This window comes from Rhinolophus ferrumequinum, chromosome 17 (genome assembly GCF_004115265.2).
Source record: "Rhinolophus ferrumequinum isolate MPI-CBG mRhiFer1 chromosome 17, mRhiFer1_v1.p, whole genome shotgun sequence".
Classification (NCBI taxonomy): Eukaryota; Metazoa; Chordata; class Mammalia; order Chiroptera; family Rhinolophidae; genus Rhinolophus; species Rhinolophus ferrumequinum.
In genome coordinates this window covers 36,443,861-36,588,039 of record NC_046300.1, presented here as the reverse complement: position 1 = coordinate 36,588,039, position 144,179 = coordinate 36,443,861, and the positions used below count along the sequence as shown (strand labels likewise).

General features: G+C 38.8%; 2 protein-coding genes across 4 annotated transcripts; both read right to left on the bottom strand.

The window, feature by feature from the left end:
* Positions 1 to 24,330: 24,330 nt before the first annotated feature.
* On the bottom strand, positions 24,331 to 59,303 carry IL20RB (interleukin 20 receptor subunit beta). Its single transcript, XM_033133292.1, has 7 exons — positions 59,061 to 59,303; positions 41,611 to 41,737; positions 39,837 to 40,027; positions 35,864 to 35,988; positions 33,348 to 33,498; positions 29,870 to 30,012; positions 24,331 to 24,546 (listed from the first exon to the last, which is right to left on the bottom strand). The coding sequence occupies exons 1-7, from the start codon at positions 59,128 to 59,130 to the stop codon at positions 24,415 to 24,417; spliced, it is 939 nt and encodes a 312-aa protein (XP_032989183.1). The 5' UTR covers positions 59,131 to 59,303; the 3' UTR covers positions 24,331 to 24,414.
* Positions 59,304 to 69,605: 10,302 nt separating this feature from the next.
* NCK1 (NCK adaptor protein 1) lies at positions 69,606 to 143,821 on the bottom strand. 3 transcript variants are annotated; one of them, XM_033131812.1, is made up of 5 exons: positions 143,696 to 143,821; positions 130,928 to 131,125; positions 91,025 to 91,268; positions 72,357 to 73,069; positions 69,606 to 70,290 (listed from the first exon to the last, which is right to left on the bottom strand). In XM_033131812.1, the coding sequence occupies exons 3-5, from the start codon at positions 91,248 to 91,250 to the stop codon at positions 70,096 to 70,098; spliced, it is 1,134 nt and encodes a 377-aa protein (XP_032987703.1). In that variant the 5' UTR covers positions 91,251 to 91,268; positions 130,928 to 131,125; positions 143,696 to 143,821; the 3' UTR covers positions 69,606 to 70,095. The 3 variants fall into 3 exon arrangements, with proteins under 3 accessions (XP_032987703.1, XP_032987704.1, XP_032987705.1); XM_033131813.1 differs by lacking the exon at positions 130,928 to 131,125 and having other exon boundaries at positions 143,696 to 143,817; XM_033131814.1 differs by lacking the exons at positions 91,025 to 91,268; positions 130,928 to 131,125; positions 143,696 to 143,821 and adding an exon at positions 88,117 to 88,258.
* Between the last annotated feature and the right edge of the window lie 358 nt (positions 143,822 to 144,179).

Below are 144,179 nucleotides of genomic sequence, written 5' to 3'. Positions count from 1 at the left end.
AAGGCAGCCTTGGGCGAAGACGTGGCCCAAAGAGATAACCCCATGGGAACCGTCTGAATCTGTTCAGAAGATAAAGGAAAGGTTTTGGAACCCTTGATGATGTCTGCTTAGTAATACAACTGAATTTATCTAATGAAAAATAAAAATCAAGGAATTTTCAATGAAGAATTCATCTATTTCTTTTTTAAAATATTATGTTCTGTTTGACTATGTTTTTAAAGAAAAGTCTTTTTAAAAGCCTCACGCACCTTATTATGAAAAATCCTATCAGATACGAGGCCAGGAAACTGTAAGGAGAACCATAAATTCTATAAATAGGAGTTTAAAAATTCATCCAACAAATGTGATCAACTCAATGTTTGTATTCAGATAGAAGGGAGCGAGACAGAAGAAAATTACTCCTTTCTAACTGGGAAAAGTCCATCCTAAGGGTTTCTGGGGTTGACATACAGGACTGTTTCCCTTTTGTGCCAGGAAAGACAGACTCGGGCCTGTGGAGCTTCGTCATTTTCTCCCTTGTACAAAGAGACTCTTGGGGAAAGCTAACTGCTGTCTGAGAGCACGAAAGTTCCCACGATGTCCAAGTGCTATGGCGACCAATATTCTGGCACATTCCAGACAGGGCAAGTAAGAGTCAATATCATCTATTTCAATCTGGGAGGAAGAACTAGTGGTGGGTAAGCAGAAGCTAATTGATTCTTCCTATGTTTTTCATGGTTGTTTAAATCTTACCCAAAACACAGCAGTCTATTTAACACATATGACAATAATAAGAGTCAACTCTGTAGTGTTTGGGATTTTAATAGAGCTTTGGAAAAGGAAGCTAAATTCTCTTTCAGCTTCCCATGGTTATGGGAAGCCGAGTTGTGGACCTCTGCGACCCCTAACATTCCTGAACTGCAAACACTCTGCTTAGGGGGACACCTAGAGATAAGTCAGCTAACCCAAGAAGAGGTAACATCAGATAGCACAACTCCTGTCTAATCAAGGAATGGGGTAGGGGTCAAGAAAATAGCTATCTAATCAGACCAGTGACTTAGACAAAGAAAAGGGGAAGTGGAAAACACCGCACGTTTTCCCATTGATATCCCATAGCTGCTGCCACCATGCCTTTGGATTAAGAATGATGGACAGGAGAACTACCTTCTGCCAATTAATTCCAGAGTATAATTTGTAGCCTGGGCCCATCCTGGAAGATCCTGGGCTGCTAACAAACCATGACACTGCTTTAATTTCTCCTTTGCCCCCACACTTTATTAAAACCTGGAGTGGGTTCCATCAAATATCCCTTCAAGGGAAAAACAGAGAGAGGCAGAGAAATGGAGCAACATTTGTCTCAATGCAATATGAAAGATTAGAGTTTGCTGGATAAAGAGGGAGAAAGGAGGGGGGTAGGAATTCTTGTGAAACACACACACGCACAGGGACACACACCCACACAATTTCTCTTTTGCAATGACCTCCTTATGCCCCATCCATCAGCCTGGGGTTGGCTTATTCTAACTAGCAGATTCCTTTATTCTGTATAACAGGCCCATCAGACACAATCTGCATGCCAATTACTGGCACAGACCCCTTGATACCAAAAAATGGAAATTAGCTGTCAAGGAAAGGCTTCAGCCAGCCAGGTCTCTTTCTCGCTCTCTATTTCCAGCTCATATCCACACTCACTCTGCTCAGCGCCTGGCTCTCACCAGGGAGTCCCCAGTGGAAAAAGTCATCTAAAAAATACAAACATATTTTATTGTTATTAGTATTAGTTGCTGACTTTCTCAGTACAATGTGAAATTCACCAGTGGGCAAAAGCTGCTTAGGGCAGAAACGGGTGAGAGAGGTTGATTTCTGATAATTGCATTTCTTTGGGAGCAGATCAAGGCGTCCCATGAAAGGACATTCAAAGAAATGTGAGGATAAGGGCAAAAGAAAACAGACAAGGAATGGGATTCTGTAACCAAGATAATAATCAGAACTTTCACACTTAGGAATGGGCCTAGCCAGAGTTGAGGGGACAGAGGTGAGACAAGCGCCATGAACAAGCCTGCATAACTGCTTTGCATCCTAATCAGCTTTCACAAAGCCCGGCTGCGGCCAACCTGGAGGGCTTCCTATGGACACAGAAACACTCTAGTGTGTTTTCAACCCAACCTAAGCATGCTACCCATAAGGTTTCTATCCTGCTGCTCCCAGAATCTCCAAAAGAGCACATTTGATTATGTAATTCCCCTCCGTTTCTTTTTTTTTTTTCCAAAATGAGTCACAGAAGTAGGGAGTTTATTTTCCACTGTCAAAGGTCCAGGGTCCATGTTGAATCTCATTTGGTGGGACAAAGGAATCCATATGGGTCACTGTGACTTCAAAGTGCTGCCCTGGAAAATTCAGGGCCTCTCCTTCATTCAGAGACACATCCAACTCAACGTCAGAGAGGCCTTCATCCTTAAAATTTTTAGTGAGGGATATCACTATATTAAAAATTTCAGTTGCATGGATCCATCCAACAACAAATGTTTTTTCATTAAATATTTTCATGACCACACAATGCTCAAAATTTGGATTCCTTCATTGGCAAGTGGAAAATATCTTTACTTCTAAACAAACTGTTTCTTCTTCCCATGCATTCTGAGAGCTAAAATTGGTCAACAAAGCAAATCTGGAATTTTTTAGATGCACAATTTTTGAAATATGATGTAAAAATAGCTTAATCATACAATTGAATGCCTGCTATGTTCCTGGCATTTAAATGTGCAACAAAGATTTGTGGAAAGAATAAATGAATGCCAGGAGCTACGCCGGGTACTACAAATAGCTTGGTGAATAAGACACACACCTTGACCTTGAGGAGCTCAAGGTCAGACCTAATTGAAATCACCCATCACTCATTTCTTGTCCCTGAATGTATTTTGCAGTTAGTGTTAACTGACAAGTCTCCTTGGCTTCCACTGGAGAGTGACTTACATGTTCCCTCACCCAAAAGCTCTTCCTCAAGTTCCCAGTCTTGACTTACTAGATTTTCAAAAAGATATTTACTTTCTCTTCACCCGGAACTGCTCCAGAGGTAAAACCAAAAGCAATTCGGTTTAGGATCTGATGACATTTCATGCTTCTAACCATTCCTCCCTTTGTTTTAGGGATGCTTCAGGATATATTCCTAGTTCTCCTCCTACTCCTCCAACTTCTCCTCATTTTCCTTTGAAGATTCTTCTTCTCCTTAAATATTGGTATTCCTCAAGGTGTGTCCCAGGTTCCCCTCCTTCTTGCACATTCAGGCTCCAGAACAGCAGAGAAGGCAAGGAGAGTCAAAGCTGACCCCCAGGTTACTGGCTTAAGCAACTGGACAAAAATAGATCCTTCCAATTAGGCATCTGGTTGCAAGGAACAGAAGTCCACTCAAACTAGCTCAAGTCAAAAAGGAACTTTGTGAGGACACAAAGTACCTCAGAGAAATGCAGAAAACTCCCAGACCTAGGGAAGGCAAAACCAAGGCCACTCCAAGACACAGACAGTCTCCCCTCCTCCCCAGTGGCTCCTCAGCTTCTCTGGTTACCTTTGCTCCCTTCCCATCCTCTAATCAGCTACATCTGAGTTTCCACTCTTCCTGAACTTCACCTAGCCCTTAACAGCCATCCAGACACAACTCTACCACAGTCTTTCCACTCTAGTGCCTACCGTGAACTTAAACTTTCCTTGGTATCACTTAGATTCCCCGGGGCGGGCCTCTGATCAGCCCCGCTCACCTTTTCTGCACCAAGCCAGCTTATCAGTGAGCTCCCCTCAGATGAGGTACACACCCCTGTGCCAATCAGCTATGACTGGGTTGGGATCAGATGGCCTGCTGTCTAGGCAACAGGGGCTGTGGATGGAGGAAGATTCTGTAAGGAGAGAGTGTGGGTGAGGCAGGTATCCCCAAATGTGCCACATACAGTGATATTATTAAACAGAGACTAATCCTACAAATATTCATTGTGAAAATGCTGAATACATGGCAAGAGAGGTTGAGGCTTGGGGTGGCCGGTTAGCTCAGCTGGTTAGAGCACAGTACTCTCAGCAACAAGGTTGCCGGTTCGATCCCCACATGGGCCACTGTGAGCTGCACCCGCCACAATTACATTGAAACAACTACTTGACTTGGAGCTGATGGGTCCTGGAAAAAAAACACTTCAAATAAATAAAAGCTTAAAAAAAAAAACACAGAGGTTGAGGCTTAAAGCTCCCCCATTTTGAAGGACACAGAATGAAAAGGACCAGCAGAAAAAGAAGTTGCCATGACTTTGGAAGTGACAATCTAGGAAGAAGAGAGTTTTGAGAAGTGTATTAGTTCCCTATTGCTTAGGTCACAAATTATCACAAACCTAGTGAGTGGCTTAATGCAAAAATGTGAATTTATTCTCTTTCCTAGAGGTCAGAAGTCTGAAATAGGTCTTATGGGGCTAAAATTAAGGTTTTGCAGAGCTGCATTCCTTGTGAAGTCTCTACAGGAAAATCCATGTCTTGGTTGAAAAGGTTAAAAATAATTGCAAAACCCGCAATTACTTTTGCACCAACCTAATATAGTCACAGGTTCCCAAGATCAGGACACGAATATTTGGAGGGTCATTATTCTGTCTACAATAAGAAGGACATGAGGGTCATCACAGGACAAACCTGCCACCAATCTAAGGAAAAACCACTCAGTCTAGACCCAGACTCACCTATGTCCTTCAAAATAACCATTTTCACAAAGGGGAAGGAGTGGAACTTGAGTGTCAAGAAATTAGAAGTGTGCAGGTGATAAAGAAAAGGAAGCAGAAATGTTGATCATTCTTTGCAAACGTCCAACAATGGAAGATGAGGAGAAGACTATAGCCTGAAGGGGAATCAGGCTAATGAAAAATAAGGAATGACAGAGTCATTGAAGTATGAACATTGGAAGTGAAGACCCCCTGAGCCTTAGTGTTTATTCGTAAGTGAAGTTAGGTGTTAACTGCACTTCCCTGACTCTCCTGCACAGACCCCGAGGACTGCATAAGGAGCAAGAAGACAAACAGTGGAGTCAGTTGAGTTGCAGGTTCAGCCCGTTGGTTTCATGGAGGCTCTAGGAAGTGAGCGAAGCCAGGCTGCCAACAAGAGGAACAAGGTTGAGCAGGCAGACAAGCCAGGGAACACTGGGAACAGAGAATTGAAGCGGGGTGAGGCAGGGGGACATAGAAGCACGGAGAATGGACAGCCAGCCGGTGGTCACAGTGCTGCTGGCCTGCTGAGTGTGACGCAGGGTGTGGGGCTGAAGAGGAGGCAGTTGTGATCAGGTGGCGGAGGCTGGAGATGAAGTGTCACATCACGAATCATGCCACACGCCTACAGCTCACAGAGTTGCAGAGATGAAGGTTACCAGCTTCCTTGGATGATCCATCTGGTTACCACAGTCTAGTGAGCCTGTGGCCATCAGGAAGGAAAGGACTCAAGGTTATTACATCAGCTTCAACCAAGTTTTCTATCATTGTTTAGCGCTATAGCTTGTTGCTGGTTTTTTTTTTTTTTTTTTTTTGCGGGGAGGGAGGTTATAAAAGACATCTTGAATGGCTATACTCAAGTAAACCTTAAATACACTGTATCCACTTGCCATTCAAATGTTTCTCCAGGCTTGTCAGATGGATATTGGAAGAAAGCACACTTCTCCATCAGTGAAAACAAAGATGTCACTGAAATCATCCTGGGTTCCATAGGTGACATTAGTACAGCCAGACTGCAAAGCATCAAGTCCCCATTTACATGCTAGCTTCTGTTGGGCTAAATGGAAATCCTACCTTTATTGTGTCAATTATGTAGGTGAGAAAACTCCCCCTGCCATGGGTCCACGCTGGGCTGAACGTGGGCCCAGGGGCCACTAATCTGCTTGTAGGTAGATTCTTTGCTGCTTGGCTCTAGAGGAAAATGCATCTTACATAAGGTGCTGCTCCATAGATAAGTCTGTTGTTAACATGCCTCGGACTGCCTTTGTCATGGCTATTATCACAGACACATGCGACACACATCTTTTTTATCGGTGTGCATTGTACTTGTGGTAAAAAAAAAAAAAGAAAAATTAAAAAGGAAAAAAGACTACAGGATGTCATTTATTTTTAAAAAAATGAAAAATACACTTTTTTTGCTACAGATTCAATCCATATTATCTCCAATGAATAAAACTAGAACATCAAACTTGCATTAGTCAAATTTGTGGGTTTTCCAAATGGACTTTTCCATAGTTTAGTGTGACTCAGCAGCACTTCTCGGGCATTAGGCCTGAGCTGAATGAACTTATTAAATACTGCCTGCTATGATTCTGCTTCATCATATAAAATATATTGAGTATTACCCTCAATCCCCAAAAAGAAGAGGATTTGGTACTGAACGCTTTTAGCTGAGGTAATGGATGAAAAGTGGGGGCCCAGTGTGAACCTGGGCCATTTCTTCTTTAATATCCAGGAACTGATCAGTCTAGAAAAACTGAGGCTGCTCAACTTGATGTTTGTCCCAATAAAAGCCGACTACGCAACAGAGTGAGCCCCAGTTACATTACTGGGGAACTCCTGTCCTGCCTTTGAAGATACTCACCTGCCTGGGAGGTCCAGAGTTGTGGGAAACTACTTGGAGTGTTTAGGCAGTAATAGGACAAGAATATATTTCCCCATTTTCCTGGAACCAGGAAGGCAGAAACTTAAATGACCAGTGATGAAACTACCCAGGGCAGCCAGGTCCAGGCTCAGGAGTCCATGGGGTTGAAAAAACCCAGGTGTCTGTCTCTTGTCCTTGTGTCCCCATCTGTGAGAGACCTGGAGTAGACTAAATGACCAATGATGTCCTCCATGCTGACTATATGTATACACATCTAGCGGACAAGTTTCACCATCATGCTAGTCTGTCCTCTCTGTACATTTCCAGCCTCCCTTCCTTATCAAGGAGCAACTGAGACACTCGCTAGGGATCCCACTTGAGCCCTGGCTGAGCCCCCATCACTGAGAAAAGCCCAGATCCCAGGCTAGAGATGGTACTAGGAAGGGATCGTCCATGAGGCATAGAAAGGTGGGTCTGAGCACATAGATGGAGACTCCAAGTGGAATGTGAATCCTCAGTCAAAGCCAGAGAGAGTTTTGTTCCTCATCTGCCCCAAGAGGACGTGTGCTGACAGTTCCAAATTCAAACAACATGTGTAAGGGCGGAGGGAAGACATGTGGCGAAGTCACTCTCAATATTCCACCAGATCCCCTTGGATCTCTTTCATCATTTCTTTGTGCTCTTCTCCTGGCTTCTCTGTGCTTTTGCCCACTTCTGGAATTCAGATCCTTCAAAGGGAAGTCGGTTTATGAATCCTGAACAGGACTAGATGTTAAGAAAGAGTTTTAGATACTTCTAGAGCTTGATCCGGACCACCAAAATTCTCTCCCACCTGTAACTTATGTATTTCCATCATCACTCCTTAATCCCTCTCACTTTTTTGCTGATCCCATGCCCCAAGTGACCGCCTGCCAATCAGCACACCATATTTATATTGCCGTCTACATGACCCTGAACAGCAAATGATCCAATCAGGAACCCCAATACTATCCTCCACTTCTGACCCCCCAATACACACCCTCTTTCATACCCTCAGCCGCTAGAGCCTGGAGGCAGGTGTCACACAGGAAGTGCCAGGGTGCCTGTGTTTTGTTCCAAACCCAAGAGGAAGACTCTTCTACCCAACATAGTTTAAAATGCCCTCCTATTATAGATTGCAGTAGCCAAGAACACTAAGCAAGGCAGGAAACTCAACATCTAGACCCCAGAAACAGGCTGAGGGCTCAGGTTTAGGGAGGGAGGAGAGACCAGGGAATGAGCGAGAGCGAGCATAGCACACATAGCCCCTTCACCCGCCTGTCCCATCAAGCTAACAGGCAGTCATTCCACAGAGTCCAGAAGCAAGAACCCTGTCTGTATTCACTCATTCAAAAAAAGAGAATTGCCTATATGTTTATGCATAGAAGTCAAGGAACAAAGAGTCAATATTCACAGATTTACTTTGAGTATCTGCAGATACAAAGATGAAGAGCTTTCTGTCAACAATAAAAGTAGGTCCAAAGTGAGTCCAAAATTGAACAAATTATGCTGGCTGCCTCTTGGTCCATCGGATAAGGATAGCAAGTCATCTTGGGGCCCTTGGGGAATCCTGTTTAGTTATACAAATTAAGGCCTTATATTATATATGTTATATTTATATTTACTATGTAATGTATATACTATATTTATATTTCCAGAGAGGCTAAGGCCCTGTGAGGATATAATGTATCTAATACCTTATTGTTGATGCCTTGGAGGAATATACCAGGTTTGTGTGGTGCTATGAAGGCATGCCCCTGCCTGAGACTCTTAGATTTGCAGAGCTCAGAAGAAAGGTGCATAGTCTGCAGTGGGAACCAGGATCTTCTGGGAATAAGGGATCTGAGATCCAAACCTGAGGCTAAAAGAAGCCAACAGGTCTATGGAAAGGGAAGAGGAATTTGGAGCGGGGACTTAAGCTCTAACCAAAGGTCTGAGGTCGGGGGTCTGAGGGTTTGTGAGGGGAGAGCTAGATCTGGCAGAGTACGTGGCTGGGTAACAACTGAACATATGAGCAAAAACTGAGTAAATAACTTTGAAGCCAGGTGAGAACGCACTCTGCTGAGAACAGGCATCCATCTGTCTAGGACTAGACTTTGGCAGGGATGCCCTGTGGCAGTGACCATAGTTTGGTGCCCATCTGTGGTCCTGGAACAGCATGGAGGTGAGATGTGGAGGCCTTAAGAGGGGATTCTCATCACCCTGAATAAGAAGCTGTGGGGACTCCCCAGGGTAAGTAGAAACATTTTAGCAAGCGCATAGAATTGCTATTTCAAGCTGATGATGTGTCTCAAACACAAGAATTTTAAAACAAAAGAAAAAACAACGTTCTAGTCTAAATAGAGTGGTCCCTGGACGGTGCTTGGCATAAGTTGGAAGAAGAGAAAAAAGACTATTGTCAACCACATCTAAGGGGCTACCAGCTCCCTAGGGAAACTCCTACCAGCCCCACCCCCATTGTCCATTGAGGTAACTGTGGAGGAACGTCTACTGAGACCTCACTTCAGAGCACCAGCCCAGTTTTTCATTTATTTACTCTTTTGTCACCTTCATAAAGTCCTGGATTGATGAGCTCCTCTACGTAAGTTTAACACTGATTCAGTAAAGATTCTGGAGTCCAGAGGAACAACCACTGTGGCAGCCCCTCTGGCTATCTCCCCAAGGCACTGACTACCTGGGGGTGCCCTGTGCCTTCCACCACAGGACTGAGGGGAAATGCTCATCCTCGTCTGGCCTCCTCTTGCACCCTGAGAAAGAGGCGCAACCAACTGCCACTGAGAACAAACAGAGAGTGCCTGGCCCTCCGTGGCGGTCCCCATTGCACCTCTCCTCTCCCCTTCATTGTCGCTGTGAAGTGACCATCTCTGCTGCACCGAGCCCCACAATTCACACAGGAATCCACATACACAGCCTACTGTACAGCGTCACTTGGCCTGCATTACCTCTCCATAATAATCTCATATATCAAAGCTGGGAGGGACCTCTGCTCTGCCTGTGAGCGACACCGTTAGACGTTGAATATCATTATCAGAAGCCCCTCGCTCCCTCGGCTTCATATGCAAACTCCTGAGCTCCCTGGAGTCCTTCCTGAAGAAAGTGCCCTGCACGACGGACATTTGTTATTTTGCAGGAGAGGACGCTAAGGCTCCACAGGGACCAAACCAAATCAAAGGCATCTCCGAGTTGGCACCAACCAAGACCTACATTGACACCTAGTGGTGTCTCTAGGAACTACAACTAGCTAGGCGGATTCCTTGGGAAGCCACACTCGGAAAAGCACGTGTAAAACAATGCCAGTTGATCGAATCATTTACAAATGTCCGGAAGAAGACAGAGTGGGAAACAAATATTCACTTTTCAACACCGTTGGTGATAGATAAACCCACACCTCATGTTTAAATATCCTAATTTGGCAGGAAAATGGATAAATTGAAGCCATAACTCTTTCATCCCATTTCAGGATAAAGCCAGGTCATGGAGAAAGGAAAATGGGGGAATAGAATCAAAAGCCTAAGTGGAATCCAACTTTACAGCGTACACGCCGTCTGACTTAAGAATATGTCCTATACATATTGGCTACTGTTGCATAATTCAATTTTACTTTATTAATCTCCATTCCTCCTGATGGCAGAAAATGTAATCGTGGTCAATCCTAAATAAAGCCAGGCAGTTTTTATTTAAACTTAGCCAATGCCGAATTTTTCTCTCCTTACCTTGGCCCTTAAGTTTAGCACCCTACCTTGGATCACATTTTAAGGGGAAGTTATTTGCTCCCCAAATCTCCAAATGGACGTTTATCACTGACCCCTCTGCTCCTGAGTCCCCAAACTTTATATGGAGAGGTCTATAACACCCTCATATGTTATATCTAACCCCTGGGGGAGGGCAAGGAGCCTCCCTTTGGGAGACTCTGACTGTTTCTCCATTACTTCATCCCTATCTGCCCTCTTCCATCTATTCAGTTTGTTCTAGACTGGGGTTGGGAAAAGAGGAAAAAACTGCCAGTATATAATCTACTCAATCTTTTCTATCTTACATCTAGGATGAAAACTCAATAATTTAGCATATTTTTTCTCTGATTCCACTGTGACAGCTTCCTTACAGCAACGAATGTCTCCCGTCTACCTTCCAAAATCCAGAGCAGAGGAGTGACCCACAGTAAAGGGAGTGCGGGATGGGAGAACCATCACTGGTGATAATACACATATTATCCCCTCCCAGAGAAAGAGAGAAGGATCGGGAAGGAGACACGCCAAATATTAACAGAGCTCACACTTGGGGTGAAGGAGGAAGGGAAAGAAGGCAGGAGCCTTTTGTTTTAGATCCTTCCATATCGCTTGAACTTTTTACATTAAGTATGTATTCCTGATTCGTCTAAAGATTAAGGGTTGAGAGGCTAGCGAGATCTTGTTATTTCCCTTTCTCTTCGGTACAGCCTTTGAAAACATTTCCTGTGGAATAGCAATTAGAATGTGTCGCAGGAGATGAGGCACTGCTGTTTCCACGCTTGCCAACATTGTTCCCATCATCGCCTCTTCTAGAAGACCTGAATCAGCGGGGACCCAATCACAGAGCCAACTTTCAACACTTAGAAAAACTCCTAGAGTAAGTCCCTACTGTGTGCTGTACCATGTTTCTGAGCCCTAAATAACACATGCCTCGAGCAGCATGTGGACCAGAAGCAGCAGAAAGTTTTTTGTTTTTCATTATGAATAAGGAGTCTGTTTAATCGGTTTATGGGGAAAGAAGTAAGTAAAATGGTGGAGACTCCAGACATGTCCTTTAGTCTCCTACCCTGGGTCAGGGGAAGGCAGGAGATATTCATGACCCAGGTGTTTCCTTTATAGGAACGTGATCGGGTGTGACAGTGGCTCACAACTTCACTGATGCTGCATCTCCTTCTTCTGTTCCCAGTGAGGCATGGTGGTATTCAGGAGGGGTTTTTTGGGTTTTTATTATTTTACCCTCATCACAATCAGTACACTTTTCTAAAATGGAATTTTATTCAATTACAGAAAATTTTCAACTATTCCCTCTCCTGTTCTCACTAGTTTTCTCATTCAGAAATTCCTCTTGGATGTAGTTGGAATTTCTCAATCTAACTTCCATGACTCTCAACTTCTTATTCATATTTTTCATTTCTTCATCCTTTGGTGCTGTATCATATGTAATTTCTTTTTTTCTTTTAATTCGCTCATCTCTCATCACGTATTCTAGCCTGCTATTTCTCCTAGTTATTGTAGTCTTTATATTTCCAATAGCAATATTTTCCATAACTACTTGTTCGTGCTTAATAATTTCCTGGTCTTGTTGCAATAATGCTATTTCCTCCTTACCTCTTTAACATTTTACATGTTATACCTAAAAATAATATCCAAATATTGTACTTGTCACTCATTGACAGGGTAGAGAAAGGATTGAGTTGTTGAACAGTTCAAAGGATTTGTGAAGAGGATGTATTTGGAGAGAGCTGTTGGAGTGCTCCGAGTTTCTTTGCCCCGAGGAAGAGGATGGAATGGGAGCAATTTATCTCTAAATCCCAACCTTAGAATTCCATGCAGAGAGCTTGATGTGTGTTCCTTACTGTTGGGAAACAAAGAGGGTAGGTGCCTGGCTCACTTCGCGGAGGCAAAAATGACTGTGAATGCAGAGTAGACAGCAGTGTCTGAGAAACCCAGACACTAAGAAGGAAAGCTACAGCTGTGTACTCATCTGGGTTCTCCAGAAAAATGGAACCAGATATATATATCTGGAGGAGGGCAGGTGGAGGGGTTATAAGGAATTGGTTCATATGATTTTGCACACTAAGAATTCCCAAAACTGCAGTCATCAGACTGGAGACCCAGGAAGATGAACAAGTCAGTTCTAGAGCAAATTAAGCCTGAAACATTTCTAGAGGTAAAAATGACAAAACTGAAGCTGTACTATTTCAGGGACATCATGAGAAGGCAAGGTTCTTTGGAAAAAAACAATAATGCTGGGGATAATAGAAGGCAGCAGGAAAAGAGGAAGACAAAATATGAGATGGACTGACTCTATAAAATAAGCCATAGGCATGAGTCTACAGGAGCCGAGCAGGGCTGTTGAAGACAGGACACTGTGGACGTCACTCATTCATAGGGTCACCAGAAGTTGGAGCTGAATCAATGGCATGTAACACACACACCAGCGTCCTTCCTGAAGGGGACTTAGTTTCCTTTTATTCAAGGGGTTCTGGGTCTGTCAACTACCTCAAGTCTGGGAATTGATTGAAGGGCCATGACTGTCTGTTTTTATGATTCAAGTTAGACTTTTGTTCACTTGATCTAGAACTTTCCTGCCTACACAAGAGTAAAAATTTAGCAGGCTTCTAGGAACACCATGACCTACTAGCCAATGCCATGTGTCTGCATGAGTCAGACTATTCTGACCACTGCTTTGACTTGGCTATTCATTACGCTATCCATGTCTACCTTACCTTTGGAGGTTGAATACAACCACTTGACCCCTGTCACTCCAGAGTCAATTACTCCCATTGCATTTGGGTTTCTCAATTCAATGACTGTGTTTCCCACTATAAGGTCTGGACTGCAGAGAAGAGTGATCACTGAGTTCTTCAGGGATGTTGGGAGTCCCCTCACAAATTTATTTTTCACAGTATTGGTGAAAGGTATGCCCTCTGGACCCTCCCACTGTGGGTGAGTAGGTCTTAAATGACACATCCACTCTGACATTCCAATCTCCCTAAGCCTTTGAATCCCTTCCTATATATTAAACCAAGGCAGGTCATTTTTGATTTGCTCACTGTGGGCTTTCTTTTCGTCCATGTTTAAGTCAACCAAACAAACTTTCAGAACCCTTCCTAACTCTTGAGCTGCAACATAAATGCAGAATCTCTACTTCGTATCAACATCAATAAATTTGACTCTGCCTGATCACTGCACTGTACACCTGAAGCTGAACAATAATGAATGCCAACTATAATATTATATATATATGTATATATATGTTTGTATACACTTATAAGAGGCGGAGTACAGCATTGGGAGTGGAGACAGTGGAAATGGGATGGCTCGGTGCGATGTCAGAGAGATAGTGAATGGGGGAGGGGAGTCCACAGTGTGAGAGTATATATAAATGATAAACATCTAAGTATTACTTTTTCTTGTGCACCTAAAACTAATATAAATAAATAAATAAATAAATAAATAAATAAATAAATAAATAAATAAATTTGACTCGATCTAACTTTATGTCTCTTCTACCATTATCTCACACCCTCAATATCCCTTCCCACACATGTTCCCCAGATTTCTGTCTGTATGAATTAGAAAGTTCAAGTAGTTCTTTTGGAGTATAGCATAGCTCCTCATGGACAACACTTTGTAGTTCAGCTGTGGGGGCCGCCTGGGACTTGAGTCTTACAGGTCTAGAGGCCAAGAAGGGCCTTAGGGGTGGGTCCGGAGGAGAATCAGCATTGTCTTGCATAACAACAGCCTCAGAGGAAGCTATTACAGTTTCCTCCGTCGATGCAGGGTTAATTCCTTCACTGGGAATTGCTACCACTGAGGGTGGGAGGATTGCTTCCAATGGGAATGGGGAGGTCTTATACTAACAAAAAGAACTCATCAGAATTTAGGGCCTCAATGACCCCAGCTTCATCAGGGTCCTCCCTCACATCCCCACTCCAACTTACAAGATCCCATTCTTTTCCAATCAGTGGCCTCTCTTTAACAGTAGATACCCGGGAAGACGGGGAGTTCAATCTGTATTGTATTTCAGTAATCACAGGATGAGATTCTGCATCTGATTTTCAGCAATCTCAGCCCTACAAGCTATAGAAGATGAAAGTTCTCACCAGGACACATGGAAGTTTTCAGGTCATTTAGGTAGTATTTGAGCTGAGAATTTAAATCCTGAACCCATCCTTTCCTTTTGCCACTTTATCTAGCAACATTAGTAGCAACCAGCCAAGATTAGATTCATTAGTTTTCCAAAAATGTTTGAAAGTATCATATACACAGTCACCCAGCCAGCTCCTTGCTTCTTATAAGTAAGGAGCTTGATTAGGAGTATCGAACGTCAGTTTGGCTCAAATAAACTCTTATAAAAATTAAAAAAAAAACGAGTATATAATGGAGATATTTTGCATATATATATATATATATATATAAATCATGCCATGGACTATTAGTGCTCTCTTTACTGCAGGAAATAGAGTCATCAGCATCTTTACATCTAATCAGATTAGAGAACCAATTCCAGAAACCCCAGATCCAATTCAGAAACTTCATTCTTAAAATTCTGTTCCTCTAGAACCACTCTCAATACTAAAATCTGTATTAGTCTGATTTAGGTAGGATATGTGTATATATACAGAGGGTGCCAAAAAAATGTATACACATTTTAAAAAAGGAAAACTGTATTAAAATTGTAATACTCAACATATACCGATAACAAAAGATGAATACAAGTCATGTTTGACTTCTGCAATTCCAAGAGGTGCTCAAAGTTGTTACCATCAGCATCCAGACACTTTCGATTACAGTGAACTACTGCTTGAGCAACGTTGACCAAAGTATCCATTTGAATACAATTTTTTTGGCACCCCCAGTATATTCTGTTTCTCTGGAGAAACAGAATAAACAGAAAGCAAGATTTATTATAAGGAATTGGCTCACATGATTACGGAGACATTTCTGGAGTGTTTTTAGTCCCAAGACTTGCAGTTGGCAAACTGGAAACAGGAGAGTTAATGATATAGTTCCAGTCTGAGCCTAAAGGCCTGAGAATCACAAGAGTTAAGTAAGTATAGTCCAAGGCCAGTCTGAAGGCAGAAGACTGATGTCCCAGCTCGAAGATAGTCGTGCAGAGAGAAAGAATTCTTTCTTACTCAGCCTTTTTACTCTATTCAGGTCTTTATGGAATTGGGTCCACTCATACCGGGGAGGGCAATCTGCTTTACTCAGTCTACCAACTCAAATATTAATCTCATTTAGAAACACCTTCTTAGGCACACCCAGAATAACGTTTATCCAAATATCTTGGCACTCATGGCCCAGTCAAGTAGACACACAAAGTTAACCATCACAAGCTGGAAAAATAAAATTTGTTGCCTACATGGGGGTACAGTCTGAGAGTTTCAGCAGGCAAATTTAGAGAGAACTCACAGGAGTGTGCATAGGAAAAAGGATCAGTTATAAATCAGCCCATCCCAGGGGGCCTGAAACCAGCTTTCACCTGTTCCAATCAAGTAAGACCTTTCCTGACACCCTCCTTCCCTCTTCCTTTCTTGAACTCCAATCTCAGATGTGTCTACAATGGCAGCAAGTGAAGAGGGAGGAGGTTAGAAAAAGAGAGAGAGAGAGAGTGGAAACTGACCTCACCCTTCCTTGAAGTAAGGAAGCTCACCTGCTTAAGAAAAAAAAAAAGCTTTTTCTCTTGTAAGAGTTCAAAGTTTTTATTACTATCTTGGAGTAGGCAATTTTAATTATGAATTGAAACCCTGAGTTAAAGTGACTATAGAGCTTTCTACTACTCAGACATGGCAAAAGAAAAGTCATCAATTGGTAGAGATAAAAAAAAAATTGCCCCTACTAGGTAAATTTTAAGGGAAGGTGAGAGACATTTTATCAGTCAGTAGATTTTCAAATTATCTATTATTTCCATCTCTTCTGTTAAGAATTTTTCTGTTTGTTAAGTCTGTGAATTCACCATAGGCCTCATGGTGAATTTTGTCATGTTGTTTGTCACTTTTGTTTTACAACTCATTCTGCATGTGAGTGTTTTCCATGAACAAGTCCCTCCACGGTAGGAACTTTTGCACCTGCCTTAGCCTATTCTTCCTGGCTTGCACACCCTGGACCAAGTCTTACATTACAGAGTTTGAAGTGTTTGCATTCAGACAGCAAAACTCCTGATGCTGCTCCCCTGCGTCGGACCAGCCTAGTTTCCATTGTTTACAAAGATGTCCCTTTTTCTTTGTGCAACGTTGGCCAACAGCACATTTCTAGAGTATTTTCAGCCCCATTCACAAGACAACCAGCCCCAAACGCAGCTTCATGTAGTGAGAATGAGTCCACTCTCATGCCAGGCATGGGGGTGTGTTCATTTCCATTCCCAAATGAGCTTTGAAGCCCAACCAGGATATATGCAGCTCCTTCCCTGCCTGGGCTACACTCTATCAGCTTACTCTGCAGGCTTATTCTTCATTATTGATCCACAAAAGATTGTGTGTGTGTGTATGTGTGTGTGTGTGTGTGTGTGTGTGTGGTGTGTGTTTCATCTATCATTCCTCTGTATTTGGAGGAGGTTACAAAGAGGGTTTCATGTGTGCTCATTCTACCATCCTGATCAGATGTCTTCTAGTCATTTCTCTGACACTATTGAGCTAGACAAGCAAGAAGCACACTCTAGCCCCAGGTCATTTTACTCAGTCTTCCAATAGAGTGGACAAGCTCATTGCCAAAGTGACAACATGTAGAGGTCTAAAACGGCTGCAGCATAGGATGCTGAACTAACCCCCTCATGAATAAACTCAAATATACACATATAGAGAGAGCAATTACTCCTGTGAGACAACTGAGGGCTAAATTGACAGCTGCTGAACAAACAAGAGAAACAAACGGAATAGAGAATGCTGGGAAGCTGCAGGAGCCCTCCAGAAGCTGTAGGAACTCTCCAGGCAGAGGAGCTGTCAGACACCATTGCTCACATCCCCCTCCACCTCTATAGGGCAGGTGGGAGCTCAATTCAGGTGCCTACCTGCAAGATCACCATAGCATGTTGTAGCTACATTGCCTGGAGCCTTTTGCCTTCAACACAGGGAGCAAGCAAGCACAACAAGGCATCACCACACCCACCTGGCCTCCCTGCTGGGAGCTGCTCCAGCCCAGCAAGCCAGTGCCACAGGTGCCAGAAGCACCTGTGCAGCTCCACCCAGCTTCCCCAAACTACCGGGCACATAAAGCCTACACAGAGGTCATTTCTTCACAAGACCACTTTTTGAACAACAAACAAAAGAGACACTATGGAGACACGGCTGGGGTGCTGTGGGAGCTCTCTGGGGACTGCAGGGATTCTCCGGGGTCAGAGGTGGCAGTGAGTACCTTTTACGACCCCCTCTACCTCCACAGGTTGAGAAGGAGCTCTGATCCAGGTGCTATGACCTACCTGGAACGTCACTGCAGCACACATTGCCAGACACATCGCCCAAAACCGTTTCAGCACCGAACAAAGACTGCAAGCAGGATCGACAAGGCATTGCTATATGCACCTGCCTCTCCACCTGAGGCTTCTCCAGCTTGGTAGGCCAGTGCCCCAGATGCCTTAGGCACCCACCCCTCTCCTACCAGACTACCAAAACTACCAGCACTCACAGCCTACTGTCAATATAAGAAATGTTCACACCTGTAGAGAATTTTTATAAGAGTGTATTTGAGCCAAAATTGATGGCATATGCCAGAGAGCAAGATTTCAAATGCTCTAGAGCAGGGGTGTCAACGTTTTTTACCAAGGGGCATATGCAGTAAAATACACAAACAGCTGGGCCACTCACTCGAGGTGAAGTATGTATTGCCTCACCTGGTTTATTTAAGTAAACTAAATATATTTTTGGAATTTGCTGCAGGCCAATTAACAATGGATTGCGGACTGCAGTTGGCCCACGGGCCGCAGTTTGGACAACCCTGCTCTAGAGAATAACAATTTGCGGTTTCTTTTATGCATTTGAGATTACGGAGGGAAGTAGGAAAGATTACATGAAGGTGAGAGAAAGCAAGTCAGAGATGGGATTACAGCGGAGTTAAAACTATGTGTTCTCTTGAGGGTGATCACCCTTTAGAAGGAGGGATATGAAAGGGTGGTCATATACAGGAAGGAGGAGTCTTAAATAAGGCATTTCAAAAGTGTGTTAACCTAGATGCACACAAACCATGACAGAGCTCGCTTAAGGCAAAGATAAGCCTTTTAGTAAAGTTGTATGCCTGGGGCGTGACTACCCCTCATGACCTTCCCAGTTAGGAATTTATGATCAGATCACCCTGTGGGGTTACTTTCCATAGAACCCCTTTTTTCATCCACACTACGTAGAGGCCACTTCAATATAAGGCTACTTTTCTAAGACTGGGAGAGATAACTATTTTGCCCAATTCATACAAACAAGCATAGAAAGTCAAACAAAATGAAAAGACAGGAGAATATGTCTCAAATGAATGAACAAGAAAAATCTCCACCCCCCCCAAAAAAAAACAGAACCCTAAGGAAATGGAGATAAGTGATTTGCCTGATAAAAACTTCAAAGAAATGGCCATAGGATGCTCACCAACCTTGAGAGTGGAATAGAGGAATTTAGGGAGAACTTCAACCAAGAGTTATAAATTATAATAAAGGAAAGGAGGGAGGGAGAAAGAGAGAGGAGGAGGAGAGGGAGGAAGGGAAGGAAGGCAAGAAGGAAGGAGACAAATCCTTTTATCTGACAATGCAAGTATCAAATTAAAACTGAGCTGCTTACAGTTGCACATATTTAAATTCCAGCATCTATTTGCTACCATCTGCTAAATTAAAAGTCTTTATTTAAAATACAGCACTTCTTCCACCCCACTGGCCCTCCATAATCTTGGCTTAATCTGAAGAGAGGGGGTTATTCCATTTTTAACTATCTTCAATTGCAAGACTCAAAAGGTGAGATAGTGGTGAGTTAATTTCAAAGAAAAGGCCTCACCTGAGAAAGCCCTTCATTGTGGTTAAGATAGGTGGGATGACATCAGAGGACCCTAATTCTGGGGTATGATCTCTTAAGGCTACAAACCCAAGTTGATATTTGTAGGCTTCATCTTATACTGCAGCAATTTGGTAGAAGACTTACTGGCACCTCCAGGAAATTTGGAGGTGTGTGGCCCCATTGTAGACAGTGGTTTTAAGTACAGGGGAGAAATTTAGAAGTTACTGTGGTTTGTAGAGGCACTCATTTGTCCAACAAGCAGGTTTTTCAAAGTAGTTTCTGCTTAAAGAAGACCCCTTCACACTTTTTATAAAGCTGGTTTAAGGTGACGAGGGACCAGGGACATGTACCTCTGCCACAGAAGGAGGTTTGTGCTTTTGCTCTTGGGCCATTTTGCAGGTACCTGAGTAGACTCCTGCTCAGTTTTTACTCCAAGGTCCTTAGTGGGGTTTTACAGCCTCTGCTGGGCTTTCGGCCTCTCACTGAGGGAGGAAGGAATGCCTGTCTTTTTGCGAGCCTCCTGCTCCCACTTGTAGGTTTTTTTGTTAGGTAGTTGAGGACCTGAGGGTCCCAGGAGCCAGCAAGAGAAAACTGTAATGTGGGTCACTCTTATATTCCAGTTCCAAATTTCACAGACTGGGCACCACAGTGTTTTATGAATCCCCCTCCTGATCCATATCCTGAGGAACACACCCAGAAAGTCAGTCTAGCCCAGGGATAGGCTATACATAGGACACATGGGAGGCGAGGGAGGGGCGGGGAGGGGAACAGACAGGAGACTGAGGCAGAGGCCAAAAGCCCAACAGGGAGGGAGAGCCATGTGCGCAGAGTGAAGCCCCTGACTATATGCTGGGGACCCATAGAGCACGAGTGAGGAGATGGTGGTCACTAAACTCTAAATCCACTAATGACAGTGAAGGTTTGTGAGGGGCCAAGCCCGTGGAAATTTTGTAATGGAGTTCTTATTCTAGGACACTTGTCTGAGCTGTCCTATCTTTATCCAGGAACCCCCAGGGGGTTCTCTGAGAGTGGAAAAAGAAGAAGGAATTTTCCAGTACTCAACACAAGGTGGCGCCAGACACCCGTGGACGTAATGAGAGCCTCCCCTCCAGGTGGCTCCAGAAGCTGGCGCAAGTTTCCTGAAAGGAGTGAGTCAGGCCAGATTCAAAGGAAACTGAGAGATGTGCACCCACAGAAAGTTAGCCTAAGGGAAAATAGGGCACACAGAAAATAAGAGGGGGAAAAATGTAAGAAATGGGAGGAGAAGCACAGAGACTAGACAGACAGAGTCTGCAATCTCTCTGTAGAAGGATCTTAAAAGAATTTTGCTGCCAAATCCTTGGCGGGACAGAAGACAGGCAAGTGCGGAAAGATTGCAAGTGGAGAAGCCCATGAGGAGGCTCTGCAGGCCTTCAGAGGGAACACCGGGGTCGTGGCTTAGGCCAAGGAATGGTGTTGGTGGAGAAAAAGGTGTATTTACAGTAACTAACTTACACTTACTAGTATTCTTCATTGATATGGGGAGTCAATAAGCCCAACACTATCACATAACAAGACTCAGTAGAAATGAATTCTATTTATCTTCTTTGAGAACTCGTTGTATTAGCATTTGCTCTTTTTATGTATCGTAATGGGCTCATGACTTCAAATTTATTGTGTCAATTGATGTCAGCCAAGATTCTCCTTTTGGATGCTCACGTTGTCCCAACTTTGGCCAGTGGGAGCCCTTTTAGATTGATCATTGTGTAATTTTGAATGACCAATTATTTAAAGCTTTGCTTCTGGCCCAACAGGTGTGTATGTTCTGAGATTGCCTTGTACTCGTTAGCCCCAGAGCAGACATGGAATCAGGTATCGTTCCAAGAAACCCTAACTCCTTTTGGGAGCAAAATAGCCTTAGAAACCAAAATCTGGGCATTAGAGTACATTATGAGGTATCATTGCTACTGGGCCATTTTGGGGGGAAAGGCCAAAAATAAACCTTTTAATTTAACATTTTATAAAGGCATAACTTCATATTGATATGTTCAAGTCCGTTCTAACAGAACTCTGCTCCTACCCAAATTTTTCACTATTTTGGCATTCCCTTTCATTAATCTTGAAATTTAGGCTCCTATCAAAATAAACATAATTATTTAGTTGTTCTGACAGCTTAAGAGAATAGCTCCAAAAATATATACACCATCAATTCAAACAGTATTAATACTGAATAAGTTTTTCTTTTAAACTTTCTATTCCTAAGGACTTGTTGTGAAATTACTTTGTTCTAGAGTCACTCAAAATCGCCTAACCTGTGTAGATACGCGTATGTAAGGACTTATCTGACAGACAGTTGTGGTTTATTTGTTCCCATTCACTTTCATTTTGAGGAGGCTGCAACCTGCCCTCACCCCCACCTCCATTTTCTGCTCTTCCTTTTCATTTTGCATAAGACTTACAAATTCCCAATATAGTAGATAATTTACTTAATAATAACAACTACTTTTATTATTTTAGTTTGTATTTTTTAATTAGTTTCAGGTGTACAAAGCAACATACTAGTTAGACATTTAAACCCCTCATAAAGTGATAACCCACCCCCCAAGCTGCTACCCCTCTGACATCTTATACAGCTGTTACAATACCAGCAACTGCCTCCCCATATAGTACTCCACGTCCTGTGACTATATATACCTAGATATTTAGCTATAGTTGACATTCAGTATTATTCTACTTCAGCTTCAGGTCAGGCATCTGCACAGTCCATGACGTGATCCCCCTGGTAAGTCCAGTGCCCATCTGGCACCTTACATGATCTTTACAACATTGTTGATTATATTCCCCATACTGTATTAACTATCAATTTATATTTCTTAATGCCTTCACCTTTTTCACCCTGTCCCCATATTTTGTAGTTTTATTATTTCCTCTTTTCCCTGATTGGAATGCAAGCCTCCTGGAGCAGCAGTTTCTGTTCATTGGACCGTGGCAGTTGTTCCCTGAAGGCTGGACTAAGAAAGCGGGGCTTCATTATGGAGTCAGGGGCACTCTATTGGGTTGAGCAATAGCAAGAACTGCAAGACATGGTCAGTCTTCACTGTTGCCCTGTTGCAGTTATTAATCACACCTCTTTTTACTGTTAAAGTATCCCAGAGGAGAGGAGAGGAGGCCTGGGGAGTCAGGACATAAGTGCTCCAGGAGAGAGGAGGACATAACCACTACGGAGGTGGCAGCCCGTCTCCTACTGGGGACTGGCTTTATGTCTGGTAGGTGGTTGGGCCTCAGTGAATGCATGAGGACAAGAGAAGATAATGGAATAATCAAGAGAACTTGCTCTATACCAGCAAGAACGGATGGACACTGGGACTAACTGTGAGAGACTCAGGCAGAGTGAAGTCATTGGTCATTTCTGGGTGCTGGACTTGGACAGGTGACCGAGGGACAGTGCTCCCAGGTGGACGGGCCAGGACGACAGAAGAGGGAGAGTGATGATCAGTGTCATAGTACAGTCTCTCGTTTTTTAAAAACTGAAAGTATGTTTCCAGTTTAGGTCAACTATAAAATTAATAAATACTCTTCGTGAAAGAGTCAAACACAGAAGGATGGACAAAATGGTGAAAAGGAAAAGATCCTCAGCAATCTCATCTTCCTAGACAGAGCCCATCCTTTGACAGCTGGAAACCCCACCAGGTGGAGAGAGGGTTGTAAGCCTCTATCTGATGTATAGAGGGAAACACCTGGCGAAGGCACTTAGAGTGTCCCCATCACTGGGCTGACTGGAAGACGCCCAGGAAGTGGCCGTGGAGACAAACCAGCTCAGAGGCTCCAGAGCTGGGAGGGGTGGGAACTAAGAAACGGGCACAGGCCTTGCCCATCAGTCCTTTTACCCCTCAAGAAACTTAGCACCTCCATTCCTCTCTGACCCTTTGTTCCTCTTCTCATGGAGAAGAGGGGCCTGAAGAGGCTTCCAGAGCTAGGCCCTGGCAGCGGCTGAGGATGCCCTCAATGAGCTGTCTTAAAGAATAGAAGTCCCTAAAGGGATTTCCTGTGGAGTGAGGCCCCCAGGAAGACCAGGTGAGGCTTTGGCCTGCTGCTTCAGTTGGGGTTCTCATGCGGCCAGATCCTGTCCCCCACTCTTCCCCTGCCCCATCCCACACCTCCTGACCAAAGGTTGTCTTCAGGGGCCCCTTGGACTCATAGTTTTTGATATAACAAGAACCCCAAAGACCATTTTCTTGGAAGAAACCAAAAAGATTACCCAAGATTGCCCCTTTTATTCTTAATTCTATACTTTAACAACTCTACATGAAAAAGGAATACAGCAAACATCACACTTCTTATTGACATCCTTCAGCATTGTCATTTCATCATACACATACATTTTAGCTGCTGTCCTCAGTGTGCACACACTATTTACCCTTTATAATATTTCATGTATCCACAGCGTTCATGCACGTCCCATTTTCAGTGGGGCTGTGGCCTCCATCCAGGTCATTGTAGAGCAGGCGAAGCCATTCACCCCTGTGCAGGCATTTGGCTTGAAGTGAAATCAACACCAATGTACCCATCCTTCCTTTCCTCTTCAAGTTTTCTTCTAGGAAAATGGAATCTCCAAGCCAGCTGGTATATAGAGTCTCTGATCATTCCTGTTATATATTTATATACTGCTCTTCAGAAAAGCTGAACTAATTGCAGTGTACAGTGTCACCAATTTCTCTATAGCTCTGCCAGTACTGGAGATAAGAGATAGATAGATAGATAGATAGATAGATAGATAGATAGATAGATAGATAGATGATAGATAGATAGATGTATCGAGTTAGAGATAGATATATGTGATGTTGTATTGTTAATCCCATTTTATAGATGAGAATACTGAGGGCCAAAGAGACAGAATCATTTTCCCTGGCATCATTCGGCTAGTGGATAACAGATAGACCCAGTCCTAGAGGCACATCTCTTGATCCCACTCAGTGCTTTGCCTGCCAAACCACTCTGCCTCTGACAGTTACTTCTACACATGGGCACAGCAGGCTCTTCTGAGGATGAGCCTCAGAATGTGACTTCTCTTGTCCTTTGTCCATGGAGGAGAGCAGAACACAGCCTTTTGCCTCTTGGCTCCTGTGTCATGCAGACCAGGTTTCTCAGCTTCAGCTTGGCCCTTCCTTACGCCTGCTAGATCCAGACCTGAAGAGTTCCTCAGAAGACAGCATGCTCATGGTACAGACTTCCATTTCTTCCTTTCTGCAGCTGGTTAACTTCTGGGGTGAATTGGTGATTTTCTGAAAAATAATTTTCATTAATATTCATTAGATAGAATAGATAGAATAGTAGTAGTAAAGTAGTAGTAGTTGTAGAGATTATCACGAAAGTCCCAATTACTTGATTAATTAACTTTCAAGCAGCAAAAAAAGCCCAAAGGCAATTGTAACTCCTAGATCAGTGGCTTCCAATACTTACTGAGGTCAACTCCCAGTTCACTGAGCAGCTGATCTGTTGGGGCTCTGCTTTGTCAATGCTCCTCTCTGTGGGACTCTGCCCCACAAAAGCCCAGAATATAATTCTGGTCAAAAAATGTAACATTCTTCTACCCGAGAGCTCTGAAAATAATGACCTGGTCTGAGATGCTCTACGTACAGCACCTAGCAGGGTGCCCAGTCCAGAGATGGTGCTTCAGAAACACAAGTCCCTTCCCTACTCATATTTTATGTTCTTGACTTCTTCTCCCAGTGACACCAATACCTAATCATAACTGGTTGTAAAAATGCAGGTACCAACTTTTTAGAGGGATCCCCCCTCCAACCATTGCTAGCCTGCTCGCCTCCGCCAAAAGGCTCTTCTTCAGTTATCTCCCATGGCCCTTCCCATCATCACTCTGAAGAGTGACACATAATATGCACAGATAAATAGGTATAATGGTTTCCTCCACCTCAGTCCCCAGGAGACATCAGCTTCATTGAATCAGTTGCCCGTGATCCTTGTTTGTAAAGAGGGAGCTTCAGGGTCTCACCCTTAGTGTTCTGGGGCAAATAATGGGAAAGGACACAGTACAAGTGGGGCTCACTGAGTGGGGGTGTCTGTGGAACCCACCACCAATTCACTGTTACTGGTCCAGTCAGATTCCCAGGACCCTGGCTACCTAAACCTGCAATGGTGATGCTTGATTATTTTTTTTAATTCTGGAGCAGTGCTGTTCAATAGAAATATAATATGAGCTACATATACGATTTAAAATTCTCTAGTAGCACATTCTAAAAAGTAAAAAGAAACAGGTAAAATTAATTTTAATAATATATTTTATTAAAAAATAAATATTTCAACATGTAATCAATATAAAATATTAATAAAATATTTTACTTTCTTTTTTGGTACTGAGTCTTCGAAAGCCATTGTGTATTTTATATTTACAGCACGTCTGAATTGGCACTAGCCACATTTCAAGTTCCCAACAGTCACCAATGGTTAATGACTACTGTATTGGACAATAAGTCCTAGAAGATTAATGTAAAACAGCATAATCTCAGAATTTCAGAAGGTGCAAAACTGTTGTCCCATAGGTTAGAACAAACTTTCCAGCAAGGTTCAGCTGATATATGTATTTTTTAGTTTGAATTTGTTTTCAACATTTAAAAATCAGGAGATTTCTCATGGAAGTCTGGATTTTGGGATTTCTCATCTAAAAGTTGAAGATCTGGTAGGACAGGCTCACGTGCATTCCCTGTTGGCCACAACCTGCTGGAACTGACGGGCAGATGCCTTCTTTAACTAGAATATGTTTGCCCTGGTCCCCACCATCTATTCCTACTGAATTGCATTCAAGGCACTGCACACCTTTTTGTTGTTGTTGTTCTATTCTGGACCCCAGAGGCATCTGAGCTCACAAACTCCACTTTCTATGAAGCACACAAAGTCATACTTGGGATGGTCCATTGACGAATGACTGACTTGGGGCCATCTTTATGCTGGCTACCCACATTACAGTGGAATGTGACAGCGAGAAAGAATAAAGTGAGTCATGGAAAGGAAAGGAAGACTCTTTAGCACCAAAGTCTCCATCTCCATGAAGCAATTATGGATGAAAGACAAGAAAAAAAATTATATTTTAAAAACAGAGAATATACACTGAGCAGTCTTAATATAATTTTTGTTGCATATATATTTCTGCTTTAGACTAGATTTAGACTTGATGATATTGACTTGAATGGAAAGACATTCTCCCCCCACCCCCCCATCCTGCCGCCCCCGCCTTTCTTCCCACAGCATTTCTTCCCCCTCCCCCACTCCGGGGGGCCAACCTCTGGCTGCCACAGCCTAGCTCCAGGGAGAGCTGTTGTTCACAATCTTAGCTGTAGAGGGCGCACCTCAGTGGCCCATGTGGGAATCCAACCGGCCAGGCTGCGGTGTTAGGAGCACAGAGCTCCAACCACATGAGCCCCTGGGCTGTCCCGTGGAAAGACATTCTTAATGGTATATTTCAGAGTACAACCACCAACAACTGTAAAATTATAGACGTAGACATGAAATTTTTAATCCAAACAGAAAAAGTAAACACTTATAAACTAAACAGGGCTTTTTGAAGAGTTGTCAAGGATTTCCACTTGGTAATTTCCCATGGTTTAATTGAAAAAATGTGTGGATTTTGCAAGGATGGCTGGAAGCTGATTTTCAATAGTTTGGAAGATTATAACTAATGCAAATGTTGAAGTGCAGCTGACTGGACTAGAGTGAAGGCTGAGAGAGGGAGACATGGTGGTGATGGACAGTTCAGCGTCTGTTTGGGGTTTAGTGGACACTAGTGATCTATTTCTCACACAGCACTATGGGAAATGCATATATTCAGAGAAATTGTCCACTTAAAATATTTAGAGAGAAACAGAATAAAAATTAAAAGCCTTATGGAAAAGAATACATGTAGGAACAGATACTGAAATGATACAGGGAGGATTGTGAGGAGAACAGAGAAGCCAAAGCTCGTCAAGGGTAGTGGTGCCTGTCTTCCACAGGTGAAAGTGGTCATACTCTCAGAGAATCTGCTTGTCTCTGGTTTCATTTCAGTTGTTTGGTTTTCTCCCAAAGCTAGTTTTTAGGGTGTGGTTCCTAACAAATCAGAATTCCTAGGAGATCTTGTCATTTGAGGACTCTTCATGTGCACCTGAAATCCTATAAGGAACTGACGCTTTACATGGTTCTTTCCCTAGCCCTTACCTCTGTTGCTCACTAACAAGACACTGGGTTTTAGAAGGATCATGGTACCCCTGATCCTGAAGGGAGAAAACTCTGCCAGGCTGATGAATGTAGGACCAGAATAGGATAATGAGGGAGGGTGTTAGAAATGGAATGGTCTGTGAGTAAAGGATAAGCATGGACCACAGAGTTGAGAGGAAAAATCACAAAGGTGACTGTTTGATGGAGTCCAGCTGAGGAAGGCTGAACTTTTCACCATGTTTGAGTAAGAAGAGCTAATGATCTGCCTGAGCCAGGAAAGCTCCCCTTCCACTATCATCATTTTTGGATTGGTTCAGGCATCCCTCTTTCATTGCAGGGTTCTGCTTCTACTTATGGCAGAGGAGCACCAATCAGACTCATCCTCCTACAGAAATCTACTTCAAAAACTGGTCAAATATAAAACCAGCTTCCTCAGGTCACTAGAGAGCAACTGAAAGTTGATACTTGAAAGAAGGTAATGTCACTGGGTTTCCCATTTTTCACAGTTCCTTGTCTGAGGACAGGTCTTTCTTGGTGCCATCAAAGACAGTCGTACTCAGTAAAGAACCATAAATATATATGGGTGCAAACACAAAAGGAAGTGAGAGGATCAGAGGTAAGTTAATGAATTGAACGTTCCAATTAAATAGCAAAGATTACTGAAATAGATTTATTTTTTAAAAAGACCAACTATATGCTGCTATAAGAGACACACTTTGAATATGAGGACACAGATAAGTTTAAAGTAAAAATATAGAAAGAGGATATACCATACCAACAGTAAACAAAAAAAGGCTATATTGATATCAGGATAAGGAGCATTGTCAGAGATAAAGAGGGACATTTCACCATGACAAAAGACTCAATTACTCAGGAAGATGTATCCATTGTAAATATATATGCACCTAAAATAGAACTTCAAAATACATGAAGGAAAAGTTGACATAAAAGACGAAACAGACACATCTACACTTAGAGACTTCATTGTCTTTCAATAACTGATAGAACTATACAAAAAAATCTGAACAGTATTATCAAACATTTATAAAAATTTGTATTTATAAAACACTACCCCAACCACTGCAGGATACACATCCTTTTATGCTTCAGGGAACTATTAGCCCCTCAAATTCTTGCTGAAGAGGAATGAGGCCCACCCATTGCCTTCACCTTTAGCAGTTAACCATTTGTCATTCAGAGAGGGCCGGAGGGGGAACTGATGAGAAGCACATTGGTAAGCGTGATGAAAAGGGGGAAATGAAACGAGTCAATGTATGTAAATCCTTAGAACAATGTCTGGTGCTTAACCCTGTACTAGTGTCAGCTAAAGTTAGGATCACCTGGAAGTACTGAAGAGAAAAAGAGAGCTGGCATTAGGATAACAGGGTGGAGGAATGTCATGAAAACTGCATTACAGGGAGAAGCACTCCTCCTGTGTAGGGAGAGCGAGGCTTTCACTCACTATCAGGGCCCTGCAGATGTCACAAGAGTGACTCCTTCCAGAGTGATTCCAGGCTGATGTGGAGCTACAGGGATGTGTAGGTTGCAGGCAAGTCCAGGTCTAGTTGCTTCTGAGAAGCTGACGGCTAACTCCCTTCTCCCGGGAGAGAACTGTGAGAAATCCCTAAGGCGACAAGGATGGCTTTGTTTTTGTTTGTTGTTATTTTGTTTTGTTTTTGTGCTGCTTTGTGTGTTGGGGGCGGGGTGGGGGAGGGGTTGAAGTACAGGAGGCCGCCAGATGGAACATGGGGAAAACTGCTGGAGGCCTGCTTTTCCTTCTCCCCCACCCTGGCATGAACACATAGGGCCTATCCCCACTGGAACGCTTCAGACCTGTGGTCCAGTGTCCTCAGAAATAAGATACGAGCCCTAGGCTTGCAGGGAGCTGAGAAAACAGGGGGTGACCTAACCTTGGGTAGTCCGTGGGCAGGTTCAGATTGTCCCCTGGCCACATTCACACATCTGCACTTCTCCCTGAGAACCAGTGAGGCTCCTGGGCGTGTGAATTGAGTAGGTTGTGTCGCAGCAAGTTACTGGATGTAGCTGCTGCTACAATCGCGGGAAGGAGCCACGAATGCTCGGCAGGCCAGGCCAGAAGAATAAGACTCTGCACGACTCCTGAAGTGCCGAGCACCCGGGGCTGTGCAACACCACTGCTCTCTTGGCCTGCCAGGTCCTGGGGGCAGGCAACAATGGCCTTATGGGACTAAGGAAGGTCCCCACTCCTGGGAAAACGGAGGTCTCTCAGCCTCTCTCATTAGAAGAGAAATCCTGTCGTGCTCTTCTCCCCTCTTTTCCTCTTTGCGTAAATGCTTGTCAACCCAGGAAATGTGTGCCCATGTCCAACTAAAGCCCAGACTACATCTGGTCAGCGTCATGCTGAAAGGAAAGAAGCCTTACCAAAGTGTTGGGGAGTACCACGCCAGGGCAGCAGGAGTAGCGGAGCAGCTGGCCCGTCTTCCAGATGGAGAGCGGCACAACCACAAGTATCAGCATGAAGCCAACAAACGCAAACAGGGCCAGCGCCAGAGGCAGGGTCTCTCCTGGGAATGGAAAGACAGGAACAGGCTTAGGAGATGCAGTGAAGAAGAACTCTCCAATCCTGGGCCTCCCTCACTCTCCTGGAGTTGGCTCAGCACATTAGCCAAGACGGCAGATGCCAACATCCTGAGATTTGATGTATGCCCTAGTGACTAAAATCACCACCAGTAAAACCATTTTTTCTACAATCCAGATTAAGTCTTGGTTTCCAGAAAGCCCCAGGGAAGATTAAAATCTTTTTCTTGGGAAGGGAAAGGGAGGAGCATCAATGGTTACACCACTAGCTGTGGCTGTGTTAGCCCGTACCTTGGCGCTACTGCCAGGAGGAAGGCAGAGTGCCAGGCCCCGGGCAGGATGAGGGGGAAGTGCCAAAAGAGAACAGCACAGAAGGGAGCTGGGCGGTAACTGAAAACAAAGTGTGTTTCACAATTTGCTTTTGGCACAGATTCACATTATGGAGAAAAATACTGCAGTTGAGAAAACAGCCACATAATAACTACGATATATCAAGCCCCTACTATGGTTAAGTGACTTGCCCGGGTCACACCTGTTGGGCTGGCTCCAAAGCCTATGGTCATTCTATTAAGTAAATGGATGAGGAAGTACCAGGAGCATCTGAAGGTGCAGAGAGAAGATGGGTTATTTTTCCCATCACTCTGTTCACTGTAACCTTTCAGCAACTCAGCCCCTCTGGGCACACCGGAGACGTGAAGGGTGGCACAGCCAGAGAGGCGGCAGAGAAGCAGGTGGTCTCGCATGTGTGGCTGGGGACACCTCACTTTGTTTCCATGCTTTTGGAAGATATTTTGGCAGTACATATCAGGAGATAGACAAATGTTCGTACCCTTTCATCTCCTCCTGTGAGTGGATTCCAAAAAAAATAGCTCCAGGAAAGGAAACAATTATAGGCCAAAAGCAGTTTATAGCAACGTCTGGACCTGGAGGAACAGCCCCCCAATCAGGGATCCTCTCTGCCCGAAGTGGCATACCTACACCTCCCACCATCTCCGGGCACGCTCTGTGCGTTGTCTTCATAGCACGTACCATCAAGGCAAACTGTCTCCTTCATTCATTTGTCTGGAGCCTGTCTCTCCAACTAGAAGCTAAGCTCCATGAGAGCAGGGACTTCCCTGCTGTATCCCAGGTACTGAACCAGAACTTGGCACATAGCCAATGCTCAATAAATACTCATTGAATGAAGGAATCCATCAGAGAACATCATCTTCAAAAGCAAATGGAAATGACCTAAATACCCCCAATAGGGGATGATTTAATATATTTTGGGACATCAGCCTGGTAGGTTAGGAATTTAGCTATTAAAATGAGAATGAGGATATATGCAAGCTTGTTCACTGCAGCATGGTTTGTAGTGGCAAAAGACTGGAAAGCACAGAATATACCTATTAATAGGGTTTAATTACATATATTTTGGCACATCTATATATTGGCTTATTATGCATCTTCTTTAACAATGAGGCAGATCCACAGTTTTTTAATCCAGTCGTCTGCCGATGGGCATTTTGGTTGTTTCCGTGTCTTCGCTATTGTGAATAGCACTGCAATAAACACAGGGGTTCATATATTTTTTCTAATTAGTGTCTGTACACCTGAAGCTGAAGCTGAATAATATTGAGTGTCAACTATAATTAAATATACATATACCGTAGTCACGGGGTGTGGAGTAGAGCATAGGGTATAGAGTCAATGGAATTGTAACAGCTATATACGATGTCAGAGGGGTAGTAGACTGGGCGAGGGGGTTATCACTTTGAGAGGGGTATAAATGTCTAACTATCACATTCTTTTGTATACCTGAAAAAAAAAAAAAAAAAATGAGGTAGATCCATGTGCACTGACAGGAAAAAGTATGCCAGTGTACTAGTAACTGAAGACAAGCAAGCTACAGAACTTTGGGCCCGTGAGTACTGGCTGGTATTTATTTACACAACGCCTGGAAGAGTAAATGCCAAGCTCACCAAAACAAACCTCCTGAGGGCACAACATGTATATCTTACTTAATATACTTCTCTGTTTGAATTTTTTAACAAGCTTGACTTCTATGGTTTTAACAAGTAGCATCAAATGGTAATCAGAAAATCTACATGGGAAATATTATGGACACTTGTGAAAAAGCAGGTGCGAAGCATATGTGCAATATGACTACAACATGTGTCTATACATGGGCAACGATAGAAAGATAATACCCCTTTGGAGGGCAATCGGGGATCAGCAGTCAAAATTCAAATGTGTGTACCTCTAACCAAGCAACTCTACTTCCTGCAATGTAACATTCAACTATACTAGCAAAATGATCTATGTACAAAGTAACTAATTAAAGTATTGTCTGTAATAGCAAAATACTGGTGAAAAAACTAAATGCCCATAAATAGGGGCTAAAGTAGTTATATATGCAAACAATGGAATACAATGTAACTGGAAAAAGAATGAGGAAGTCCTTTATAGATATGGAAAAATCTACAAGATATATAAAGGAAAAAAGACAAGATTCAGAAAAGCGCATAGAGTATGCTATTATTGTGCAAAAAAGAAGGGAAATATATATAAATATATTCGCATTTACTTTATATGCGTTTAAACGTCTTTAGGATATATTACCTATGGGTGGGTAGGAATTATAAGGATGGAAAAGATGAGTAGAAAGGAGAGTCTCCACATGTATTTTATCATTTTTTGAACCTTATGAATATACTAAATATTCAAAATAGTAATTACTTTTTTAGAAGGCTGAAAAGTTATACACAAAAATGTCACTAGTGGTATTTGAGTGACAGAATTATGGGATGTGTGTTTTGTTTTGTTTCTCGTTAAAGGTTTTTTAAACATTGTGGGGTTTTAGACCATAAAAAATTCAAGGGAAAAAAATTAAGTCAAACAAGAGGAGTCTATAGGCTTCCCATAAAGTCCCTTCTAGCTGAAAGCAGTTGTGATATACAATAGGCTGCCTCCTCACAAGGTCTGAATCTCAAGCCCCCAGCTGCTTCTCCTGCAACCCAGCTGATTCACAGGCAGATGCATCCTCCTGGTAAACCAGCCTTGTGACATCTGACCTCAGGCCTAGGGAGCTTTCAGGGGGAAAGTGTCCCAGTAACTGCTCAAGTGATGCCCAGCCAGCCCCCAGGTGGACTCGCTTACCTCTAGGGGAATTAGAGTGAAGCACGCTTTCACTACGGGAACTCATCAAGCCTGGGGATGGGGGAGGCAGGTCAGTGAAACCAAGGGGAAACTCAGAACTGAAGGACCCAACAGGCCGCCGAGTGTCCACCAGGAGGGGCTGTCACCTGTGCAGGACTCCAGGGAACAGACAGGCCGTCCTTACCTTGCACCTTAACACATTCTGCCTGGCTGAAGGCACTCTGCCTCCCAATGACCTTCACGAACGTCTGGGCTTTCACACAGTACACAGCGCCTGACTCCATGGTTTCCAGGTGCACTGGAATGCCCCCGCTCCTTACAGTTTTGACGTGCTCCTTTAGGAGACCAGAAAACAGTTAACATGTTGAAGGAAATAAGACAGGAAAGAAAGAGAAGAGCCAGGGAAGGAAAGCTACAGATATTTCCTTTCCAGGATGCATACAGAATATTCCTTCTAATTCATTCATTTATATTTGTTTATTTAATAAGCACCTATTATGTGCGAAGCAGTGTTATAAGCACTGGAACATAGCATCGAACAAAACAAAGTCCCAGCTCTCATGGAACTTGCATGGGGGAAGAGAGACGATATATAATATTTGTCAGGGGGAAATAAGAAAAATGAAGCAGGGCAAGAAGGTAGAGAAATGAGGAGGTACTAAACAGAATGGCTTAGGAAGACTTCTCTTATAGGATAACATGTGGGCAAAAACCTGAAGGTCAGAAATATGACTGAGCCAGGGGCCTGGCATGGCCACTGCTGCTAGCAGGGGCAGGAGGCAGTACCCAGGAACAATGGAACTGGTGGGAGTGCCTCTTCAAACAGCCAGCCATCCACCCGTCTGTTTATCCATTTATGCATCCCTCCACCTATTGTGTTTCCCCAAAAATAAGACCTAGCCAGATAATCAGCTGTAATGCGTCTTTTGGAGCAAAAATTAATATAAGACCTGGTATTGTATTATATTATATTATATTATATTATATTATATTATATTATATTATATTATATTATAGTAAGACCCGGTCTTGTATTATAGTAAAATAAGATCGGGTCTTATATTAATTTTTGCTCCAAAAGATGCATTAGAGTTGATGGTCCAGCTAGGTCTTATTTTCAGGGAAACATAGTATACCCACCCCCTGAAGCTGGTGCTCCACATCTGAACCTGTGGAGGCTTGTCTGGGCCAAGCCCAGATGACTTGGTATATCCTCCTCTAGCAGCACTGGCCCTCCCAGTTTCCAAGGGTGGGGAGTGGGCTCCATCCCAAAGAATCTGAGGGAGCTGCATGCTCCCTCCTGCCCAGGCCCTGATCTGTTCCCCATACCACTCCATCTGCCTGGCTGGCAATGCTATGTCCTACCACTGAGCCCTGACCTAGCAGGAATAAATACTGGAAACTATTGTTAATGTCCGTTACACCTACCCATATCGCCTTTCAGGGGAAGCTACCCAACCTACAGCCACTGTTGCATGGGTACTGGGGCATGTGCCCTGTCCCCCAGACATTGCTGTGAGGTCAGGGGTGCCCCTAACATGCAAAGGGTCCATCAGAGGCTAGCTAGCAACATGTGACCCCTAAACTTGGCCTGATGAAATAAGCAGGACCAATCAGATTTCCTCTCCTGGGAATTGGTCTTGGATACCTGAATACCTGGAGCTAGAAGTAGGGACAAAGGGAAGAGGACACAGTGAGGGGAGCTTGAGGAGTTGGTGAGGCACAGCCACAGGAATGTGTAGCAAGAAGCGATAAGGAATCAGAGCCTGGGAGTAAGCTGGGGAGACGGTCCCAGAAAGAGTACAATAGAGAGGACCCACCAGAGGGAAGCAAGGACTCCAAACGCGAGGGTCCCTGGGTAAGGGAAGCTGTGCTACAGCCTGGCTCTGGGTCAGCTCTGGTCATAGTTCTGTGAGACCCCCTTATCGTACCATATAAATCCTCATGATAAAGTCTATATTTTTTGTGTGCTAACTGGAGTGGGCATTGTCACCATAGCAGCTTGCATAGGACTTGCACAGTCTGACTGTCCCCTAGCTCCTGCTCAAGCTCCACTCCTTGTTCTGCTATGACTGCTGCTGTTTGACCATTCCCTCTGGGAGACCTGACCTCCCACGCCCCCAGCCTACAGCAGCCATCGCACAGGGAGGGGCACTGCTCCATCTAGGCATTCTGGGTGACCCACCGGCTTATAATTAAACAGGTTTATCCATAAGCCAGCTGCTGGCTCTCTGCCCTGACTTCTGCACCCTGCCCAGATACACACCCTCAAGAGGCCTGTGCCAGCGAGCCTCAGATGATTTTGAAATCATCCAGTTGATCTGGAACACCCTGGTCTGCTGCCCCTCAACATACCAGGGAGAATGGCTGAGAAGACAAGCTGATGAAGAAGAAGAAATGCATTGAAAAAGTATTGTGGATCCAACTATGTTAGAGTTTAGAGCAAGGAGTCAGCCCCCATGCTTCAGCAAATCTGGCCTGAGAAGGTTCCCAGCCAAGGCCTGGGTTTGGACCAAGGTAGTTCTTTGAAGAGGAGGCTACTGGGATTGTCAGCCTTTCACACAATTCACTAAGGCCTGCTCATCGTCAGGCCACCCCAGTCAGTGAGCACTGCAGGGGCTAGCTTTTCACACCCACTTCTCAGAGGTCTGTGACACCTTCCCCAAAGCCTGACTCAAACACCACGTTCAGAAATCTCACCTTGGCACCAGGCTCCCTCCTCCAGTAAACCACAAGGAACTCAAACTGGGGCCCCAGGTCTTCCAGGTTAATAACCAGGTGGAATCCATCTTTGATGACCTCCATTCCAGGTGGGGTTAGGATGGCTGTTGGCAAGACAAGAGGAAAATCAAAGCCAGCCCCAGAAAGGACTGATTTCTGTCCTAGGAGACCATGACCAAGTCATCAGTGGAAACTTGCCAGGCTTGTAGGAAGGGAGGGGGTGGACGTAGCTTCACAGCAGAAGCATGGATATTATTACTGTCCTGTACTCAGCAGGTGCTCAGTAAATGCTTTTTGAATGGTGAGCAAATAAAATTTTTAAAAAACTACAAAGACTTAAGTACAATTCATATGGATTAGTGAGGTGTACTAGCTGCTGATAATTTTCAAACATTAGCAAATCAACAGCCTGTGGATGGTTTAGCCATTCTATTCTCGGCCTGATTCTTCATCTCATATCCTTAATGGGGGATGTTGGAAAATCAGAGGGTTTTACAAATTCCAATAATCAACTCTGGAAATTACAGCATAAGCACAAACACTATCTTTCACATTGCTGGATCCCAAATAGGTTGGCCAGCAGCCTCATGGATACTTTCCCATCAGCAGACCAAGAGCAGAAGGCCCCACACAGGCAGTCTCTAGTCCCTGGCTAGTGGTGATAGATCCATGCTTGCCTCTCAGATCCAGACACTGCAGGACCAGAAGGGCCACCCTGATGGTTGGCCTTGGCTTGGGAAGTAGAATGGAGTGTGTTCTGGGCTAAATCCCACCCCCACCTGCATTAGGGTCAGTGGACACTCAAAGAAAGTCGGTTCCTATAGGGAGCTTGCTGAGAGCAAAGCATTTCCTGGCATTTGAGGAGCTGCCTGGAGAGGACAGGAGGACTTGGAAAGTCAGGGACCAACTGTGCGAAACATAGCCACTTCAGAGTCTTCATGTAAGCACAGCGCACCACTAGAACTACCTCTGAAACGCCTCCAGAAGGAAGGGGTTGTTTGACTCTTCCAGTTTTAGGTCAAACATTATTAGAATTGGATCCTCTGATCTCCATCTTTATTGAGAATAGACTTAGAAAAAAATGGTCTAAAGTCATTTCAATTCAGAGAATATTTTGACAGTGTTGGGGCAGGAACCTCTGTGCTATGCACTCTACATACTCATTTAATCCAGCCGACAAGCTTAAGAAATTAAATACTATTCCTGTTGTGCAGATGACGGAACGGAGACTCAGAGGGGTTAAGTGACTTGCCCAAAGTTACACAATTAATGGCCAGAATTTGAGCCCATGTCTTTTCCAAGCTTCTAGACTGCTGTGTGGGATGTTTAGCCTCTGTACTAGTGGATTTCAATTCTGGCTCTGCATGAGAATAACCTGGAGAGAATTTTAAACTCCTCATGAACAGAATGCTCATAGATCATTTAAACCAGACTCTGGGGATGGGCCCCAGACGTAAGTAGTTCTAAAGATCCCGTGTGACTTGAATGTACAATCGAAGTTAAGCTCTGCTCTCAAAAAGTCTTCCGTGTAAGACTAGATCTTTTTCAGGATAGCCTTAAAACTAGACTTTTCATATGTTTGGGGAGAAGTCAAGGTGGCCTTTTTCAAAGAACAGACTTAGTGCCCTTAACAGTCACGATTCCATCCCAGCTCTGTAGCTAACTCCACCTGTACAGCGGTCACACAGGCCTGCATCTTCCACTTTCCAGTGTAGGTATAGACACTCCTGTTCCTCAGCTCCTCCTGCAGCAAGACATTTCCCTGTTGATACCGGCTTTCTCAAGCACGAGTTGTTACTGTAACCTCACTCGCATGGCTTTGTAGGCGCCTCCTTATCTCCCTCTGACTCATGCCTTCCTTTCCAACAACAGCTGCCAGCCCCCAGCCATAGTCTTGGTTGGAGCCTCGTGCTCACAGAAGCCAGAGGAAGGTGGTGCTGGGTGCTACCTGGGCACTGCAGGCTGAGGCAGAGCTGCACCACCTTCCAGTGCCCTTCAGCCTCCCCCAGTGCTTGGCACTGGGATCCCACTGCTTCCACTGTAACCTCCCAGTGTCTGAGCAAAACAGCCCACATTCTGCACTAAAATTCCCTTTGGTTTCACACTCCAATGGTCCCACCTCTTCTCAATAGCGGAATGCTATGATAGGCTAGCGCAGCACTGAGCACTTAAACATTTCATCTTATATGGTCCCCGCAACTACGGCGTGAGGCAAACTATCACCCTTCTTACAAATGAGGAGTCAGGGACCCAGCTATCGATGGCTGAGCTGGAATTTGAACCACATCTGTCTGACTCTAGAGGGCCAACTTCCCCTTCAAATTTATCTTCACCTGCTTCAGCCCCTTCTAGCTTGGGTGCATACACTCCTCGGTAACCTTTGACTCATCCCATTACTGTTGATGCTGCACCTAACCACCTGTTGTCCTCATTCACAACAGAGGATCTTCTGCCACATCAAGAAAACAGGTCAGATTGTCACCCACACCTGTCTCAGAGCAGGAGCTGCCTTGCTCCTTCCCACCTCCACTCAACCCTCCACCTGGCAGCCTAACCACCATCCCCACCGTTCCATGAAGCCACTTTCTCAAGAACCCATTTAGGGACCTCCTTCAGGCCTACAGCAGCTCTTCTGTGCTCCTATCCATGACCCCTCTACCTGCCGGCCCACCTAGTAGTGCCCTTCTGTCCATCTGCTTTTTAAACCCTGAGGTTTCCCAGGATCCTGTTCTCTTTGTCCTCATATCTTGTACCTGGACGATCGCATCTGCTCCAAAGCCTTTAGCTACTAACTTTATGTTGTGTGTCTGGCCTTGACATGTCTGAGCCCCAGGGCCTGATTTCCAGCTGCCAAAAAGACATCTTGGCATGATTATCTTGTAGGAATCTCAATCTCAAAGAGCCCAAAGCCAGGAATCTCTCCTATTCCTCAAGAACTGTCAGCCCTCCTGGGTTCTCTGCCTTGAATGACATTCAACCAACCGCAGTTGGAAGCTGGACACCATCGTTGTCTCCCCCAACTCAATCTCTCAATAACTCATCCTTTAGCTCTGTCCCAATTCAGCATGTCTCCAATTTGTCATCTCCTCCCTATCTCGTGCTCCACTTCTGGGAGCAGGACCCATCTTGGCTTAGCTGGCATGTTACAACCACCTCCTCACTCTTCCCCTGTCCTGCGGGCTTGTTCCTTTCCACACAGCAGCCAGAGTGATTGTTCTGTAAGACACACCTGGCCTAGAGCCTCTCTTCTTCCATGTCTTTCCTCTACTGAGTTGATCAAGCTTCATGTGAAAGCGCTTTACATGTGACCAGCTGCTTCCTGACCCCCTGGCCATTCAGTCCTCGCTCCTGCTGCTCCCAAATAAACACATACTTTTTACATTGGCCATTGCTTGTGCTCTGCCATATTAGGCCGCCTATCTGTATTCTTCCCTTACGTCTTTTTCAATCATTTTTTAGGTACTATTGCTATAGAAAAGTTGTTCCCCAGTGACCTTGGAAGGGCAATTGTTCCTGGTATCTCTGTTAAATGTACAGATTCTATTGCCCATAGAAGCTGCTCCTACAGGCAACAAACATGGGTTAGCTAGGCACTAGATGAGAGTCAGTGTAAGATTTATTGAGGCACTATCAGGCTGGAAAGATCCTAACCCCATCTCCCCACTTCCAGAGCAGCTTTCCTTCCAGGTTCTCAAAAACAGTATCTCCACTACCTGCAGATCCTGACCGAGATAAGAAATAACTTCAAAGCCTCTTGCAAAATGAGAACTAGGGCATGTAGGAAGCAGTTGGCAATTTTTTCATTTGACCGGTTAGTGTTGTTTGTGTTCACAGTACTCTCTGGGTTTGCAAGACTAATTTGATGCTGAAAAGAATCCTGAAAGTCTCAGAGAAGCTATTTCCTGAAGGGGAGGCTGCTGGGGGTGGGGGAGTAAAGAGAGAAGTATCTTACTTGAGTTTCGATTAAAAGGGTGCTTCGGGGTGCTCCAGGCTGAGGTCTGTGAACCCAGGATGGCCCTGACACGAAGGTTGTATGGCACAGTGGCAGTGATGTCGTCAGTGATGTCACACTCAGGATCTTTGGTGGATGAGCACCAGCTGCTAGGGATCCAGATGTGGCTCAGGTACAGGCTCTCATACTCTCTGGCCAAGGAAAGAAAAGCACAGCCTCACAACAGCCCCTGCTACACAGGCTCAATGATGGTTGCAAGTAACTGCCTCATTCACTCACATTTTATGAGTCAGCAAAATACAAGTAAGCATTCGTTCCACACTCCAGTTCCTCCACTCTGCTCCGTGACCAGCCATTCATTCTTCCTTACTCCTTCTGTCACCAGGCAAGGGAAACCGAGGCATGAACCCCAATGTATCCAGGTCTCTCCATCTCCGTGTTCACCACCCCAGTCTCAGCTACTGTCGTCCCTTGCATTGCTATGGTCTCCTGACTGATTGTCCAGCTTCCACTCCTGCTATTTTTCAAACCATTCATCACTGAACAAATCGTGACATTTCTATCCTTAATGGCTTCCAAACCACTTAGAATGGAATCCAAACTCTTCCCATGGCCTACAAGACTCTCGGCCTCTCTCCCACTCCACCCCCACACATACTGTTTTTGCCACACGGTCCTTGTTGAGCTCTTTTTACCGTAGGACCTCTGACCAGCGGTTCACTGTGTCTCAAATGCTCTGCCCCTGCTGTTCGCATTGGCTGGCTCCTCCTGTCCTTCATATGAGCTTAAATATCACCTCCTCAGACAGGCCTTCCCTGACCACCTAATGAAAGGGAGCCATGGAGTCAACTCTCTATTGCATCAGCCTTTTAGCTTCCTCCTAGCACTAATTACTACCTGGAATTAGAGCAGTGCTGCCCCATAAAACTTCCTGTGACGATGGAAATGTTCTGTATTGATGGTTGGTGTTCATATGCTAGCCAGAGCCACATGTGGCTAATTGGGAACTTGAAATGTGACTAGTGTGGCTGGGCAACAGACATTTTCATTTAATTTTAATTAATTTACATTTGAATAGCTATCTATTTCTAGTGGCTACCACACTGGACAATGCAAACCTAGGTTTTTATTTCCTTTCCTTTTTTACTGTCTGTCTCCTCCTCTAAATGTAAGCTCCCTGTATCCAGAAACCTTGTCAACTGTACCCTGCACCGAGAAGAATGTCTACATATGTAGGTCCTCAGTTTGTATTCATTGTTAACGAAATATATTGAGCACCTTCTCTGTCCCTATTGCTCTTCAATGGATCAGAGGTCTAAACACATGCAGAGGAGTAAGAGCCTGCTTGGCGCCAGGGCCAGCTGACCATTAGGGTCAAAATTTTGGCTCCTAGGGACAAGCTCATAAACAGGAAAACTGAGGCCTCCTCCACCCTCCAACGATCTGAGTCTCCGACGACTTCTCTACCTCAAGTCAGAGTCAAACTCATTTCTTAAGATTTTCTTCAGCATTAGGAAGTGGACTCACTGTTGAAAAGAAGCTCCACCATATGTTTTGTACACATTATGGTTCCCAGAGAGTTCCCTGTAAAATCCTCAGGACAATGTCTCTTGCTTCTTCGATTCTCCCAATGCTCATTCAGACAGAGGAGGCAGGTCACTAGAACTAATCTACCCCTGGGCTCAAAAAGCCTCCTTCAGCTCTGAAATAAGGGCTGTCCCCCCAGCAATCAACTACTGACTAAGGCAGAAAATCTACAACCAAACAAACTCACCCCTGGTACTCAACAGAATAGTGTATCACTTCTCCAGGCACAATCACTGGGCTCCACATCAAGAGATGCTTCATGTTGGTTGATTGTACAGAGAGGTTCTGAGGGGCAGGCAGAACAGCAACTCCATCTGGGATCAAAGCAGATAGACAGGCTGACAGGTGGGCTCGTGTAGGGGGAATGCCACAGCTTTAAATTAGTTTGTAATGAAAGGCTTCCCGTGTTTATGAACCAGAAACACTTCTAATTTATTATACTTGTGATAATGCTAAATTTTTCCTATCATCTTTTTAATTCTACCTTTGGTGATAAAATGGCATATTAGTATTAATATTAATAATGGCTAATATTGTTGAGCACTTACCATGTTCTATCTAGACCACATGTTAGGTTGTTACATGATGATCTCATTTAATCCTCATGACCATACTGGGAGGTAAGGACTATTAGTTTGTCCACTGTATACATGACAAAACTGAGGCACATTGTTTACAACTCTTATGTCAGATCAACCTAGATGCCTTGTCTCTGCCACTTACTATGGGACCTTATGCAAGTTTCATAAACCTGAGCCTCCCATCCCTACTTGACACATCCATACAGGCTCCTGCCAGCCTCTCATCACCTCCTTCTCCTGCAACTGTCATCTAAAGCACATCCCTTCGCATCCCCCAACAAGGCCAAATGGGGCAACAGCTGACAGTTGGGAGGTGCAGGCTGTGGAGGGTGTCCAATCCAAAAAAGCACTGAGATAGCTGGGAGACTCTGCCCCAGGCAGACTGCAGGCCCCTAAGCCAGCCTGGGACACAAGTATCTACTCATACAGGTGTATGTGGTGTGCCCTGAGCATGTACATAGTGGGTCTACAGTTCACACACAGAAGAGGCCTGGAGAAATGAACCTGCGGGAGCAGCTGATTGGCTCAGTTGGTTAGAGCACAGTGCTCATAACACTAAGGTCACCAGTTTGATTCCCACATGGGCCAGTGAGCTGCGCCCTCTACAACTAGATTAAAAACAACGACTTGGAGCTGATGGGTCCTGGAAAAACACACTGTTCCCCAATAAAAAATTTAAATAAAAAAAAAACCTGAACCTGCCCTCATAAGGACTTTGGACAGCCCTGGAGATCACCCTTGTATGTAACCCAGGGTGCAATCTGGACCCTCTGCTATGGTCCTTCTCTTCCTTGTCAAACGCTCTTCTTTTAATGCCCAACACCTGCCTCCCTTTGCTGTTATAATTGCAGTGATAACATCTGAGAGCACAGTGGGAGGCATGGGGGGGTCTAGGCCCTTTGCCCAGGACTTTTCATCTCTGTGCCTGTCTCCAGACTGGCACCTTTTTTCGTTATCATGCTCTGTGACCACGAGGGGATGGGGGTTGCCGGGGACACCCCACCTGCTTCCCTTGCTTCTTTAATGTAGAACCCTGGTGATATACCTCCATCCTACCCCCAGGATCCATGGACTGCCCTGTGAGGAAACACCTGGGGTACCCACAAGGGGAGCTTCCTGTCCTCCCCACCCCTAAACTTGCAATCACCAAAAGGATGAAAAGAAAAGAGCCAGCTGCAGTGGAGTGGCGCAGGAGGGTGGGGCATGGTCCTCTCTGACATCCTTCCTCTGGTAAAGTATACAAAACGTTTCTCTAGTCAGCTATAGAAAGCTACCATTCATAATTTAACAGCTCTGAAAATGAAATCTCCAGGCCCAGATGGCTTCACTGGAGAATGCTACCAAATATATATATTTTTTTAATTAACAGGAATTTTACACAATCTTTTCCAAAAAATAAAAGAGGAAAGAACATTTTCCAATTTATTTTATGAGGCCAGTATTACTCTGATACCAAAATCAGACAAAGGTAGTAATATGTATTTTAAAAAACAAAACAAAAAAACTATAGACCAATATATCTCAAGCACTTAGATGCAAAAATTGTCAACAAAATTTCAGCAATCCACATCCAATAATGCATAAAAAGAATTGTACACCATGACCAAGTGAGATTTATTCCAAGTATGCAAAGCTGGTTCAACATTTGAAAATCAATAATCTAATCTACCATATCAACAAACTAAAGAAGAAAAATCATACAATAATATCAATTGACACATAAAATGCATTTATAAAATTCAATACCCATTCATAATAAAAAGGGGTTTTTTTCCTTCAATTTAGGAACAGCAGGGAATTATCTCAACTCGATAAAGACCATCTACAAAAAATCTACAGCTAACATCTTACTTAATGGTGAAAGACTAAATGTTTTCCACCTTAAAATCAGGAATAAGGCAAGGACTTCCACTCTCACCACTTTTTATCAACATAGTGCTGGAAGTTCTAGCAATTGCAATAAGGCAAATAAAAAAAGCAAAAGCACACAGATTGAAATGGAATTAGTAAAACTTCCCCTATTTGCAGATGACATGATATGGCTGTGTAAAAAAGCCCAAAGAACCTATAAAAGAAAACTCCAAAAACTAATAAGTGAGTTCAGCAAGTTCACAAGATACAAGATAAACATAAAAAATTAATTGTATTTCTATATACTAGCAATGAACACTTATACACTAAAAATAATAATACAATCGTCTGTTGTTATCTGTGGAGAATTGGTTCCAATAGCCCCTTTTTCGCCCCCCTAGATACCAAATTCCTCGGATGCTCAAGTCCCTTATATAAAACGGCATATTATCTGCATACAACCTACGCTCATCTTCCCATAAATTTTAAATCGTGTCTTGATTATTTATAACATCTAATACAATGTATATGTATATAAATAATTGTTATACTGTATTGTTTAGGTAAAAATGACAAGAAAAATAAGCCTGTACTAACATGTTCAGTAGAGGCACAACCATCATAGACCTAACTACATAGTGCACATCAGCAACAATGTAACAGTTTTTTTGAATATTTTTGATTGGCAGTTTATTGAATCCAAAGATGAGGAAACTGTGGATACAAAGGGCTGACTACACTATTTACAACCACTCCAAGAAAAAAGAAATAGATGTAAATCTAACAAAACATATATAGGATTTGTATGGGGGAAACTCCACAATGCTGGTGAAAGATTTCAAAGAAAATCTAAATAAATGAAGAGACATACTGCATTTGTGAATTAGAAGATTGAACATAGTTAAAAGGGTAATTCTCCTAAAATTGATATTCAGGCTTAACACAATTTCTATTAAAAGTTCAGCAAGGTTTTTTGTAGACATAGACAAACTTTTTCTAAAATTTATAAGAAAAGGCAACAGAACTAGAAAAACTAAAACAATTGAAAAAAAATAAAGTGGGAGGAATCAATCTAGCCAATTTGAAGTAATTAAGTAATTACTTCAGTAATTAAGATTGTATAGTACTGGCAAAGCAATAGACACATAGACTGATAGCATATAATAGAGATCTCAGAAATAGAACCATACAAATATGCTCAACTGATTTTTGGTAAAAGAATTAAAGCAATTCAATGGAGGAAGGATAGCCTTTTCAACAAATAATACTACAGCAATTGGACATCTGCAGGCAAAAAAAAAAAAAGTGAACCTCAAGCTTAACCTCACACATTACATTATTCAAAAATTTACTCAAAATGGATCAGAGACTTCATGTAAACTCTAAAACATAACAGAAAAGCTTCAGGGTTAGGCAAAGAGTTCTTAGACTTGACACTGAAAACAAGATCTATAAAAGGAAAATTTTATAATTGGACATCATCAAAATTAAAATCTTTTGCTCTGCTGGGACAGGGCAAGAGAAAATAAAATGCTCCAGCGCTAACCTACTGGAAAACAAAAGAAAGACCTCTTCATATCAACCTGCTGCAGAATTCACTCCCATAGATGCCCAGGAAGAGAAATAACTCATTAACTATCAGGAATAACCAAGGTAACAAGGCAACAGAAAGAAAATGAAATATCTCCAGAAAGTACATTTAAAGACATGGAAATATGTGACTTAAATGATAGAGAATTCAAGATTGCAGTTCTGAAAAAAACTCAATGAGATGGCAAGAAAACTCAGATAGGTAGTTAATGAACTCTTAAACAAAATCAATAAACAAAATGAATATTTTACCAAACAGATTGAAATTTTTAAAAAGAACCAAAAAGAAATTCTGAAGATAAAGAACTCAATAAAAGAGATGAAAATTGAAATAGTAAGCTTAGGAAATAGAGTTGACCAGATGGAAGCAAGAATTAATGATATTGAAGACAGAAATCTGGAAATGACACAGATTGGAGAAGAGAGACACTTGAGAGTTTTAAAAAATGAAGAACTCTACAAGAACTATCTGACTCCATCAGAAATAGCACTATAAGAATAAAGGGTATACCAGAAGGAGAAGAGAGGGAGAAGGGCTCAGAGAGCCTAGTCAAACAAATAGTCAACAAGAACTTCCAAAACCTATGGAAAGAAATAGATCTTCGAATCCAAGAAGCAAACAGAACTTTAGGATAGTTCTGTTTCAATCCTAATAGCCCTTCTCCATGGCACATTATATGGAAGCTGTCAAAAATTAATGACAAAGAGGGGTGGCTGGTTGGCCCAGTTGGTTGGACATGGTGCTGGTAATACCAGGGTTGCCGGTTCGATCCCCACATGGGCTACTATGAGCTGTAAGAAAGAAAGAAAGAGAGAGGGAGAGAGAGAGAGAGAGAGAGAGAGAGAGAGAGAGAGAGAGAGGAAGGAAGGTGGGAGGGAGGGAGGAAGGGAAGGAAGGAAGGAAGGAAGGAAGGAAGGAAGGAAGGAAGGAAGGAAGGAAGAAAGGGAAGCCATCATTTAAAAAAAAAAATTAATGACAAAGAAAGTATTCTCAAGGCAGCCAGGGAAAAGAAGATGGTAAGAACAGAGAAAAGCCCATTAGATTACCATCAGAATATTTAAGAGAAACTCTACAAGCCAGGAGGGAGTGGAATCAAATATTGAAACTACTGAAAGAAAGAAATTACCAGCCAAGAATAATATATCCAGCAAAGTTATCCTTTGATATGAATGAAAAATAAAGACCTTTCCACATATACAGAAGTTGTAATTTTCCACCACAAGACCTGCATTACAGGAAATACTGAAAGAGGTTATTCTACCTGAAACAAAAAGACAGAAGGATACAAAACAATGAGTAAGATGACTAACAGACAGACAGAAGCAGAAAATGGCAAACCCTTCACAGAATAGGGCACTGTACACTTAAACATAATATGATGGGCAAAGGAGATAAAAACATAAAAAAAGAAAGAGAGAAGAAGAAGTCAATCTACAACTCAGAAATGAACTCACAGCATAAATAGGGATAATTTGTGACAACAAAAACATAAAAGGGGAGGGAGTAAAGTTCTGAATTTGCAAAGGGGAATGGATAATAAGATGCATGCTGAAGAAAGAAGACTACTATATATATAAAACTTTCTTTTACATAAACTTAGTGGTAACTACTCAAAAAAAAAATTCAGAACTGAGATACATAACATAAAAAAGAGAGAACAGAGGGGAAAAAATCAGAATATCACTAAAACTAAAACAGATAGAAACACAAAGGCAAAGAAACAATGGAAACACCATGCAACAAGAAAACAAAAGATAAAATGGCTATAGGAAATCCTCATATATCAATAATCACCCTAAATATAAATGGACTAAACTCACCAATAAAAAGGCAGAGTAGCAGATTGGATCAAAAAACAAAACCCAACCATATACTGTTTTCAAGAGACACATCCCAGCTGCAAGGACAAATATAGACTCAAAGTGAAAGGGTGGAAAACAATACTCCAAGCAAATGGCATTCAGAGAAAATCAGGTGTAGTTATACATATATCTGACAAAACAGACCAGATTAACAGAAAAGATTTTATTAACAGAAAAGATTAATAAAATGGACAAACCCCTAACTAGACTCACTAAGGAAAAAAGGAAAGACACAAATAAACAAAATCAGAAACGAAAGAGGAGAAGTTACAATGGATACAACAGAAATAGAAAGAATCATACAAGAATACTATAAAGGACTATATGCCACCAAATTCAATAACCTAGGAAAAAATGGACAAGTTCTTAGAAATATATAACCTTCCTAGACTGAATCATGAAGAACTGGAAAATCTAAATAGACGGATCAACAGTAAGGAAATTAAAACAATCGTCCAAAACCTCCCCAAAAGCAAAAGTCTGATACAAGATGGCTTCACTAATTAATTTTACCAAAGAGACAAAGATGATATAAGAACTGTCCTCCTCAAACTCTTCCAAAAAATAGAAGAAGAAGCAATACTTCGTAAGTCATTTTCTGAGGCCAACAGTACCCTAATACCAAAACCTAGTAAGGATAACACACACAAAAGAAAATTACAGATCAATATCTCTGATGAATACAAATGCAAAAATCCTAAACAAAATACCAGCAAACTTAATACAACAATATATTAAAAAGACTATACATCGCGATCAACTGAGGTTCACTCTAGGGGCACAAGGATGGCTCAACATAGGCAAATCGATCAATGTGATACACCATATAAACAATATAAAGGATAAAAATTATATAATTATATCAATAGATGCAGAAAGAGAATTTGACAAGATACATCATCCATTTATAATTAAAACACTTAATAAAATGGGTATAGAAGGAAAGTACCTCAACATAATAAAGCCCACATACGAAAAACCCTAAGCTAATATCATACTTTATGGTGAAAAACTGAAAGTTTTTCCTCTAAGATCAGGAACAAGACAGAGATGTCCACTCTCATCATTATTATTCAATATAGTGTTGGGAGTTCTAGCCAGAGCAATCAGGCAAGAGAAAGAAATAAAAGGCATCCAAATTGGGAATGAAAAAGTTAAACTGTCACTTTTTGCAAATGACGTAATTCTTTATATAGAAAACCTTAAAGACTCCAACAAAAAACTCTTAGAAACAATAATAAAAAAAAAAACAGTAAAGTTGCAGGCTACAAAATCACAGCACAAAGATCCATTGTATATGCTAACAATGAAATTTCAGAAAAAGAAATAAAAAAAAAATTCCTTTTGCAACTTCCAAAAAAAAAGAGTAAAATATCTAGGAATAAACTTAACAAAGGATATGAAGGATCTGTACACTGAAAACTATAAGACATTATTAAAATAAATTGAAGAAGACATAAAGAACTGGAAAAATATTCCATGTTCATGGATTGGAAGAACAAACATAGTTAAAATGGCCATATTACCCAAAGTAATATACAGATTTAATGCAATCCCCATCAAAATCCCAATGGCATTTTTAAAAGAAATAGAACAAAAAATCATCAGATTTGTATGGAATCACAAAAGACCCCGAATAGTCAAAGCAATCCGGAGAAAAAAGAGTAAGACCTGACTTCAGTTCATACTACAAAGTGATAATAATCAAAACAGCACGGTATTGACAGAAAAACAAACACACAAACCAGTGGAATAGCATTGAGAACCCAGAAATAAACCCACATATATGTGGGCAAACAATTTTCAACAAAGGAGCCAAAAACATACAATGGAGAAAAGAAAGTCTCTTAAGTAAATAGTGCTGGGAAAATTGGAAAGCCACATGCAAAATAATGAAACTAGAGAGCTATCTGTCACCATACACCAAAATTAACTCAAAATGAATCAAAGACCTAAATAAAGACCTGAAACAATAAAGTACATGGAAGAAAGCATAGGTACTAAATTATAGACCTTGGGTTCCGAGAGGATTTTATTAATTTGACCTCAAAGGCAAGGGAAGTAAATGCAAAAATAAACGAATGGGACTATATCAAACTAAAAAGCTTCTACACAGCAAAAGAAACTGTCAACAAAACAGACAATCAACCAAATGGGAGAAGATATTTGCAAACAACATCTCTGATAAGGGCCGAATATCCAAAATATATACAGAACTGATACAACTCAACAACAAAAAAACAATCTTGCGCTCCTCCCAAGAAGACATACAAATGGCCAACAGATATATGAAAAGAGGCTCAATTTCACTAGCTATTAGGGAAATGAAAATCAAAACCACAGTGAAATACCATCTATTAGAATGGCTATTGTCAACAAGATAAGGAATAACAAGTGTTGGAGACGCTGTGGAGAAAAAGGAACCCTCATACACTGCTGGTGGAAATCTAAGTTGATACAGCCACTCCAGATAACAGTATGGAGGTTTCTCAAAATATTAAGAATAGGATTACCATATAGCCCAGCAATCCCTCTTCTGGGTACCTTCCCCCAAAATCTGACAACATTTAGAAAGATATATGTACCCCCATGTTCATTGAATCATTATTCACAGTGGTCAAGACATGGAAACAACTATAGTGTCCTTTGATAGATGATTGAATAAAGAAGATGTGGCACATATATTCAATGGAATATTACTCAGCCATAAGAAAAGATGAAATACTGCCATTTGCTACAACATAGATGGATCCTGAGATGACCATGCTAAGCAAAATAAGTCAGACAGAAAAAGTCGAGTACTGCATTATTTCACTCACGTGTGATAGAAAACTGAAAGCAACACACAAGACAAACAAACAAATAAAAACTCATAAACACAGATGGGGGGTGGTAGGAGATGGAAAAGGGGGTCAAAGATATGGTGATGGAAGGAGAACTGACTCTGGGTGGTGAATACACAATGGGATATATAGATGATGTACTATAGAAATGTACGCTTGAAACCCATATAATTTTACTAACCAAAGTCACCCAGTAATTTAATTAAAAAATAAATAAAATATAGCCAAAAATATAAGTAATAAAATGTCAATAACTACATATCTGTCAACAATTTCTTTAAATTTAAATGGTTTAAACTCTCCAATAAAAAACATAGGGTGGCAAATGGATAAGAAAATAAGACCCTTACAAATGCTGCCTTCAAGAGACTCACTTCAGATTGAAAGACACACACAGACTAAAAGTAAAGGGATGGAAAAAGATATTTCATGAAAATGAAAAAAAGCAAAAAAGCTGGGGCAGCAATACTTACACCAGACAAAACAGACTTTAAAACAAAGGTTATAACCAGAGACAAAGAAGGACCCAGTAATTCCACTTCTGAGTATTTATCTGAAGAAACCCAAAACACTACTTCAAAGCAACACGTCTATCCATATATTCATTACATAGTATTTATAATAGCCAAGATATGGTGGCAATCTAGGTGTTCATCAATGGATGAATGGATAAAGAAGAGGTGGTACATACGAGTAAGATGCATTGTTATTTTTCATACCACCACATGGATGGTAATAACCGTGCTGCCAACTAAACTACAACACAAAGTTACCTTAACTGCTTATGATTCTTTACTATTTAGAATTATTTAGATATACAATTTTATAAGCTCTCAGTCATGAGCAAACATAAAAATGAAATATAAGTAAAATAAAATCCATCAAGATAGTCTTTATCCCCTAGAATGAAAATTTGTATCACTCAAGATCTGCGCACGTATATCCATAGCCAAACAGGAATCATGTGGCAAAATAGTCTCATCCCTTTAAAATGAAAACTGTTGCTTCTTTCTGATCCCTACAGGCAACATATTCAATATCCTTATGCTATTTATATGTCCTTCAACAGTGAATGGTTAAGCAAATTTTGTTATTTATATCCATGGAATAGTACTGAGCAATAAAAAGGAACAAACTCTTGATACACAAAACAACTTGGATGACTCTACAGGGAATTATGCTGAGTGAAAAAGGCCAATCCCCAAAAGTTACATACTGTATGAAATTTACATAACATTTTTGAAATGACAAAGTTGTAGAAATTAAGAACAGATTAGTGTTTGCCAGGGGTTAGGAATGGTGGGGAAAGGAGTAGGAGGGAGGTAGGCATGGTTATAAAAAGACAACAGAAAGTACTGTTGTGATGTTGAAACTGTTCAGTATCTTGACAGCGGTGAATACACAAACCTATACACACATGAGTAAAACTGGGGAAATCTTAATAAAATGGATGGATTGTATCAATGGTGTCCACATCTTAGGTGTGATACTCTACTATTGTTTGGCAAAATACCACTGGGGGGAAAACTGGGTTCTCAGTATATTTCTTATTACTGCATGTAAATCTAGATAGAATTACTTCAATAAAATTTCAATTAAAAAATGCAGCCACAATGTCATCACACCTACAAAAATAGCATTAATTCTGATTGACAGGATAACTTTTAAAAGATCACGATGGGATAAACTCAAACAGAATGAAATGTACCTAGGAAAAATGTAAAGTCTACAATTAGGTCCAGTCAATTAAATCAGTGAAGAAGACCTGTTTGGGAAGGGCACTCATCAAGGCTTTATGCAACACACTCTGAGATTGAATTACTGAGTATGTTTTTCTTCATGAGGGGACACACAGGCAGGAAAATAGCAAGGGATGTCCGAACATTTACAGGGCTCCATTATGCTAATGCAATAATTTGTACGTATGATCCTCTTTTCCTACCTGTGAAGTTCCAAATCTAACTCCATCATGGGCAAAATACTCAGTCTCATCCCATTAAAATGAAAACTGCTGCTTCTTTCTGAGCCTTACAGGCAACAAATTCAATATCCTTATGCTATTTGTACAATGTATTCCAAACTTCGTTGTTGTTTTGCCCATGTTTAAGTAGCGCACACACAATGGGTGTGAGATGGAAAACTTGCTGATTTGAAAACTTACATGAACTCCTTAGTGATGCCAGAGACATTTAATAGGGTTATGCAGAAAGTGTCATGACACTGCCTCGGAAGGAACCTATTTTATGCGAGGACACTAAATAGGAAATGACTACAAGATGGGAACTATATTTCAGCTCAGACTCCAAGCTGAAAGTGACGCTTTCCACCTACAGAAAGTTTCAAAATCCTCTTCAATTGTCAGGGAAGGCTGACTGTGGTCTTGAAAACACAATGAAAGGGAGAAAAACTTTGTTATCCACACAGCATTCTCATTAACAAGAAATGTCACCAATCAGCCAGGACAAGTCTCTGAAGAAACCAGTTAATAAAGACTCTACCAAACGTAAACGTCAAATGCAAAAACCAAGAATATACTCAAGGAAAGAGGGAGAGTAAGTACAGATGAGAAAGATGTATTGGTCACAGTGAGGAGGATGCAAAATCTGGAAGTTTTTCCTCAGCCACACTGGATGCACATGCTCACCAGAGCTAGAGAGAGAGACAGGAATCCCCTGTGTAATTTTTAGTTCCTTGTGAATACTGATGCTTTTGCTACGACAGAGAATTGTGTTATTCTCATTCTAGCAGGTATCTCAAGAAGGTCCACTGGATGGAGTCTCTTTGGTGGTGTTTCCAATAGAGACTTGAGCTGGGTGACTGACACAACTATTAAGATTCTAGTGCTGAGTGCGGGCAACACTTGCTAAGCAATACTTTTGCATAGAGCTGCATTCACAATACTGATCTCTCTCTCTCGAGGCCTCTTAGTGTCCTATTGCTGGTGTAACAAATTACTATGAATTTAACATCTGAAAACAACACAGATTTATTATCGCACAGTTCTGTAGGTCAGAAGTCTGACACCAGTCTCAGTGGGCTGAAATCAAGGCATTGATAGGTATTGATGTGTTCCGTCTGGAGGCTCTAGGAAAGACTGCCTCCTTGCCATTCTCAGCTTCCAGCGGCCACCTTCATACTTTGTTCATGGCCCCTTCCTCCATCTGCAAAGCCAACAATGGCTAGTCGAATTCATCTCATGCTTCAAATTTCTCCTGCTTATTCTTTTGTCCTCCCATCTCTCTCTCTCACTGCATCCAGGAAAGGTTCTCAGTTTAAGGACTCACGATTAGATTGGGCCCACCTTGATAATCCAGGATAATCTCCCAAACTCTAGGTTCCATAATATTAATCACAGCTTTAAAATCCCCTTTTCCATGGAAGGTAGGATATTCACAGGTTCCAGGGATTAGCGTGTGCACATCTTAGGGGGCCATTATTTGCCCACCACATGGGGCTTGCACTGCAGGGGACATTGGCTCTATGAACTGACACTATGCCCTACAATTTCTCCTTCAAATACAGTAAATTATTTCAAGAGGATGACCTTGAATATGACCAGAAGGAGAAAAGAGCAAGGCTGACTTAGAACGTGGCTACTAGTAAGCAGGCTGCTGGCATCACCCACTGCCTAGGGACCTAGTGTCCACATCCCAGTTTCAAAAGGTACGCAAATTCATGCCTCAGAAAAGTGATAGATTACTTCATGATTTTAAAGTATAGTTTTAGGACCAGCAGCATCACATTCCCCAGGAGTTTATTAGAAATGCAGACTCTCTGGCTGCACCCGATACCCTACTGAACCAGAATATGCATTTTAACAAGATTTCCCAGGTAATAAGCACATTAAAACGTGAGAAGCACTGGTCTAGAGACAACAATAGTGGGGCTACAATAGTGGGGCTCACCATCCTTGGCTGCCCATTACAATCACTGGGGGTGGGGTGGGGGGCAGAGGAGTTGTTTGCTGCTGTTACATTTTAACATTGTTTCAGACTTACAGAAGAGTTGCAAAAATACCGTGTTTCCCCGAGAATAAGACTGGATCTTACATTAATTTTTGCTCCAAAAGACGCATTAGGGCTTATGTTCAGGGCATGTCATCCTGAACAATCATGCTAGGGCGTATTTTCCGGTTAGGTCTTATTTTCAGGGAAACACGGTAGTACAGAAAGCTCCCATATGGAACTGAGGATCCTCGTGATTTTGATGTGATTTATAGTTATAGCTTTAGAAATCATGTTTTTCCCCTCTCTCTCTACACACCTCATAGACTTAGCATTTTTCCCTGATAATCATTAACCTCTGAGGCAGCAGAAGACAATGGCCCCGAACCTGACTAATGGTCACAAGGTCTGGACCTCCAGCAGGCTAAAGAGAACATCTTGACCTAAGTTGGGTTACAGCTCCTGAGCCCTAAAGGGCAATGAGCCCCTGGCTGCTGCTTTTCCATGAAATCAGACAGAGGGTCGCTGGAGCAGACCTCAGAGCTGTCCTCAGGACCTGAAGAAATTATTTATTACCATTACCTCACCTCCAACCAGTCAGCTCCTAACACAATCCCCAACCCCTAACCCACGGTGTCGTATGATTTTGCCCTATGTCATCTATAACTTACACACCATTGAGGAGTCAGGTCTTTCAGAGCACAAGTTTGCATGTACTCTGGTTTGGCCAATCCTATAACAATAAATTACTTCCTTTCTCCCCTGCAAATCCCTGCTCGTTCATTTCTTTCCGCCAGTACTTGCAGGCGGACTGACCACATATTGGGGTTCGATAACACATATACCCTTCACTCAGCCTTCCATATGTACCTAACCATAGTATAGTTTTGAAAATTAAGAGATTAACATTGGCATGATATCATTAATTAAGCTTAGGTTTATTTGAATTTCACCGGTTTTCCCCCTAGTGTCTTTTTTATTTTCCAGGAATCAATCCAGGATCCCACATTCAGTTGTCATATCTAGTAGGTCTCCTCCAGTCCGTTCTCAGTGTTTCTTTATCTTTTATGACCTTGACATTTTTGAAAAGTACTGGTCAGTTGTTTTGTAGAATATTCCTCAGTTTGGGTTTGTCTGATGTTTTTGCATGATTTGATTGAGGTCATACATTTTTGGCATGTATTCACAGGGAGTGTATGATGTTACTATGTCTCATCACTGGCAGTCTTAGCATTGATCACTTGGTTAAGGCAATGTCTCCACTGTTAAGCTACTATTTTCCCTTTATAATTAATAAATCACTTAGGGAGATACTTTAACACTATGCAAATATTCTGTTTCTCATCAAACTTCCATCCATTACTTTTAGAATCTATTGGTGGATATTACTTGCAATAATTATTTCTGTGCTATTCTAATAATGATATCTATTTATTAATTGGAATTCTGTAAGGAAGAACTGTTCCTTTTTTACCATTTATTTATTGAATTATTCATTTACATCAGTATGGACTCATGAAAATTTATTTTAGTCTATTTTATTTATTTTGTTAATCAAATTTTTCCAGCTTTGGCAATTGGAAACTCTTTTAGATTGCCTTCTGTGTCCTGTTGACTTACTCTCATAAGTCTACAAAAACTAATACTTTATTTTTGTAATAATTCTATATTTACAGAATAAAATTGCAGACAGTACATAGAGTTCTTGTATACCCCTCACCCAGCTTCCCCTAATGCCAGCATCTTATAGCCATGACATATTGGTCAAAACTAAGAAGCCAACATTGTTACATTACTCTAAACTTTATTTGGATTTTGACAATTCTTTCAGTAATGTCCTTTTTCCATTCCAGGATTCAATCCAGGATACTTGTTGCATTTAGACCACCATCCTTTTTTAAACAGTCCCTTACTTACCACAATGTGCTCCCGACTTGTCTTTTCTCTGTCCAGTCCGGGAATAAACCACATCTCTAAGGAACTCCATCCTGGGAGTTTTGAAAAATCCCAATGACCAGGCAGCACCCGAGATTAATTAAGTCAGAATCTCTGGCTATGAAATCCTGGCATTTGTAGTTTTAAAAGCTCCCAGGTGATTCCAATGTGCATTTGAGACTGAGAACCACTGATCTAGACCTTATTTCTGGTGGCCAAAGAATAGTTAAAACTGAATGGTAAATCCTCAAATGTCAAGTGTATTTCCCAGCAGGCTCTTATGTTCCCTGAAGACAAAGGACTCTGTTTTGTTCATTTCTAACCAGCACCTAGCCCAGAACCCAGCATATAGGAGGTGCTCAGAAATGCAAAATAAATGAAAACTAAACAAGTAAACTAAGTTTTTGTTCTCTTAGTGAAATTAGCCTTGGCCTGACTTCTATTTTTCTAATCCTTATCCATCTTAAATTAGACTATATTTTTGCTGCCTTGACGTTCATGCTGAACACCTCATGATTTCCTAAAATCTTGAGTCAGTGATAAAGAACCACATAAAAGCTGCCCACCACAAAGCCTTTGGGCAAACTCTCTGGGCAGAAATCTCCTCCAGGGAATGAGAGGCCATGCTGGCTTCCCCTCTCTGGGTCTGCTGTCCACTGCCCTCATTTGGGGCCTCTTCTGCCACCTTTACTTCCAACAGCCCTTATAGCAAATGCATCAGAAAAGGTAGCACCGTCTTCTTTATTCCCTTTACTTTGTCTCTCCTCCCTTTCTCTGGCTTACTGCAATGTCTCAGCTTCTTCTGCAGAGAAGTACAAAGAGAACAGACTCTGGAGCCAGCCAAACCTGAGTCAGATAGATCCCAATTCTCACACTTACTAGATGTATATACTTGGGCAAATAACTGAACCTGAGTCTCTGTTTCATAGTGTATAAAATGGGGATTGATGTGAGAAATCAAGAGAATATTTTGCTGACCTGTGAGCACAGTGTGTGCTCAGAAATTGCATTGTGTTTTGTCGTTGTTGTTGTTATTATTATTATTGGTAGTGGGGATCAGTTTTCTGAATCACACTCTATCATTTGGAAGGGACAGGGCAAGTCAAATGAATTCTATAAAAGAGAGCAAGAACTCTACCCATCTGTCCAGGGATCTAGAGTAACTAACAGAAGTTAATTTAGAATTTGGAGAATTCATCTACACAATCCAGAGGCAATGGTCAGAACTGCACAAAGCCATTATTTGCTGACAGCATCATCTGTTTACATAACCAAAATATAATAACTAGCATGGGAAGGGCACACTGACACTGTCAAAGTGCTTTTGTTGGCTCACATCATTTAACCCCTCCCAACCTCACTGTGGCTGTTTTGACCATTTCACAGATGCAGAAACTGAAATCATATGCTATAGAGCTAGCAAGTGATAGAGTCAAAACATGTGCACAGAGCTTTCTGTCTCTGACATCCTTGTGGTTTCTTCATTGGTTTTTTGTTCTGTGTAAGTTTATAGGTGTCAGAAGAACACACTCACCTCCAGGTATATTTGAAACACAAGTTTTCAGGAAAAAGCTTAAAAAAACTGGACTTCCTCATTGAAGAAAATGACAAATTAACAGATTCTGGATTTCCCCCTCTAATTTGGCTTCGTCATCTTCTACCTTTGGCTCCGTGGAGGAATGTTTCCCTGGTATCTTGTTTGTCCCACTAACTAACCAATCAGCTAATACTTGGCCTAGACGTGGGGCTGTGAGGACACCAGGAAAGATGCCCAGACCCTGCCCTCAGACCAGTGCAGGAATCAGAACCTACCAAAGCAGAACACGTGGGATCAAGTGTCAAAGAAGAGAGAAATCTGGGAAGGATCTGTAGGAGGAGGAGCCACCTGGAACGATGATGGAAAGATGGGCTTGGGATGGGGAAAGGAATTGGAGATGGCGCTTCTGGTGGGAAATTATAACAATAAAGTCCAAGAGGAGGAAATGAGTGTGTAATATGCCAACTGTGAAGACAGCAGCCACCTGGGTCCGTATTTGTTTTCCAATAGTGAGAAATAGAGTCGGGGCCTGAATATGCTGGATCATGAAACAAACAGCAGATAGGAACACCACATGCTGAGCAATCGGGAGCTGTAAAGGTTTGTGAACTAGGAAGGGACACCATAAATTTGATGTTTAAGCCAATTATAAACATTTGCCAAATTGCCTTAGCACTGATTTGTTGCCTAATTTAAACTAACCAGAATAATTAGTTCTTAATGTTAAAAAATAATAATAATAAAGACAGAAAGTAGTCAAGGCTCCCAGTGACACTACAAAGTGCCCAGCACCCAGGAGTATTAAAAATAAAAATTTCTATTAAATGTGATTTGACATGATGAAACATCAAAGGCTACAGAGCTGTGATTTTGGAAAAGTAAAGCATGTAGGGACAAGCATCCAAGAGTGGAGCAGAGAAAATTATGTAATCTTACTGGCAGGGAAAATGCCCCAAACCAAATATTGTTTCAAATGCTATGGAGTATCTGACTGCTACCTTTTCTGCAGTGACAAGGAGAGAAATCCAATTTTCATAAGCCTTGTACCCAATATTAAGGTTAAAAATTATGTCTTTTTATTCATGTGTATTTTGTTAGAATCTTTATTTCTTGTCCTTAGAGTTAACATCCCTGACGCACACATAGAAAGACTGAAATAACTATGTTGCACCTTTTAAAACCAGATAATGAGATAAATAGCAAAATGCATAGAGTTTTGCTGACCTTTAGACTACTTTTTACATAGTTTTGATGCTTTATCTTTCTAGATTGTTCTGTGGACATTAGGAAAGATATTTCCAAACAAAATGCAGGCTTTTCCTTTCTTCAGGATGTGAGGATGGAAGTTTAGGAGGTGAAGAAACATTTTTAAAAACAGACATAAGATGTTCTATGCATATATATTGCAACCCCAAACCCTGGGAAAGTATTTTTCACCTGCTTAACCTATATTCAAGTACCAGACTATTGGCTGTATTCTAATTCATACTTACCTGTGAGCAAACATGGAATCAAGGCGCAGAAAAGCCACATAAGACTTGAGATTTCTTCTAGAATCATCATGAATGTCTGTGTTTGGCCAACTCAGCTTAACCTGGAACATTGTTTCCTTCCACAGTGAAACATTCTGTCTATCCCAGCCATTCTTTCTTCTGAAGGCAGACGCAGACGTTGGAACTGAGGTCTGAGTTGTTGTGAAGCCTGAATTGTTCCTGAAAGAGGAGCCAGCCCAGACAGCTCAGAGGGGGCGGGCTGTGCAGCAGCCTCCTTTCTGCCCAAACCCAGATATTGCATCAGGGGGTGTGGCCTGGGCAAGTTCCAGAGAAAAGATTAACTCTGGGAAGCTTGAGAATCAGCCTGGGGTAGATACCTGGACCATAGATTCTGGCCTGGGGGACCCTGGATGTCCCTAGACACCTCATTGGCAGTGAGCAGGCAGGATTATCTTACCCTCTCATCAAACAGCTGTCCCCTTCCACATCTCCACCTTGTGAGTTCATTCAAGCTGGGTACTCATTAGCTCTTTTTGCGAATACATATCCACCTCAGGAAAAAAGTAGAGACGTTAAAAAAAAGTTTTAATACCTTTTAAAAAGTCAGGAGGTGAAGAAGAATATGTAGCTTCATACTCGCTTGCATTTGCAAAAAGAAAACCTGGAAGGAGATACAGAAACTAACAAGTTTATTTACCTTGGGGCAGAGGGAGTGGGAACAGGGAAGATGAAAGAGAAAAATGTGAATGAGACTCTTTGCGGTACCTTTTTTGTTTGTTTTGGGGTTTAAAAAAGATTTTTTTTATTGTGGTAAAATATACATAACATAAAATTTACCATCTTAACCATTTTTAAGCATACAGGTCAGTGATATTAAATGCATTCACATTGTTGTGCAACCATCACCACCATCCGTCCTCATAACTCTCTTCATTTTGTAAAACTGAAACTCAATGCCCATTAAACAATAACTCCCCATTCTCCACTCCCCCACCCCCTGGCAACCACCATGATACTTTCTGTTGCTATGAACTTGACTACTCTAAGTACCTCATATAAGTGGAATTATACAGTATTTGTCTTTCTGTGACTGGCTCATTTCATAATGTCCTCAAGGTTTAACCATGTTGTAGCACACTGCAGAATTTCCTTTCTTTTTAAGGCTAAATAATATTCCACTGATGTATATACCACATTTTGCTCATCCATTCATCCATCAATGAACACTTGAGTTGCTTCCACATTTTAGCTGTTGTGAATAATGCTGCTATGAACATGGATGCACAAATATCTCTTTGAGACACTGCTTTCAATTCTTTTGGGTGCTGTGTATGTTTTTATACTATTTGATTACTGAATCATGTGAATGTATTATTGAAAAATTAAAAAAAAAGTTTTAAAAATGGAAGGAAAACCTTATGATAGTATTTGGCCCCTTAAAATGCCAGCCTTTTAAAGAATCTAAACACTCTACATGTGCAGATGCATTAGTGGAAAGAACATGGGTTTTAGAGTACAACAGATTTTGGTTCCAGTTTAAGAACTTATTTGCAGTGTAACCTTGAGAAAGTTAATCACTTATTTATTCATTCAACAAACATTCATTAAGGTCTTACTATGTGTTAGATCCTGGGAATTCCGTAGTTTCTGCCCTCACTGAAGAACTTCCCAACTAGTGGAGGAGATGAACATAGGAATAATCATAAATTAATATTGAAAAAAGAGTGACAGAAATATCCACAAAGGAATAAGGGAGCACTAAGGAGAAATACCAACCCTGGCTGGGCGATAAGAAAAGGCTTCCTGGAGGAGCTGACTTCTGAGCGGAGTATTAAATGCTGTAAAAAATTAGCCAGGCATGGTATATTTAGGAAACCACAAGAAGTTTGGTGCTACTGGAGTGCAAGGTTAGAATGGCAAGAAATGGGGTCCAAAGGGAGATAGAAACAGGATTCCAGAGAACTCTGAATGCCCTGTTGAGGAGCTTAGAGTTCATCCTGAGAGGAATGAAGATCCAAGGAGAGGTTAAAAGCTCAAAACTGATCATGACTTTCCCTGCATTTGAGCTTTAAAAAGTTAATGACTAGGATGGAGAAAACATAGAAGGGGCCAGACTGGAGGAAGGAGGGCCCAGAGGGAGCTACTAGGTCAGTTATCTAGTGAGAGATGTTGGCTTCTACTAGTTTTTCCCATGTCTGTAGAGAGAAGTGACTAAAACCAAAGGATGGAGGTAGAATTGACAGCTCCTAGATATTGAATAGATTGGGAGGGTGGAGGAGGCAAACATGACTTTCAGGTTCTGGGTTTGAGCAATTGGGTGGATGGCAGCACCTTGGCTGAAATAATGGAAAAGGGGAGGATGGGGTGGGGTCAAGACAGGCAGAGTTGGAAGCAGTACAAAAAGAGGTTGCATGTGGTCAGCTTGATATACTTGAATTCAGGATGCTTATAGAGGCAGAGGGTCTCCAGTATGTAAAGGATCTTTGTCTCAAGTTTATGGGTGTCAAGGGTATGGTACCATCTCCCCTACCTGTAGCATTTCAGTGGTAGCTGAGACCAGGAAGTAGGTGAGAACATTCAATGAGAGATTAAGGAGGTGTGGGGATATGCTCCTGGAGAAGACCCACATTTAAGGACCAGCACAAGAAAAAATAAAAAAGGGGGATACAGAGTGGGGAAATAGGTCAGAGAAGTGGTTCTGGAACAAACTATGGTCCTGTAAATGATGAAAGATGGAGTGGTCGTTAAGCAGGAGTGCAGAAGAGTGAGTCATTGAGTTAATCATTGAAAAATATCCCTTGGATTTAGCACCTGGAAGATCATTTATAATCTCAGTAAGAGGAGTTTCAGTGGAGAACTTAAATCATAAGCTAGCTGTAGAATGAGGAGTGGGTGGGAAAAGCAGTGCACTTTTGCAGCACCAAGAGCCTCATTTTTTCATTTATAAAGTAGATGTCTTGCATAATAGTCGTGGGAATTAAAGAATGCAGACAAAGCACATTAGCACAGTGCCAGGAACACACAGTAGTCTTCACAAATGCTGTATTAACCATGTGTTCTGTTAATAGTATTAACAATAAGTATGTTAGGAATAATTTGCTTTGACTGTCTGGCCCTTTGTGGGCTGCCCATCTTTCGCTTTGGTCCCTGGATCAGCAAAGAAAGGCTTCCAGTTGGAGATACCTTTTGGAGGGTAGTAGTTAAAAGCATGGACTCTGGAGTTGGTATCTGGGTTGGTATCCAGGCTGTGCCACTTACTAGTTGTATCTTTTTAGGCAAGTCATTTAAACATGCTTTAGTGAACTCATCTATAAATCGAAGACAGTTATAGAACAGTACTTAATTCACAGGGCTGTTGTGAGGACTGAATGAGATGGTACACTTAGAATAGGATCTGGCAAAGTTTACAGCAAATGTTAGCTGTATATCTCTTTATTACACCATAGTCCAGAATATTTGGTGCATGTGCTCCTTGATTCTTGTACTGTGAGTCAGTGACCACGTCTATGGCCTGACCTCTGGTCACCAGCTGCTTGTAGTCTCTCACAGCATCCCTGCTGTCTGATTCTAGCTCCCCTTGCCTTTGAGTGTGGACACACCCCAACATATGCTTCATACATGCTGGCCTCCACATAGGCCCCTAATCTTACTTTTGTCTTCCAGTCCCGGCTTCCTGATTCCTCTCTCCTAAATGCATGTTTGCCCCCAGTTTCCAAATGTTAAAAAAGCCAATGTGTACTGGATATCTACTAAGTGCCAGGAATTGTCCTACAGGTTTTCCATAATTATGTACATTTTCATGTATTATACAACAGACATGCAAGTTAAGATTTGATTCCCAACTTTTCAGATGAGGACACAGGGCTCAGAGAAATTGATTTACTGTATATTGCAGCTAGTCAGGGATGGAGACAGGAATTCTAACCGAGGTCTAGAATTCCAAGTTCCTTTCACTCACTTTACTGCCTCCCGATTAGCACCAAAGAAGGGCTCACAATGTGTCTGAGGGGCACAGAGGGGTGAGTGATCCAAGGGATTAGCAAACGCTTTAGAGGATAGACCTCAATATGGAGCTCCAAGGATGTACCCATGTATATTTGGGTAGGAGAGATGCAGTCACAGTTCAGCATTCCATTTGGGAGAATGGCATGACAAGGGCATGACAATGGCATGAGGGGAATATTAACTGAGGAGGAAAAGTAACAGGAAATGGGAGAATGAACAAGATTCATTTAGTTATGTTGTTGGGGAGTAAGGAGAGTTGTTCACCAAACCCTGAAGTCTTGTTAGTTAGCTCTTCCTGGGCCTGGGTCCCTGTCAAGATGTCCCTCCCCAGCGCTGCCATGCTGACATGGCAGTACTGCCTACCAATCCTTCACAAGCCAGTGCAAGGCGAGTCTCTGTCCTGGGCTCAGCACACCTCAAGGGGCACTGAGGGGAGAGGGGGTAATGCTACCTGCCTGCCACAGCTTTTGCATGAGTCCCTCTCAGGACTGGTTCATGACTCAACAAGGAATTCAGACCATCCACCTCTGCACGGGCCATGCCATTGGGTGAGGGCCTCTGGAGGCTGTGCCTCACCTGCTAGCCTCTACTCTCGCCTGGAATCCTCAACTCTGATCTTGTGTTTCTCTTCTGGCTTTGAGGTACTTCTTTCTGTATTTTATACTGGTTGTGATCCCTGGTTGTCTGTGCTACACGCCAAAAACAAACTACCCTTGAACCTGTTGCCTGCACGTCTCAGGTTAATTTCCACTGCCTTTCAGAGTTGAAAGACCATCTGTGTCTGAAGATAACCTGCTGGAAAAATGAACCTATTTATCATAAGCAGGTACAGTCTAGAAATAGGCATTTTTTCCTACTACACTATTTGCCACTTAAATATATTTAAGTGAAGGAAGGAAAAGCAAGGTAATAGAAGATTTTTACATAAAGGTAGAGGCAGTGGGGATGGATAAGGAGGTTGATGGTCAAGGAAGAGCCCTCTGAGCCCCATAGCCAGGACTAGAATGAAGCAAGGGAAACACGAGGGCGCAACATTTGAGTAAGAGTTGTGCATGTGTAGGATAGGTGGTCCTGGTGCCCTGGCACAGACTACGTGATCCACACTCCATTCCAACAACCCTTCCTTGCCCTACGTAACACAGAATAGTTCCCTGCCTTTTACAAAGATTCCTAAGTATCTGTCCTATGTTTTAGCACATTTGACATTTAGGTGTAACCCACTGTCTCAATTATATATTTTTTGTAACACAGGATATTTAAGCAGTGGAATTCCCCTTGTCTTAGGGTCTTCTAACTCCTGCTTCCACAGATTGTGTGCTCTAGATGTAATTTCTACACACTTTCAAGCTCCGGTTTTCTAGGTTCTTGCAGCCCTTTTTTACCTCCTCTGAACATACTTCAGTTTCTCAATTTCCTCCCTCGTTTACTGTCTGGCCACCAGTGCAGAGCATCAGGAATTTAACCTCCCTTAATCGCAATTCTTTCCTTAGGGTGTGATCCATTAAAATCCTCAATTAAGTCTGCCAAACTGTCCTTCCTGTAGTTATAACTGATTTTTTCCTATGTGACATTCCCTAACAACTCTTCTTAAGATGGAGAATCAGGCTTTATTCAGAATAGCCCTTTGTAGTTAAAAGTTCCACATTTAAATACAACAAATACCATTTTACTCAATTTTAAAATTTGAAAATCCGAAATAATGCTCTGTAATAGTGAAGATCTTAACATAATTTTCGTGACTTTGGTTGCTGTATTTTCACTCAACCGCTGGTTTAATCCTAGTCATCAGTGGTCTATTCAGTGTAGCACACAATATGCTCAAAGGTCAATTTTAGCAGAGGCCTCCTTTGATCATTTTATATAAACTCACAGCCCCACTCTCTCTCCAAATCCCTCGACCCACACTATTGTTGCTTCAGAGCACTTCTCTATTAGGCATTACATTACTAGAAATGTTTTATGACAGCTTTTGGACAACTTTGTCCATTTTGTTCACTATTATATTACTAGGTTAGAACAGTCTGGTACCTGGAGCAATCAAATATCTGAGGTAAGTTGTCTGGATGGTTGGATAATGGACAAATATTTCTAAAAGCTATTTAAATAGACACACAATCATACACACAGATAGAACAGTTCAAAGATACGTTTTCGTCTTGACACCAAGTGATTAGCATATGCCCCAATGAAATCAATTATTTGTTTTCTATAACATCCCTCTAATCTATAATCTATAATAGAAAACGTATCAAAACAAGTGTTTGCTTGGCATTATTTGCTCCTAGAAAAGACATGCTTATTCAAGTATTACTAATTTCTTCCCTAAGCATTCAAAATTATTTAATAACCATTCCTGTGTTTCGCCTAAAAATTGACACTTCAGTCTCATTCTAGAATCCACTTGTCTCCATAATTTCCCAAAGGCTATCTGCAAATTTTCTACATGGCCTAAGGAATAAATTATCTAAGACCAGAGATTTATTTAAAGCAACTAAATATCTTAACTACCTTAGATGTCTATTTTCGCCTATGTGTTTATTTTCCTGTTTGAATCATTATCATTCTATGAGGTACAAGAAAACAGGGAAAGAGAAAACTGAGTACTGTGTCTTTTTGTCTTCTGTAGTTATAACTACAAATAAAATTTGGAACATTATAATCAAAATACTGAGACCAGCTTTCCCTGTGAGCTTTAAAAGTAATTTGAGTAGAAACATTTAAAAATTAGCCAGTTCAGTAGGTAAATGAAATGTTTGTGTTAAGTCATTGTAGGCATCAGGCCAATTCTGAAATATTTGAGATAATGAAAGTGCTCCGGCTGGCAAACACATTCTCAAAAACCCACTTTGGTTTGAAACATATACCTCTGTGAACGTGGCCAATGATAACTGAAAAACTCCTGCTCTTTAAAATCTCACCAAGCCCAATTTAGGTGCTACTCATTAAAGAAGTCTCAACAAACTGTATATGCTTTCAGATCAAAAGAACATCTTGTTAGTAAACTAAAAAAATGTTGTTTTGTTTCCTTGGTCATTTGGTTGAGATCATGTAACAGCAAGAAATAAGGGTGTGTCATATGCATATCTGTGTTTAGAAGATGACAGAGTTGAGTCATACGGGTATAAACTTGCTAAACCAAAGAGAAGCAGCTCATCAGAAGAGTTTCCTATCTTGCCTTGCAATAGAATCAAATAATGGCTTCCCCCAGAAGTGGTAATGTGGCATTTTTTTTAAAGAATCCACTGGATGCTATTCAAAACATAAAATTAGGATGTCATCTATCTTATATCAAATGTCCTTTGAGGAAGAAGTGACAACAGTTGTGAAGCCATTTGGAAATAGTTAAAAGATCTACAGTAGTACCTCAGTTTTCGAACGTCTCCGTTGACGAATATTTCAGTTTAAGAATGCCATAAACCTGGAAGTAAATGCTTTGGTTTTTGAACACGCCTCGCAAGTCGAACACGTCAAGAACTCGAACAATCTTCCGGAACGGATTACATTAAAAAACTGAGGTACCACTGTACATAAATACAAGATTACAAAGTATCCCCTTATCTTCTAGCAAAATATTAAAGTGGAAAAGTTAGAGCAGCCTGTAATGCTACATTCCTAATTTATTGATTTGGACATTGCATTTGAAGTGTTTCTGATAAATGACAGTTTGCAGATTCCAAACTGAAAACTCCATGTTACAGCTAAAATAGGGAGCAACAATAACTGCATTTGGAGAGTTGAACTAGGAGAACAAGGGTTGGGAAAACTTTATGTGTTTTATTTTTTATTTTAACCATATACATTAGTAAAAATAAGGGGACCATTCATACTGGGTTCCATATGATAGTTGCCTTATAGGAATTCATCTCCAGTATTGTCAGCTTCTCATTTTTCAGTGGAAACCAGAACTCTAAATTTTATGTGATATCTCCCAATTTTTAAATGTTAACAATTACTTTTTAAAGCACTGTGTGAGTAGAACTATTTCATTGTACCCTGAACAGGGCACCCTGGCCAAGATCGGGGGAGCAGGAATGGCTGTCAATGGTGATGGTGAAATTCAGACTTCTAAACTGAAGAAGCTGGGCTTGCAGGTGGGGAGGCAGAAGCAAGAGGTGCCCTTTCCTTATTCTCACAAAGGTGGTCCTGCTTCTTTGCAATCTCTGGATTAGATGATAGAATTAGAGCATTAAAACTAGAGATAATTATGTGCCATATAAGGATGACCTTATTCTAACAACTCCAGTTGCTTGTCTGCTATGCTTTTTTATTCTTCCAACAATGGCAATGGATTGCATTTAGCCTTCCTATTCTGTTTAGTGATATATCTGTGACACACTCTCTTCAATAGTGCCGGGTTCCTGTGTTACTGGGAATAGTGAAAGATGTGAGATATACATATCATATATATATGATATATACACACACACATACACACACATATATATCTATATATATATATACACATTCAGCTGAACCTTAAGGATAACCTAAGGAAAAACCTTCCAAGATTTTGGAGTTCTTTGTAGAAGTGGGTTGGGCAGGGTTATGTGTGTTACATGTATTTAAATTGATAGCTAAGCATCTCCTCACATGTAGAAGAAAATTTCTGTAATACTGCCCTTCTCAGGACTCTGCTCTAAAAACAGGCACACAGAGGGCAATGTGTCATTATAAAGAGTATACCAGACTGCAAATAAGGAAACCTAGTTTCTAATATAAGTCCTGTGACTGGTGAGCTATGTGGATATTTTCTAAAGCTGTTCCAATTCTTATGAAAAGTGCTTCAAGTAAAATTCACGCTTATAAGAACAGCCATTGGTGTAAGGATTGGTTTAAGGCTTTTAAAAATTGATAAAATGTTGATGTACAAAATTAAGTAGTTCCCAGTGAGGTTTTCATCCCCTAGTAAGAAGAACACACAATAGATATTACTGGCACACACGGGCTATCTGGAAACTCTCTCGTTATTATAAATCTAATTTTAGCACCAAAATATGCATTCTGCTTCCAGTACTACTCCATTCCTAGCTACGTCCTCAAAATCCTTAATGTCAACTCAGTTGGGTTTGTTATAAACAGTCCATGTCTGTGATACAAAGTATTATTGCTCCTTTAAAAAAAAAACAAAAAAAAAACACGAACACCCATTTTTAAAAATAAGAATGGAGGAAAAAAACAGACGGAGAAAAGCATCATTAAATGTTTAAAATTAAATAAAAAGATGTGACCACCTAGTCATTTTACAACCACTTTAAAACTGTTTTCTTCAATTTATATTCAAGTGATTTTATAGCAAAAAAGCATACATGATGTTTACTCCCATTAAACTTATCTACTTATAATCAACTCAATAAACAAAAAGGAACAGAGATAGATAATGAAATATAAAAAAGGCTTTAAAAGCAGATGTAATGAAACTGAAAAAACTGTGTATCAATGTCTTAATTACATTTGCTGACTCCTGTTGCTTAGTGGGAGAAGCCAGGGCTGCCACCCAGTGGCAACGTCTTTTAAAATGATTTTAAAATTTAAAAAAAACAAAACAAAACCTTCAAACAATTACATTTAAAAAACCAATAAAACAAAAACCTCATGAATTAGATGACTTAAATTTTTAACATCAGTAATTCTGGTATATTAAATATCTGTTTATAACATTAAGAATGGAAACATTCATTTGCTTAAGATGCATTGTGGGGAAAAAAAAAGATGCATTGTGGAAATTTTTGAAAATACACGACTTCCTACTATTTAGTAAGTTTTAGTGTTTTCAATTAAAGCACTAAAGGTTACTTTGCTTAAACTTAAATCTCCAGAATTAATAATGGAGGGGAAAGCTGTTACCATAAAATACAACTGGTTTTCTTCTGTGACCTACAGAAATAGATTCAATACTCTATAGTAGCCTCTCAGCCATACACTCAAACTTCTGCTTGGTAAATAAAAACATAATAGAAACACCTGTAACAATAAGATTTAAAAAATACTTTTTTCTAACCATGAGCACATCCCACCTTTTCCTCGGGTATATATCAATTTTAGCGTCCCAGTCAACAAAACTGAAAGCTGAAAGGAAGACATGAAAATAGTAGAAATACTATGCCTGATAATTATTGATTTTGAGGGATGGCGTGAGGGGGAAACCAAGTATCTCTCACTGCCTCCTATTTCCCCCCAATTTGGCCTTAGCTCTTTTCACACTGGCACAGATATAATATATCCTAATACAAGATGCTTTGGTAAAATCACACTAGGTGAAAAAAATAACAATACAGCATCCATTTACAGTTTAAAAAGCTAAATATCTGAGGCTGCTTTGATCTCTTGAATAAACAAATGAGAGAAAAGCACTAAAAAAATTCTTAGAAACTTAGATATTTTTGCTTCCAACAGTTGTAAATTAAAATTGTACAAGATGTTTTTCTGGCCTGTGTCTCATTTGTTTTGCTTTACAGTGAAGACAATGAATTTTTAAAAATAATGGCAGACACAACATACTTGATATTTACAATAGCCTGTAACAAATACAATACCTAAAAATAATTTCTAATTTTCCATTTATTATTGCTATTTAGTCACAGAAAAGATTAACACTCTCCAAGAAATTTATTTTAGCATATGCCATATGATATAATAATTTTATATGAAGAGAAACCACCGAGGAAGTAACTAATATGGTGTCCTTACAAGGAAATAAAGGAAAGGCAATAAAGAAATTCTTCCATATAAAGACTTTTGATCTGCATCATTTTTTCCAAAATATAAAACCTTAATATTAGAAGCAAAGAGAAAAACAACAAAAGAAACAATAAAACAGAAGACCAAGGATAAGGAATTGCTCTATGCAGATGTTTTGCATATGTAGTATATATGTATGGACTGAGTTACAATAAAAATACTTATTATAGTCAATTCTCATATAGAGTTAGAAATAGCAATATCCAATCTAGCACGACTGGACTGACATTTTCTCAGTCTTCAATTACATGATGAATTAGAGCTGTGCAGCAGTCATTTCTGGTCAGCAGTATCATGATAAATGCTTGATAAGATATAATTTTTCTCCTTGTTCACTTGTAAAAATTGGTGCCTTTTTGTAATGTTCTACAAGTTCTTCCATGGTGCTGAATTTACGCTGCCCAATGCAGTAGACAGTCTCTTTTAGTTGGACTTTAAAATGCTTGTTTTTCCCTTGTGCTTTTAGTGACACTGAGAAATCATTTGGCTAAAAGAGAAAAAACATGTAGTGTGAACATTTTGAAAGACATCTATTAGCATTTTAATATTAAACTAATAGCTAAAATATGAGCACTCACTAAGTACTAGGCACTATGCTAAACTATTTACATAGATTACCTGCTTTACGCCTCAAAACCAATTTTTACAGATAAGAAAATTGAGGCTGAAGGAAGCTAAGTTGTCCAGGATCCATCTAGTTAACAGCAGATCCAGGATTCAAACCCAAGCAGTCAGACTCCAAAGTCACTTAACTAATATGTTCTACCTAATACCCACAACAAATCCTTTATTTTAACATCTGAAGCACAAGAGCTATCTTCTGTCCAGTCAGATTACTGGAGAAACACATGAGAAAGTCCAAAACATCCATCCTTTTTCAATTAGTAGCTAACAGCAGCTGTCTTACAGAGTAGCTGAGATAATATTCTGAATTCTCAAAGATGGACACAAAAATGAGAATCAACGTAAATTTAGGAGAGGGCATAAACTCAAATGCCTACAAGGGGCAAAATGGAAATGAAACAAGTGACAGAGTAGATAGACAAAAGATACTACAGTCACTCTTTCCTATCATCAACTACCCACTCTTCCTGAGGGATTATGTACAGGCCCCAGGCTAAAGGCGGGGGCCACTTAGCTGTGATTGCAGGAATAAGGGCTCAATGATGACAGGATTTTCTATTTTAAAAGGGAATCTGATTCCTGAATTTTTATAATAAATCTCCCAATATTTAAATACTGATAGTAAATTCATGTTTAAAAAACATTGTACAGGTCAAACAAAATATGCCTGAGATTTTTACTTTAAAGATTCTACTGCTAAAATTAATGGTATATTTTGGCTAATATACTCAATATCTACAAGAAAATACATAGTATTCTGCAATTAAGCTACTTCATTAATTAGGCTTTTTCTAACCTAATTTTTTTTTGAGTAATCTGTTTCAACCAGAAGCTTCCTTTTATACAGTTATTGCCAAAGTTTCAAACAGTGGACTTCTTGGAAACATCCCATACTTACGGTTACTTCACCACCCACTCCAAGGTCACTCCCTTCCTAACCCCTCTGCTCACTGCTTGTCTTTGAAAGCAGGGCCAGGTCAGGCATCTAACAGAAAACCAATCCAACCACTCTTCCCTGTCACTAACCATCTGCTCTTCCTGAAGAGTTAGGTACAGGCTCCATTTCCTGAAATTCATATTGGCAGTTCAATTAATCTCAGTCTCTCCTCTTTCCTTTACACATAACACACACCCCAACATGTACCACTTTAGATTTTTATCTCTTTTGACCTTTTGTACAATCACATATTCACTTTCGTACACCTACATACAAAGCCAATACTAATCATGATCAGAAAAGTGGAAACATAGTGGTATCTTTCCTTTATTAAGGAAAAATAAAGGCCATTTTTAAGGGAAATGAGTATCAAATTCTAATATCCTAGACAATACCCAAAAAAAGCCCACATAACTATTTTCTTATTTAATTTTTATGGTTTTATAGTTTTGTTTTACTAGTATTAGAATAAAATTTTTTATTGCAAATGCATTTTAAATATCATGATTGTTAAATTTGAGGTACATAGTAAAAGTGAATTCCAACTTCCAAACAACAAATTTATGAAGAAACTTAAATACCACTTTTTAAAATTTAGAGATTTTCTTTATCATAAGGACAACAGTGCATCCAATATGCATTTTAAGAAATGTTTTCCCAGTTTTGTCTACTATATTGTTCTACTCTCAATGAAGAAGCCAGTTAAATGTTCTCCATTTTTCAGCTGAATGTAAAAAATATTTCAGGAATGCAAAACCAACAGAACTAGACAAAGCCAAACAATCCAGTGTAGTATACCTGCTAGGACTATATTTTATTCAAAATAAATACAGTTGGAATGAACACTGACTTTAGCTTCAGAACATTTATGCTTATGTTCCCGCTTACTACCTGGCTAATTTCAGGGAAGCTACTTCATGTCTCCAATCTTCTATTTTATTTTTTTTAATACCCAGAGCTCTATTTTCATTTACCTTTGAAAACCAACTTACCGAAGATTCACTATCACGAATGAGGAAATCACCTTCATGCCCTCTTTCATTTAATGCCATTTCTGCTTGATGCCTGGTGACTTTCCCATAATACCAAGGATTGCCAGCGAACTTTCCAGTGCGTGAAGGCCTAATGTAATCACACTGTGGAGGTGATGGTTCCAAACCTGAGGTTAATGGATTATTCTGCATAATGGTAACATAGTTTTTTGGCACCAGACCAACCATTCCATTGATCTTCCTGCATTTCCACCACTCAGGGTCATTTTCAGGTTTTTCAATAACATCCATTACGTCTCCTTTCTCAAAATTAAGTTCTTCATCATTGGACGAGCTGAATGGGTAAAGAGCCTGAACCACATGCAACACTTGCCCAGTATTTAGGTTATTGACGACTGCTGCTAATTTCTCTGACAGAGAACCCACATGGTCACCCAAAGGACTGTCACCTTCCTCAGTTACATAGTTTGATGGGAACCATCCAACTTGTCCATTGTAGCTACCCCGCCACCACCCATCACTGCATTTCTCCATGACGATCACCTTCGTCCCTTTTATCAATGATAATTCATCCTCTCTCTCTGCCATGTAGTTAAATTTCACATACGCAGGCATGTTGAGGTCATAGAGACGTTCTCCTGGGTCAACAAAGCTATCATCAGCAGGAGATGCAGAATCTGGAACACTATGTTTTCTTTTCACTTTTCCAATGCCTGTTTAAATAAAAAGGGGTAATGAGAAGACAAAACAATGATATCCAAAAAACCACCAATCTATTCATTATTCAAAAGAGATCTTCAACTCTCTTTTAATCTTTTAAATTTAGATAATAAATGTCTTTTTTACATCTCTATGACTTATTTATTTTAACAATTTGCACTTTTGATCACCCCCTTCACAAATTCTCTTTCCATAACCAAACACTTAACTGTAGTTATTATATGAAAGTTTACCTTCTCATCTTTTTTTTTTGTCAAAGGCCCTGAAATAACTGCATAACGTAATTATACAGTTGTTGTGAATTAATAAATTTTCTTTTAAATGTAAATGTAGATTATTTCTCTCATGTCTACAATAAGTACATAAAGGCTCCACCAAACCCATATTCTTCTTGTCTTACTTTTTAACCTAGAGTCTACAATTAGCTGTACAGAAATAAAACACTAACTTAAATTACAACTTGATATGCAATATAAATTGTAGTTATGTCTGGGTGACCCTACCATTTGCTTTCTTAGTTCCAAGACCCAGGTTGCTCTATTTACCTCTTATGTTTACTTTAAAATATTATTTACTTGTTTGCCTCCCCTCACTCCATTCACATGTAAACTCCAAAAGGGCAGGGATTTTGTTTACTTTGTTCATGGATATCATCCCAAAGATCTCACATAGTAGATGCCTAATATATATTTATTGAAAGAAATGAGAAAATGACCAAATTGTACTATTGTCACAAATGTATGCTACATCAACTTCACTCAGGCATTTTCACTGCAGGCTCATTTCTTAGCACATGACGGTGTTCCACTTTTACGGAGAAAACTGAGGCATTCCTTGGTAAAATTTCTCAAATACCTTCTCACTCTCTCAAAACTTTCTCCTTACCTTCACTCTTTTTCTTCACCCAAGTTTCTAACCACTGATCCTTCTGGGTTCTAGATACCATCTTTCCTGCCTCTTTTGGGATTCTTGGCCATCCTTTTTTCCTTCCTACTCAGTACCTTCTATTATTTTTAAAAACACACTCAGATTGCTTCCATTCCAAAATAGTTACTTCAACTCTGCTACTCCTTTTAAACTATGCCATTATTTAAAAAGTTGTCTTCCTTTTATCCTTCAACCTTTTCACCACTCACTCACTCCTAACTCCTTATATAATCTAGTCATCTATGTCTACTATTGTACTAAAACTACTCAATTAAAACCATTCTTATGAAACTGTCATTTCTTTACTGCCAAATCAGTACCTTTTAGAGTACTCAGTCTTTTTAAACTCCATGCAGCAACCAAAATCACAGATTACTTTCTCCATCAATTTCTCCTTTACCTTCCCTGAGAATCTCTTGTTTTCCCTACTGATCTGTTTAAATATTCTTGGGGTCTCGTCTGGGCTCTTCTAAACCTTGTTGTAAAATTGCATTGTATCTGTTTACTTGTCTATCTCCTTAATAAGAGAATGAGCTTCCTGGGGGGGAAAAACTGGATCTTATTACCTTGTATAAGCTTAGCAGTACATACACTAGTAGTAGGAACAAAATGAATGAATGCTGAATGAATAAATGAATGATTCCTCAGTTGAAAGTGTTTCCCAAGATGCCATACTTGGATTTCCCCTTTATTTCAAAGAAATCATACACTTTCATTTTCTATACCTTCCATACAGAGGGTTCTAAGGTCCCTATGCAGCTCTTAAGCTCTTTCTGGAATTCAAGCACTACAATTCCAATCGTCACTAGAAATCTACATAGTGTACCATCAGCACCTCAAATACAAACACCTACATCAAAATTCCATAAATCAACTCCCTCCCTCCTAATTTCCTTAATTCTGGTTAACGGTATCACCATCCTAAAAAAAATCCCCACACTAAAGATTTCTGCAGAATAGAGAACTCTAGGCCTCCATCTCTCCAAAAAAGTAATTAATGAGCTGGCAAATATTGTCAGAACCAACTTTTGCAGAACTCTGGAATCTATTTAAAAACTTATAAAAACTAGGGCAAGGCTTAGTGAAGAAGCTGCCGCTTTGTAGTAAGAGAACGTTGTAGCATTTTAAGCTACCTGCCTACCATCTCTTACGTCCCAAATCAACAGTGTCTGTGAGGACAGCAACCTGCACTCCTAATGCTAGAAGAAGTAACACAAATCTTATCGACAAAGAACTGTGATTGTGGGTTTCAACCTATCTGGCAGCAACCTGAAGGACCAGCACAATGGCTTGCCTTGATTTCGCCCAACTCGGAGCATTCCAAGGCTAGAGTGTCTTTTGCTAAAATCATTTAATTGATGCAATGGCTTGGGCAAGGGACAATAATTGGGACAAGGAGTACACATATTGAAAACCATGGGAAGGAAGAGTTTGGGATAGGATATATGTGGGGTAATAAGGGCTTTAAGAAAAACTCCTGTGTATACCAGAGAATCAAGAATGCCATACACATAGCTAGGGCAGGACACATGCTCAGGAAAGGCCCAAGAAGACCCTAAGATTTCATCTATGGTTGACCTTAGGATTCTGAAGAAGCAGTAAGTGACATCTAAGGGAGAGTTATAAATAGCCTGGTTAAGTGCTGAAAAGAGTTATCATTTTTCTTTGTGGTTCCAGGTACTTAAGCAAACTCAAAACACTAGCTGACCAATAAGCAAACAGAACAGATTTCAGTGGCCACACATGACAAAGAATACAGATTTTACAAGAATAGTTTGGAAAAGTCATTAAACAAGCAAAATAACAACCTACAATAAAAAGCAACAACAAACAGAATCTGCAGAATCTGGAGGGGAAAAACTATCAATAAAAAATTCTATATCCATCAAAACTGTTCTTCAAAACTGAAGAAGAAATTAAGACACTATCAGATAAACAAAAACTGAAGGAGTGTCTGTCACACTAGACCTGTGCTATAAGAAATGCTAAAGAGTCTTCCAGGCTGAAATGAAAAGACACTAAATAGTAACTTGAAGTCAAATGAAGAAATAAAGAACTGCGGGGAAGATGTTAGGAAAATTTGCCTTCATTGGCTGATACAGCTTCATTGTTTTATGCTGTCTGTTTCTCCCGTATGCGGTGATGATAGTTCCCTCATGAGGTGATTGTTAGGTTTCTCCCTCATGTAAGGTGATGGTTAGCTTTTTGTTCCCTCACAGGAAGTACTGTTGTTTTTTTCCCTCATGTAAGGTGATGGCTAGCTTAGGGTTAAGAAAAATTATTCCCATCCACTCAATCTCAGCTTCAGCCCCAACAGGAGAGATATGGGATGATGTTGCTTTCTGTCTGTTTCCTCCTTCCCCAGCATCAGCAGATGAGGTGAAGAAGTAACTAAGTTATATCAGAATGACGTGACAGGAACATGCCAGGCTATGGAAGACCTTGGGCCAATGGTCCCAGGCAAGAACAGTAGGTATTGTTTGTCCGAATAAACTGGCCCTCAGCCGGATAAGCAATAATTTTTTTCACAGTAACTGCGGAACCCTCCCGGAACTGACCATTGGGGGGGAGCGACAGGGGGCGGCGGAGGCAGGAACAAGAAACTTGGCTCAAAAGTACATCTGAAGAAATATATAAGACAGACCTCATTTGGCAGCACATTCGTCGTCATTCATCCACTGGTGATTCTTCATCATTCTAGCATTCTTGGGAACTTGCATGCAACAGTGGGAGATGCCTCAGTTTTCCAGCCCCGGACCTTGTGAGGTCTGGCTGGTTCCTGACCTCTCCAGTGTTGTTTCCCCACAGTTTGGTGAGCTTCTTTAGCATAACATTGTTATTAATGTGTAGAGTTTAGTCTTAGCTGCCTTTATTGGGAACTTGTATACAGCTTGTAACTTGCAGTATCAGGGGACACCCACTGTAATAGTTGCTATCCTATAGAATTTATTACTGCTTTTGGATATTCCTTATTAACTTTCTTTGTATATTTAGCCAAGTGATTTTTGTCAATAGTAAATACATATATATATAATATATATATATATATATATATGTATATATGCACTAAAGCCTTTTAAACTTGTGCGTGTGTGTACTCCTGTTTTCCCCACTTCCACAATGGTAAACGTAGCCACATTCATAAATATAAAAGCCACTACTATTACATTTTTGGCTTGTAAGTCTTCTTTTCTTTCCTTTATGATTTAAGATTCAAATGTATGAAACAATAATTTCAAACCGAGGTTAATGGGTGCACAATTTATAAAGATGGAACTGTAAAGAAGCAGAGTTTTATATACTACTGAAGCAAAGTTTGTATTACTTGATTGTTAAAAAGTTAAGATGTTAATTATAATCCCCAGGTGATCACTAAGGAAAAACTAAAAATATATAGAAAAAGAAATGAGAAGGGAAACAAAATTTTAAATCAGAAAAAAAAAATCAATTACAAAAGAAGGGAGTAATAGAGGAATTGAGGGGAAAATGGTATAAGGCACAAAGAAAACAAGTAGCAAAATAACTGACGGCCTTCCTTAACAGTAATTACTTTATACATAGATAGATTAAAATGTTGGATTAAAAGGCAGAGAATGGCAGAATGGATTTAAAAATGTGATTCAACTCTATGCTATCCACAAGACACTCACTTTAGATCCAAAGATTCAAACAGGTTTGAAAGTGAGAGGATGGAAAAAGACATTCCATGAAAACGGCAACCTAAAGAGATCTCAGGTGGCTCTACTGGTATCAGACAACATAGACTTTAAGACAAAAGCTGTTATAGGAGACAAAGAACTTTATTATTTATTATTGAAAGGGTCAGTCCACCAAGAATATGTAACAATTATAAATACAGACACATCAACAGCAGAGCCAGTATAAAGCAAACTGACAGAATTAAAGGGAGAAATTGACAGTTCTCTACAACATAGAGACTTCAATGGCTCACTCTCAGTAATGGGTAGAACTAGACAAAAGATCATTAAAGAAATAGAGGACTTGAAAAATACTATAAGCCAACTAGAGCTAACAGGCATATATAGAACACCGGTAAACAATAGCAGAATACATATTTTTCTCCAGTGCTGCACATGCAACACTTTTCAAGATAAACCATACGTTAGGCCACAAAACAAATCTCAATAAATCTCAAGAGACTGAAATTACATAAAATATCTTCTCTAACCACATGGAATGAAACTAGAAATCAATAACAAAAGAAAAAATGAAAAATTCACAAATATATAGAAATTAATTAACACACTCAACTGATGGGTCAAAAAAGAATACAGATGAAATTGGAAACTACTGAGACAAATTAAAATGAAAACAACATACCAAAACCTACAGGCTGCAGCAAAGCAGCTCTGAACAGGAAAATTTATAGCTCTAAAAGCTTATATTAAAAAAGAATATTGATCTCAATCAATAACCTAACTTTACTTCTTAAGGAACTAGAAAAAGATCAAGCTAACAGAAAGGAAGCTAGCAAGGAAGAAAATAATAAAGATGAGAGCAGAGGTAAACACAAAGAGACTATAAAAACAACAAAGAATCAATGAATCCAAAAGTTGGTCCTTGAAAATATCAGCAAAACTGACAAATCTTTAGCTAGACTGACCAAGAAAAAAACAAAGAAAAAAACTCAAATTAGTAAAATCAGAAATGAAGAAATGGTGGGGACATTACTAGAAACTTTACAGAAATAAAAGAATAAGACAACACTACGAACAACTGTATGCTAAGAAATTAGATCACTTAGATGAAAAGGATAAACTGCTAGAAACCCAAACTACCAAAACTGACAGAAGAAATAGAAAATTTGGACAGACCTGTAACAAATAAAAGATTAAATCACTAATCAAAAAACTTCTCAAACAAAGAAAAGCCCAGGACCAGATAACTCGACTCGTAAATTCTATCAAACATTTCCTTCTCAAACTTCTACAAAAAAGAGGGAATATTTCCTAACTCATTCTGTGAGGCCAGCATTACTCTGATACTAAAGCCAGATACAGACATCACAAGAAAACTGCTAACCAGTGTCCCTGATAAATAGAGATGCAAAAATCCTAAGCAAATAGAAGATTCTCATTATTCATGGTAGTTATGTTCTATATAAAGTCACCATGAATAACTGAATTAGCAAATACTGAACCACTGTACCTACAGCAAGTACAGTGCTAGATTTTCCAAGCTTCTGTTTACAATATTTTTGTCAACCAATCAATACATAATCGTTTTTTATGTGTGTTTCTCTTTAAAGACACTTTAATATAAACTGTTGATTCATTATCATTGAATTCACAGCCACCATCACTATAACTCATCCCTGAGTGAAACTTAACTAATACGTGTATTTTTTCTGTAAGGCAAATCACAGTGTGTTTTTTTAACTTAGTAACACTAGAGAACACTTTAGTCCTATGCTTGGGACCATTTAAACAGCAAAATCATCCACCAAAATCACACACAAAAACCCCCCCAAAAAACCATGGTGCTAAATAAACAGACTGTGAAAAGGACACTTATTTACAGTATGAGAGCTGAAACAAGAGGCAGAGCATTACCTTGTTCAAACTCAGCTGGCAACATGTGCATCAGGCAACTCAAATGTCTTGCCACTCTGCACATGTCTGCAAAAGCACTGCAAGTATCAATTTGGGCCTTACAAATAAATTTTAGCAAGTAGGAAAATTCACAATATGGAGTATGCAGAAAATAAGGATCATCTATACTAGCAAATTAAATAAATATAGCAGCATATTAACAAAATTGTACATCATGACCAAGTGAGATTTGTCCCAGCAATGTAAGGGTGGTTCAACATATGAAAATCAATGTTATACACCATATTAACAAAATAAAGGGGAAAGAAAAAACACATGATCATTGCAACTGATGCAGAAAAAGCACTGGACAATATCTAACACCTTTTCATGACAAAAAGAGTCAGCAAAGTAGGAATAGAAAGGAATTTCCTCAACATAATGAAGGGTATTTATGAAAAACCCAGTGAACATCACACTCCATAGTGAAAAGGCTGCAAGTTTTCCCCCTAAAATCAGGAACAAGACATGGATGCCCTCCTTCACCACTTCTATTCAACACTGGAACTAACAGCCAGAGCAATTAGGCAAGAAAAAGAAATAATTCAAACTGGAAAGAAGTAAAATAATTTTTATTCACAGATGACACGATCTTATATAGAGAAAATCCTAAAGAATCCACAAAAAGTTAGAATAAATGAATTCAGCAAAGTTGCAAGATACAAAATCAAAACTCAAAAATCAGCTGTATTTCTACGCACTAGCAATGAACAACCCGAGAGGAAATTAAGAAAACAAATCCATTTATAAATTATAAGAATACACAGGAAGAAATTTAATCAAGGAGGTACAAGACTTATACACTGCACACTACAAACTATTACTGAAAGAAATTAAAGACCTAAATAAGTGGAAAGACATTCTGTGTTTATAGATTTAAAGACAAGAATTTAGATAGCAATGCTATCCAAAGTGATCCACAGATTGAATGCAATCTTTATCAAAGTTCCAATACCTCTTTTTTGCAGAAATGCAAAAGGTGATCCTAAAATTCATATGGAATTGCAAGGGACCCCAAATGGCCAAAACAATCTTGAAAAAGGAAAATGAAGTTGATGGACTCACACTTCCCAACTTCAAAGCTTACTACAAAGTCACAGTAATCAAAACAGTGTGGTACTGGCATAAAAGGACAGACATAGACCAGTGGAATAGAATTGAGAGTCCTGAAATACACCCATATGTCTATGGACAAAAGATTTTCAACAAGGATACAAAGACCATTTAATAGGAGAAAGAATAGTTTCTTCACAAATGGGGCAGGGACAAATGGATATCCACATGCAGAAGAATGAAGTTGGGACTCCTACTTCACAACACATGTAAAAATTAACACCATGGATCAACGATCCAAATATAAGAATTAAAACTTGAAAAAAAAAAGTTAAACTTTAAAACTCTCAGAGAAAACATTGGGTAAAGTCTTCATGACTTTGGATATAGCAAAGAATTCTTAAGATTTGACAACAAAAGAAAGCAAAAAAAAAAGATAAATGGTACTTTACTAAAATAAAAACGTTTGTGCGAAGGACACTATCAAGAAAGTGAAAAGACAAACTACAGAATTAGGATAACCTACAGAATTAGAAAAGAATTACTTGCAAATCATAATTCTGATAAGGGTACATATCCAGAACATACAAAGAACTCTCAGAACACAACAGAAAGAAAAACATCCTATTTCAAAAATGGGCAAAGGACTTGAATAAACATTTCTCTGATGAAGATATAAAAAAAAATCCTCTTTCAAAATGAGCAAAGAATCTGAATAAACATTTCTCTAATGAAGATATACAAATGCCCACAAAGCATGGGAAAGCTGCTCAACCTCATTAGTCATTAGAAAAACGCAAATCAAAACCATAATGAAATACTACTTCACACCTACCAAAATGTTTCCCCAAAAATAAGACCTAGCTGGACCATCAGCTCTAATGCATCTTTTGGAGCAAAATTAATATACGACCCAGATATTATATTATATCATACTGTATCATATTATATTATATATCGGTCTTATATTAATTTTTGCTCCAAAAGACACATTAAAGCTGATGGTCCGGCTAGGTCTTATTTTCGGGGAAGTAGGATGGCTACAATAAAACCAAAGCACATCAAAAAAAAAAAGAAGAAGAAGAAAAGGAAAATAACGTGTTGGTGAGGATATGGAGAAACTGGAACCCTTCCTACATTGCTGGTCAAAATGTAAAACGGTGAAATTGCTGTGGAAAACAATCTGATGGCTCCGAATCTGTGGAAAACATCTCATGGCTCCTCAAAATGTTAAACACAGAATTACTTTATGATTCAGAAATTCTACTCCTATCTACCCAAATTCTACTCCTATATACCCAAAAAGAACTAAAAAAGGTATTCAAACAAATATTTGTTACACAAATGTTCATGACTTCAGTATTCACAATAAACAAAAGGTAGAAACAACCCAAATGTCCATCAAAGAATGGATAAACAGTGATATATATAATGTAACATTATTCAGCCATACAAGCAATGATGTAATGATACATGCTACAATGTGGATGAACATTAAAAGAGTATGCTAAATGAAAGAAACCAGACACAAAACATCACATATTGTATAGTTCCATTTATATGAAATAGCCAGAATAGGTAAATCTATATAGACAGAAAGATCAGGGCTGCAGGAAGCGGGTAATAGGGACTGCCTGCTTAACAGGAATGGGTTTCCTTTTGAAAATGGATTGGAATTGGATGTGATGGTTGTACATCATTGTTAATGTACCAAATACCACTGAATTATACACTTTAAAATGGTTAATTATATGTTATATGAATTTTACCTGATAAAAATTTTTTTCTTACAAGATTCCCACATCAAATCTTTAAGAATCATCATGTCTTCACTTTCCATTCCCACTATTCACACGCTAGTTCAGGTCTATTATATTGTGTTTGAGCCTTCACTACCCTCTACTAGTTTCCTGACTAATCCAACCTGTCCTATTTCACCCCATCTTCCATAACACCCAGTCTAATCTTATATATATACAGCTGCAATCAATGATGCTATTGCTCAAGAGCCAGTAGTGGCTCTTCATTGCCTATTAAATCAAGAGAAATATTCTGCTTAGAATCTATAGCCCTCTCTAGAATGTCTTTAGCCTTCCATTCCAGGCTTGTGGTATAGACTTGAAAACAGTACAGACCTTTAATCACCGTTTGGGCTCAAATTCCAGCTGTAACACTTAATTAACTGGAATCTTGAGCTATTTCACTTCTCTGAGCTTAGAAATGGAGAAAACACCACTTACCATGACAGTGTTGCGAAAACTGAATAATGTAAAGTAATATCACAGTAAATACAGTAAATGTTAAACAAAAAGCATCTTTCTATAATGTCCTGCACTGAAACTATTCTAAATTGTTAATAAAAATGGGCCACTTAAATCCCCTAAATAGATATTTCCACCTTCATGACTTAATTTACCTTGTTCGCTAGTTTTTCTCCAAAACCTTATTAAAACTTCTACCTCTCAAAAATCTATCCATTCAAGAAGTGCCACTTCAAATAACAACTTTATTATTTTATTTATCTTCCTGCTCCATGTTTTTCAACATCCTTCATTTCCCACCTTCAACCCCAATGATATATGTATGCTCTCTGTTTTTAAGCTCACTTTGTACTTCTGAGCTCCTTGTATCATAGCATTTCCTTTCTTTGTCTTTTAAGACCCTCTACTAGAATATAAGCTTCTGGAGAAGAGCATTCTGTCTCACTGGTCTTTTGCATTTCCTATACTTTAGAACTGTGTACACAGCAGATGCTCAATAACTGTTTGTTAAATTGATTAAAACTGAATACTGGTAAGAGCAAATAAAAATTTACACCTGAAAATAAAGGATAGTTCTAAAATGATGTTTTTTAAATTCTGTAAAAGATAATCTCTAAGACTAATTATACATTGCCAAAAAAAGAATGAAGAATTTTTGGACAGACCCAATAATTAAAGTCCCAGGTGGGAAAACACCAAAAAACAACCTATTTTAATCTTAGAGGGCAGAAATATTTTAGTAAAAGAACATAAGCTTAGAATATTTGTTTTCTATGCAAAGCAAAGGCTTCTGTGATTTCTCTTGTGAGCATATCTTCAACCTCATACCTGTTCAACTAATGCTACAGCCATACAAGCTCTTTGGTTACCAAAAAAAATCTATGCTCTTTGAAGGCTTTAAGCCTTTGCACGTGATGTTTTTCTGCCCTAAAAAAAATCGCCATCCTCATTCTTCAAGAAATCAGTCATGGTATCTTCTCACTAAAGATTTCTCTATCTCTCCCCAAAACAGTTGATGTATTCCTCCTTTATGTCACTACTAGTCTTTGTAAATATTTTTACTGTAATGCTCAACATTATATACCAATATTTGCTTCCTTAAGATCAAACACCATGTTTTTAATCATCTCTCCACCTCTCTATTCCCAGTGACCATATTAAATATTCTGTTACTGTTTATCATGTACATGACTGACATATGCATGCATAATTGGTAACTTGCTTTTTTACCTTGCTTACAATTCCCTGGGAAGGGCCTGTTTATTGCCCTTTGTTTCTATTGCTAAAAAATGGTCCTTCCAATCTCCTATCAATGTGAGAATAGATGCAAAAGTACTTTCCAAAATTATACAAATGACAGTATTAGTATCTCTTAATTTCTCAATTGTGTTATAATCAGCAGCAATTAGATCATTCTACAACAAGGTGAATCCTTCAAGTCAATGTATTGTTTTCTAAATTCTTCCCAACCTCAGTTTACCACAATCCTCCTAATCCCAGTTTAGTCCCTTTTGTATCAAATCTCTCTAATTCTTTGCTTATCTGACTCTAATCTTTTTTCTACTCTTTAGTCATAATGGGTACACCAGGAGAACTCTAACAAAAGAAATCCTCAATTTAAATTTTAGTCCTGCTACTTACTGGCTAATTCGATCTACTTATATTTAATCTTTAAACTCCAGTTTCCTTGCCTCTGAAATGACGGTGTGTAGTAAGTACCTACCTCATAGAATTTTTAAAAGTTTGTATGTAAAGCATTCAGCACAGTGAGCATTCAATCAGTGGTAGTTACTACTTTCCAACCTGCTGGTGCTTCTGGCATTTACTTTTTCAAAAATACCTAAACCCGTGGGGCAGCCAGTTGGCTCAGTTGGTTAGAGCATAGTGCTCATAACACCCAGGTTGCCAGCTCGATTCCCATGGGCCAGTGAGCTGCACCCTCCACAACTAGACTGAAAACAACGACTTGACTTGGAGCTGATGGGTCCTGGAAAAACACACTGTTCCCCTATATTTCTCAAAAAAAAAAAAAAAAAAAGGAATACTGTTGTTGAAAAATATATTTAAAAAAAAAACCACTGAAACTTAATTATATAAACTTTATTATAGCATTATATAGCTGGACCTGGACAGGCATGAGAGAGAAACGCTCACACTGAGGACGTGAACAACTCTGAGGCAGTCATTTTTAATTGTTAGCTTTGTTTTAAAAACAAAAAACAAAAAACCCAAAAGTGTTATTTAGGATAGCTTCCAATCTTCCCCTCACTCCTAACCACTGGTCTTATTTCTCTCTTCCTACAGCACTGTTTCTTGACCAAAACAATGTACTATTGACTCCTCAAAAGCTTTTAAGAATTTAGTTAAGCACTAATTAAGAATATTTCATCTTCACATGATAGCTGTCCTCTTCCTAAGGTAAATCTTTGTAGCCATAACTATTCCTTATGTAACCTGATTTTCAAATCTTTGATAGACTGGATGCCAGTATATAGAAGCATCTGAGTTTCTCAATACCATGGTTAAAGTATATCTATCCAAATTAATAAACTATGCCACATTTTATTTGACCAGCACACACACAAAGAAGCTTTTGCATCCCTTCACCTGAGCCCCCCATAAATTTTAATCAATGTCATTTTGAACTGTGTTGAGATTTTTTAGCACCTACATTATCACAGCAGCTCTTACTAAGCTTTTTACTTATGTAAACTTCTGCCAGGCCGGATTCTCAGAAATCTTTTCAATTCCTTTAAAAAACACAATGTAGAATTTTATATTAATGTTTGTTCCTACTCATCTTGTTTATTTGTATCACAGTTTTAGCTTTCAAATATATTTCTGAACCTAATGTTATTCTTCCAGCATTAGTTCTTCTTTACGTTAAGCATGTCATTTTCCCTCCATCTAAATCACTGAGTAAATAAATGTTCAATAAAATTAGGCCAAAGAAAGTATTCTTCTTTCTTTGGGGAACTATAATTCTGTTCTTATGTTCATACTTCTTCAAAACCAGTTTCTCCCTCATGGATTTCCCCCTACTATCTGTGACACATGTAAGACTGATAAGTTGTTTATCAGGACTATAAGACTTTTAGAGTTCAAAGGGACTTTCCAGGGTCTTTTAGTCTTACCCAACTCTCTCATTTACAAATAAGGAATAAGAAATCAGGAAAGTTTAGTTACATTAAATACCGTTGGCCACACAGCTAATAAGTGGTATATCTGGAAGCAGAACTAAGGAATTCTAAATACAAATATATAGTATTCTTTCCATTTCAGGTTTTTATTTAAATTTTTATATTATCTGTTCACTTCATCTACATGAAATAAGATAAATTATTGTTTTTGATTATTCTGTTTTATCTAAAATATTGTGCACTTTTTGTTTTCAAAAATACTTTTTGTATTCTGGCTATCACACAAAGAGTACATACACTTTTTCTTCTACTTTTAAAGTCCATTCAGGGAACAGGTGGATGGTCTGTCTACTCTGACAAGCTGCAAGCAAAATAAATATATTCTGGCTACAAATCTCAAATCCTGACCCAAATGTATTTAGGATTAATGACCAACTTTCCAAGACTCAATAGTGAGAATAATTTTATCATTGTATTGATGGTATATATGGAATCATTTTTATACCATTTCTGGTTGATTTACAACATCACTTCTGACAAAACTTAGATATGAAATCCACTGTATTACTAATAATAAATAACTACCACTATCTATCTTCCCACCAGAATGTAAGTTCTGTGATAGTTAGTATTAGTTGTTCATTCTACGATTTTTGCTTGGTTTGCAGTAGGTTCTCAATAAAAATATGCTGCCTATGAGTTTTTGTTTAGTGGTTACCAGAGGGTAAGGGGGGAGGGAGGTGATAGATGAGAGTAAACAGGATCAAACACATGGTGATGGAAGGAGAACTGACTCTGGGTGGTGAACATACAATGTGATATATAGATGATGTATTACAGAATTTTATACTTGAAACCTATGTAACTTTACTAACCTTTGTCACCCCAATAAACTATAACTAAAAAAAAAAGACTAAGATATAAAACATAAAAAAATATGCTGCAAAATAAATAAATCAATAACCTCTTTAAAAGGAAAACTAACCAAAAAAATGGACTTGTAATAAAAATTTTACAACTCCCCAAAAAGTAAACAAAAGAGATCTATATTCCAGAAGGATTCACTTGGTCACTAAAGTTAACTAAAGGAACAAAGGAGTTATAATATTACGATTACAACATGCTTTTTCAACAAAATGCTCGCTCCTTTTCCATTTTCCATTTTGCCCTTTCCCTGGAAATTGACAGGTTACTTATTGTTTCCTCAGATTCCTTACACATAAAACTTTTACAATAATTCCTTTGTTCATTTTTCTAGAAAACACCAAGCAAATGTTCAAAGAGACTAAATCAACTTCATTATCAAAAGTTCGTAAAAAGGCCATCAGCAGATAGAAAAATTAGGCTCTTGTAAGTTAGTATTAATATTCCTCTACGACCTGAACTCAAAAACAATCTAAAGAATTCACTATTTTCTTTCAGTGTTTTCATTTTCTTTACACGCTGCTGCTTTCAGAACTCATTTCAAACTATCAAATCTTATGTTACCAAACAGCAATTTCTAGCAATCCTACATTGATTCAATCAAACATTCTCTTTATGGGTGCTTTTATTAAATGTATCTTCTACACTGTTCCTCTAAAATCTAAGTAAAAAGTATTAAAACAATATGATTTTAATTCAAATGTTGCAGATAATGTTAAAATTACGTTATGGATAAAGGAACTTGCTCACCTAATCCTTTTAGCCTCATGTTTTTAATATGCTTACAATTTATTTAATTCACTTAAAATGTCTATGGCTAAATTCAAAGTTACTGAATTAGAACTAACTGCATCAAACTCAAATCAGTTATCTATGTCCTTTTCTTATTTGTTATTTAAACATCGATACTAAAACATTTAAAAACTATTTTACTTATCAAGTCAAAACTAGTATTATTTGATATATCACCAATCATTTAGCTTATGTTTCATAAATAACATAAAGCAGCAGCCTATAAAAACCTACCACGTTCTCTCCATAGTTTTCTTTTAAATAACAAAAGTGAAAAATCTAATTCAAAAACTGTAAGAAAATAATGGATTTAATAAACAGATTAACTTACTGAAAAAATCTTTAAAGGCGTTTAACAAATCCATTTTGAATAAAAATCCCGTGTTTTCTTTCTGTCAGTTTGTCAACACAGCTCAGGATAATTCTCAGGGAGCTTCCTGGTCTGTTCGCAACACTGAAACTCCCCACACCCATTCCATGTGACTTGGCTCACACCCAGGCAATAGAAAGTTTTTCTGAGGCTTCGCTCTTTCTACAATTTTTTTACCCCCGATATAACAAAACCTGTAAAACGAGTATAGCATAATGGCCACAAATCTGACCTTATTATTCAGACTTATTTTGTAAGAAGCTTAAAGGCATATATATTTTCAACAGTTAAAAATACATTTTTTTCCCTTTGTTTTCTTTCTCCTTTTCTTTCTTAACTTTCAAACAATGTCTGCAAAATGTCAGCATAATCACTGTGAAACAAATCCATTAATTATATGGGACATTTAAGCTACCAAAAAGGGGTTCAGAAATTCTGAGAAAGAAGAGAAGGCTGTCTGATTTAAAAACTGGATTTACATTATATAGTCTAACTACGGATCACTAACTTAAGTTTCCAAGTACCCTGAAATGTAGACAGCAATAACTGTAACATAATAATAACGTTAACAGAGATATCCTAGGACTTAGATATAAAGTCTTGTTAAAATCATCTCAGTAATATCAGAAAACAGTATGGAAGATTTCTCAGGAGTAGTAACAAATAATAAAAATTGTAATTAATTGGGCTTTTAAAATTTATATTCAGTAAGTATCTTAAACTAGGATATTTTCCTCTTTGCTCCAGGTTACTAGTTTTTTCACTATCTTTTGTTAATTACTATTACATTTGCTCTAGTCCCAGGATACTTTTAAAAAGAAACAAAAAAGTCTGTCTAGGTGTGGTCCTAGTCCTTTCTGTACCTCATCACTATGAGGCACACTTTCTTGATAGAAGTTATCTCAATTATCCCCAATACCGCTAATCAACGTGCTTTAAATAAATGTCCAGTATTTACAAAATGTGGACAGAAAAGTGGCCATAGGTTAAACCTGACAAGCTCAGGGGACTGAAGATAACCACAAAGGATGGTGTGAACATAAAAATTCCTAACTAAGGTGGACCGCGGCAGCAAGTCACATCTTTAGTCTGTAGTTTTCCATGACAAATGTCAATCTCCACCTTAAGTGAGCCTGTCTATTGTCTTTTTGCATCTAGGATAACATACCCTTGGAATGTCAGTAATCCCTTTTTCTGACCAGAACAGGAAACTACAGAATCCCTCATTATTATTGTTGTCCCCTGATTACCCTCTCTACATCATCTAAAAAGGGAACTATTAACTATCCTGTACTCACCTATGTAAAATAAGTACCGGTCTCTGCAATTTACTTTTATCCAATCCCAGATTCCACCCCCTTTGCTTTCTCCCATCCCCTTAATCTGCCATTAATGAATTTCATGAAACCCTCCTCCTTTGATTCTATGTATAAAATAAGCTGCAAAGCGCCCTTTTGCAGAGCATTTTCTCAATCCGTTGAGATTTTGCTTCCCAGCAATTGTCGTCAGTTTGGCTCAAATAAACTCTTATGAACTTTCTCTTAGGCTGGATGTTTTTTCGTCGAAAAAAATAAGTATTGCTGGTTCTAACTCTGGTCTCTTCAGCTATTCAAGGAAAATCTCCATCTGATTTGTCTTCCATTTAAAAACTAATAATAATGGTCTTATTTGTAAAACCTTAAAAATCTCAAAAAAAGGTAACCTCACATATAACAGTTAAATGTCACAGTGAAAATTCAGATTAATAACTCCATTTATTAAATTACCTTTAGAATACTTGAAATGTTTTTAGCTCAGAAACTGACATTCCCATACTTTGTATCTTACTTTGAATTGTACTATATTTTAATTTTTGTTGTTTTACAATGGTTAAAAACACAAAAGATTTGTCTTCTATTGCTGATAATTGAAAAAACACCATAGTCTAGAATAACAATAATGTTGAATAAGAAATAATAATTAATATAAAGCAGTCAATAATGTTTTATATTTGTCAGTCATGCCACATTACTCCCAAACTATGTTCACAAGAAGAAATTTTATGGTCTCATCTACATAAATACAAAAAACCACGAATAGAATGCTTTCATGCTTGCCTGAATACAAAAAATGAAATTCCGTCCCTCCCAATTCCTTCCTGTCAGCCAAAGAGAATTTAATTAAAAAAAAAAAAAGAGGCCAGTCCTCATCTGTGCGTATTTCCTTCCTATCAGCTCAGCCAAGGCAAGTATGAAGTAGTTCCACTATCTCTGACCCTAATGAAGGCCAGTAAAAACAAATTTTACAGTTAGAGGAAGAAAGGGGAAAAAAGAGAAACAAAACAGCAAAGAGATCAGCCTTGTAGATGCCAATATACAGTAACGACCCACAATTTAAAATTCTTTTATCAAATATAAGAATAAAATGGTTTGTTTTTAAAAGTGAAGTTCAAAATGTAAGCAATTAGATGTTAAAGCAAGGTGCCATGCAAAATAAGTTGCATTAATGCCAAGGAGGCAATTCTGCACCTTATTCATTTATCCCTGTCTCAGTTAGATGCAGAATTTGCCTAAACTCCAACAGGCACTCCAGGAGTCCCTGCTCAGAGTTCAGTTCTGTTCCTTAGCACCATTCTGGCTTGACCCTTGAACTCCGGCCAGATCACCAGCTAGATTTATAGAAATTGGCCACTAACACTTATGAGACCTTTACTGGTCTCCTGAATTAAACACCTGCTATGAGCCAAACTTACCTTGTTTAGTTTTAATTCCATTTCTGGTCTTTTCTAGTCAATTCTGCGTACTACTGCCAAAATTCTGTACAAAGAACCAAGTTCTATCATCTACTTAAAAGAAAATATTGTTGCTGTTTTAATATAAAAATAACTTACCTAAGGTATCCTTTAGGTTTTTTACAATAGATGCTTTCCGAGCACTGTTTTTCCTTTCCACATAGTTAGAAGGCACAAAACCCGTTTTATTCATGGAATTTCGAACTCGCCACCAAGACTTTGAATCATCCAGAAGCCATAATCTCTCATTCTTCTTGATGTCCAGTTCTTGTTCTTGTTGGGCCACATAATCAAATTTAGCTACTACCACCACTTCTTCTGCCATCTTTCAGCAGCTTCAGCACTGTAACCACATAGAAAATAGTTTTATAAGGTTTAAATAGTAGTAGTCCATGTACTTTTCAAAAGAGATACACCTAAAAACCTAAAAGCACTGAAAAGTTAAAAGTAAAAATACAAAAAAATAAACCACCCAGTAAATACTAATCACCGGGCCGGCCTGGTGGCTCAGGCGGTTAGAACTCCATGCTCCTAACTCCGAAGGCTGCCAGTTCGATTCCCACATGGGCCAGTAGGCTCTCAACCACAAGGTTGCCAGTTCAATTCCTTAAGTCCTCAAGGGATGGTGGGCTGCGTCCCCTGCAACTAGCAACGGCAACTGGACCTGGAGCTGAGCTGCGCCCTCCACAACAAAGACTGAAAGGACAACAACTTGAAGCTGAATGGCACCCTCCACAACTAGGACTGAGGGGACGGCAAGTTGACTTGGAAAAAAAAAAAAAATCCTGGAAGTACACACTGTTCCCCAATAAAGTCCTGTTCCCTTTCCCCAATAAAATCTTAAAAAAAAAAAAAAAAAGGAATTGCTCAAAAAAATAGTAAGAACTACTATTTAAAAAAAAAAAATTATCACCCATTCTTCTGAAAGAATGGCTCAAGTACGTACAACAGCAAAATAACCCATAATGCTAAAAAAAAAGATGTGGTAATCAAGAAACAATACTAAACAGAAAGAAATGAGAAAAATTAATTCCAAATAAAAAGTTATAACTAAGTCTAAACAATTACTGGTATAGGATATAAAAAATTACAATGAGTAATAGACTTTTTGAGACATTAGTAAGCAAAGATTTTTGGGGGGAATATATGGACACTGATTCTTTTCCTATGGGGATACCTCCCCCCATAATTAATCTATAAATTTAATGAAATTTAATCCTAGGTCCCAATGGAATTTATTTTGAAACTTGACAAACTGATTTTAAAATTTACCTAGAAAACATAAAACTAGCAAATAATATTTTAGAAAAAATAAGAGTTGGTATAATGACACTAAGTTGTATACCAGCATTCATTTTTCTCTTTTCCTAGCAATATCCATATTATCCTTCTAGTTGCCATATATTATTATTTTAGCCATGCAACTTGGAGGATTGACTCTAGCTTCAAACGTATATTTTGGTTCATCAAAGCCCACCCTGCAGATTAGAATCAGGTATGGAGCTTTTAAAAAAATACAGGAGCTTGAATTCCTACCTCAGAGACTCTAATCTGTCTGGAGTGTCACTCAGACATTACTACAGTGGTACCTTGGTTTTCTAACATAATATGTTGCAGAAGACCGTTCGAGTTCTGAAACGTTCTAAAACAGCCGACAGCTAGGCCTCAGGAGCTTGCACTCAACAGAAACCGCGTGACATGTGTTTCGACTTCCTAAGGCGTGTTCGAAAACCGCAGCATTTACTTCTGGGTTTTACGGCGTTTGAAAACCGAAATGTTCGTCAACAGAGACGTTCAAAAACCAAGGTACTACTTTATTTTAAAAGCTACCCAAGTGTTCTAATGTACATACAAGATTACGAACCCATCTAAGCCAATATGACAATCTCTCCCTTGCCAGTTTATTTACATTAACTCAAGGCCATGGGATGCAAGGGAAAACTATGCTAGGAAACTTTAGGGAAAAGTGACTGACTCTTGAGAAACACAAGTAAAAGACTGTCTACAGTCTCCTCTTATCTGCAGGGAATACATTCCAAAGACCCCCAGAGGATGGCCTGAACACCATGGTTAGTACTGAACCCTATATACCCTATATATACTAGGTTTTTTCCTATACATACATAATAAATACATACATATCTATGATAAAGTTTAAACTACTCTTGTGCTTTGGGGCCATTACTAAGAAAATAAAGGTTACTTGAACACAATCACTATGATACTGCAACAGTTGATCTACCAAGATGCTACTAAGTGACTAACAGGCAGGGTAGTGCACATGGGGACAAGGGAATGAATGATCCAAACCCGGAGTGACAGCGCAGGAAGGCACAAGATTTCATCACATTATTCAGAATGGCACACAATTTGAAACTTATTTCTGGAACTTTCCTTTTAACTTTTTCAAACTGCAGTTGACCATGGGTAACTGAAACCATGGAAAGTGAAACCATGGATAAGGGAAGACGACATATTTTGTCATGGACAGATGTGAAGCCTAGAACTACTGCAGCCATCTTGTCACCAGCTGGAGAATGAAGATGACAAGCAAGTGAACGGAGTGCTGCTAAAATAAGCACTAAAAACTGTCCTTTTAAACCTCCATTTCCTTGAGCTAATAAATTTATTATGTTAAGACAGTTTTAGTTGGGTTTTCTGTTATTTTTCAGCTGACAGTTCCCACTATAGACAAACACACCCTATCATATATGAAAATGCACTAACGTGTTAAGGCAATTTAAAACAATATGATATTGGTACAGATCACACAGACCAGTAAATAGAGACTGAGGTTCAGAAACAGAAACACACCCACATACAGGTGGCTTAGAAGCCCTCCTTTCTAATATACTAGCTATGCATTCTAGTTTAGCTCTTTTTAAGGTATAGAATACTTCAAAGCACTTAATACAAAACAGATTTTTGTGCATTTTCCCCCAAATATTTACAGTGGTCTCATCCAGACCTACTGCAAAAGCAAGTAATTTTTTAAAGTGATGTTTTTTGATAAGTCTTTCCAAAGCAATCAACTTAGTTTTCATAAAAACAACTTTCTGTTAGCACTATTTTTGTTTGTTTACATAAAATTATAGTAAGAAGCACACTTGAAGGGAACAGTACATCTAACTCTTGGTAAGTAGATTCAACTCAATTGGTAAGAGTAGAAATATGTCAAGGATATCAGGTTGTATGACTAGAAATATATCAAGGGTATCAGCTTGTATGCTTTGTAACAGAAATGGAGGGGTTTAGTTAATCAGACAAGTCAGTTAACTTCTACTGTTTGTATAAACATGCAAATATATGAGAACTTTATGTACAACAGGAATGGCATTTCAAATCAGTGGAGAAGAATGAGTTATGCAATAAGTAATTCTAGGACTATTAGCTATCTATTTGGGGAAAAACTTGTGTCCTCACACTACATACAAAAGTAAAGTAGACACAGGACTTTCAATTCCACGAAGACAAAGTAGTTATACTTTTCCCTACAACTAAAAACTCTGGACATTATATATACATCAAACATTAGAAAACTCTGAAAGGTGAAGGGAAGAAGGCAGATCAGTTAGGGACCTTGGAACCCAAGAAACGACACAATGGCAAATTCCCTAGGTTTTATTTTTGTCTGATATGTCCCAGACTTAGAACCGAAGGTTGGCAACCTAGACACACCATGAGCACAAACAAACACCCCAAACAACAAAACCCAACGCCTTCCAGACAATGGAGCAAAGGGATAGCCTAGCAAAACATAAAACTTTTAGATGATACAGGCATACCTCAGAGATATTGCATGTTTGGTTCCAGACCACAGCAATAAAACAAGTATCACAATAAAGTGAGTCGTAATCTTTTTACTGGTGGAGGGTCTTGCCTTCAATTTTATAAAAACTGCATCATCTGATGATGAAGCACAATAACGTGAAGCACAATAAAACGAGGTATGCCTGAAAACACTCTATTCTTCTCAAGCACTACAGAAAAAAATGCCCCCCCCCATACAGCAAAGGCCAAGTAGGAAATCTAGACTTACTACCCTCGATAGGCTATGACGAGGCAATCCAACATCTCTGCCTGGTGGTGCAAGTAAAAGCGAACTAAGGAGCCAGGACTTCCACCCATCAGCTGGATAGAAAATCAGAAAGAATATAAAAGAAACCAATAATACATTCAACCACTAGGATCTAACCAACATTTATAGAACACTGCACTGAACAACAGCAGAATAAACATGCTTTTCAAGTTCCCATGGAACAAGTACCAAGATAGACCATATCCTGAGTCATAAAACAAACCTCAACAAATTTAAAAGAACTGAAGTCACACAATGTGTTCTCTGACTAAAAAAGAATCAAATTAGATATCAATAATAAAAAAATAACAGGAACATAAATCTCCAAATATTTGGAACATACATCTAAAAAATCCATGAGGAAGTCTCAAGGAAAATCAAATATTACACTGAAATGAAAATGAAAATATAACCTATCAAAATCTGTGGCACATAGCTAAGTAGTGCTGAGAGGGAATGTTATAGTAGTAAAGGAATACAATTAGAAAAGTCTCAAATCAGTCACCTCAGCTCCTACCTCAATAACCTTGAAAAAGAGTAGAAGTCAATGAAATTGAAAACAGAGGGAAAAAATCACTGTAAAAACAGTTGGTTCTTTGAAAAGATCAATAAATTGGCAAACCTCTAGGAAGAAAAGGAGAAGACACAAATTAACAATTTTAAAAATGAAGTAGGAGATATACTACAGACTGTGCGGTCATCAAAAGGATAAGAGAGTGCTACGAACAACTCTATATACATAAATTTAACAAGTTAGAAAAAATGGACCACTTATTCAAAAAACACAAATTACCACAATATACCCAATACGAAATAGATCATTTGAATAACCCAATAACTACTCAGAAAATTAAATTAGTAGTTAAAAAAACTTCACCCCAAAAAAGAAATCTCCAGGTCCTGATGTCTTCCCACCAATTATTTAAAGAATTAATACCAATTCTACATAAGCTGTTCTAGAAAATAGAAGGGGAAACAACTTCCCAATTTATCTTTGAAGTTTGTATTACCCTGATGTCAAAACTAGATAAAGACTGTACAAAAAAAGAAAACTACTAACCAATATCTCTCATGCATATAGATGCTGAAATCCTTAACAAAATATTAGCAAACAGAATTTAGCAGCATGTAAAAAGAATTAATACTCTATGACCAACTAGGGATTTTTCCAGGGATAAAAGCTGGTTTAATATTTTTAAAAAATCCATCAGTATAATACACCACATTCGCAAGCTAAGAAAAATCATTAAGAGCATATTACTCGATGCAGAAAAAGCATTTGACGAAATTCAACACCCATGATAAAACACCATTATAAAAGCTCTCAAAAAAATAAGAACAGAGGGGAACTTCAACTTAATAAATAAGATCTACAAAAAACCTACAGCTAACATCATACTTAATACTTAAAAAAACAGTTGCTTTCCTCGTAAAATCAAGGATTAGGCAAAGATGTCCACCCTCACCACTCTTATTCAGCATAGTGTTGCAAGTTTTAGCCAGTTCAATAAAGCAAGAAAATGATAAATGGTGTATAGATCAGAAAGAAAGAAAGAAAACTCTAATTTGTAAATGACGTGACTGACTACATAGAAAATTCCAAGGAAGCTACAAACAAACAAACAACAACCAAAAAACCCTTAGTACTATTAAATGAATTCAATAAGGTCATAAGGCACACAAGATCAACCTGCAAAAATCAACTGGCTTACTGTATACTAGCAATGAACACATGGACATCAAAATTTAAAATGCAATACAACGTATAATCACTCAAAAAAGGAAAAAAATCAAAGACGTGAAAATCCAACAAAACATGAAGAGGGACTGTATGTTGAAAACTATAAAATGCAGATGAAAGAAATCAAAGATTTAAATAAAAGTGTTTATGGAATGGGAGATGGAACATAGTAAAAATGCAAATTTTCTCCAAATTGACATACAGGTTTATGTAATTCTTAAAGTTCCAGCAAATTGTTTTGTATACTTAGGCAATGTTATTCTGTAATTTATATGGCAAAGCAAAATAACTAGAATAGCTAAAACAATTTTTTAAAGTTAAAATAAAGTGGGGAAAAATATTATCTAGCTACAGTAGTCAAGATTGTATGGCATTGGCAAAGGGTTAGACACATATATCAAAGGAACAGAAGATAACCCAGAAATAGACCCACACAAATAAATATGCCCAACCGAATTTTGATAAAGGTGCAAAACATAATTCAATGGAGGAAAAATTGATTTATCAATGAATGTTGATAAAGTGGACAAAAGGCAAAAAAAAAAAAAGTACATTGCTTTAATCTCAAACTATACCAACGCCAACTCAAAATGGATGACAACCTTAAATGTAAAACTATGAAACTTAGAAAAATGTATAGGAGAAAATCTTCAGGATACAGAGCTAGGCAAAGTTCTTAAACTTGACACCAAAAGTAAGATCCATAAAAGGAAAATCTCAACAGCAGAAAAACAAATGCAATTAGAAAACAAGCAAAAGACATGAAGAAACATTCACTAAAGAATATATACAGATAGCAAACAAGCACATGAAAAGATGTTCATCATCATTAACTATTAAGAAGATGCAAATTAAAACCACATTGAGATGTCATACACATCTATTGGAATGTGTAAAACAAAACAGTAACAATATCAAATGCTGATAAGGATATGTTAAAACTGGATCACTCATATTTGCTGATGAGAATGTAATATGGTACAGATACTCTGGAAAACAGTTTGACAGTTTCCTATAAAACTAAACATGTAACTATCATACAACCCAGCAATTGTACTCTTGGGCATTAATACCAGAGAAATAAAGATTTATGTTCACTCACAAACTTTTACATGAATGTTTATAGCAACTTTATTTGTAATAGCCAAAAACTGTAAACCACCCAGATGTCCTTCAACAGGTGAATGATTAAACAAACTGTGCTACATCTACATTATGGAATACTATTCAGCAATAAAAAGGAAAAAATGATTAATATATGCAATGACCTGGATGTATTTCCAGGGAATTGTGCTGAGTTAAAAACAAAAATGCCAATCCCAAAGGTTACACACTATATACTGTGTATCCCCGAAAATAAGACCTAACTGGAAAATAAGCCCTAGCATGATTTTTCAGGATGACATCCCCTGAACATAAGCCCTAATGTGTCTTTTGGAGCAAAAATTAATATAAGACCTGGTCTTATTTTCGGGGAAACACGGTAATTCCTTTATATGACATTCTTGAAATGACAAAATTATAGAAAGGGTGAGATTAATGGTTGCCTGGGGTTAAGGAGTGGATGGGAGGGAAGTGGGTGTGGTTATAAAAGGGCAACATGAGGGATTCTTGTGGTAATGAAAATATTCTGTATCTTGACTGTATCAATATTAATATCCTGGTTGTTACACTGTACTATACTTTTGCCAGATGTTACCATTGGGGGAAACCACGTAATGGATACACTGGATCTCTCAGTAAGTTGTAAGATTTCTTATAACTAACTGCATATAAATCTATAATTTATCTCAAAATTAAGTTTAATTAACATAGACTGTTTAAAGATAAAGCAAAACAGAAAATAAAATACATAAATAGCATTTTCAGATTCTTGATGCAAGGAAGTCTTTTTTTGTTTATTTGTTTTCTTAAGCTATGATTCCAGTGTTAGAAACTATAAAACAAAAAAAATTTTAAATTTCTGTACAGCAAATTACATTAGCGCCTACTAATGCTATAACAAATTACAAGCTTAAGTGTCTTTAAGCAACACAAATTTACTAAATTACAGTTCTGGAGATCAGAAGTGTGAAATGACTCAAGGGCTAAAATCAGAGTTGTGTTCTTTCTGCTGAAGGCTGTAGGGGAAAATCCATTCCTTGACACTTCCAGCTTCTAGAAGCTGCCCACATCTCTGGCTCACGACTCCATCACTCTCTACTTTAGTTTGATCATCACATCTCCTTTTCTCATTTTAACCTTCTGCCTCTCTCTTATAAGGACACTTAAAATTTACATTGGGCCATAAAGATAATCCAAAATAATCTCCCCATCTCAAAATCCTTAATTACATATGCAAAGTCTCTTAAATTATGTCAGGTAAAATACTCATAGGTTTTGGAGATTTGGGGAGCCATTGCTGTACCTACCACCACCAAAAAACAAAGTTAAGAGACTAATAAGCTGGGAGAAATGTTTGTTATACATGTTCAAATATTAATGTCCTTTACACAATCAAAACTCATACAAAAGGTGAAAAAAGATTTTTAGAAAACCAATATAATCTCGTGCTCTACTATGTACAAAAATAGGCAATCTACTATATTATTGGCATTATAACTAAAAACTGACACCAAGCTTAAATTTTTTTAATCATGGGAATTTTCAACACATACAAAAGTAGAAAATAGTGCAACAAATCCCATACCTATCACCCAACTTCAATGCCCAATATTATGACTTTGTGGTTCATCTATCCCCCCACTTTTGGTGGGGTAGATGGAATCCTATGATTCCCCCTACAAGTACTAACAGATAAAAAACCGTTATCTCCCCAAAATTAACAAATCAAGAGCTCTTTACCTTCTTTATGCCATGGGCCCTCTCCCACTTTTGGCAGTCTAGTAAAACCTATAACCTGTACTCAATGTAAGGCTTTAAGTGCATAAAAAATGCGTAAGATTGCAAATAAAATCAATTATATTGAAATTCAATTATCAAAATGATTTTTAAAATTTTGTGCTGCTAAAAATTTAAGTGCTTCTTTATTAAGGTTAAGTGTGCCTGCGTAGTTCTTTTTTCTGATAGTAATACTCAATTTTTGCTGAGTATATATATTTTTTAACAAGTATTTTACAGTTGATTTGTTTGAACCAGAGATCCAAAGCAGGTATGTTGCACTTGGGTTACCATGTTTCTAAGTGCTCTTAATCTCTAGCATTCTTTCCCTGCCCCTTACTTGTTGAAGAACCTGGCTTCACCTGTCCTGCAGCACTTCTCACACTGCGGACTTGATGTGCATCATCTCAGTGGTGTCCTTTTATCTCCCCATCACCTGTAAACTGGTAATTACACCTAAAGGCTTTATTTCTCCCCCTCTCCATGTTCTTTTGTTGTTGTTATTGCAAGGATACTTCACAGGTAATTTTTGTGTGCTTCATTATCACAAAACAGGAGGCAGTGATGCCAAAATTGAATGGTGGATTTAGTAGTATCAAAATGAGTCACCCATCATTAAGTTCTCCATCAATGATGACTTGCTAGTTCTACCTGCTTTTAGAAACTGTAACTGTTCTAGAAAGAACACTGTCTCATTAACTATTTGAAGGACAGAATATATGCTTCTGTGTGGTTATGACACCAACTGAATATATCGCTAAGTTCATTTGTTTCCATTTTTTGGAGATCAAATTTATTTTTCCTTTTTAAAATTTAATTTTATTTCATAATTACATAAAACATTTAGATATTTCTAAAAGTAAAACTATCAAAGTATATCCATTCTGTTTCCATTCTAACATTCTCTTTCCTCTCCTTCTCCTCCATAGGATAGCCATTTTTATTTGTTTTGGTTTACCTTCTATTGTTTCTTTTTTAATATAATAAAACATAGGTAAATCGGGAATTTTAATTTCCATGTCCCCTCTCACAATGAAACACATATACACACACACACACAAAGGGGAGGGCACAATGTACACAGTCGGAACCTTGCTCTTTTAGTTTAATAGTATATCCTGAAGATCGTTCCATAGCAGTGTGTGAGAGTTCTTTTCTAATATAACTACTATTTCTAACTACTGCACAGTACTTCATCATTATAGAAGTATCACAGTTTCCTCAACTAGACCTTACTGATGAACAATGGGTTGTTTCCTGTCTTTTGGTATTAGTGCTATAATAGTCTCACATACATGTCATGGTGTTTTTGTGTTAGTGTACCTTTGGGTTAGAGTGACAAAAGTAAGAACGCTGAGTTAAGCTTATATAATTTTGTGAGATAATGCCAAATTCCCTATGCAAAGGCTCTTTATCCTTTTTTATTCTCAACAATATACGTATGAGAATGAGTATTTCCTCACAGCCTTGGCAACAAACTATGTTGTCAAACCGTTTGGATTTCTGTCAGTTGGATGGGTAAGAAATGGTATTTAAGAGTTTTTATTTGTATTTACCTATTACAGTGAGATTGAGCACCTTTTCCCAAACTTAAGGGGCATTTGCATTTGTTTTCAAGTGTGGACTACTTGTTCTTATCTTTTGTTCATTTTCCTAAGGTGTGGCTTCACTTTTTCATTTTTTAGAAGCTATTTATATAGTAGGAATAATTTGCCCTTTGTCTTTGATATAAATTGCAAAATATTCCAGATTGTCATTTGTCTTTTTACCTTGGTTATGTATTTTTTAGACACAAAATTTTTGAAGAACTTAGCAATAGCTGTCAAAACTTTAAATGCACATTTCTTTTAACCAGCAATCAACACACTAGAGGAAAAAATGCTGCAAATACCCAAAGTCATACATATAAGAATATTTGCTGCAGCACTGCTAATAATTGTGAAAAATTAGGAATGAAATATACACCAAAAGTATCTAAATTATAAGTACTAGTATGGTAAAAATGTCTAAGAAATCTTAAGCAAAAATGCAAAATTCCAGAACAATGTGTTTATTATGATTCTATTTTGAAAAAATCTTATTACATATGTTTGTATATATATTAAGAACTTCTGGAAGAATAGACAACAAACTGTAAACAGTGGTAACCTCAGCAAATAGTAAGATTGGTAAGACTGACTCCCTATTCCACAAGGTGTGATCAAACAATACAGTGAATGTTTACATTTAAAAAATTTATTATAGTAAAAGACACATTGCCATTAATCCCCCTCAAAATACTCGCCCCTCATTTTGAACACATTTATCCCATTGTTCTTGCCACTTTCTGAAGCAGTTCTGGAAGTCCTCTTTCATGAGTGTCTTTAGTTGTGCTGTCGTGGCTGCCTCGATGTCCTGAATCGATTCAAAACATGTACTTTTCATGAATCTTTTTGACTTTGGGGAAGAGCCAGAAGTTGCATGGTGCCAGATTCGGTGAATAAGGTTGATGAGGACACACCGTAATATTTCATTTGACAGAAATTGCCATATACCAGAAGCAGTGTGTGACAGGGAGCAGTCATGATGGAGGAAGATTTACAGCACACATTAAAACACACCTTCTCTCAACCGTAGCTCACACCCAACTGACTGCACTAAACAAGTTGAAACTTGTCACACACTGTTACTAAGGTTCGGTGCACCACTTCCTGTATTGAAGATCTCTGCCATTCCCTTGGATAGCACTCAGCAGCAGAATTCACCATATTTTGTGATTACAGCAGAAAGGCTCCATGTCACATGTCGCTTCTGGTACGGCAATTTCTGTCAAATAAAAGCATTATGGTGTGTCCTCATCCACCTTAGACACCAGATTTGGCACCGTCCAACTTCTGGTTCTTCCCCAAAGTCAAAATGACCATGAAAGGTAAACGTTTTGAATTGATTCAGGACATCAAGGCAGCCACAACAGTGGCTTCAGAAAGTGGCAAGTACAATGGGATAAGAGTGTTAGAAGTGAGGGGGAGTATTTTGAGGGGGGGTTAATGGCAATGTCTTTTACTGTAATAATTTTATTTAAACATTCACTGTATTATCTGAAGAAACCTCCAATGTGTGGTTTGAGTATTTTACAATAGGTCTTTTCAGATAATTGTGCATATTCTTTTTCAATACTACACAAAAACTTGACAAGTGATAGTTTCTTAAACATTAGTTCCTAATGTGGAATGTAAAACTTTATCAATTAACTTTTCCATACCGTTATATTAAAATTCATTGCCTTAAGTATTTTTAATTCCAAGGAAGATGGGTGTAAGCCCATTGCAACCACTTTCTCTAACAGATTACAACTAAAATCTCCAGGGGGGAAAAAAAATCAGCTACCCGAGGAATCTGAAAAGTACAAAACAGCAAGCAGATTAGGGAGAGAAATCAATGTTAAAAGAGACCAATACAGTGACGATAAATTTCCTATTAGTTTTTACCCCCTGCTTTATTTCCTGGCTTTGACCCAAAGGCAGGCAGATAGGACATTGTATAGCAAGTACAGTCAAGAAAAAACTCAAGAGGAGCTCATTTGGCCTAAAGACGGGGATCTTGAAAGCCAGAGAGCGTGGGTTAAATCCCTGAGTTGTTTTTTTTTTTTTCGTTTATTCCTCTCCCAGCCCTGTCACAGGCCAGCCTTAGTTGTGGATCTGCATTGCTCTCACAACATTGGAGGTGGCGTATACATTAAGAACCTCTGGATAAAGGAAGAAGAAAAAGGGATCAGATGGTACAAAGAATATGGGGTGGTACTATTTACCGAATTATAGAACAGAGTATCAGAAACTGTAGAAGAAAGTTAGTTGTGAGGTGTCTATGGAGTAGACAAGCATCTAAGGCAATATTTGACAATTATCTGGAGTCATTTTTGATTGTTACAACCGGGGGAGCAGAGGAAAAGGGGGTACTACTGGATAGAGGCCAGGGATATTGCTAAAGACCGCACCATGAACAGGACAACCCTCCACAATATAGTACTATCCAGTCCAATGTGCTAAGGTTGAGAAACCCTGCTGTGGGGGCAATTTGAAAGACTAAGCATTTCTCATCAGAAACCATAAACCACATCTTAAAAATGCTGAAAGAAAACAACCGGCAATCCAGAATTCTGTATTTATGAAAATATCTTTCAGGAATGAAATGAAACAAAGACATTCTCAGATGAAGAAAAATTAAGGCACTTTGTTGCTAGAAGACTGGCTCTAAAAGATATTTAAAGGAAAGTCTTAAGGCTAAAAGAAAAAGTATATCGGACGGAAACTTGAAACTTCATGAATGAAGAAAGAGCAATAAAAATTGTAAATATTTGGGTGAATATAGAAAGCTTTTTTTAAGTTCTTTAAAACATGCATAGCCCTTGAAAGGAATGTATATATTTGGGTGAATATAGAAAGATTTTTTTAAGTTCTTTAAAACATGCATAGCCCTTGAAAGGAATGTTATAATACTGTCATAGGGGTTTCAACATATATATGTATAATTCATCTGACAATTATCATATAAAGTGGGGAGGGCAATAGGACCAATATGGTTGCAAGGCTTTATGTTCTATTTGAAATGACGAATTACAAACTCGAAACGTACTGTGAAAAGTATGTATAGTATAATCTTTAAAGCAATCACTAAAAAAAATAGAACGAGATATAGCCAAAAAAACAATAAATACGTTAAAATGGATAGTAAAATAACACTCAAATCATCAAAAAGAAGACAGGCAAAGGAAAACAGAGGAACAAAAAATACAAGAAACAAACAGATAACAAATAATAAAACTCAAACATACCAATAATTACATTAAATGGTCTAAACACAGTAATTAAAAGACAGATTGTCAGATTAAATTAACAAACAAGACCCATCTGTTATCAGATACCCATTTTAAATATAATGGTATATAGATTATAGAATAAAAGGCTTATGCAAACAATAACCAAAAGAAAGCTGCAGTTTCTATATTAATACCTGACAAAGTAGATTTCAGAATAAGGAAAATTACTGGTTATAAAAACATGAGATAATGAGAAAAAGGTCAATTCATCAAGACAACACAATCCTAAATGTATATGTACCTAACAATAGAGTTCTCAAGTACATGAAGTAAAAACTACTACAACTGAAGGAAGTAAACAAATCCACAATTATTCTTGGAAACTGAAACACTACTCGCAGTAATCTATAGAACAAGTAGACACAAAAGCAGCAAAGCTACAGATCTAAACATCACCATCGACCAACTGAATCTAACAGACTTTTAGAAAACACTATACTCAACAATAGCAACATACACATCCTTTCAAGTATACATGGTATATTCACCAAGACAGATCATAATCTGGACCCTAGAACAAACCTTAATAAATGTAAAAGGGTTAATATTATTAGATTGGTACAAAAGTAATTGTGGTTTTTGCAATCATTTTTAATCTTTTAAACCGCAATTACTTTTGCACCAACGTAATACATAGCATATGATCTCTGACCATGATGAAATTAAACTAGAAGTCAGCAATATAAGTATTTGGAAATTGAGCAACGCTTCTAAATGATTCATGTGTCAGTTTTCTCAAGGAAAATGAGAAAATATTTTGAACTGAATTAAAATGAAAACAACACATAAAAATTCGTTGGACTCAGCTAAAGGAGTGTGCTTAGAAGGAAATTTATAGCATTGTAAGTTTATACTACTAATAAAAATGTTAGAAAAGTAGGTTCCAAATCAGTAATGTAAGCTTCTACCTTAAGAAACTAGAAAAAGAGGAGCACATTAAACACAAATGAAACAGAAGGGCAGAAAAATAAGACCAGAAATCAATGAAACTGAAACAGAACATGAGAGAAAAATCATTGAAACTGAAAGGGTTCAGAACAGGTCTCCCCCAGGTGTGCCACTTTGGCATGTGAATTATTTTGAGCTGAAGGCAACTGAGACCCTGCAGGCTCACAAGAAACTTTTATCTCTCTCTTGCCCACAAGAGAGACCTTGCCCACAAGAAGAGTCAGTATCAGAAATAATTTTTTTATGACCCACCTATAGGGTGGACAAACTCCTATTTACTGAACATCTGCTCTTCTTATTGTCCTGCAAATGACCTCCGAAGCCCCAAGATATTCTACCTCATCAGTAGCTCAGAATGCCATATATACCTCCGTTTACCTTCTGTCTTGGAAGCTCTGATGTACGTAGGGTCTCCTGACTCTCATGTAAGTGGGTTTCCCATATGGACATACGTAATTAAATTTGGTTATTTTCTGTTAATGCCTCGTATTGATTTAATTAGACCAGCTGGAAGAACACAGAAGGGCAGAGGAAAATTTCTTCCTCCCCAACAAAACAAAAAGATGTTTCTTTAAATAATAGATCAAGAAAACATAACTCTCTAGCAAGAATAACCAAAGATCCAAAGACATTAAAAATGAGAATACTATTGGTATGGTCTGAATGTTTGTGTCCCCCCAAAATTCCTGTTGAAACCCTACCCTCCATAAGATGATGGTATTAGTAGGTGGGGCCTTTGGGAAGTGATTAAGTCATAAGAGTGGAGCTCTCATAAAGGGGATCAGTGCTCTTATAAAGGAGATCCCAGAGTTCCCTAGCCCCTTCCACTACGTGAGGATACAATATGAAGGAGAGACTTCACCAGACCATACTGGTACCCTGAAATCAGACTTCCAGGAAGAGAACATCTAAAACTCCAGAAACTGGTATCAATGGAGAAGGCATGGACTAAAATCTCCATAACATTCTTACTCTTGTTTACAGTGCTCTTCCTGGTAAGGTCCCACAACTGACTCTCCATCGCCCACATATGTCTTTAGCTGAAGGCGGTATTTAAGGTGATGGCTTCCACCAGTTTCATTGAAGAGTTACTCAGTTTTTCTAGGTTTCTACCATGTATTCAGGAGATACACGTGTTATTAAACTTCGATTTCCTCCTGCTAATCTGTCTTGTGCCATTTTGATTAGCCAGCCAGAAAAACATAAATGGGTAGAGGAAAACTTTTCCTCTCCAACAGTGAATGAATTATCAACATAAGAATGTCCAAACCTGTAGGAATTTTTACTAAAAAATTTTTGAGCCAACCAGAGGATAGGCCTGGAAGCAAGATCTCAACAGACTGAGAAAAATGCTTCCTTGAATGACAGTTTCTTTTATGCATTTGGAAGTAAAATCTCTTTATTTCCTTACTTACTCATTTAAGTAAGGAAGATTAAATGAGGGTGGGAGAAAGCAAGGATTACAGGATAGTTAACAAAATTATGTGTTCCCTTGAAGGGTCTGAAAAAGATTACTCAGGTATTTGAAAGGTATGCTAACTTAGATGCCCAAGAACAATTCACAGGGAGGGTTTGCTTAAGGCAAAAAGAAACCTTTTACTAAAGAAAGTTATATGCCTAGAACTGACTATCCACCATGACCTTCCCAGTTAGGAATTTATGATCAGATCACCCTCTGACATTACTTTCCACAGGACCCCTTTTTCACCCACAGGACTATAAAGGGCAATTTCTCCTGAGGGTTCAGAAGAAGAGAGCTGTAGGGAAAGCCTCAATCTTCCTACAGAATACCTAAGTGGCCATGAACAGAATGTTGGTTGAAATATGGACAGTAAAGGCCATTCTGATAAAGTCTCAGATGGAAGGAAATGAGAAACACATTATCAGGACCTTGTTATAAAACGACAAAGAGCTTGGCTAAATTGTGTTAATGTCCTAGTGTTCTGGGGAAGGTAGAACTTGTAAGGATAAAATTGGATTATCTGGCTGAAGCTATTTCTAAGCAGTGTTGAAGGTGCAGCTTGGCTTCTCTTGAATGCTTACAGTAAACTGTGAAAAGAGAAATAAAAATGAAATTGTTAATCAAAAGGGAAGCAGAAATTTAATTTAAATTTTAAAGTTGAAAAATTCTAGCCTATCCATATTGCAAAAACTGAGAAAACATGTTCAGAAAAGAATACTAAGGGTGTGGCTGAGGGACCACATAGAGAGAGACTAGTACGAGGGTGAGCCGGTGAGCCGCAGACTCAATCAGCCATACTAGCAGGAAACAGCCAATGTGAACTTTTGGCTGGCTTTCTTAGATTTTACAGGATGGGACCACAGATATTCTTCAGGACAAGAAAAGAAGACCCCAAAGGCGATTCAGAGACGACTAAGGCTGCCTCTTCTGTTTCAAAAGAGTAGGCCATCACCTGGGTTTCAACCCAAAGCTGTGGGGAACCAGGCCTGTAAAACTACTGGCAGGTGATTCCAGCCTGGGGAAAGCTGGCTGTACTCAGCAAAGCCACGGGGGAAAAATATTTAAACATTTAACATTTTTAAATGGACAAAATATTTGAACAGGTATTTTACCAAACAAGATACTTGAATGGCATATAAGAACATGAAAGATACTCAACATCATTAGTTATTACAGGAATGCAAATTATATACAAATACAAAATGATATCACTACACAGCTATTAAATGGCCTACAAAGGGAGGTGGAGAAAAAAGGAAAGGGCGGGAAGAAGGAAAAGGGAGATGGAGAGAGAGGGAGACGGGGGGATGGGAAGAGGGAGGGGGGACAGGGAGAGAGGGAGAGAGACAGAGAGGGAGAGAGATGGGGATGGGAAGGGAAGGGGAAACAAACAAACAAAAACCTTATAGTACCAGATGCCAATGAGGACGCAGAACAACTGGAACTCATGCATTGCTATGGGAATGCAAAAATAGTACAGTCAGTATGGGTAACAGTTTGGCAGCTTCCAATTGATCCAGACCGAAAAGGCTATGTATGACATTCTGGAAAAGATAAATCTATAGGGACAGAGAACAGATCAGTGCTTTTCACAGGTTAATGGTAAGGGGGAAGAGTTTGACTACAAAGCATGAGGGAATTTTATTTTCTTGAGAGGGGGTGAAAAAACTATTCTTTATTTAGACTGTGGGAGTGATGACATACCTCTAAGCATATCTCAAATCTCATTCACACTCCAAAAAGTGTGATTCTTACTATATGTAAACTAAAATAAATATATAGCAGAAAACATTCATTGGTCTGACTTATACTTTAAATGGACCTGTTTTTACTCATGTATGATTTTGTATCATCATGCAATATACATTCACTGAGTTTTGCAGATCTCCCAAATGTTGACATCTTATAAAATGTCACTGCATTTCATGCAGTCTCTAGAAACTCCAAGTAAAAATGGAAATGAACATCCTAGTATATGAAAATAGTTTTGGCCTTGTGGACTCCCTAAAAGGTCCTCTTTATGAAACCATAGAGACCTGTTAACCAAAATATGGGAATAACATCAGGCCAAACACCTAAAAACATGTTCTTCCCCAACCTACTTTTACAAATTCATTAGGTGTATCTATATATTAATGACACTAAGTTTGTCAAATCACTTTATCAATCATATTGTGTATGAAATGTAACCTATGAGGAAGGGCACTGTTTGCTATGTATATAAGCCATGATAAATATCACCATTTTTGGCAAGCTAGTTGTTATAGTCTGAGGAAAAAGTAAGGAATCAACTAGTGATAGAAAAAATTCTAAAGGGAAATCTCTTGCGCTAGTACAAATGCAATTTTAGAATCTGCTGTACTTTAACACATAACTTGACAATTTCCTGTTTCTGATGAAAACCAGCAGAGTGACAATACCCAAGTGACTAACTCCGGAAGTTTGGTTGGGCTACAGATCTCTCAGTAAACAATTAAGGGGGAAAAAAAAATCCCCAAATAACTAACTTCAATATGCTATAAGTAATGCAAAAAGACAAGGCAATTTATAAGATGATTATATTCTATTCAATATTTTAAACTTACTATTTTGTCAAGTAATTACTAATGAAACAACATGGATAAAAATCCCAACATAGGGAAAATTAAAAATTACAGAGTAATCTGAAATAAAAGTCTACTTAAAATCAAGGCCTTAAAAATAAATAAATATATATATATGTGTGTGATATATATACACACACACATATATATCAAATAAAATGCCACCTTATACTATTCACTTTTGTAAATATTACTTTGAAAATACCCCCCATATGAGAAAGCAGAAAATAACAACAAAGACAAAAGTCCTGTACATACCAAAATTCATTCACTTATTCATTCAACAAATGTTGACTGAGTAGTTATTACAGAGTCGGAGTACACTGTGCTAAGGCCTGAGAGTAAAGAAAGGCACATCAAGCAAAACTTTCCTGAAAAAATATCAACTATAATTCTATTTCTTCAACAACTAATTTAATTATGCCTTATATATACAAGGCATTACTCCCTATATGATTACTTTGTCAGGCATCACAAAAGTTTTCTTATCACTCTCTCTGAATTACAACAGACTATATGCCAAGAACATATGAAGAACATATCACCATTCTATAATCTTAAGATTACTAAATTTTTGTATAATCTAAAGACGAAGCCATTATGTGTTATAGCTAAAGTAAAAGCAATATAATAATCTTGCTAAATTATGAACAAATAATTATGGTATGAGCCACTATGAAAAAAATGTAACAATGAATTCAATGTCATAATTAATACAACAAATATAAACACATTAACTCATCTAATCCTTATTGTACTACATGGCACTAAACATAAATGGATTGATAATTGATTGTAATTTATTATTTTTTTTTACTTTTATTAGGATTTATTTGATGCTGTATTTACTCCCGGACCCTAAGGTTTTGTTTCTTTCGTTTCTTCTAGGATATCTTTTTCTTCTGTGCAACCTCCTCTACTGGTTTAGCAACAATCTGCTCTTTTTCATGAGGACCAGGTCAGCGTGGCAGGGAGAGCTCTCAATGTGCAGGTTAATCCGCCCTGAGCTCTGTAAGCTCCGTGCTGCATCTTGGGAGTTTTGTTAACCTGGATGTGCTCAGTGACCAGAGAGTCTTCATCTAAACCCTTCAGTGCAGCATTCCTCTCTGCATTTGTAAGCATGTGCAGTAAAACTTCTGCACTCTTTTTGGGCCACCAACCCTACGTCCTGCCCCACTGTTTGGCCTGGGTACACCTCCCAACTCCACCATGATAACGACGGAATGGCACAGATTGCTTCTGTAACGGGACATCCTTTACATACTTGGTGGCTTTTTGGATATGCATACTCCTGATGGCCTGGGCCGTTTCACGAGTGTTCTTAAAGTGAACATGAAGATTTGAACCTCTCAATTTGCATGATTTTGTGGGATTCTCTGGGTCAAGTGAATAGTGAACCATTTTCAGAAGTCACCTCAGGTTGCTTATGAGAAGAGTGCAATGGTATTTATTTTTTATTTTCCTTTTCTTTGTGTGTTATGCATATATGTATATATATTATTTACAATATAATGGACAGTATCCTTAACTGCAGTTTCTGGATGATGCATACATGTTCTTCATACTACTATTCATTCTTTACCAAAAAAATTTTTTTAACATATTTTTCAATTACAGTTGACATACTGTATTATGTTAGTTTCAGGTATAAAACATAGTGCTTAGACATTTATATACCTTACAAAGTGATCACTCTGATAAGTCTAAGCACCCATCTGACACCATACATAGTTATTACAATATTATTGACTAAATTCCCTTATATGTATTTTTTTATATTGTGGTAAAAACATCTGTTATGGGCTGAATTCCAGCCCTACCCCAAAATTCAGACACTGAAGTCCCAACCTCCAGTACCTCAGACTGGGAGTGTATTTGGAAATAGTGTCTTTAAAGAGGTAATTAAGGTAAAAATGAGGTCACTAGGATGGGCCCTAATTCAGTATGACTGGTGTCATTATAGGAGGAGCCAACTAGGACACAGATATACTCAGTGAGAAGACCCTATGAAGACACTGAGAGAAGACAACCACCTATAAGCCAACAAGAAAGGCCTTAGGACAAACCAACCCTGATGACAACTTGATCTCTTAGACTCTAGCCTCCAAAATTTTGAGATAATGAATTTTTGTTGTTTAAGTCACCCAGTCTCTGATACTAATTTGGCAGCCCTAGCTAACTAATACAGTACACATACAATTTATCATCCAAACCATTTTTAAGTGTACAGCTCAACTGAGGAACGATTACCACCATCCATCTCCAGAACAATTTCCATCTTGCAAAGCTGAAACTCTTATCTACTAAACAGTAACTCCCCTAAATAGAGCCAAACTATCAATTAAATATAAGAGAAGAATAAAGTCATTTTCAGAGACACGCATTCTCAAAAAATTTAGTTCCAAATAGAGTAGAGCAAGAGAAAGGAAGACATAGGATCTAGGAAGCAAGGAAACCAATAAGAAAGGCAAAAGAAATTTCCAGGATGCCAGCAAAAGTAAATTTAGCTTTGACGTAGGTGTAGAATAGTCCAAATTAGAGCAGGATTCCAGGAAAAAAAGAAAAAAATCTGATAGATTATCTGAGAGAGATAACCATGTGAAAATTTATACAAATATGAAGTTTACAGAACTATTAGAATTTAACAGAACTGCTGAAAAATCCCTGGCTTTTTCATTTCATAAACCAAAAATTACCTTTCTGTTAAAACAAAAACAAATAGGGCCAATATATAAGATGATAATAGGCACCTGAACTGATTGAAAAAAAGACTATCAAATTTAAAGGAGAAAAGAATACTATAAGAAAGAAGACTTCAAATTGAAGAAAAAATGAATAAAAACAAAGATTGAAAAAAGCTAGATGGAGATTAAGGAAATTCTAATACTAGCAAGTATAGATATTCTCCAATTTGACGTGTGTATATGTGCGTGTGTGTGTGTATAAACACTTTGGGATGGATTTAAAGAAAGGTAACACTGAACACTATGTGGGGCTTATAAACAACCAAATCACTGATTTTTATCAAGTGATAAAAATATGTAAACTTATAAACATGTTTACTAGTTTTTTTGAGCTCCTACTATGTCCCGGCACAGTGAGCTATCCAGCTCACAAAGCTGTCATGGAAGAGCTTATACGCTAGTGTAATACTGATTTATTTTAAATTTCTTCTGCTGCCATTAGCATCACAAACTATGCCAACTGCATCTGTAAATTAGGTTTAATGTGCTGCTATTCTTTATACATTTAACTATCTCTGACTGGATCAATAAAACCACCTGTCTTTTCACTTTATAAAATCTTAGCTCCCAGAATCCACCTATTTTAAAATGCAATATAAAAACAAATGGCCTGTTTTGAACTCAAAGGCCAAAAGAACAAAAAATACATAATGGTCCTAAGGAGGCAAGCGAGATATCAGATATAAAACAGGGCAGATCCAGAGAAGCAGCAAAACAAGTTTATACCCATTAGTTCTAAGACAAAGGCTGTGCATTCTGGATTTATTCTCCTCACATAGGATAATGCCAAAAAGGAAATCACTAATATTTGAAGGAGAGCTTGTCTACTCCATGTGTCATCCATCTGGAAAACACAAATTATCTTCTGAGACATGAAAATGGGATTTTTTTTGGCCTACACTGCCTCTAACCCTAAGTGCTGGGGGAAAGAACCCCCATAAAGAAACATGTCCTGTACCTAAGAGTAATGGAACTGAACTAGGTGACTCCACCCTCAAAAACAAATGGGAGTCAGAAACTAAAGTCCAGAAGCCATGTCAGTAAAAGTAAAAGTCAGTAAAAGATTAGGGCTATCTCTCATTTCTGTTTACTGTTAATCTCTAAATCGCTTCCATATTTGGCTATGTGAGCTGCAAGGTAGAGGAAATGAGAGGATTGTCTAGATTCTCTTAACTCTTCAGCCAAGACTGAGAACCCCCAAGGGGCTGTGTAGGTGAAAAAAAGTTTAAAAAAAAAAAAAAAAAAAGCTTTAAAAGCACAAAGGAAGAAAATCTAGTCTCAGAGATCTGATTCCAGGAAAAGAGGAGAGTAGGAACCAGTCAGGACTGAGAACAGAACACCCCACATTGTTCTTACATGAAGTGAAGCAATGCTCCATAAATTCTTGCAAACTGTTAGATTACTGCAGAGAGCTAGGTCTTAAAAGTATAATTCCCTTCTACCATTACCATCCAGCTATCTCTAATCTGGAGAGCTGAGAGGTGCTCTTACCATTATCTGACATTTTAAAACATGTTCATATATTACTTTGATAAATAAGGATCTTGCAAGTATAGAGTCTGCACCTAGGAGTAACTGCCTCCTTCAATTTTGTACCCTAGGCAACTTGCTAACTCACCCTAGTCCCAGCCAGGCTCAATGCCTCTGTAAGTAAAATATGCTTATGACACATTCAATTTCCTTTTGAACCACACACTTGGGTTCCAGACACTGCTCTGCTATGAGCCATGACAACCTCCCTGAAACTCTATTTTCTTATTATCTGCAAAATAAGGGAACTGAATCAGATAATATCAAAGTCTCTTTTGAGTGCCAAAACTATGATCTAAGTTCCCCCTTAAATTTTCTGGACTAAACAAAACCAGACTGTATTGTGTTTTCTAATTTTTTCATTATATTAACCCTTCACTATTCCAACCCTTACTCTTTTATATTCTAATTACTCTCTCTCTTGAAAGTGTAACTCCAAGATGTATTTTCAAAAGAATACACACAGCACAGTGTACAGTGGAACTACCACTTCCCCATGCTGTACATGCTGTACATTATGTCATCACTTTTAGCTATCACATTCTCCTGACACCCACCAAACTTGTGGTCACCTGAAACCCACACATATTTAACATGCAATTAATCATAAGGTTTGAGTATTTTCACACTAATTGCTGCACTTAATTCTAATTCCCCCTCATGCCCTCCATGTGCTTACGTAATTTTTATTCAATAACTTAAAATTCCTAGGTCTAGAAATGCTTTCTAAATTGTAAAGCATTGTGCTTGTCTACGACACAGGCACCTCACGCTTTCTCTACAGTTTGTTTCTGTGTTCTATAATTCGATAAATAGTACCACCATCAATCCAGTTATCTGCATTAATCAACCCTATTCAGTCAGTCCCCACATCTCAATCATGTCCTTTTTACCTCCTTCAGAGGACTGAAACGAATCCAATATTTCCATTCTCATTACCACTACCTTAGTAGTAAGGAAGGTATTCGCCTCCTTAAGTAGTCTCTCTGTTTCCAGTCTCACCCGCTTCTAGTTTGAAGCATTTAGTTTATTCTTAAGAGGAAAAGAAAGTATCTTGTTTATGAGTCTCCTTTAAATGCTTGCTACCTAGACTTCAAAGCGAAATGAAAAGTCTCAAATGCATTTGCTTTGAGTCACAATAAACTTACTGTTCTGGGGTTCCTGAAAATCAGGAGAAAAAGATAAGAACTCTTTTAAACTATAACAAAACATGTAAAGTTATAAAGATTCTGGGAAGAGTGAGTAGGAAACACCAAGAATCTGTCTCATCACCTAGACAACAATTGTACTAGCAGAATCTCTCTGATATAAGTATTTTAGAACTCTGGACTCTATTCTAAGACTTGAAACTTCCAGGGGAAGGATGGGTCTGTAAATTTTGGTTAATTTCAGTCAATTTCAGCTCTTATTCTGGTAATGACTACCCATCCTCCACCCACCCCAGCACTGTGCCATGTAGCTGTACACTAGTTCCAGGAGTAGCTATGGGAGCCAAGGTGGGCAATAAGGATCTTGTATTCAGGGATGTGTGTTCTGATAGCTGATTGCTGCTTCTGATCACTGAGGTGCTGACACACAGAGAGGCAGCCATTGTTGTTTGTGCAAGTGCACACACACAAACACACACACACACACACTTGTATAACCCCTTCTCCCTCAGGCTGAAGGGGATCTTTCGGGCTGGCACCTTTTTTTCCCCTTTCTTCCTTCATTTTTCTCTTTTTCCCCTTTTGGGAGCCAGACATTAAAGAAGTATGAGCAGGGGAATTTAGAAAGTCACCACACATACCCAGAAGAAGGCACAAACTCAGAAAGACCCGAGGAGAGCTTAAGGTTATACCTCAAAGTGATTCCTGGCACAGAGAGAGCTTGAAACAATCAAAAACGAAACAAAACCCCTCAGTAAGCCCTGGGGAAAGGGGAGAATCTGATTTCCAGATTTGCCATATTATGAGATTTAAGCATTCAGTTTTTAACAAAAAAAATCACAAGGAATACAAAGAAACAGGAAAATATGGCCCACTCAAAGGGAAAACTAAACCAACAGTAACCATCCCAGAGAAAGACCAGATGACAAACCTACTACACAAAGACTTTAAAGAAACACCTTAAAGATGTTCACATAACTAAAGGAAGATGTGGAGAAAGTAAACAATGTATTTTTTTTTTTTTTAAAAGGGACTATCTATAGAAATGAGAAACCTAAAAAAGAAACTAAAAAGAAATTCTGGAGATGAAACACACATAACAAGAATTAAAAATTCACCACAGGGATTCAAATGGTAGATCTCAGCAGGTAGAAGAAAGAATCAGTAAACATGAAAATAGGGTAATTGAAATGATCATGCCTGAAAAATACAAAGAAAAAAGGATGAAGAATAGTAAACACAGAATAAGAGACCTATAGGATACCAGCAAAAGGACTAATATATGTATTGTGGGAGTGCCAGGAGAAGAGGGAAACTAAAGGAGCAGATTATTTGAAGAAACAAAGGCTAAAAACAGACCAAACTTGATTAAGGATGTGAATATAAACATCCAAGAAGCTCAACAAATTCCATGTAGGATAAACTCAAAGAGACCTATACTGAGATGCATTATAATGAAAATATTGAAAGACAGCATCCTAAAAGCAGCAAGAGACAAGCAATTCATCACATACAAGAGATTCTCAATAATATCATCAGATTTCTCATCAGAAACTTTGGAGGCTAGAAGATAGTAGGTTGATACATTCAAAATACTGAAAGGAAAAAAACCTGTCAATTAAAATCCAATAATCAGCAAAACTGTCCTTCAAAAGTGAGGAAGAAATTAAGACATTCCCAGATAAAAGCTGAGGAAGTTCATTACCACTAGATCTGCCCAACAAGGGCAGATATATAAAGGGTGCTAAGAAATATAAAGGGCAGATATATAAAGGGTGCAAAGAAATATAAAGGGTGCTAAGCAAAATAAGTCAGACAGAAAAAGCAGAGAACCATATGATTTCACTGATATGTGGTATATAAACCAACAAAAGATATGGTTTATATATGGTATATAAAACAACAAAAGAACAAGACAAACAAATGAAAAACAAAAACTCATAGACACAGACAATAGTTTAGTGGTTACCAAAGGGTAAGAGGGGAGAGGGATGATAGATGAGCCATATGAAGAAATACAGATTTCAATAAAGGTAAATACATGAGCAATTATAAAAGATATTACTGAAACTTCAATTTGTAACTCCACTTTCTGTGTCCTACATGATTTTTCCTAACAAACAATTTTAAAAAACAATTATTAGGGCCAGCCCGGTGGCTCAGGCAGTTAGTGCTCCATGCTCCTAACTCCGTAGGCTGCCGGTTCGATTCCCACATGGGCCAGTGGGCTCTCAACCACAAGGTTGCCAGTTCGATTCCTCGAATCCCGCAAGGGATGATGGGCTGCGCCCCCTGCAACTAGCAACAGCAACTGGACCTGGAGCTGAGCTGCGCCTCCACAACTAAAACTGAAAGGACAACAACTTGAAGCTGAACAGCACCGTCCACAACTAAGATTGAAGGGACAACAACCTGACTTGGAAATAAAGTCCTGGAAGTACACACTGTTCCCCCAATAAAGTCCTGTTCCCCTTCCCCAATAAAAAAATCTTTAAAAAAAAAAAAAAAGAACAATTATTAGTCTAAAAGCTAGTATCATTTTAACTTTGGTTTGTAACTCCACATTTGTTTGCTACCGTAAGAGACTAATGCATTTAAAAAAATAATTAGTCTATGTTTCTGGACACACAATGTTTAAAGATGTATTTCTGTGACATCAATAACTGAAAGAAAGTGGGAATCCAGCTGTATAGGAGAATTTTTGTTGTCAAAGTTAAACTGGTGTAAATGCAGCAAAAATAGCAGGATATAAAATCAATAATGAGTTGCATTCTAAAATGAGTTGCATTCTAAAACTAACAATGAACAATCTGAAAAGAATATGAAGAAAATTATTCCATTTACAATAGCATCAAAAAGAACAAAATACTTAGGAAAAAATTTAACCAAAGATGCAAAAGACTTGCAATATAAAAACTTCAAAACATTACTAAAAGAAATTAACAATCAATTTTGCTATTATAAAGAAACACATACTTTTTCCTGAAAATCTTATCATCAAACTATTTTATTATAATTTGTTTATTTTTAGTACTTTTGAAAGATAAAAACTTCCAATTCTACTTCCAAGTTCTTTTAGGAATACCATCATTAAGATGAAACAATATTCCAGAAGAAATTAAATTACAAGATGTTTGATCAAGGATATCCCTCTTGTTTACCACTGTATCACCAGTTCCTGGCATATTATGCACACAAGAACCTGGGGACTGAGGCTGATGCCACATAAGTATATGATACCCGTGCCAACAATGGCAATGGTTAAGATTCTACGTTTCCACTTTTTTACAGCCTGAGTTATGGGCAGTATTCACTTATCAATTTATCAAAAGACAAAAAAAGAGAGAAGTAAAGAAAGTGTGGTGAACAAAGCAAGAAAAAAACAAGTCTATTTATACAACTGACCCGTGAACAACATGGGTTTGAACCGTGTGGGCCCACTTATACACGGATGTTTTTCAATAAATACCTGTACTGTTCTCAATGCACAGTTTGGAGTCCGCGGACGCAAAGGGCCAACTGTATGCACTGATGTATGCCATTTTATATGCAGGACTTAAAAATTCACAGATTTTGGTATCCATGGGGTCCTGGAACCAACCCCCTGCAATACCAAGAGAAAACTAAGTTTCTGAGGGATCAAAAGTTATACGCGGATTTTCAACTGTGACAGGAGTTGGAGCCCCTAACCTCCATGAAGTTCAAGAGTCAGCTATACCATAAATTAGATATAAATAAGTTTAGCTCATTTTTAAAAAGTTATGAGTTTAGATATAAAAATAAATACAAAATTCAACTAATGCTGCTAATATGACAGAAAGGGTAAAAATAAAGGAAAAAATATCTTGGCAAACACCAATGCACAAAAAAAGGCAATGCAGCAATTTTAATCAGACAAAACAATATTACTGCAACATTAATAGGAGACATACAATATACAGTAACAAAAATATTAACTTAAAAAATACAAAAACCTTATACAGAGGGTACCAAAAAAATGTATACACATTTTAAGAAAGGAAAACTACATTAAAATCGTAATACTCAACATATACCGATAACAAAAGTTGAATACAAGTCACGTTTGACTTCTGCAATTACAAGAGGTGCTCAAAGTGGTTACCATCAGCGTCCAAACACTTCTGATTACGGCAAACTACTGCTTGAGCAACACTGACCAAAGCGTCCACTTGTATACATTTTTTTGGCACCCTCGGTATACCTCACTCTTACAGTAAGGCAAAAAGTAATAAACTACAAGAAAAACAATAATCAATCTTCAACCATGAAGACATGAAAAAATTACAAAGAACTTACATATCTAAGACCACACTCTGACCATAACATAATGTTGAAATCACCAATAAAGCATTTTTCAAATGTTTGGAAACTTAAAAATGGACTCCTAAACAAAAAAATTAAAAAGAAAATTACACTAGTAATTATAAAATAAGAACAAAATGACAATAAAAGTATTACACTATCAAAATGTGGAGTCCAGCTCTAATTACAGCCTTAATGCATTTGTAACAAAACAGCAAAACTAAATACGCTTAACTAATACATTTTCAATCAAGAAACTGAAAAAAGACAACAGAATAAGCTCAAAGAAAGCATAAGTGTATTAATAATTTTTTTCCCTAGAATTTATGATGCTCTTACATGGCAGGGCCCTTTGCACCCAGAGCCCTTTGCACCCACTCTAATTCCTAGAGATAGCAAACAATTTACCTGAGAGCACACCTTTGATACAAAGCCAACCAATCCAGAGCCCATATTCCCTCTACCCTACATCACCCCAGGGCCAGGTACTACACAATTAGAGACCACCCATATCACCCAGAGTTATAAATTATTCAAACTATCCAATCCTACACTTGCTCAAGACTGATCAAGGGTAGGCCCTCTTCACCCATTCCTTTCCACAAAGACCACAATAAAAGCTCTAGCCCATGCTTTCCCCTTGCTTCTCCTACCTCCTGACCAAGCTGGTGCTTCCCCACGTGGCCCTGCGTGGCATGGCATGGCATATGCTAGGCCTCCTGTTTCTGGGGAACTGAAAGTAAAAACTTCTTCCTTCAATCTAGTCATTCCATCTCTGTGTGTCTTACTCTACCTGATTAAAACAAATCCTAGGTACATTTCAAGACAATATGGGAAATAAAAAGTAGAAATTAATAAAATGAAAAATTGGGGGGGAAAAATATCCCAGAGAAGGGAAGAGTTTCTCAAGAATCAAAATCATAAACTACAAAGGAAAAAATAAATATAAAAAAGGTTGACAAATGAGTACATTAAATCCTCTTCTTTCCTTAAAATCAGTTGTGAAATAATTCACATACAAAATTCACTGATTTTAAGTGTAGAGTTTAATGAATCTTGACAACTGTATAAAATTGCATAACCTGCACCACAATCAAGATCTAAAACATTTCATCACCCCAAAAAGTTCCCTTGTGCAATTCCCTTTACAGTCAATCCTCTACCCCATGGCAACCATCTCTTGTCACTATAGTTTGTCTTTTCTTGAATTCCTTATAAACGGGATCACATAGTTGACCATATTAAAATTTGAAACTTCTGTTCATCAGATCCCCTTATTATCAAAAACATCATTAACTTACTTTCGAAAAATTTAATTAAAAAAAAAAAAAACCTTACTAAAAAAGACAAAACTCTAGCAACATCAGGATCACTGCAGAATACAAAGAGCAGCTTATCAGACATAGAGCTAAACAGGTGGCAAGATGGGGTTGGGAATCTTGCATTCTAAGAGGAAGCAGAATTCACACTTACTCTAGAAACGAGACTGCCTTCTCCTACCCCAAGTTTCCCTCAACATTTACAGTACCTCTGCCTCGCAACTGCCATCCAGTGGCTTCACAATGTTTGCTTTATCAAAATGGGACCCTTCATAACATCACTATAAAGCAAAGGACCCATTTAACGGTAAAGGAGAAATACAGGCACACCTCAGAGACAATGTGGGTTCGGGTTCCGACCACTGCAATAAAGCAAACATTGCAATAAAGTAAGTCATGATCCTTTTGCTGGTGGAAGGTCATGCCTTCGATTTATAAAAAAGCAAAACAAAAACGAAAAACATGAAGTTCAATAAAACGAAACATGCATGTGATAGTAAGCGTTTGACCATGACATTCACTAGGCCCTCCACAGGTCACATCACCAGGAAACTGTCAGACTCACAGAATAATGGAATGGCATATTAAAGACTCAACTAAAAAGTCACCCTGTAGGTCTTCCAAATGTATATGCACGGAACCCATGGCTATAGTGATACATCCCTAGTATCTAGAATGCATAAATACAGAAACCAAGGGGTAAAAGTTGGATTGATTCTTTTCACCATCAATCCCAGTAACTCACTTGTGGAATGTGGGTTTCCCATCCTCATAAATCAAAACCTCACCTGTATTAGAGATCCAGAGGGTAATGCTTCCACCAGAGGACACAGTAAATAAGGGTTCCACTGAGCCTAAAAGCTACAACCACTACTCGGTCACTTAGGGTTCCTCATGCTGACAGACTAGCAGGCAGAGAAATGAATAACTATACTACAGTGATAACTGCCTCTCATTATCATTAGGACTTGCTGTACCCAGTGGGGGTAGGGAGCAGTCTGTGTGGAACTCGGGGTGTTTCTATGCTCGGTACGACAATAAGCAAGAAATTGCAGCAACCATGATCCAAAAAAGGCAAGGCAACTAAGGGCTCAAATCCCTCAAGGATGAAAGTCTAGAGGTCACAAGCAACCTAGAGCAGCTGAGCTGCTGAGCCAGCATAAAGGAAATCTAGAATGGGTATTCGTGAAAGAAGGAGCTGATGAATATTAATTCCTGTCTCAACACCAGCTGCAGCAGCAGGTAGCACTAGCTTATACCACAAATCCTTAAATTTCTGTGGAAGAGATTGCAATGATTCAATAATGGATCAGAAACAATGCAGGGTCCAAGCAGATCTAAGCAGAGCCAGAAGAAGTAGGTGTGTGGTAATTTGTTACACAGCAGTAGGAAACTAGTACAGCTAGAAAGAGTCAAAGGAGAGGCCAATAGAAAGAGGTAGACTCTGTCAGAAATCTCTTATACTTCATGCTCTTGGCCTCTCCTCTGATTCTAGCTGTAGGTTTCATATTGCTGTGTAACAAATTGCCAGGAATTTAGGGGCTTAAAACAACACTAATTTAACTGTAATTGGAAAATCAATTAATTTTAAAAACCACAAATTTGTTATCTTTAAGTTCTGGAGATAAGAAGGTCCAAGCAGGTTTTATAGAGCTAAAATCAAAGTCTACATTCATTCAGCAGACTCTGGGAGGAAAAGCCATTCCTTGTTTATTTCCTTAGCTACTGGCCACATCATCATGATCGCTGCTTTCACTGCCACTTCTTTCTTGGACTTACATCCTGCCTCCCTCCTACAAGGCTCTTGTGATTACACTGGGCCCAGCAGTAATCCAGGAAAACTTGTCAAGTCCCTTCTGCCATGCAAGGTAACATATCCACAGGTTTAGGGGACTAGGATGCGGACATCTTTGGGAGAGCAGCATTTCGCCTACCACACTAGTCATAAGCTTAGGCTCATGGTTCCAGACAGCTTTTGACTGTAACTCATTTGCTTTCTGCCCTGGGACTGCTCTTATGTGCAGCCCTAAAGTGGGGGAGGAACGAGGAAGAATTTATACCTCCTAGGGCAACTGTCAACTGATGGGAGAACAATAGGAGATGATACAGTTTACTCCTGCCCATCCACGAGTGGACAATTTGAGAAGTAGCCTGGTCCTTAGAAGTTCTCACTGGGATTGAGCCCTAGCTGCAGAAGCAGTGAAGAACTCGGTAACACATTCTTGTATTGGCTTTTCTTGTTTCATTCAGCTTGATCCCTTCCTTGCTCTTGTTCCCCAGGATCATCTGCCAAGTAAGTTATCTGCATACAACTCTTTGCTTTTAGATTGTACTTTAGAGGAGAGAATAGGGAGGACATCTGGTTAATACAAAGAGTTTTAGACACAGAAAAGGGAAAAATGATGATTTAATAAAATGAAAGCTATATACGTAGTAGGGTATCTAGTCTTGACACCATTACTTTATAGCTTTGAGTCAAATTTCTTAACTTCTCTTAAGTTTTATCAATTGTAAAATGAATGGCTTAACTTCCATTATTATCTACAGTTCCTTTTACCTGTAAACCTTTATGACACAATCAGCAGTGTTATAGATTGGAGACAGGGGACAGCAGCAAGGCGGAGTAGTGGGATTATCAACAGAGGCCCGCCAAGGAAATTGCTGGACGAAGGCAGTCAGAAAGGTAATGTGGCCTGGATTCAAAAAGCCATGGAAAAATTAGAACCCTCATACACTGCTGGTGGGAATGTAAAATGGTGCAGCCACTTTGGAAAACAGTCCAGCTATTCCTCAACAGGTTAAACATAGTTACCATATAACCCAGGACTTCCATTCCTAGTTATACACCAAGAGAAATGAAAACATATATACATTTAAAACATAGAATGAAGTTGAACACTTACATTACACCATATACAAAAATAACTCAAAATGGACTAAAGACCTAAGTGTAAGAGTTGAAACTATAAAATTCTTTGAAGAAGACAGAGCAAAAGTTTCATGGCATTGGATTTGGCAATAATTTTTTACATCTGACACCAAAAGCAAGGCAACAAAAGGAAAAACCAGATTATACTTCATCAAAATTAAACTCTTTAGTGCATCAAAGGACACGATCATAAAATGGAAGATAATATTTGCAAGTCACATATCTAAAAGGGGATTCATAGCCAGAATATATGAGTATTAAATAAAAATCCTTACAACTCAACAACAAAAAATAAACAACCGGGCCGGCCCGGTGGCTCAGGCGGTTAGAGCTCCATGCTCCTAACTCCGAAGGCTGCCGGTTCGATTCCCACATGGGCCAGTGGGCTCTCAACCACAAGGCTGCCGGTTCAATTCCTCAAGTCCCACAAGGGATGGTGGACTCCACCCCCTGCAACTAAGATTGAACACAGCACCTTGAGCTGAGCTGCAGCTGAGCTCCCTGATGGCTCAGTTGGTTGGAGTGCATCCTCTCAACCACAAGGTTGCCAGTTCAACTCCCGCAAGGGATGGTGGGCTGTGCCCCCTGCAACTAGCAACGGCAACTGGACCTGGAACTGAGCTGCGCCCTCCACAACTAAGACTGAAAGGACAACAACTTGAAGCTGAACGGCACCCTCCACAACTAAGATTGAAAGGACAACAACTTGACTTGGAGAACAGGCCTGGAAGTGCACACTGTTCCCCAATGGAGTCCTGTTCCCCTTCCCCAATAAAAAATAAATAAATAAATAAATAAATAAACAACCCAGTTAAAAAATGGGCAAAGGACCTGAATAGACATTTCTCCAAATATACACAGAGAGCCATAAACCACAAGATGCTCAACGTTACTATCATTAGGAAAATGCAAATCAATACCACAGCGAGGTACCACCTCACACTCAATTAGGACGGCTATTATCAAAAAACAGAAAATAACAAGTATTAGTGAAGACACAGAGAAAGTAGAACCCTTGTGCACTGCTGGTAGAAATAAATGTAAAACGGTTCAGCCACTGTGGAAAGCAGTTAGTCGTTCCTCAAAAAATTAAAAACAAAATTACCATATGATTCAGCAATTCTATTTCTAGGTACATACCCAAAAGAAATGAAAACAGGGTCTTGAACGTATATCTTGAATGGACACACAAATTCATAAAAGTATTATTCACAACAGCCAGAAAATAGAAGCAACCAAAGTGTCCATCAAAAGATGAATGGGTAAATAAAATGTGAAATATACAATCAATGGAATATTACCAGCCCTAGAAAGGAAATTTTGACACGTTACTACATAGATAAACCATGAAAACAGTAGCTAAGTAAAATAAGCTAATCACAAAAGGACAAATACTGTATGATTCCACTTATACAAGGTTCCTAGGTAGTCAAATGCACAGACTGAAAGTAGAATAGTGGTTGCCAGGGATTAGGGGGCTGGATGGCAGAATAAGAAGTTAGTGTTTAACGGACACAGAGTTTCAGTTGAGGAAGATGAAGAAGTTCTGGAAGTAGATGATGGTGATGGTTACACAACAGTATGTATGTACTTAAAGCCAAAAAACTATACAGTTAAAATGGTTAAAATGGTAAATTTTATATGTATTTTACAATAAAAGTGGTATATGAATATTCATAGCAGTATTACTCATAATAGTCAAAAGGGAGAAACAATCCAAATGTGCATCAACTGATGAATAAAAAAAGTGTGGTATATCAATGGAACATTATTCAATAATAAAAAGAAATGAAGTACTGATACATGCTATAATATGAATCTTAAAACATTATGTCGTGAAAGAAGCCAGTCACAAAGGACCACATATTATATGATTCTATTTACATGAAATGTCCAGAATGAACAAATCTATAGTGACAGAAAGTAGATTAATAGTTGCCTAGGGTAGCGGGAAGAGGATATTAGAAGGTGAATACCAAAACGAATGGGGTTTCTTTTTGGTGTCATGTAAATGTTCTAAATTGTGGTGATAGATGCAAAACTGTTAAAATACTAAAAGCCACTGAACTTTCAGTGCAGCACTTTAATGAGAGAATTATGTTATGTGAATTATATCTCAATAAAGGTTTTTTTTTAAGCCAACAAGACTCAGTGACTGAATGGAATTGTAAAATAAAGCAAAGGGATGAACAAAAGACAACTATTAGAATAGAAACACTACAGCTGAATTCTTGTTCTGTCACTTATTATGTGTATGACATTGAGCAAATTACTTAACCTCTCTGCTTCAGTAACACCTACGTACAGGGGTGTTGTGAAGATTAAACAAAATAATATGTAAAATACTTAGTACAGTGCCTGCTATATAATTGTCCTTCCCTGCCCTATCCATTTACCTAATGCTAAAAATTCTACCACCAAAAGTATGGAAATATAAATTCAATGATAGTTATATCTGAATTTCATGATAAGGAAGTTATGTTTGTTCCAGTTAGCAAATAACCTAAAGTCACCAATTATATACAAATGACAAAGCAATTTTCAACTACTAATTTACTGCAAGTTGAAATCCGAGGCAAAGGGAAACAAACTTTAGGTGACTCTTTTTACCAGTTATTTCTCAACAACTTTTTCTCCTTCCTCCTTCATTTTTAAACACTTCTTTCCTTACTTACCTGCCTTTTACCTTACCCTGTATTCCAAAGTATACTTACTTAGACTGCTATTGATCATGAAAAGGGCAACAATAACTTACTTTTTTCCATTATAATACAAGTTAAGGTTAAAAATGACTGATCATGCAAGCTATGGGGCAGTTATCAAACTCTACCCAGCTAACCCATCAAAGTGCCCTAAACAAAAAGATGAACCAACTTTAAAAAGATGAGAATCAGAAGGAATGCAAGAAAGCTCCTGCTTTCCCTTGTGTTAATGGCCTCTTACTTGTTTATCTGGAGACAGTCTCCTGTGGCATCTACAGGAAGGAACTGGAATTGTTCCATACTATCCATAACCAAGTTCCACTACCAAAAAAGTCAGATGGTCTAAGAAATTGGTATTAGTACAATTTGACATATTAAACTATACTTCCATTTTAAATGCACCCTCATTTCATTTCAATGTTAAATAAGAATCTATTCTCAAACTATTTTAAAGGACAATGCCTTTCAAAGGGACACCTGCATTATAAATGTTTCCGGAATAAGATTCAGTGAAAGGATGTGGTTAAGAAGCATAAACAGACGAACTGCCATTGTACTGCTATGATTCTGTATACTTTCAGAACAGCAAATTCCTACTAAACACATTACAAAATAAATTAATAAATGTTATCTCTATATAGGCTTTTAGTACAATTCTTACTCACTGTAACATTTAAAGAAAAATTGCTACAAGCCCAGAAACGTTTTCTCCCTCCACAAACTCCTTAATGCCTCACTTAAGGACTCCTTGATGTCTAACGGTATTATCTCATTGCATTTCACTTCAGAAATGTTTACTGGACATTTAGTGCACAGAGCAAGTATGTTGAGTACTTTTAGTACATTTTAATAATCCCCACAGCAACCTTATGAAGCAGATATTAATATCACCATTTTATAACCTTCATGGAAGGTAACATTTCAGAACCTTCAAATGCATGTCACAAGGAATAGCTAGCTACACCAGAGGCAGCCAATCTAACCATCACTTTCTTTAAACTCTATGCTGGTTTCCTTAACCCTGTATTCAAATTGTTTCTCCTCCCCCTTCTCCACCAACTCCTGGTTTCCACTTCTGGCTCCTCTTTGTTCTCTCCCTAAGTCATCTGCTCATCTCAGTATATACCCTCTCAATAGATTATCCATTTTTTATGGCTTCATCTTATCACCTTTGGCTGGTTGAATATCAATTATGTAATTCCAATTGTGTCCTCTAATCCCACCTACCATTCCTCAACATTTCTACCTGAATGTCTTGCTATCGCCCCAAACTCAACATGTATAAATCCGTTTATCATTATCTCCAGAAAGCCAACTCTTCCATCCAACCTCTTTACTTCTGTTAATTATAAATCACTATCATCCCATTCACCCCGACTCCCTAAATCACACAGCAATTTGTGTTGGTTTTCCTTTAAAATGAGTCTCGTTCATCTTTTTCTGTTCCATTGATACTGTCACCACTAAAATCCAAGCCCTCAGCATTTCACCTAAATTATGATAAGGGCTCTTGGTTATCATTCATTCCAGTCTCTCTACTTTAGTCTGTTTTGCATAGTAGTCATTCATTCGTACAACACATTTACTGAAAAGACTTGTGTGTACTAAGCATTGGCTGGTTGCTGCAGGGATAATCAGTGAGAAAGATATCCAGCAGGGGACACAGGTAACGCAAACAAAAATTTTCTCAAATAAAATAATTATAGACTGTGATAAATATAAACACAATGCTATCACAAAGAACAGAGAACAGGAGGGCTACTTTAGTTAGGGATTTTAGTTAGAGATGGATTTTAAGCTGAAACTTTAAGATGAAAGGAGGCAGTCATGTAAAAATTTAAAGTAGAGTGCTCCAAGCAAAGGAAACTACAAAACACACAGTAGGAGGGGAAAAGCTTGGCATGTTATGGGATATGATCTAGACCAACGCAGCTTGAGAATAGTAATGGGGAAAGTGGTACAAAGTAAGGTTGGAACAGACATAGGTGGATTTTACTCTATGCATAATAAGTCAGTAAAGGATTTTGTGGGTTTTTTTAAAGCAGGGGAGTTCTAATTAAATATACACTATGACAGAGCTCATTAACATCTATGTTCTCCTCTGCTTCATTAGCACCATTTTACTACATTTCCCAGTCACCCCTGTAGTTAGGTGGGATCATGTGACTCAAGTTCTGACCAATGGAATGTGGGCAAAGTGGTATGTGCCAATTCCAGCCTGGGCCCTAAAAATCTTCCTCCATATTCTCTTCCCTTTTCAAGACAACAACATGGTGATGATAGTGAAGATTTTAAAAAAATAGAGGAGGCTGTGTCCCTGAGTGTCTGCATAGAGTAGAGGTGTCCCCACTCCTACTCCATCACATATACACTGGATTGTGATGTGAAAAATATAAACTTCCATTGTATTAAGCCACTAAGATTTGTTGCTTATTAGAGCTGCTAGCATATCATGTCTAATACAGAAATCTCAAAAAATATTCCTCGGATTGCTGTGTGAAGAACAAGTTACAAAGAAAGGAAACAGTAAAATAAAAAGACCACTTAAGTCTCAACAATAAAAAATGAATTAAAAAACATAGGACTTAAATAGACATTTCTCCAAAGATATACAAATGGCCAACAAGCATATGAAAGAATGCTCAGCATCACAATTCATCAGGAAAAACCAAATCACAACCACAAAGTGACATCACTCATACCAATTATGATGGCTACTATAAAAGAGAGAGAGAGAGAAAAAGAGAGAGAGGGAGGAAATAACAAGAATTGGTGAGGATGTGGAGAAACTGGAACTTCTGTGCACTACTGGCAGGAATGTAAAATGGTGCCACAGCTATGAAAAACAGTATGGCGGCTCCTCAAAAATACTAAACAGAGAATTATCATATGACCCAGCTATTCCTGAAAGTAGAGACTCGAACAGATATTTGTACATCCATGTTCACAGCAGCATTATTCATAATAGCTATAAGGTGGAAGCAACCCAAGTGTCCATCAATAGATGAATGGATAAACAAAATGTGGTATATAAGTATATAATCAATGGAATACTACCAGCCTTAAAAAGAAAGGAAATTTTGACACTTGAGACAATATGAATGGACCTTGAAGACATTATGCTAAGTGAAATTAAGCAGTCACAAAAAGACAAACACCATATGATTCCACTTACATGAGGTACCTAGAGCAACCAACTTCATAGAAAACAAAGTAGAATGGTGGTTGCCAGGGGCTAGGGAGATGGGAGAATGGGGAGTTGTTTAATTGGTACAACGTTTCAGTCTTGCAAGATAAAAAAGCTCTGGAGATTGGCTGCACAACAATGTGAATATACATAGTACTGAACTGTACACTTAAAAATGGTTAAGATGATAAATTTTATGTTATGTGTACTTCACCACAATTAAAAAATAGAGAGGGAGGAGTGGTGGAGGAAAAAAACACCAGTTAATATAATCATTATGTTGTACACCTGAAACTAACACAATGTTATATGTCAGTTATATCTCAAATAAAAATAAATGACACTACAAATCACTAGTCAAAAAGAAAAAAAACAAACAAACAAAAAAAACAGCTAAGAGACAAAAAGTCCAAGTAAAGATACGATGGTAGCTTAGACTTGATGGTATAGTGACCATGCAGATACAGAATAAAAGAATTCAAGCTGTATTTGGAGACAGAAGAGACAAGACTTGACGATGGATTGGAAGTGGGGGCGGGGGGTGAAAAAGAGTCAAATATGACACCTGGCTTTTAGCTATTGAGTGGATGGCAATACCATTTAATGAAATGGGAAAGACTGAGGAATGGACAAATGGGGGTGGAGTGTGCAGTTTAAGAGCAAGGGAATCAAGCCTTTATTTTTATTGTCATAAGTTCAAAATATCAAGTGGCAATATTAAGGAACTAGCTTGATATGTGTGGCCTATTGTATTTTCCAAAGATGGCTGAAACAGTATCTCCCATTCTACATGCTGCTTCCTGTGTGATTTAGATCCCACCTTTTAGTGGAGGGACAGTGAATGAATCTGAGTAGGCTTATTACTATGAAGAACTGAAGCTAAGCAACTTTCAAAGCTGTCACAAAAGGTGCTTCTGTGAGACACCTAGAGATGCTTGTTCTCGGCGCCTCGCCATAATGCTATGATGAAGACCACGCAGCCGAGGTAGAGATACATGGAGAGGAACCAAGGCAGGCCCCCATCCACAGCCAGCCAAGAAAGTGCCAGCCAACTGTTAACAGCAACTTGTCAAAAATGTAAGTAAACCATTTTAAAAATGTACCCCTCCAGCCAGCCTAGATGATACCACATGGAACAGAAACACGCCAGCTCCACCAAAGTCCTGCCCAAATGCAAATCGTAGATCCATGAGCAAAACCAAAACAAAAAAACCCACACCCCTGGCCAAGGTTACTGTTTTAAACCACTCAGTTTGGGAGTGATTTTTACACAGAAGAGATAATGGATACAATACATGTCTCTGGAGTTCTGGGCAGAGCTCTTGCCTAATACACAAATTTGTGAACCACCCACCTATCAATACTATATAAAATCACAGGATTGAATGAGATCACCTAAGGGAGAGTAACGAAGCTGTAAAACTCCAATATAAAAAACTAAGCAAAGAAAAGACATCACTAATTCAACTCGAAACTCTTTGACAAATGCCTAAATTAAGATATATAGCTATCAAGCATTCTATTAATTTCACTGACAAAATTAATTTCAGCACCTTCTCTCCTGCTCAGACGTGGACTTAATATTCTTTTATTTGATCATCAGTTTGCAGTCAGGCAATCCTCTTTACCATCACTTTAGGGATCTCCTTTGTTCTCTCTAGAATTTGATTTCCTGTTTCCTGTAACTCTTCTTCTTTCATTGGAGTTTACTCCTTCCTTTTGGTGGGTGGAGCAAATCACACAATAGCTTCCTGGGAAAGGAAGAAGCAAGAGAAATGTTTGGAGACCTTACGGGTCTTAAAATACATTCTACATAACAATGCTTAATAATTTGGCTGGGTAAAACATTTTAGCTTGGAAATCATTTTCCCTCCAATATTGAGAGCATTGCTCAGTCTTCTAGCTTGTGAGGTTGCAGTTGAGAATACTGAATCTTTGTAATGTGGCCCACCTGCCCCGTCGGGAAGTTTGTAGGATCTTCTTTGCCCCACGTATCCCAAAATTTCCCAATGACACACCTCAGTGTCTGTGTATACTGGTTATTATTGTCCCTGACTTCAAACCTACTCTTTTCTACTCTGCTTTGTCTGCTGGGAGACTGGAACCCTGCAAATCACACTTCTCCTTTAATAGCTGGTTCCCTATTTGACTGCCTATAAGGGGCACTAGAAAGACACTGGAAGAATAAAGGAGATAATATTCCTTTTCAGGTCCGCATCAAACAACCATCAACCAACAACCTTCACTCTGGCAATAGCAATGGTTCCAGTAGGAGCTGTTGGTTCTAAGTCACCAATTTTTTTGCTTTTGTTTTTCCAACCATTCCCAGACCAGCCTCATCCAGTCTTCTAAAATACTTCCTGAACAGGCAGTAACTCCTCAGAAGTCTGAGTTTCAGCTCCTCGGGGCCACGTTTCAAGCTTCTAAATTCTAATCTCCATCTCTTCTCTTTGTTCTCCCAGCCCTAGAGGCTAGTAATTAAATACTTAATATAGTTTACGGGTTATGCGACTGTAAGTGCAATGAATAAACCAATTTTACCCTAAGCTAATTCATACAAACAAGAATTATGTTCCTATGGCATCTTATAGTTATAAGAAAACAAGGTTAAACAAAATTACTTTATTCCATTACTTTGAGGACCTGCTGTACTTCCTACGCTTAGTCTCTATGATACCTGAGAGTTCCCTGATTGCCTTTTCTGTTCTCCAACTACCTACTGTATTGGTTTCTGAGGGCGCTGGACGGGCGCTGGACGAAAAGTCACACACACCGGGTTGGCTTAGAACAGAAATCCGTATCTGAAGGCTTCAGGGAAGAATGTTTCAGGTCTCTCTCCTAGCATCTGGTAGCCTCAGGCATTTCTTGGCTTGCAGGTGGCCATCAGTATCCAAATTTCCCCATTTTTAAAGAATACCAGTCACATTAGATTAAGGCCCATGCTAATGACGTCGCTTTAAGTTGATTACCTCTATAAAGGTTCTATTTCCAGATAAGGTCACGTACCAAGGTAGTAGGGAGTTAGGGCTTCAATGCATCGTTTTTTGGGGGTGGGATAATTCAATCCAAAATATCTGGCTAAACAATTCTTTATATGAAGTTCTGTTACAATAAGTGATGTGGTCTCCATTTTCCTGACTAGACCCTGATTAAAAGTGCATATCTATTTTCAACCATTTTCCTGAGTAAGCAGAATGCTCTCAATCTGCAAAATGATGTTCCTCAACTCTGGGGATTTTTAAAAATATTTCACTGATATTTCTTCTCTGGTCTTTTCTCTGTTCTCGCTCACTGGCACTTCTGTTATTTGGAAGTTGATCTCCTAAACTTTTATCTTTTTTCAACTATTTTCCAACTTTTCCTATACTTTATGAAAGGTCTCCTCTACTTTAACTTCCATTCTTCTATTGAGTATTTTCTTCTTGCTATTACGCTCTAATTTTCAAGAGCTCTTTCTTTAATTCTGATTATTCCAAATTCCTTTTTTTCTATTTGTTTTGCTCTCTTATATTAAAAGCTTTCCTCATGCACCAGGGGATCCTTAATTGTCTGTTCGTATTTAAAAGTAGGGCCCTAAAAGCTAATTATGAATAACTTAGTTTTTCTTCTTGGGATAGTAAGAGAAGCATCCTTTATGGTCCTACTTGATTACCAGAATTCTGGGACCCAAAGAGAAGAGGCCTCAATAAGGGTCCCAACACTGAGCACATTTACTTAATCCAAGTGTTTTCCTGTAGGACACCTGGCCTTCAGTTATGTCTAGTGCCCACCCCTCTCAGAGATACTCTCTCCTGCAGAGGATAAATCTTCAGTCTTCTGCTGGTACAGTAAAGAGGGGCAGTCACTTAGCTAGATAAATTGACAGAGATCGAGGTTCAAGCCGCTTTTTATTTTTTTTAGCTTACAGAGACACAACTCACATACTATACAACTGACCCATTTAAAGCATACAATTCAATGGTTCTTAGTACATTCACAGAGTTGTGCAACCATCACCACAATTTTAGAACATTTTCATCGTACCAAAAAGAAACACCATACCTTTGATCGATCAGTCATTTCCCATTGCCCTCTAATCTCCCCCACCTCCAGCCCTAGGCAACTAATTTATTCTGTCTCTACAGATTTGCATTTTCTGGACATTTCATACAAAAAGAATCATATATGTGGTCTTTTTGATTGGCTATTTTGCTCAGCATAGTATTTTCAAGGTTCACTCATGTGATAACATATACCAGTACTTCATTCCTTTTTATTGCCAAATAATATTCTACTGTGTGGATATGCATTTTATTTATCCATGATTTGGTTGGTGGACATTTGGGTTGTTTCTTCTTTTTGGCTACTATGATTGGTTGAGCTGCTTCTTAAACAGTTTTAAGCAATCCTGTTTTTAGCACCACTCTCACCTGTTCTTTGACAAAAATGCCTGATGCTACCAATTCCTGAGCCAGAGGATTCTTTTCCATTTTCCCATGGCCAGTTTAGGATTGAACACTTTTAAGTCTACTAAGAAGTTTCTATCAGTCTGTTTGCTTTCTAGATTCCAAAATTTATTGTTTCTTCCATTCTCTTTACCGTGTAGTTCAAATCTCTAAAAAATATCCTTTACTATTACCTTGATAGGCTTTGTAAGGGAGTGAAAGTAAATGCATCTTTTCACTCATCCATCTTTATCCAGAAGTCCTTTTAATTATTTTTAGCCCTTATTCTTTCTAACATATACCTTTTAAGGCTACACACACACACACACACACACACACACACACACACACAAAGTAAATGCATCTTTTCACTCATCCATCTTTATCCAGAAGTCCTTTTAATTATTTTTAGCCCTTATTCTTTCTAACATATACCTTTTAAGGCTATACACACACACACACACACACACACACACACACACACACACTTTCCTTTAAGCATGGCTGACCTGTATCCCTTAAGTTACATTTTCATCATTCAGTTCAAAATAGTTTACTGTTATTTCTTCTTTAATCACTAGGTTACTTAGGAGTATATTGTTTATTTTTCAAATAGCTGACAATTTTCTAGTTATTTTTTTATAATTAACTTCTGGCTTAATTCCAACATGTCAGAGCACAAACTCTAGATTTCCATCTTTTTTATGATCCAGCATATGGGGAAAATTTCCATAGGCACTTGAAAAAATCTGTATTCTGCAGGTGCTGGGTGAAATGTTCTATTACGCCAATTAGACTCACTTGCTAATTGTGCTGCTCAAATCTTTTGACTTTTTTGTCTTATTGTTCTACTAGCTAATCAAAGAAGCACGATAAAATACACCATATTTTGCTTATGGATTTGTCTAATTCTCTTTTTAGTTCTGCCAGTTTTTGCCTACCAAGTTGGTAAAAATTAGAATGATAACACACAGTTAAGGAACACTATTTGTTGATAAATGTAATATTGATATGTTTTGTTCTGAATAGCAGTTTAGCAACAGCAACATTTAAAACATCTATATCTTTGAATCCAGTCATTTTATATCTAAAAATTTATTCTAAAGCTCTTTATGTGCACCAAATACTGCTTAGAAGTTAAATGGATTCACTAATTCTCATTTAAACTTTATAATAATCGTTGAATAGGTGTAAGCCCCATATTACATGAGAAAAATGAGGTTTAGAGACCTAAGCCAAAACAGTTATGAAGCCTATACTGAAATTTAAGCTGTCTCCAGAATACTTAAATTTATATATACTAACATGCAAGGATGTTTATAAAAGCCAAATCAGAAAACAATACAACATAGCACGTGATTGTATTTTTTAAAAAGTGAGCATGAATTTGTATATTCATAGAAACAAACCTGGAATATACATATTAAAAGTGGACAAATACTAAAGACAAAATACAATTTAGAGGAATTAATTATTCAAGAAAACTGATGAAAACACTCACATAATTAAGACAAAACATAACTGAGTTTGTCCACAGCCAGGACTTTAAGACATTTTCCTGTAAGAATGTAATTCCTGTTTCTCCCACTCTGATATGTGGTTCACATTAATACTCCCTCTTATTTTATTTCTGACTGCTATCAGGTAGAAAAACATAACCACACATATATGTATGTGTATATGTGTGTGTGTGTGTATGTGTATACACACACGTATATGTATATCACTGCCTAGAACAGCTTCTTTCCTAGAACCAGTTTATTTTGCCAGTTATGATTTACCAACTACACAAAGGGCTGATGAAAATGACTCATTTAAAGTATGACTTGGGCCCATTCTCAATATGACAATTGCCCTTTTCCCCATTTTTCAAAGAACACGCACCTATGTTCCATACTTAGATGACAAGACAAAGAACAATGTACACATACACATATTAGGCGTTCTGTGATTTCTTTCATCAACATTTTGCTTTTCCTGTCACATTTTACATTAAAAATATCTCACATCCCTGATAATTGAGTATATCCTACCAATTCTTAGTCATAACTTCCATGATATGCACTAGACTAAATTAAAACAAATAACTTCAGGAAGTACCAAGATTGTAAAGCTTAAGTGTAGGTAAAAATAGTAGTAGGCTAGAAACAGTTTTATTAAAGGAAATCAGAAACTTTATAACAAAGACAGCATACAGAAACTTTTTCTGTAAAGGGCCAGATAGTAAATATTTTAGGCTTTGTGGGCCACACACATGGTCTCGTTCATATACATTTATTACATACGTGTGTGTGTATCATACAGTCAGACAATTAAGTTTGCAAACTTGTTGCAACGATGTTGGTAACCTTTTTTGATATCAGAGGGATTATTCATTATGAATTTGTACCAACTGGACAGTTAACCAAGGTTACCATTTGGAAGTGCTGAAAAGCTGCGTGAAAAAGTTAGACGACCTGAACTTTTCACCAACAATTCATGGCTCTTGCATCACGACAATGCACCAGTTCACGCAGCACTGTTTGTGAGGGAGTTTTTAGCCAGTAAACAAATAACTGTATTGGAACACCCTCCCAACTCACATGATCTGGCCCCCAGTGACTTCTTTCTTTACCCGAAGATAAAGGAAACACTGAAAGGAAGACATTTTGATAACATTCAGGATATTAAGGGTAATACGACGACAGCTCTGATGTCCATTCCAGAAAAAGAGTTCCAAAATTGCTTTGAAGGGTGGACTAGGCGCTGGCATTGGTGCATAGCTTCCCAAGGGGAGTACTTCGAAGGTGACCGTAGTGATATTCAGCAATGAGGTCTGTAGCACTTTTTCTAGGATGAGTTCGTGAACTTAACTGTCCAACCTTGTGTGTGTGTGTGTGTGTGTGTGTGTTTATAACACTTTAAAAATGTAAAACCAAATCATTCTTAACTAAGGGCAGTACTTTTTCAGGGGTTCCAATTAAAATAGTGGATTACATACATAAAAGTTTTTTGGCAGTTGTTTTTACAGGAAAGCAAACAGCAACAGAATTTTGGAAGCTAACAGACATATGGACAACTGGTAACCAGCTCACTTAGTGAATTCTGGAAAGGTGAAGTCTAACCCTAACTCCTAACAGAAGTTGAAAAACCCAACTTATATCTTGGAATCCTCAAAAGATTCAGGAACCAGCAGCACCTGCTATTGCTTAATCTGAGAGAAGAAAGGGTTAAGTAAGGAAGACTGGGTGAGTTGTCTGGGAAGTCCTGACATCCTTAGAAATTTCCTTCCCAAATCTACCTGATGGTGGCTACTCCACTCTGAACAAGGAGTCACCAGCTGTAATTAAAGATCTGCATACCCTACCAAAAGTGGGGAAATGAGAAATCCAGCCCCTTACACCAAAAACAAACAAACAAACAAACAAACAAAAAACTGGTGGCCAAACCTTCAGCCCTCAAGCAGATTGAGTGTTCCCCTCATGAACCTCACACAAGAGGAAACACCTCCCAGACATCAGCGTTTTCTCAAAAGGGGCTCACTTGGACCACCATGCAACGAAGTTCAAAGTCTTTAGGTCCCCATCAATTCAGGCCTTCTGTCACAAGATAACACCCAAGGATTCCTGACACCTGAAGTAAGCCTCCAACGTGAAAGTTAGAGGCCAATATAGAAGAGTCTGCAAAAAGAAAAAAAAGTTTTTCAAAAAAGTAATTTATAGCCTCAGAAATTAGAGAAGATAGTGCTTCCATAAAACAAGCACAGAATATTCTCTATAAAAACATTTTTTTAAAGAAGAAAAGGAGCTCTTGGGAAATCAAAATCTTGACAGCAATAATAAAATTTTCAACAGAAGGCTTAGGAAATAAAGGACACCTCCCACAGAAATAGAGCAAAAAGATTAGGAGATGAAAAACAGCAGAAAGAATAGAGAATTAGTCTAAGAGATCCAAACAAATAACAGGTTTCAGAGCGATAGAAAGAGAAGGGAGAAGAGGAAACCATTGTTATGGACTGAATGGTGTTGCCCCCCAAATTCATGTTGAAGTCCTAAACCCCAATGTGACTGTATTAGGAGAAAGAGCCTTTAGGAGGTAATTAAGGTTAAATGAAGTCATAAGGGTGAGGCCCTAATCCAAAAGGACTGATGTCCTCATAAGAGGACAGAAAGGCCTTGTAAGGACAGTGGAAAGGTGGCTGTCTATAAACCAGAAAAAGATCTCAACAGAAATCAACCCTGAGGCCACCTTGATCTTGAATTTAGCCTTGAGAACTGTGAGAAAATAAATTCTGTTGTTTAAACCACCCAATCTGTGATATTTTGTTATGGCAGCCTAGAAAACTATTAATAATATAACCATGAATGAAATAAATCAGTGGATCCCAGAACTGATGAACATAATTTTACAGATTTGGAGGGCACAATATCCAGGAAAACACACAAAAACAGATGTATGCCAAGTAACATCCTCATGAAATTTCAGAACATAAGAGATACAAAATTCCAGAAAGGCAAAAAACATTAGAATCAGGAATCAGAATGTCTTTAGAATTCTCAAAAGATCAGAAGCTAGAAGACAATGGAGAGACGCCTTCAGAATTCTGAAGGGAAATGATTTTCAACCTACAATTCATTACCTAACCAAATCAGGAAGTAGGAAGACAAAAAAAAGGTTTTCATTAATGCAAGATCTCAACCTTTCACAGGAATTTACTGTAGGATATACTCCATCAAAAGAAGGAGTCAAACCAAAAAAAGAACCACATGATTTACAGGAAGTAGATTTAACAGAGGAAAAAGACAAAGGGAATCACCAGTTTTATGGTAAAAGGAGAAATCCCAAAAAACTACTATGGAACAGCCAGAAAGCTGGTTTGAGCCGGTTCAAAAACTGGTAAGTAAGGACACAGCAATTCTACTACCAGGTGTATATACCCAAAGAAATGAGTGTCTATATCTACTAAAAAAATTCCAAGTAAATGTTTGTATCAGCTTTGTTCATAATAGATTAAAAAAAAAACTAAAAAAAACGGAACAAATCAAATGAATGAATTTTTTACTAATGAATTAATGAATTTTTTTAAAAATTGTATATTCACCCAATGGAGTATTACCATCAGTGAAAAAAAATTATTGTTGCACCCAACATCACGGGTGAATCTCACAAACACAATGTTAAAACTAGCCATCCACAAAAGAGTATATACTGTATGGTTCCCTTTACATGAAGTTCAAGAAGAGGCAAAAACAACCTTGGTGATGTAAGTCAGAACAGTGATTACTTTTTGGGATAGGAGATACTGATTGAGAGGAAGCATGTGAGAGCCTTCCAGAACATGAGTAATATTCTGTACTTTGATCTGGGTGATGGGTATATGATGTATACAAATGTAAAAATGTATTGAAGTACATCTATTGAAATTTGTACACTTTGCAATTGAAAAAAAATTAAGAATACTTTCTCTAGCAACTTTTTAAAGAAATTAATGAGATTTTCAATTAGCTTCCACGAGAGGAATTAACCAAAAGGAGAAAAATTTTAAGGCCTTATACACAAAGTTCTTTCAGTTACTCATAACGGGGGGGAAAAAACCACCTGGAAATAACAATAAACGAGTGCCATGCAAACTCTGGACTTCTCTGGTGTGAGAGATAAATTATTATTTGGCATCTTTCTGTTACTAGCAGTCAAATTTAATACTAATTACCCTAAAGAAGCCATCTGCCTTAGGAAGAGCATGTTCACTGGTTCCAAACCAGAAAACAGCTTTACTATTCATGGCCCAAAGAGCAGCCTAAAAGAAAGGGAAAATAGCAAGAGATGAAACTAGAAGTAGGCAAAAGATAAATCATGGAAAGCCTTGTAGGCCTTTTAAAGAACATAAAGACATGGAAATAAAAAATAAATAAATAAATAAAAATTTCCCAGAGCAGCAGAATTATGGAGGGTGGAAGTGGAAGGAAAGGGATTGTACATAAAGTATTCTAAATGTTTCTAAAACTGAAAAATGTTAGTGCCTGGATGTGATCAAGCATTTCCAAGGAAAAATTTCCAATGCCTTGTTTTAATAACACATTTTTGTAATATAGCTGGAATACTTAAAAAGTGCAGGCACATTAAGTTCTTTGCTGTATCTATTATTTGAGTTGATCTAAACGCAACATGATTTGGAAGCACGTACTGAAATTTGGGGGAGGCTGATTCTTTTGAAAAGAAACAAACAAAAAAACCCACCCTTTCTAGATACATTCATTTTTTTAAAAAGATTTCCCCACGCCATATTCTACTGTTTTTATTCAATTGCTCTGTTTGAACAAAAGCAGAAAATCATTCATACCATACTTACATCCAATTCAGTAATACTTAAGTACAATTTTAGGAATAAAGAACAAGAGATTCAGTGTTTCAACAATTTATTTTAGCAGATAGGTTATTTAAACGAATAAAAACACGCCATTATAAACAACCAAAAATTAAAAGAGAAATAGCCTGCTTCAGACCAAAAGAGTAAAGCATTTCTTCCAGAGATATTTTACCCAATAGTTTTCTGTGCTACCTGTCTTACACCACTCAACTCTTGCTATATAAATGTAAGGAAAATACCAAGGCAATCCTACGCTGCTGTTATCAACAGAACTTTAGAGTTAAGAGGTAAAAAAATGTGAAGAACAATTATATATAAAAAAAAGTTCTGTAACTCCCCAAATAGAAATGATTTTCAGAACGTTTTGCTCAATAAACAGATTGCTCAATAATCTGGTTCTTGACAGATGAACAAAATGACAAAGTAGCAAAATGTAAAATTGTTACTGTTCTAACTTTAAAAAGAGAAAAAGAACATTTAGCTAGATCATTCAATTTAGTTACCTGATAAGCCCTCAGGGGTTTCCTCCAAACCATTATATTGTTTCCATCTACTTTCAAGGCCCCCAAAGATTCAGTCTCTTTATCAAGAAACTGAAACAAACTCCAGCAGTAAAACTTGTAAGAGATTCATTTACTTTTTAGTGGGTCATAGGAAGCAACTATAGAGATATTTTTGTTAATGTTGTTGATACAAAAGGCTGTACATAGACTTTTAAATCACTGTTTCAATAATTTAAATAATGCAGGTCATGAAGGTTCCTCTGTCCCCATAAAAAGTTCTGAATTTATGAGAAAGCTCAAGTACACAAAACGCAAAGTAATGTGAAGCAAACAACACAAAACAACATTGCAAGAGAGGAATAATACAGTTTCATAAGAGACACACAGGAAATTTCTAAAAATATACAGAACTTGAGTTAGGAAATAATATAGGAAGTCAAGGATTGAGTCTTAACTCTGCCACCATTACAAGATGTGTGAATTTCAGTGCAGTTATTCTGTATGCATTGCATTTTCCTTATCTATAAAACGGAAGGTTAGATTCCAACTTTCCCACAATATCGTTCCATGATATTATGATACATGCCCATATCAGATTAAAACCCAATGATAAAATAAGGGCTATAAGTTCAAAGGAAAACACAGAGAATAGAAAGATCTGGAAGGCTGCGATGAAGGACCAAAAATGAAACTTCAACAAAATCTGACTTCGTTTGCTACTTGGGTTCTTTAGCGAGATAAATTTCTTTTAAAGAACACCTAGACTACGCATAGACATTCAAAGTCTCAACAGATATAAAGGTAGAAAAATACAAAGTCTAAATGAGAACGCGATTGGTTTGGTTAGGGTGTACAGCTCCTATAGAGAAACAGAGATGTCATTAGAAAAACTAGGGTTTGAGCATATTGTTAGAAGGCTAGGAATTCTGAACTATATAGGTAACTGGGAGCTATTGCTGGTTTAACAGTGAGTGATATGTTCAAAGCATTATTTTAAGATTAGGCAGAAGGCTGGACGTAGTGAGTAGGAAGAAACGGCAGATTGAAAACCTAGTTAAAAGCTAGTGGAAATGAACAGATACCTGAAAGAAATTTTTAAAAATGGCTTGACAAAAACTGGCCAACATTATGTGGATTGAGGGAGTCAAAGATAAAACCAAGATTTGTATCATCAAAACAGCATATGGAATCAGTTTTGAAAAAAGGACTATAAATTCTATCTTTGAAATAGTTTAAAATGAGGATCATCCAGATAGAATTTTGGCCCTGTCAGTTGTCTTCCTAAAACAAGCATAGCAAAGTATTCATGAAGAATTTGTTAAATGCTTAGTGATTTCAAGAGTTTCCTCCAATTTTATGTATCAACTAAATAGTCATTTAGTCTTCATGTGTAGGTAGAAAACATTTGGTAATTTTCTGTATTATAAAGGTGAGTAAATTGTAAAAGTTATTAAACTATGATTTAAAAAATGGACTACATCTGTATTTATTAAATCAAGTCTTCCTGACAAGTGATTTATAACAATCAAATGTACCTTGAGCTTTGGGAGGAAAGTTCTCAAAGGTCCAAAGGAAATAAATCCAGCAGCATAAAGTATCACTCAGTATCTAATAAAACATTCTCTGTATGCTTCTAGTTTTATTTACATGGACCTGAAAGCAGTGGTAAAACCCGGACTAAAAGATAACGCTTAGAAAAATAAACAATTTAAAATTTAATATGCAAATAAGCACCATTGAGGAGTCTTGAACTCTGCAAATAGTGTTTACAGATATTATAGCTAATTCCTATAGATCACAATTTTCCCAAAGAAGAAAATTCCAGAATTTGTGATCAAGATGAAACAAAACTACTACTAGTCAACCAATGCATATTTCTTCAGTTACTGTCAAACTGAATGGAATGCCTATTTTAAAAACTGAATAGTGTAATTACCAAACAAACCAAACCTTCTTAAATTATTTCCCCATTTACTGTGTGACCTCGCTGAAAATTGAGACTGTAGGTACAGTGCTTTCCAGGTGCTTAATAAATTGCATAGTTGGTTTTCACATATCTACCAAAGTTAAGATTTTAAAAATGAATACCTCGGCAACACTTTGCCTTTTTAACCGGACACTGAACTTCTTTGCTCATCACCCAAGACGGAGTTAAAAAATTCTCCTTAACTTCATCCTTTCCTAACTCGTAAGGTTTCTTACCAAATCTAACGGGCAGAATTATTTTCAGATGACCAGTTCATCAGTTCGACAATAATTGAGCGTCTATAATGTTATGGTTCTCAACCCTGAACAAAATTCAGCTTCTCGAGCTCCTATTGGCAAATTTAACTTCATGGAAACACGTAAGAAAGGTTACAAAACCAACCTATCGAGGTAATTTTTTTTTTTACCGGATATATTACAACTCAAGTCAAAAGCTCACAGCCCAAGCAACTCACGTACGGAACTATTAAAATAATCCAGATTTCCCAAGAACCAGGGAAACGGCTGGGGTGGGGGAGGGGCCGAGGGCGCATCCTGTAGATGTCCACCCTCCGCACAGGGCACGGGTCCCTCCCTCCCCTCCTCTAGGGCTGGAGGTGAGCGCGCCCCTTCCTTCCCCTACCACGTTCATACCTTCCTGCCCTTGCATTACGCCTTAACAGGCAAGATGACTTTTTGGGAGGAAAAGAAACAGAAGCGCGCACGCTGTACACTCCACCTCCCAACCTCGCAGGGGCCGCCAGCCAGGGGGCTCACCCAGACCTGGCGCTTGGGGGACGGACAGGGAAGACGCGGGGCCGCGCCCCCCAGGGCAGTGGCCGGAGGGTGCGCCAAGCCACAGTGCAAACGCCCAGGTCAGCCGAGAGGCCTCCCCGCCCCCTCAGGCTCAGCTCCTGGCCCGCAGACGGCGCCCCCCGGGCCAACTTCGCCGGGGAAGAGGAAGCGACGCAGCTAATAACACGTTATGTGAACGCAAGGGGCAAGGAAAGGGTCTCTGTGCGTCTGCCTGCCGGCAGAGCCGTCTCTCCTTCCCTCTGCCGAGCCCCAGCGGCCCCAGCTCACCTGAGGAGGGCACCCGGACGCCGCCGCGGCCGCCGCGATGGCCGTTACGGCACGAGGCCTCCGCTCCGCCGCCGCGTAGCTCTCAGCAGAGGGGCGGGGCGCGCGAGGCAGGCGGGCGGGGCTGCAGCGCCGACTGGTCGCGAGGCCGCGGTCGGATCCGCGCCGGCAGGAAGTCCCCTCCTGACCTAATTTGATAGGCTCAACCGCCCCCTTCCCTCCTATCCCTGACGCGAGAGTGGTCTGCGATGCGCTGGGATTGGACGGACAAGCCTGTCAATCAAGTGCTGTGCTGGAGTGAGCGGAGGCTGACCCCAGAGAGAGAGCTGGAGGGTGAGAGGATCTCCAGACCTCACCCTGTTCACGTCGCGTTTTCCTCCCTGGCTGACTGCTTTGGGCCTTCCTCCTCAGCGCCGCCGGAGAGACTCTACAGCACAAATGACTGCTTCCCGAGGTTAGCTCCAACTGCTCTGGGATCTTCCTCCTG

What these genes read in the sequence shown, in the direction of transcription:
- IL20RB (XM_033133292.1), bottom strand. Translation starts at nt 59,130, where the DNA reads ATGATGATTCTAGAAGAAATCTCAAGTCTTATGTGGCTTTTCTGCGCC. An exon ending in TATTCTGTTGAGTACCAGGG is followed by an intron (nt 40,028 to 41,610) that starts GTGAGTTTGTTT and finishes TTCCTTGGCCAG; the next exon opens with AGAGTATGAGAGCCTGTACC. An exon ending in CCCTTTTAATCGAAACTCAA is followed by an intron (nt 35,989 to 39,836) that starts GTAAGATACTTC and finishes TCTTGCCAACAG; the next exon opens with CCATCCTAACCCCACCTGGA.
- NCK1 (XM_033131812.1), bottom strand. Translation starts at nt 91,250, where the DNA reads ATGGCAGAAGAAGTGGTGGTAGTAGCTAAATTTGATTATGTGGCCCAA. An exon ending in AAACCTAAAGGATACCTTAG is followed by an intron (nt 73,070 to 91,024) that starts GTAAGTTATTTT and finishes TTATTTAAACAG; the next exon opens with GCATTGGAAAAGTGAAAAGA. An exon ending in TTCGTGATAGTGAATCTTCG is followed by an intron (nt 70,291 to 72,356) that starts GTAAGTTGGTTT and finishes TTTCTCTTTTAG; the next exon opens with CCAAATGATTTCTCAGTGTC.